Source organism: Ranitomeya imitator, chromosome 8, assembly GCF_032444005.1.
Source record: "Ranitomeya imitator isolate aRanImi1 chromosome 8, aRanImi1.pri, whole genome shotgun sequence".
NCBI lineage: Eukaryota > Metazoa > Chordata > Amphibia > Anura > Dendrobatidae > Ranitomeya > Ranitomeya imitator.
The window spans coordinates 159,666,776-159,810,954 of NC_091289.1; the positions used below are offsets into that span (position 1 = coordinate 159,666,776).

At 43.6% G+C, this 144,179-nt stretch overlaps 1 long non-coding RNA gene across 1 annotated transcript; it reads left to right on the plus strand.

Annotated features, from left to right (window-relative positions):
• The first annotated feature begins 54,234 nt into the window (after nt 1-54,234).
• Nucleotides 54,235-105,828, plus strand: LOC138647460 (uncharacterized). Its single transcript, XR_011314977.1, has 3 exons — nt 54,235-54,549; nt 88,099-88,228; nt 104,855-105,828. It is a non-coding gene; the product is annotated as an uncharacterized lncRNA (long non-coding RNA).
• The last annotated feature ends 38,351 nt before the right edge of the window (nt 105,829-144,179 follow it).

Below are 144,179 nucleotides of genomic sequence, written 5' to 3' on the forward strand. Positions count from 1 at the left end.
TTTGTTTACACAAAAATGATCTTTTTGCCCACAAATTTTTATTTTCACAAGGGTAACAGGAGAAATTAGACCACTAAAGTTGTTGTGCAATTTCTCCTGAGTACATCGATACCCAATATGTGGGGGTAAACCACTGTTTGGGCGCACCGCAGAGCTTGGAAGAGAAAGAGTGCGGTTTTACTTTTTCAATGTAGAATTGGCTGGAATTGAGATCGGACGCCATGTCGCGTTTGGAGAGCCCCTGATGTGCCTAAACAGTAGAAATCCCCCACAAGTGACCCCATTTTGGAAACTAGACCCCCCATAGAACTTATCTAGATGTGTGGTGAGAACCTTGAATGCCCAAGTGCTTCACAGAAGTTTATAATGCAGAGCCGTGAAAATAAAAAATATTTTTTTTTTCCACAAAAAAGATTTTTTAGCCCCCAAGTTTTTATTTTCACAAGGGTAACAAGAGAAATTGGACCCCAAAAGTTGTTGTCCAATTTGTCCTGAGTATGCTGGTACCCCATATGTGGGGGTAAACCACTGTTTGGGCGCACGGCAGAGCTCGGAAGGAAGGAGCGCCGTTTTGGAATGCAGACTTTGATAGAATGGTCTGCGGGTATTATGTTGCGTTTGCAGAGCCCCTGATGTACCTAACCAGTAGAAACCCTCCACAAGTGACCCCATTTTGGTAACTAGACCCCCCAAGGAACTTATCTAGATGTGTGGTGAGAACTTTGAATGCCCAAGTGCTTCACAGAAGTTTAGAATGCAGAGTCGTGAAAATAAAAAATATTTTTTTTTCCACAAAAAAGATATTGTAGCCCCCAAGTTTTTATTTTCACAAGGGTAACAGGAGAAATTGGACTGCAATAGTTGTTGTCCAATTTATCCCGAGTACGCTGATGCGCCATATGTGGGGGTAAACCACTGTTTGGGCGCACGGCAGAGCTCGGAAGGGAAGGAGCGCCTTTTTGGAATGCAGACTTTGATAGAATGGTCTGTGGGCATTATGTTGCGATTGCAGAGCCCCTGATGTACCTAAACTGTAGTAACCCCCCACAAGTGACCCCATTTTGGAAACTAGACCCCCCAAGGAACTTATCTAGATGTGTGGTGAGAACTTTGAATGCCCAAGTGCTTCACAGAAGTTTAGAATGCAGAGTCGTGAAAATAAAAAATATTTTTTTTTTCACAAAAAAGATTTTGTAGCCCCCAAGTTTTTATTTTCACAAGGGTAACAAGAGAAATTGGACCCCAGAAGTTGTTGTCCAACTTATCCCGAGTACGCTGATGCCCCATATGTGGGGGTAACCCACTGTTTGGGCGCACGGCAGAGCTCAGAAGGGAGGGAGCACCATTTGACTTTTTGAGCGCAAAATTGGCTGTCGTGTTTGGAGACCCCCTGATGTACCTAAACAGTGGAAACCCCCCAATTCTAGCTACAACCCTAACCCCAACACACCCCTAACCCTAATCCCAACCTCATCCATAATCCTAATCACTAACCCTAACCATAATCACAACCCTTACCCCAAAACAACCCTAATGTCAACCCTAACCATAACCCTAATCAAAACCCTAAATCGAACACACCCCTAATCCTAATCTCAACCCTAACCTCAAACCTAACCCTAATCCCAATACACCCCTAATCACAACCCTAACCTTAACCCTAATCCCAAACCTAACCCTAATCCCAAGCGTAACCCTAATGCCAACCCTAACCCTAATACCAACCCTAATCCAAACCCTAACCCTAATCCCAGCTCTAACCCTAACTTTAGCCCCAACCCTAGCCCTAACTTTAGCCCCAACCCTAACCCTAGCCCTAGGGCTACTTTCACACTTGCGTCGTTTGGCATTCTGTCGCAATCCGTCGTTTTGGACAAGAAACGGATCCTGCAAATGTGCCCGCAGGATGCGTTTTTTGCCCATAGACTTATATTGCCGACGGATCGTGACGGATGGCCACACGTCGCGTCCGTCGTGCACTGGATCAGTTGTGTTTTGGCAGAGCGTCGGCACAAAAAAACGTTCAATGAAACGTTTTTTTGTACGTCGCATCCGCCATTTCTGACCGCGCATGCGTGGCCGTAACTCCACCCCCTCCTCCCCAGGACATAGATTGGGCAGCGGATGTGTTGAAAAACTACAGCTGCTGCCCACGTTGTGCACAATTTTCACAACGTGCGTCGTTATGTCGGGCCGACGCATTGCGACGGCCCCGTACCGACGTAAGTGTGAAAGAAGCCTAACCCTAAGTTTAGCCCCAACCCTAACCCTAAATTTAGCCCCAACCCTAACCCTAAATTTAGCCCCAACCCTAGCCCTAACCCTAGCCCTACCCCTAACCCTACCCCTAACCCTAACCCTACCCCTAACCCTACCCCTAACCCTACCCCTACTCCTACCCCTAACCCTACCCCTACCCCTAACCCTAACCCTACACCCAACCCTACCCCTACCCCTAACCCTAACCCTACCCCTAACCCTACCCCTAATTTTAGCCCCAACTGCTGTTCTCCTGCCGGCCGGCAGATGGAGACAGATGGCGGGCGCACTGGGCATGCGTCCGCCATGTTCTGCTGCCGGCGGCCAGGAGGAGCAGCAAGAGGATCCAGGGACCTAGGTGAGTATGCTAGGGTCCCCGAATCCCCCTATTTCTCTGTCCTCTGATATGCGATCACATCAGAGGACAGAAAATTACACTTTACTTTCTTTTTTTTTTTGCGGTCGCCGGTAAACAGTTAATTACCGGCGATCGCAAAACAGGGGTCGGTAATACCGACCCCTATCATGCTCTTTGGGGTCTCGGCTACCCCCGGCAGCCGAGACCCCAAAGATTCTCCCGGTGCCGGCCGGCGGGCGCACTGCGCATGCGCCCGCCATTTTGAAGATGGCGGCGCCCACCGGGAGACACGAGGAGCATTGGGGGAGCTAGGTGAGTATTGGGGGGCCACCTGGGACCCCTTTTCTCTGTCCTCCGATGTGCGATCACATCGGAGGACAGAGAAATTAAAAAGAGATCGCTTTTTTTTTTTTTTTTGCGATCGCCGGTAAACGGTTAATTACCGGCGATCGCAAATGCGGGGTGGGTTAAAAACCCCCCGAATCATGTTCTCTGGGGTCTCGGCTACCCTCGGCAGCCGAGACCCCGGAGAAAATCGGCCTCTGGGGGGCGCTATGGACTTTTTCCACAGCGCCGTTAATTAACGGCGCTGTGGTTTAAGTACCCTTAGCGGCCGCCGTTAAAAGGCGTATCGGCGGTCGCTAAGGGGTTAAAGAAGCTAATCTTCCTTGTCAACACATTTCTTCCTAAAGATTTTCGAATAATGGCGTTGCACCTTTATTTTTATTTAGGCCAATAGAATTTACTTGGAGACCAAATTGCTGACTGTTAAAAAGTAATTCACTGGAATAAAAATTATATTGATGGTCAAGAGAGATAAGCAGATCTCATTCGAATTCACCAAATTTGCCGAATTTTTCCCAAAAATTTGATTCTCGGTGAGTAAATTTGTGAAAATCTGATTTCTGGAAAGCTTGTTCTTGCTCTGAAAATATACATGGGGAAGATAAGAAAGAGAGAGGACTCTGTTGACCATAAGAGCTTATATTCTACAGGAATGACTCTGGAGATGGACAATGAATCTGCTAAGCAAACTGTGCTCTTCTGGGAAACACTAATATGTGATGACCCAGGTATTGACTACCACTGTGCAAGGTATGATAATCCGTAAGATGCTGTAGGGGATAGCTGTAGGGAATTATGACAAAATCTGCCCAGAAACAGAAATTACATTAGCCCTTTAATGGTTCAGCAGCGTGGGAAGCCGGTGGCGGACAAGGTTTTCTTTTTTGTGAAACAAGTCTTAAAATGTTCAAATTTGCATGAAACCATGAATTTTAGGAAATTCGACTCAAACTCGATCCTCCATTGCTCGATCCACTCATCTCTAATGGTCAGAAATCAGAGGATATCATAACAATAAAAATACCAAAATATTCATCTATGACTGTGGTGGCAAATTTTATAGCACCACATGCGAGACAAAGCAGATTCATTAACACAAAGATGTTAACGATATAATTAAATAATGTGCTATTGTATTATAGTAGAAAGGTTATGGTTGGTCCTCTGGGTGGATGGTGGTGCTCAGCGGTAGGATAGATATCTCAACAATAATGTGAAAGACCTCAGAAAGGTATAGTTGCAGTGAACAAAAGTGAAGATCAAGTAGACTCGTTGCTCAGGTTTTCCTGAGCACGCTCGGGTGGTCTCCGAGTATTTATGACTGCTCGGAGATTTAGTTTTCCTTGCCGCAGCTAGATGATTTGCGACTACTAGACAGCTTGAGTACATGTGGGGATTCCCTAGCAACCAGGCAATCCCCACATGTACTTAGTCTGGCTAGTAGCTGTAAATCAAGCAGCTGAATCAACAAAAACAAAATCTCAGAACACTAACAAATACTCGGAGATCACCCGAGCGTGCTTGAGAAAACCGGAGCAACGAGTATATTCGCTCATCATTATTCTTGATCCGTCAGCATGCCACGATCATGGGTACCACACTTTACAAGATGGCCAACGTTTCAGTCCTCCTGGATATTTATAACACCCTTTTAGGACCAGTGCGGTGGATGCTCAGTGGAGAAATTCTTTTATGACTAGTAACTCCCATTCAGCTCCAACTGGATAGGACCATTGGTTCGATGAGCGATCCCCGTTAAACATTATGGAAAGTGTTGCATTCTACTTATGTTTAAGAATTTGACTGCTGTCTTCTACTACGTGAGCTGTATATGTAGCTCAACATGTCCCATTTTACTTTCTTAGACGTAGGTTTATGTCAAGATATATTATTTGGCCAATAGTCTTTCATGCCAACAAAACTGCCAGCCTTCAGTGTTATGTATGTAATTTAATAAAGGTTGACATTTCTATAACACATTCGATTGTAGTTAGTTCTTATTAATATACAAGTAAAAACCCTCATAATGAGAACAGTTCATTGACATGTTTGAAATTGAAGAGCTTTGTTTGGGAGAAGCATTAAATAACCATAATTAAGAAACCTCATTTGCATGTTTGTTATAGTACTTAAATTAGTGTTGCTGGAACATTTTCTCTTGATGGCTATATTAAAATATGTTCATGATTATGATTGAGAAGCTATTACAGGCACACTGGATTCTCTGAAAAATCACTGACTTACATAAAATCTTTCATTTTATGCTAACCCCCGGCAGTTTCTACACATGGGTTTGCATTCTATGAAAATGTATCTCATTTATAGAGCATCATTTATTTAATAATTTATTTAATTTTTGCAGCTTTTAGATTTTATGGTCTGTGTTTTATTAATACAGCATTTTATTGTAGCCATCATGCATTTTGTATGAGATATTGTCAATGTGTTTGCAGACTTTACACCCATAAATAATTTTCAATGCATAAGAAAGGACAAAATATTTTTATTATAAGAGAGCTGAGACTGAAAACCTGCAAGCACAAAAGAAAAATTAAAAGGAGTGCCTACAACAGAACATTAAATATGTTGTAAGCATGGCCGGACTGGGACTAAAATTCCGCCCTGGCATTTGAAGTTACACAGGCCCACTTGTCACATGGTGACTGTATAATATCTTTGTACACTTGTAGGCTACAAGAAGTGAGGGGAGTGTAACACGACTATATAACATATAATCACAGCTGTATCCAGCATTACAGCTCAGTCCTATTTATTGCATTTAGTTGCAGTACCAAGAAAAGCCGCTACTTTACCTACATAACTGGATCTCGTAGATAATGAAGGGATTGAGACGACCAAAGGCTATGGAACCTCATTCTGATGCTCCATAAACATTGCCTACAGCCACTTTTGGTTCCTTTGTGCAGCACGAGACCCGGTGACTCTGAAGAGCGGTGACATCAGTAACTCAGTAGCGTCACCGCTCTTCAGATGTTTCGGGTCTTGCGCTGAGCTCGACGACTGTGAAGAGCGGTATTGTTACTACCGTCACCGCTCTTCAGAGTCGCTGGGTCTCGCCAGGTCTGGACTAGTAGTGGGGGTGTCTGATAGACACCTCTCCATTACTTACACCAGGGATTGATAGCAGCTGACATTACGCAGCTAACATCAACCCTAAAAATCATTACATATACCAGAATTAAATGCTTTGGCGGCTGAGAAAAGCAGTAGAGTTAGCGCTATTCACAGGTGCCGGGTGCTAACTACAACTGTCATCATCCTTGCCTCATCTCCCTGTGAAGCATTTCTGTTGTATTTACATGCGCTGATCTCAGGCCACTAAATGAGTGTGATCGACAATACTGAAGTTGTTTGCTTGTTTCCCGGTCTCTTTACACCAACTGAGAAAGAGAGATGGGGACAGAACAATCACAATTAGATCAATCTGTCCCCATACAGTATCATGTTATCAGCAGCACAACTACAGTTTACACCGATGATGTGCTGCTGAGAACAAGGATTTCTGTTCCCACATAAACAATCCAATCACTCGATGAATAGGCAGCATTTTGCTTGTTTAGTATAATACACCCCATAGTCCTCCATATAATACAATGTGCACCTCAGTCCTCCATATAGTATAATACACTCCTCAGTCCTCCATATAGTATAATACACTCCTCAGTCCTCCATATAGTATAATACACTCCTCATAGTCCTCCATATATTAAAATATACTGCAATTCCTCCATATAGTATAATACACTCCTCATAGTCCTCCATATATTAAAATACACTGCTCAGTCCTCCATCTATATATATAATTGTCTAAGGGTTTTTCCGTCTGTCTGTCTGTCTGTCTTTCTGTCTGTCTGTCTGTCTGTCCTGGAAATCCCGCGTCTCTGATTGGTCGAGGCCGCCAGGCATCGACCAATCAGAGACTGGCACAGTTTCGACATAGAAATCCCGCGCCTCTGATTGGTCGAGGCCGCCAGGCCTCGACCAATCAGCGACGGGCACAGCAACGATGATGTCATAAAGGACGTAGACTTCCCGCGTCTCTGATTGGTCGAGGCCTCCAGGCCTCGACCAATCAGCAACGGGCACAGCGACGATGATGTCATAAAGAACGTAGAAATCCCACGTTTCTGATTCAGCGACGGGCACAGTATCGACGTAGATGTCATAATGGTTGCCATGGCGACGATGATGTCATAAAGGTTGCCTCGACCAATCAGCGACGGGCACAGTCGGCCGCAAATTCTGGAATCATCATTGTTCATATACTACGGGGACATGCATATTCTAGAATACCCGATGCGTTAGAATCGGGCCACAATCTAGTATAGTATAATACACTCTTCAGTCCTCCATATAGTATAATGTACTGCAACAGTCCTCCAAATAGTATAATACACTCCTCATAGTGCTCCATATAGTATAATGCACCGTCATTGTCATCCATGTAGTACAATTCACTTCCCATAGTATAATGCACCCCATAGTTCTTCATACAGTATAATGTTTTCCCCATAGTCCTCGATACAGTATAATTCAGCCCACATATAGTATAATGATGCCACTCCAGAGTATAATGCTGCCACCCCACATAATATATTGTAGCCCCTTGAGTATAATGTAACGCCCCAGAGAATATAATGCAGCCCCCTCATATAGTATAATACAGCCCCTGCATATATATGGTAGCCCCCTCATAGAGCATAATGCAGCCCCCATAGAATATAATGTAGCCCCTCCATAGAATACAATGCAGCCCTCCTCATATAGTATAATGCAGCTCCCCATAGAATATAATGAACTCCCCTCATAGAGTATGATGCAATCACCCCTCATAGAATATAATACAGCCCCCCATAGAATATAATGTAGCCCCCAGAGAATGTAATACAGCCCCCCATAGAATGTAATACAGCCCACCTCCCCACAGAATATAATACAACCCCCATGGAATATAATGTAGCCCCCATAGAATATAATACAGCACAGTCCCCATAGAATGTAATACAGCACAGCCCCCATAGAATGTGATACAGCACAGCCCCCATAGAATGTAATACAGCAGAGCCCACATAGAATGTAATGCAGCCAGCCCCCATAGAATGTAATAAAGCCCCCCAATAAAATGTAGTGCAGCCAGCCCCCATAGAATGTAATAAAGCCCCCCCGATAGAATGTAATGCAGCACAGCCCACATAGAATGTAATCCAGCCAGCCCCCATAGAATGTAATAAAGCCCCCCAATAAAATGTAATGCAGCCAGCCCCCATAGAATGTAATAAAGCCCCCCCAATAGAACGTAATACAGCACAGCCCCATACAATGTAATGCAGCCAGCCCCAAAGAATGTAATGCAGCCAGCCGCATAGAATGTAATATAGCACAGCCCCCATAGAATGCAATACAGCCAGCCCCATAGAATATAATAAAGCCCCCCGCATAGAATGTAATACAGCACAGCCCACATAGAATGTAATACAGCCCTTCCCCGTAGAATGTAACACAGCACAGCCCGCATAGAATGTAATACAGCCTCCCAATAGAATGTAATGCAGCCAGCCCCCATAGAATGTAACACAGCCCCCCATAGAATGTAATGCAGCCAGCCCACATGGAATGTAATACAGCCCTTCCTCATAGAATGTAATACAGCACAGCCCCCATAGAATGTAATACAGCCCCCCAATAGAATGTAATGCAGCCAGCCCCCATAGAATGTAATACAGCCCCCCATAGAATGTAATGCAGCCAGCCCCATAGAATGTAATGCAGCCCCCATAGAATGTAATAAAGCCCCCCAATAGAATGTAATACATCAATGTAATGCAGCCAGCCCCAAAGAATGTAATGCAGCCAGCCCCATAGAATGTAATACAGCACAGCCCCGTAGAATGTAATGCGGTCAGCCCCCATAGAATGTAATGCAGCCAGCCCCAAAAAATGTAATGCAGCCAGCCTCCATAGAATGTAATACAGCACAGCCCCCATAGAATGTAATACAGCACAGCCCCCATAGAATGTAATACAGCCAGTCCCATAGAATGTAATAAAGCCCCCCGCATAGAACGTAATACAGCACAGCCCACATAGAATGTAATACAGCCCTTCCCCATAGAATGTAACACAGCACAGCCTGCATAGAATGTAATGCAGCCCCCCAATAGAATGTAATGCAGCCAGCCCCCATAGAATGTAATACAGCACCCCATAGAATGTAATGCAGCCAGCCCCCATAGAATGTAATGCAGCCAGCCTCCATAGAATGTAGTACAGCACAGCCCCCATATAATGTAATACAGCACAGCCCCCATAGAATGTAATGCAGCCAGCACCATAGAATGTAATAAAGCCCCCCGCATAGAATATAATACAGCACAGCCCCCATAGAATGTAATACAGCCCCCCAATAGAATGTAATGCAGCCAGCCCCCATAGAATGTAATACAGCCCCCCATAGAATGTAATGCAGCCAGCCCCATAGAATGTAATGCAGCCCCCATAGAATGTAATAAAGCCCCCCAATAGAATGTAATACAGCAATGTAATGCAGCCAGCCCCATAGAATGTAATGCAGCCAGCCCCATAGAATGTAATACAGCACAGCCCCATAGAATTTAATGCGGTCAGCCCCCATAGAATGTAATGCAGCCAGCCCCAAAGAATGTAATGCAGCCAGCCTCCATAGAATGTAATACAGCACAGCCCCCATAGAATGTAATACAGCACAGCCCCCATAGAATGTAATACAGCCAGTCCCATAGAATGTAATAAAGCCCCCCGCATAGAATGTTATACAGCACAGCCCACATAGGATGTAATACAGCCCTTCCCCATAGAATGTAACACAGCACAGCCCGCATAGAATGTAATACAGCCCCCCAATAGAATGTAATGCAGCCAGCCCTCATAGAATGTAATACAGCCCCCCATAGAATGTAATGCAGCCAGCCCCATAGAATGTAATGCAGCCAGCCTCCATAGAATGTAGTACAGCACAGCCCCCATAGAATGTAATGCAGCCAGCCCCATAGAATGTAATAAAGCCCCCCCGCATAGAATGTAATACAGCACAGCCCACATGGAATGTAATACAGCCCTTCCCCATAGAATGTAATACAGCACAGCCCCCATAGAATGTAATACAGCCCCCCAATAGAATGTAATGCAGCCAGCCCCCATAGAATGTAATACAGCCCCCCCATAGAATGTAATGCAGCCAGCCCCATAGAATTTAATGCAGCCCCCCATAGAATGTAATAAAGCCCCCCAATAGAATGTAATACAGCAATGTAATGCAGCCAGCCCCATAGAATGTAATGCAGCCAGCCCCATAGAATGTAATGCAGCCAGCCCCATAGAATGTAATGCAGCCCGCCCACAAAGAAAGTAATGCCGCCATCCCCATAGAATGTAATGCAGCCAGCCCCCATAGAATGTAATAAAGCCCCCCCATAGAATGTAATACCAGCACTACCCCCATAGAATGTAATACAGCCCCTCCAATTGCCCCACAATCCAGTTATCACTCACTGATATATTAAAAAAAAAAAAACACTCTCCTCACCTCTCCTTGTGCCCCGCGCTGCTCCTGGCTCCAGTCTCAGCAGCTGCAGTCTGCCCGGCCACACAGCAGGTATGCAATGATATGACGTCATCACGCACCCGCAGTGTCAGTGCGAGGCAGAGCGGGGAATGATGGGAGAGGGAGCGACAGCGGACGCTCTCTCCTCCATCATTGCATTCAACTGTACCGGCTTCATAGATGCCGATATAGTTGAATGCGGGCGATTGGGGGGTGAGTCAGCGCTGGCGGGAGGAGTCGGCCCTGGCGCTGCTGATAGCGACAGCGGCCCACTCCTGGTACCAGCCCCACTGGCATTTGCCAGAAGTGCCCGATGGCCAGTCCAGCCCTGGTTGTAAGTAATAAAACTACCCAGTATGGGAAAAGAGGAAAGATGTTGATGCCATGTACTACCTGATGTAGTCATGTAATTTGTAATTAGAGATGAGCAAATCAACTGAGATTTATTTTGAGCAGATTTGCTCGATTTGGTTCGATTGAGTCCAAATAAAATCTGTCTGACTCAAAAGTGCCCCAATTGCCATGAAAAGATGTTTATTATGTTCCAAGCCACTGTTGCTCCCAAATCCCAATGTCAGTTTTCCATTATTCCACCTCTTCCTCCATCACCAAGGCTACACCTTAATGAGATCATAACCTTAAATATACCAGTATAATCAAACCAACATTTCAAGACAGGCTGCCACAGTCAGACTTTGTGCTGGCCAGTCTTTAGCAAAGTTTAAGGTGCTCCCTGATTTTTCCTCTTTAACCCCTTTACATAGATCTGAACTTTGCTTTAGTGGCTCCCAAGTTGCGTCCAGAGTAAAGGGAACAATCCATGGTCAGAATTCCACTCAAAAAACACTAGGCAAGAACAGAATCAAGACCAAAGTGAGAGGTCAAGAGTAGAGTTGAGCGACCTTGACCTTTTTAGAGTCGAGCCGGGTTTTGCGAAACCCGACTATGTCCAAAGTCGGGTCGAGTGAAATCGGCCGATTATGACGTAAAGTCGGGATCGACCGAAACACGAAACCCAATGCAAGTCAATGGGGCAGCATAGTCGGCAGTGAGTGGGGGCCAGGAAAACACCTAGAGTGCCCATTTTAATGTCAAAACCATCCATTCTTCTTAATGAAGCTTGTCAAGCGTAATTTACCTTATAATAATTGGAAGGCATTTGAAATTGGGGGTCATTTGGCTAAAGTTGTGGGGGGTAGGGCTGGTTCAAGTAATTAGTGGGCCCAGGAAATCTGGACCACGTCACGGCAGTGGAGCAGGGAGAGGTAAGTATTTCAACTTTGCAAGTGCTGTGAACCTGAGCAAGCAGGGGGGGCCCACTCGTTGGCATTGGCACTGGCACAGGGCCCCTCAAAGTACAGCGGTGTGTTTGCACGGCGGGGGCGCCTCCCACCGGCAGCAACACTTTTGCGTACTATGAGAGGCCCTGTGCCAGTGACGTCGCCAACTAGTATTCCTCCCCCCACCTGATGAAGGAACCTGCACTTTCATCTGCACCTTCCTCTTTGTCCCCGTGTAAGGTGGTATGGTATGCGGGAAGAGCAACCTGACTTTCAGCAGGGTCACAATGTTGTTGTGTAGCGTGCACGGGGAATGTTGCGTTATGGGTCAATGTACCAGCAGACTCATCTATCACTGGCTGGGCAATGGGCACGATGAAGTGGAAACACAGATATAGGCCCAAAGAAGAAAGTGGGCTAAATGCAGTTCAAAATTGGTAACACAGGAATAACCAGGGGGCATTGCAGTGGAGGACAACTGGAATGAGAGGCTGACACAGAGAGTAGGGCCAAATCAGTAAGTAGTCGAAATGCAGTTCAAAATTGGCAACCGTAGTAAACAGGCGGCACAGCTTTGTTCAGTGGAGGAGAACAGCAAGGAGTGGCAGACACCGATAGTAGGCCCCAAACCAACTAGTACGCCAAATGCAGTTGTTCCATTTAACCACAATTTAATGAGAGCCTGAAGATAGAAGCTCAGGAAAGGCAACCTGGGGAACACCTTGGAGTGTAACACACCATCTCTCTCCACCCCATACCCATTTTGTATGGCCTAATGCAGTGTACTTTTCTACAACTACTAAACGAGAGTCGGAAGACCGAAGCAATGGCAAGGAAACCTGGGGAACACCTTAGAGTGTAACACACCCTCTCTCTACACCCCATACCCAATTTGAAGGTCTAATGCAGTGTAGTTTCCAAGAACTACTAAACGAGAGCCGGAAGATCGAAGCTCAGGAAAGGCAACCTGGGGAACACCTTGGAGTGTAACACACCCTCTCGCTACACCCCATACCCAATTTGAAGGCCTAATGCAGTGTAGTTTCCAACAACTACTAAACGAGAGCCGGTAGATCGAAGCTCAGGAAAGGCAACCTGGGGAACACCTTGGAGTGTAACACAACGTCTCTCTACACCACGGAAGGGATGATTCTTAGGAAGGAAGGCTGTTGGAAATAAGCATTGCGCGTCCGAGGGTGATTAGATTCTTATTAGGTATATACTCACCCTCGGACGCGCCCTGCTTCTTTATTTGGAATGAATGTTTATTTGCAATGTGGTGTTGACTTTCTCTATTATTTTGGTAATTAATGATTTTATTATTTTCATTATTTTGCATCTTCTCGGCAATAATATAAAGAAGACGCGACAGGACAACACTCGGTGGATGCCATATGTGTGTTTTCAATTTAAAAAAACTTTCAGTTAACTACTTGCAGGAGAAAGTAATTGTAGCTGGTGGCCATTTTTAGTACTGTACCAGATTTTAGTTGTGTGTTTGTTTTTAATGTTAAAATGTCTGCATTTGATATCTCACCAGTATTTTCTTTTTTATAAGCAAAATACTTATTTTTATATTTTCTGATGTTGGTTCCAGGGGTACACGGCCAGCAGTGCCCTGGTCAGTGTAGTAGTAGTTGAAAGAATGGACCGCAGACAGGCATCGAAGGCCTAAAATAAAAAAATTGGGCTGGCTGTAGGCAATTTTAAATTGGTTCCAGGGGTACACGGGCAGCAGTGGTGTGGTCAGTGGAGGCCTAGTGGAAGGAGTGACCGCAGACAGGCATCGAAGGCCTAAAATAATAACACATGGCTGTAGGCAATTTTAAATTGGTTCCAGGGGTACACGGACAGCAGTGGTGTGGTCAGTGGAGGCCTAGTGGAAGGAGTGACCGCAGACAGGCATCGAAGGCCTAAAATAATAACACATGGCTGTAGGCAATTTTAAATTGGTTCCAGGGGTAGACGGGCAGCAGTGACCTGGTCAGTGTAGTAGTAGTTGAAAGAATGGACCGCAGACAGGCATCGAAGGCCTAAAATAAAAAAATTGGGCTGGCTGTAGGCAATTTTAAATTGGTTCCAGGGGTACACGGGCAGCAGTGACCTGGTCAGTGTAGTAGTAGTTGAAAGAATGGACCGCAGACAGGCATCGAAGGCCTAAAATAAAAAAATTGGGCTGGCTGTAGGCAATTTTAAATTGGTTCCAGGGGTACACGGGCAGCAGTGGTGTGGTCAGTGGAGGCCTAGTGGAAGGAGTGACCGCAGACAGGCATCGAAGGCCTAAAATAATAACACATGGCTGTAGGCAATTTTAAATTGGTTCCAGGGGTACACGGGCAGCAGTGACCTGGTCAGTGTAGTAGTAGTTGAAAGAATGGACCGCAGACAGGCATCGAAGGCCTAAAATAAAAAAATTGGGCTGGCTGTAGGCAATTTTAAATTGGTTCCAGGGGTACACGGACAGCAGTGGTGTGGTCAGTGGAGGCCTAGTGGAAGGAGTGACCGCAGACAGGCATCGAAGGCCTAAAATAATAACACATGGCTGTAGGCAATTTTAAATTGGTTCCAGGGGTACACGGACAGCAGTGGTGTGGTCAGTGGAGGCCTAGTGGAAGGAGTGACCGCAGACAGGCTTCCAAGGCCTAACATAACAAACTTGGGCTGGCTGTAGGCACTTTTAAATTGGTTCCAGGGGTACACGGGCAGCAGTGGTCTGGTCAGTGGAAGTCTAGTGGAAGGAGTGACCGCAGACAGGCTTCCAAGGCCTAACATAACAAACTTGGGCTGGCTGTAGGCACTTTTAAATTGGTTCCAGGGGTACACGGGCAGCAGTGACCTGGTCAGTGTAGTAGTAGTTGAAAGAATGGACCGCAGACAGGCTTCGAAGGCCTAACATAACAAACTTGGGCTGGCTGTAGGCACTTTTAAATTGGTTCCAGGGGTACACGGGCAGCAGTGGTCTGGTCAGTGGAAGTCTAGTGGAAGGAGTGACCGCAGACAGGCTTCCAAGGCCTAACATAACAAACTTGGGCTGGCTGTAGGCACTTTTAAATTGGTTCCAGGGGTACACGGGCAGCAGTGGTCTGGTCAGTCGAAGTCTAGTGGAAGGAGTGACCGCAGACAGGCTTCCAAGGCCTAACATAACAAACTTGGGCTGGCTGTAGGCACTTTTAAATTGGTTCCAGGGGTACACGGGCAGCAGTGGTCTGGTCAGTGGAAGTCTAGTGGAAGGAGTGACCGCAGACAGGCTTCGAAGGCCTAACATAACAAAATTGGGCTGGCTGTAGGCACTTTAAATTGGTTCCAGGGGTACATGGGCAGCAGTGTATGGTCAGTGGAAGTCTAGTGGAAGGAGTGACGGCAGACAGTCTTCGAAGGCCTAACATAACAAAATTGGGCTGACTGTAGGCACTTTTAAATTGGTTCCAGGGTAACACGGCCAGCAGTGGCCTGGTCAGTGTAGTAGTTGTAGAAAGAAGGGACCGCAGACAGGCTTCGAAGGCCTAACATAACAAAAATGTCAAAACAATGGTATTGTCAGTGCCAGGCATTGAAGGATGTCAGCGCCTAGACTACACATTGGTGAAGCTGTGAGAGATAATTTTGCTAGTGGTAGAGCACTGTTTGAGCTGGGGGGGGGAACTGTCTTGTGGCCGGCGTTACAGGCACAGGGCCCCTCATATTACAACGGTGTGTCTGACGTTGGGTGCGCACCACCACCGCCAGAGACACTTTATTGTACTATGAGGGACCCAGTGGCAGTGCCGTCGACCAAAAGCGGCCACACCCACCTCTTCAGACAAACAGCACTCTCAAGGGTCCAAGCGCAAAGTGGCGATAGCACGGCCCCGTGTGGGGAGTTTGGCCATTTCGTGAGGTGGAAACATGTCGTATGCTGGACAATCAGGTGAAGAAAATTACGAGATTGGAAAAGTCATTCAGAATAGTCCACAGGCAAGACCTTTTCATAGGAAAGCTAGGTGTCAGCCGGGCAGGGTGGGGCAAAAGATTTTGAAATCCAGTTGTGGTTCATTTTAATGAAGGTTAGATCATCTACATTTTGGGTAGCCAGACGAGTCCTTTTTTCTGTTAGTATTGAACCTGCAGCACTGAATACTCTTTCTGATAGGACACTAGCTGCCGGGCAAGCAAGCTCCTGCAATGCATATTCTGCCAATTCTGGCCAGGTGTCTAATTTGGATGCCCAGTAATCAAATGGGAATGACGGTTGAGGGAGAACGTCGATAAGGGATGAAAAATAGTTTGTAACCATACTGGACAAATGTTGTCTCCTGTCACTTTGAATTGATGCTGCAGTACCTGTCCTGTCTGCGGTCATAGAAAAATCACTCCACAACCTGGTCAGAAAACCCCTCTGGCCAACGCCACTTCTGATTTCTGCCCCTCTAACACCTCTGGTCTGCTGGCCCCTGGAGCTCGTGTGAGAACGATCACGGGCGCTGTGTGCAGGGAATGCCAGAAGCAAACGGTCAACAAGAGTTGATTGTTTTGTTGCTAATATTAGTTCCAAGTTCTCATGTGGCATAATATTTTGCAATTTGCCTTTATAGCGAGGATCAAGGAGGCAGGCCAACCAGTAATCGTCATCGTTCATCATTTTTGTAATGCGTGTGTCCCTTTTGAGGATACGCAAGGCATAATCCGCCATGTGGGCCAAAGTTCCCGTTGTCAAATCTGCGGTTGTGCTTGGTTGAGGGGCAGTTGCAGGCAAATCTACGTCACTTGTGTCCCTCAAAAAACCAGAACCCGGCCTTGCCACGCCACCAATTTCCCGTGCCCCCGGGAAAGCTTCCTCATTAAAAATATACTCATCCCCATCATCCTCCTCATCCTCCACCTCCTCTTCGCCCGGTACCTCGTCATGTACACTGCCCTGACCAGACAATCGCTGACTGTCATCAAGGCTTTCCTCTTCCTCTGGTGCAGACGCCTGATCCTTTATGTGCGTCAAACTTTGCATCAGCAGACGCATTAGGGGGATGCTCATGCTTATTATGGCGTTGTCTGCACTAACCAGCCGTGTGCATTCCTCAAAACACTGAAGGACTTGACACATGTCTTGAATCTTCGACCACTGCACACCTGACAACTCCATGTCTGCCATCCTACTGCCTGCCCGTGTATGTGTATCCTCCCACAAAAACATAACAGCCCGCCTCTGTTCGCACAGTCTCTGAAGCATGTGCAGTGTTGAGTTCCACCTTGTTGCAACGTCTATGATTAGGCGATGCTGGGGAAGGTTCAAAGAACGCTGATAGGTCTGCATACGGCTGGAGTGTACAGGCGAACGGCGGATATGTGCGCAAAGTCCACGCACTTTGAGGAGCAGGTCGGATAACCCCGGATAACTTTTCAGGAAGCACTGCACCACCAGGTTTAAGGTGTGAGCCAGGCAAGGAATGTGTTTCAGTTGGGAAAGGGAGATGGCAGCCATGAAATTCCTTCCGTTATCACTCACTACCTTGCCTGCCTCAAGATCTACAGTGCCCAGCCACGACTGCGTTTCTTGCTGCAAGAACTCGGACAGAACTTCCGCGGTGTGTCTATTGTCGCCCAAACACTTCATAGCCAATACAGCCTGCTGACGTATGCCAGTAGCTGCCCCATAATGGGAGACCTGGTGTGCAACAGTGGCAGGTGCGGATGGAGTGTTTGTGCGACTGCGGTCTGTGGACGAGCTCTTGCTTCTGCAGGAGGACGAGGAGGAGGAGGAGGAGGGGGTGCGAACGGCTACAGACAACTGTTTACTAGACCGTGGGCTAGGCAGAACTGTCCCAAACTTGCTGTCCCCTGTGGACCCTGAATCCACCACATTTACCCAGTGTGCCGTGATGGACACGTAACGTCCCTGGCCATGCCTACTGGTCCATGCATCTGTTGTCAGGTGCACCTTTGTGCTCACAGATTGCCTGAGTGCATGGACGATGCGCTCTTTAACATGCTGGTGGAGGGCTGGGATGGCTTTTCTGGAAAAAAAGTGTCGACTGGGTAGCTCGTAGCGTGGTACAGCGTAGTCCATCAGGTCTTTGAAAGCTTCGCTTTCAACTAACCGGTAGGGCATCATCTCTAACGAGATTAGTCTAGCTATGTGGGCGTTCAAACCCTGTGTACGCGGATGCGAGGCTAAGTATTTCCTTTTTCTAACCATAGTCTCATGTAGGGTGAGCTGGACTGGAGAGCTGGAGATCGTGGAACTAGCGGGGGTGCCGGTGGACATGGCAGACTGAGAGACGGTGGGAGATGGTATTGTTGCCGCCGGTGCCCTAGATGCAGTGTTTCCTACTACGAAACTGGTGATTCCCTGACCCTGACTGCTTTGGCCTGGCAAAGATACCTGCACAGATACAGCAGGTGGTGCGCTAAATGGTGGTCCTACACTGCCGGAAGGGATGTTGCGTTGATGACTAGCTTCATTGGCCGAGGGTGCAACAACCTTAAGGGACGTTTGGTAGTTAGTCCAAGCTTTCAAATGCATGGTGGTTAAATGTCTATGCATGCAACTAGTATTGAGACTTTTCAGATTCTGACCTCTGCTTAAGGAAGTAGAACATTTTTGACAGATGACTTTGCGCTGATCAATTGTATGTTGTTTAAAAAAATGCCAGACTGCACTCTTTCTAGCATCGGATACCTTTTCAGGCATTGCAGACTGAGCTTTAACCGGATGGCCACGCTGTCCTCCACCAGGTTTTGGCTTTGCCACGCGTTTTGGGCAAGATACGGGCCCGGCAGATGGAACCTGTGGCGATGTTGATGCCTGCTGCGGCCCCTCCTCCTCCTCTGCTTCAGAACTGCTGCCGCCTGCACCCTGTTCCCCCAATGGCTGCCAATCGGGGTCAAGAACTGGGTCATCTAATAACTCTTCTTGTACCTCCTGCGCAACTTCGTCTGTGTCACCGTGTCGTTCGGTGGTATAGCGTTCGTGATGGGGCAACATAGTCTCATCAGGGTCTGATTCTTGATCAGCACCCTGCGAGGGCAATGTTGTGGTCTGAGTCAAAGGACCAGCATAGTAGTCTGGCTGTGGCTGTGCGTCAGTGCACTCCATGTCAGATTCAATTTGTAATGGGCATGGACTGTTAACTGCTTCACTTTCTAAGCCAGGGACGGTATGTGTAAAGAGCTCCATGGAGTAACCCGTTGTGTCGCCTGCTGCATTCTTCTCTGTTGTTGTTTTTGCTGAAGAGGACAAGGAAGTGACTTGTCCCTGACCGTGAACATCCACTAACGACGCGCTGCTTTTACTTTTACCAGTTTCACGAGATGAGGCAAAAGAGCTAGAGGCTGAGTCAGCAAGATAAGCCAAAACTTGCTCTTGCTGCTCCGGCTTTAAAAGCGGTTTTCCTAATCCCAGAAAAGGGAGCGTTCGAGGCCTTGTGTAGCCGGACGACGAACCTGGCTCCACAGCTCCAGACTTAGGTGCAATATTTTTTCCCCCACGACCACCTGATGCTCCACCACTACCACTACCCTCATTACCAGCTGACAATGAACGCCCCCGGCCACGACCTCTTCCACTAGACTTCCTCATTGTTTTAAAAACGTAACCAAACTAACGTTATTTGTTGCAGTCACACAACTTACACGGTGAGCTATAACTTCAGTATGATTTAGCTACCCCTTTACAGGTTGGTGAGACCACAGCGAAAATCAGGCCCAATGTTACACACTCTTTTTTTGGTGGCTGCAAATTAGAGAGATGCCCCACACGCAGGACTGTCACTGAAGCACAAATGTTAATATTAATGTCACACTATTATTTTTTTTTTATTTTTATTTTTTTCAGGAACACTTTAGAAACCCCCCCAAAAAAAAAAAAAAGATTTTTGCAGGGAGAATTTAGAAAACAAATAAAACCAAAAATAGGCGTTCTATGGCCCACTGACTGAGAGATGACGCACCCAGGAGTCAAGACTGGCACACAAGCAGAAAGGCCAATATTAATCTCCCACTGTTTTTTTTTTTTTTTTTCAGGGAGACTTTAGAAAAAAAAATAATAAAAAAAATGTGATTTTATCAGGAAGAATTTAGAAACCAAATAAAATAAAATGATTTTTTCAGGGAGAATTTAGAAAACAAATAAAACCAAAAATAGGCGTTCTATGGCCCACTGACTGAGAGATGACGCACCCAGGAGTCAAGACTGGCACACAAGCAGAAAGGCCAATATTAATCTCCCACTGTTTTTTTTTTTTTTTTTCAGGGAGACTTTAGAAAAAAAAATAATAAAAAAAATGTGATTTTATCAGGAAGAATTTAGAAACCAAATAAAATAAAATGATTTTTTCAGGGAGAATTTAGAAAACAAATAAAACCAAAAATAGGCGTTCTATGGCCCACTGACTGAGAGATGACGCACCCAGGAGTCAAGACTGGCACACAAGCAGAAAGGCCAATATTAATCTCCCACTGTTTTTTTTTTTTTTTTTCAGGGAGACTTTAGAAAAAAAAATAATAAAAAAAATGTGATTTTATCAGGAAGAATTTAGAAACCAAATAAAATAAAATGATTTTTTCAGGGAGAATTTAGAAAACAAATAAAACCAAAAATAGGCGTTCTATGGCCCACTGACTGAGAGATGACGCACCCAGGAGTCAAGACTGGCACACAAGCAGAAAGGCCAATATTAATCTCCCACTGTTTTTTTTTTTTTTTTTCAGGGAGACTTTAGAAAAAAAAATAATAAAAAAAATATGATTTTATCAGGAAGAATTTAGAAACCAAATAAAATAAAATGATTTTTTCAGGGAGAATTTATAAAACAAATAAAAACAAAAATAGGCGTTCTATGGCCCACTGACTGAGAGATGACGCACACAGGAGTCAGGAGTGGCACACAAACCCAGAGGCCAATATTTTTCTACCAATGATTGATGTAGTTATTTTCTCTGGTAGATTTTAGAACCCAAATCAAGGAAAAAAAATATAGGCTTTCTATGGACCACAATTGGAGAGAGAGAGAGAGAGAGAGAGAGAGAGAGATGGCACACCCAGGAGTCAAGACTGGCACACAAGCAGAAAGGCCAATATTAATCTCCCACTGTTTTTTTTTTTTTTTTTCAGGGAGACTTTAGAAAAAAAAATAATAAAAAAAAAAAGATTTTCTCAGGAAGAATTTAGAAACCAAATAAAATAAAATGATTTTTTCAGGGAGAATTTATAAAACAAATAAAACCAAAAATAGGCGTTCTATGGCCCACTGACTGAGAGAGAGAGAGAGAGAGATGGAACGCTTAGTACTGGCACACAAGCCCAAAGGGCAATATTAATCTCCCTTTTTTTTTCCAGGGAGAATTTCTAAAACCCAAAAAAAAAATAAAATAGGCTTTCTATGGCCCACTATTTGTGAGAGAGATGGGACGCTCAGGACTGGCACAGATGGCACGCTCAGGACTGGCACAGAAGCCCAGAGGCCAATATTAATCTCCCTTTTTTTCTGGGAGAATTTATAAAACCAAAAAAATATTTAAATAGGCTTTCTATGGCCCACTATTTGTGAGAGAGATGGCACGCTCAGGACTGGCACAGATGGCACGCTCACAACTGGCACACAAGCCCAGAGGCCAATATTAATCTCCCTTTTTTCAGGGAAAATTTATAAAACAAAAAAAAAAAATAAATAGGCTTTCTATGGCCCACTATTTGTGAGAGAGATGGCACGCTCAGGGCTGGCACAGATGGCACGCTCAGGACTGGCACACAAGCCCAGAGGCCAATATTAATCTCCCTTTTTTTCAGGGAGAATTTATAAAACCCCCAAAAAAAATAAAATAGGCTTTCTATGGCCCACTATTTGTGAGAGAGATGGGACGCTCAGGACTGGCACAGATGGCACGCTCAGGACTGGCACAGAAGCCCAGAGGCCAATATTAATCTCCCTTTTTTTCTGGGAGAATTTATAAAACCAAAAAAAAATTTAAATAGGCTTTCTATGGCCCACTATTTGTGAGAGAGATGGCACGCTCAGGACTGGCACAGATGGCACGCTCACAACTGGCACACAAGCCCAGAGGCCAATATTAATCTCCCTTTTTTCAGGGAAAATTTATAAAACAAAAAAAAAAATTAAATAGGCTTTCTATGGCCCACTATTTGTGAGAGAGATGGCACGCTCAGGGCTGGCACAGATGGCACGCTCAGGACTGGCACACAAGCCCAGAGGCCAATATTAATCTCCCTTTTTTTCAGGGAGAATTTATAAAACCAAAAAAAAAAATAAATAGGCTTTCTATGGCCCACTATTTGTGAGAGAGATGGCACGCTCAGGGCTGGCACAGATGGCACGCTCAGGACTGGCACACAAGCCCAGAGGCCAATATTAATCTCCCTTTTTTTCAGGGAGAATTTATAAAACCCCAAAAAAAATAAAATAGGCTTTCTATGGCCCACTATTTGTGAGAGAGATGGCACACTCAGGACTGGCACACAAGCCCAAAGGCCAATATTAATCTCCCACTGTATTTTTATCAGGGAGAATTTATACACCCCACAAAAAAAAATACAGAAAAATGAAAAGGCTTTCTATGGCCCACTATGTGAGAGAGATGGCACACACAGGGATGGCACTCTAGCAGAAATGCCAAATTGCCAATCTTAATCTCCCACCAAAAAAAAAAAAAAAAAAAAAACAGGGAATGTCCTACAATTACTATCTCCCTGCCTGCAGTAATCTCAGCCAGGTATGGCAGGCAGCTACTATCTCCCTGCCTGCAGTAATCTCAGCCAGGTATGGCAGGCAGCAATAAGGAGTGGACTGATGCACAAATGAAATAAAAAGTGTGGACAAACAAAAAAGATAGCTGTGCAGAAAGGAAGGAACAAGAGGATTTGTGCTTTGAAAAAAGCAGTTGGTTTGCACAGCGGCGTACACACAGCAATGCAGCTATCAGGGAGCCTTCTAGGGCAGCCCAATGAGCTACAGCGCTGAGGGGAAAAAAAAAAAAAAAAAAACTTCCACTGTCCCTGCACACCGAGGGTGGTGTTGGACAGTGCAAATCGCTGCAGCACAAGCGGTTTTGTGGTTAATGGACCCTGCCTAACGCTATCCCTGCTTCTGACAAAGCGGCAGCAACCTCTCCCTAAGCTCAGATCAGCAGCAGTAAGATGGCGGTCGGCGGGAACGCCTCTTTATAGCCCCTGTGACGTCGCAGACAGCAAGCCAATCACTGCAATGCCCTTCTCTAAGATGGTGGGGACCAGGACCTATGTCATCACGCTGCCCACACTCTGCGTTTACCTTCATTGGCTGAGAAATGGCGCTTTTCGCGTCATTGAAACGCGACTTTGGCGCGAAAGTCGCGTACCGCATGGCCGACCCCGCACAGGGGTCGGATCGGGTTTCATGAAACCCCGACTTAGCCAAAAGTCGGCGACTTTTGAAAATGTTCGACCCGTTTCGCTCAACCCTAGTCAAGAGTAAGAGTAGTCATGATTCAAGAGAAGATAAAGTATAGAGGCAACAAAAAGGGTCACAAAGGGAGCATTTAGGAGTCAATAAAAGAAGAGTAGTCAAGAAACAGATTAGTAAAAAAACTAATAAATAGTCCAAAAAGTATAAGGTTGGCATCACACATTTTCAATTCATTGTCCGAGTATGGACCGTGATGTACAAGCTGGTTTCATATATGTCTATGATGCTGTTGAGTTCTTGTCAGGAGACATCACAATTTCTACTCGGAAGATGAATGTCGGAGGTGTGAAACCGGCACAGAAAACATAAAGGGTTTATCCAGGACAATTTTTTTTAAAAACTATAAGCCCAAAAGCTAACAGGCAGGTAGTTGTTAACTACCTACTTCGTCTACCTGGCGCTGGCACAGAGTCTTCATTGTCTGCTTCTGCCATTGATTCAGCTGATGCATGTAACCAGAGCAGCATTTCTTCCAGGCTGTTCCCTCAAAGGGATGTGACTGCCGACGTCATGGTGATTGACTGCTGACTTCCCGAAGTTAGGCAGCGGGGAGCCGGCTCTCAATCAGCACGACATCACCAGTAATGCCCCATCAAACAGAGTAGAGCGAAGAGAAGCTGCTGCTCTGTCCACGTGCCATTAGTAAAAGCTGCTGAGTCACTGGTGGGAGCACTCCGACTGCTCTGTACCTCCACAGATCAGCCCCCAGCACACATGGCAGGTAGGTAGCTACTACCTGTCCATTAGTACTTATGCCCTTAGTGAAAAAAGATCCAGATAACCTCTTTAATTAGATTATCAGGACCGCTAATTGGCTGCCAAACACCTCATCAGAATGGAGGTAAGTTTACTACATCCAGTTCTCACAGGTCATAAGCAGGATGCCTTCATGTTAGTAACTAAATTAACAATTGCATTTTATTATCTGTCTGCTCTAAAATAATCATACTGAATACTAGGATTTTAGCACACAGAGTGTTAAGCAATATATCTCGAGCAAGAGAAACAATTTCGATGCTATTTCTAGATATGGAGCCTTTAATATGCTCAGTTCCTTAAAGGCTCGTAAAGCAGTTTATGAAGTGTATAGCATTGCAACAAAATGACACCACTCGCCATCAAGTGTAAATGGTTGAAATATAAGGTAACGGTGCATACAAATCACTAATGTTACTGCGATATTAAATTAATCACTATATGGGTCATTGCCTGGAAAAAAAATACTACCGTCTATGGTCCCACTATTGAGTCATCTACCTAATATCTATCTACGGTGTAGAAATTGCTCAGATACTTTGTGGACAGATGCAGGATCTAATAACTTTGGGGCAGTATAGTTTACTCCTTCTGAGTCGTAAAAGAGGAAGAGTTTTCGTGTCGGCATCTGGGCAATGAGGTGCCCAGGGCTTCATTCCTCCATTTGCTGGAAATGGTGCTGGAAACTAAACTCACACGAAATATTCTTACGATTAACCAAAAGCAGGATGTTTCCTTCTGTTGGCGACCACCATATGACTCATACAGTTAAAGGGATTTTTGCTTTAATCATCATTTATCACCTATCCCCAATAGGTAATATGTGCCTGATGGCTTGGGGACTCACCCTTGTTCTCCTAATTGGTGAGGATCTTAATATTGGGGCCGTCAACGATCACGCATATGTCAACTCTCCGGTGGAAAGGTGATAAGAGTTGGTTACAGAATAACCAGGATAGGTGAAAAGTATCTAACTGGTGGGGGTCTCAATACTGGGATCCCCATGATCACAAGAATGGGTCCTATATCCCCATTTGAATGGAGCAGCTATTATACACGCAAACTGCTACATTCAGAGTCTAGAGGAGTGATGTATTGGCGACTGGCATCATTCAAACAGGGAGCACAAGATGCCTCTTCTCTTGATCTCTTGATCCTGAAGGTTTTGGGGATTCTGTAGAACGGTGATAAGTGTCATTATGAATAGTCATGGCTTTCTCGTACATTTTTTGTCCTACATCTGGTAATCAATAATGTCCATTCATCACCTTTAGGGCAGGTTTAGGTGATCATGTATTTTCCTCATTTGAGAGAATTGGGTCTATTATGCAAATGACACTCTGATCAAACGCTGGTCAGAGTTTGATCCGATTCTCTCGGATGAGGAGAAGATAGAGAAAAAATATTCTCTATCTTCTACATTCTGTTAGTCCGTGAAAATCACAATGCAGTCAGATGTCATCCGAGTGCAGTCCATGGTTTTCACAAACATTGATTTGCTTGGCCAAGTGCGATCCGAATATCAGATCAAACTCAGACATGCAGCGATTTTGTCCTTGGAGAGACTCTGTCCGGAAAAAAACATCGGACATGTGCACGGCTCCATAGACTAACACTGGTCCAAGTGTGATCCGATGTTTTGTAGGATTGCACTCGGACCGAAAACACGGTCAACTGTACAAGGCCTTAGACACATTTTCTGACTCATTTTCACATCTTATGTTTCTCCTTTTCTGAGTTGAGTCTGGTCCACAAGGAACGACAGGTTGGAGACCTTTGAACTACAGCAACCTGGTCCGTAATGCAGTTTTATTATTGCACAGTACAAGTTTATTTCCACCGCCTCAACATCAAACTGTCCCTCGAAATTTTAATAAAATGTTGGCAATTACACAAAAAAAAGCCGGGACAGATGGTGAAGATATGTGAGATTTCCATCTGCTGGCGCCTGGTGTTTTTCTGAAGGGAAAATCTCAGTGCTTCTAGCATTTACCACCCATTGACGAAGATAAATACTACGAACCTTGTAGGTCCAAAGAACAGCTTGGAAGACAAGACCTCTCTACCCTATAATGGAAAACCACCTGTGGTGCTGCGCTCATCATCAACTGAAAAGGCCAGACAATATGCTATGACACATCTCCACATAATCCTATTTATGACTGTCTGCACCATTTTCTTTGTAGGGCATCGGTAACCAGCCGTGTTATAGCAGCATAAAAAGCCAATATGTTTTTACTGCTTTCTAAATGCAACCAAGAGCACAAATATTGTAAAGGCTAGCCCCGAATAACCTGATAAGCCAAGCATAAAAAATGATGCAACAAAAAAAAAATGGTTTAGCATTTGGCATGCAAATACGGTTTGTTATGCAGCAATCTGGTTTTCTTAAAGTCGAAGTGCCCTTTTAACATGTAGAAGAGCGGAATAAAGCAATGATTTTTTTCAAGCAGAAATCGTTGAAGAAAGGGTCGTCATTTTTATAAAACGTTTTGTTAATGTTTCCTGAAGCATTTTGCTATCTTTTCCATTTTGCGTTTTTGTGTAAGCGTTTTTGCTTTTTTTCTGTATACATTTTTAGGCATTTTTAAAGCTCATTAAGCAATAGTTCAAATGTTATCATTTTCTGTGGTGAAAACTCGCCCAAGGGTCTTCTAGATTTTCTTTAAGCCTCCCCATTGACCTCCATTGTAAAGTATGCAGCATCTTCCTAGCGGAAAATGCCAGAAAAATGGTCTGGTCACTTGGCGATTGGTGTTTTTGGAAATCTGTAACAGTTAAAAGATGCTCAAATGCTTGACTATGTGAACAGTGAGACAATTTTTACAAAGAAAATGAATAGGAAGATTCCTTTTCATGCCTTTTTAGCCGTTTTTCGGAGTGGACCCCTGTTCACAACCCACCTGAAAAAAATGGCGCGCGAACATACCCTTAGAGTCCATCAACGTGTCCTAACAATGTTTACTCTTAGGCTACGTTCCCCCTATAAAATTTGGGATAACTTCTGACGGTGAGTATCTTCCTTCCATCAAAAGGGCAACGTCTTACGGTTCCAGCAAAATGGATGGGATTTCTAGAAACCTTCTGCCCCCTGCGCTTCTTATTCACGCTGCATAAATTGACCTGCAGCACGTGTTTCAAACCCACAACATGTCAATTTCTCTTGCGGGTACGCTGAGTTTTTTGTGCAGATTTGCCCCGTAGACTTACATTAGATGCAACCTAAGCATAGCAATGAGGTTCAGTGACATTAAAATACCAAGAAGTTTCCAAAACAAGCCAACTTTATTTAAAGAATGAGACACCAACAAGAGTCAAAAACGCGATTAAAATACATATTAAAAAAATTCACCCAAAAACGCAATGGACAGACTTAATTAGTAATTAATTGAAATAATTGGTGCAGAAATTCTGCAACATCGAAAACTCCCCAAAAGCTCATCGCGGGAACATAGCCTTTCCTTTAGGCCTCATTCTGACTTCCGTTTTTAACATACATGATCTATTTTTTTACAGGATGTACACATTCCCATTATAGTTTATGAGGCTACTCAGACATCTGTGGGGTTTTTTATGCAGACAGTTTGCAAACAAAAGAACCCAAACAAACAGAGACATGTCTGTTGTTGAGCTCATTGTCAATCTTGCCCATTAAAATCATTGGGTCCATAAAAAAGTGCGTACAGCATGTAGATGCCATCTGTGTGTCGTCTGAGTACTGTCCCGCATTTACTGTTTATTGGGTTGGAGAAGCTTGGAAATTTTTTACTCACAAGAAAAACAGATGTCGCACTGATGCAGTAAACTGTTGATGTAACAGATGTGTAAAAAATATGGGCAAGCTGGCTCCCAAGTCCACATAGAATACATAAAAAAAAAAAGCCGCATGATGAAAGGACACGAGACCGAATGATTTTTCAAAGAATGTTTTTTTTAATTTTACTTATAGTCCAACCAAATAATATAGATATAGTTATTAACACTTCACAGAATTAGAATGGATCTATGGTAAATACTTGCTGGATATACAGCGGGTGAAAAAAGTATTAAACACGTCACCAATCTTCTAAGTAAATATATTTCTAAGGCCTCTTTCACACGTCAGTGTCTCCGGTACGTGTACTGACAGTTTTCTCACGTACCGGAGACACTGACACACGTAGACCCATTCAAATGAATGGGTCTATGCACACGTAGAAAGCAGCGGTATATGCACATGTCTCCGTGTTTTCGCGGACCGTGTGTCCGTGTGCAAAACACGGAGACATGTCCGCTTTTCTCTGGCAGCACGTACCGCAATACGTCCCGCACACGTGCACACGGAGAACAGTGTGCACTCTCCTCCGTGTGCACGTACCGCCTGCAGGAGAGACAGTGCTACAGTAAGCGCTGTCCCCCCTGCTTTTGGTGCTGCAGTCGGCATTCATTCCTTCGCTGGAGAGAACGAATGAAAAATCAAGGTTTTTTGTTTTTTGTGTTAAAAATAAAGTTTGTGGGTCACCTCCCACCTCCCATCCCCTGTGCGCCCGCCCGCTTGCCAAGAAATACTCACCAAGCTCCTGCGATGTATGCTCTCAGCACTAGCAGCAGATCCTGTGTGAGCGGTCACATGGTACCGCTCATTACAGTGATGAATATGCGCAGGATGTGAAGAGTGTTTGTGTGGAAGAATGAGCCAAAATCACACTTGAGCAATGCCTGCGACTAGTTAGGCTGAAAATCTGGGCTTATACTCGAGTATATACGATATATATGTGTGTCCCACTGACATATACATATATATATATACATATACTATGTGTAGACATTAATTTTATTTGTTCTATTCAAACATGTCAGTGTGATTTTACTGTACACTGCGCTGAATTGCCGGCTTTTCTATAGAACACCGCTGCGTATTTCACGCAAGTCACACTGATGGTCCGTGTGTAATCCGTTTTTTTCTCAGCCCCATAGACTTTCATTGGCGATTCTCGGCCGAGATACGCTGACAATCGCAGCATGCTGCGATTTCACTCGGATCCTGAATACGGCTGAGAAAACAACGGATAATAGGAGCTGCCCCATTGATTAACATTGAGCCGAGTGCTATGCGATTTTTTATCGCATTGCACTCGTCCGTATTACGGTCTAGTGTGACCCCGGCCTTAGAAAGAGAAAGACGAGATAGACAGATTGATTTGACTGGGGAAAACCTTGCTGATGCAGTATAACTACCTAGTGTCTTGTTGCTGTGTTCAGTCTTTCCATGGTGTATGACCTGTAACATGAATCTGTCTTGCACAACCTAACCTTTGTATCAGAGTTTGGCTGTTCCTCACCCAATGTTAAGCAACACAGAAGATTATTTTGCAGTTAACGAAGTGTTTTGACCTATATTTGAAAATGATGATCATTATCACCTTTTTGGTATAATTGGTAACTCATACCCTGACTATGATCCTCCAAAATTCCTGACTTTCTACAAGTGTACCTAGAAGAATTGATGTTGTTTTGAAAGCAAAGGGGGCACACCAAATATTGATTTGATTGGAATTTTTTTTTTTCATTCAGTTTTGGTTTTGTTAATTGATAGAAATAAATTCATGCTTTTATTTTAATCATCTGAATGATATATGAAATCTGTGTCGGCAGTTTGGATTGTGATACTACAGTTGCCAACTCATTGCTATTCATAAAGCAAAGATTTCTAGATTTCTGACACTACAGATGAATTAGAGTATAGTGTGCACATTTTTAATACATATAGTGAGTGTACCAAGTATGAAGTGCAACTGTAAAGAAGATGCAAGGTACAGTAGAAAAGGGTTAATAATGTAAAAATCCAGTCTAACACTTTTTACATGCTCTGTTCAGTTCTTTAGGATTTTTTCCTCTTTCTAATGTACTTTTTATGATGCAGTGTAAACTAGGTTTTACCAAGGTGTCAGTATTGGGGCTGGCTATATGTGTCCGGGTGCATTAGCAATGTGTATTAGTGGTTTAACTTTACTGTCAGTTCTCTTCATCACTGACATATTGACCCCGGCCTGTCAGTAGTGTTCCTCATCCTTCCCCCGACGCTTTTCTCACATAAACCACCAGTAACAAATGATCATTTATTATCTATCATTCCCCAGCTCCCACTGAAACCTCCACAGCACAAAATGTGTATAATCTCTGACTTGCTGTGCAGCTAAATTTCCTATGAGGTTTAGAACTGTCTGTTCTTTAAAACACTGCGAATCCCTTCTGTATCTAAGTATAGGATCTGTGCTAAGGGCTTGTATATTTATACTATTCTTGTTTGCTTTAGTTTCAATGTACAGTGATACCCCCCCAAAAAAACATCTATCTATCTATCTATCTATCTATCTATCTATCTATCTATCTATCTATCTATCTATCTATCATCTATATATTATCTATCTATCTATCATCTATATTATCTATCTATCTATCTATCTATCTATCTATCTATCTATCTATCTATCATCTATATATTATCTATCTATCTATCATCTATATTATCTATCTATCTATCTATCTATCTATCTATCTATCTATCTATCTATCATCTATATATTATCTATCTATATATCATCTATATTATCTATCTATCTATCTATCTATCATCTATATATTATCTATCTATCATCTATATTATCTATCTATCTAATATCTATCTACACTGCTCAAAAAATAAAGGGAACACTTAAACAACAGAATATAACTCCAAGTAAATCAAACTTCTGTGAAATCAAACTGTCCACTTAGGAAGCAACACTGTTTGACAATCAATTTCACAAGCTGTTGTGCAAATGGAATAGACAACAGATAATAATAATCTTTATTTTTATATAGCGCTAACATATTCCGCAGCGCTTTACAGTTTTGCACACATTATCATCACTGTCCCCGATGGGGCTCACAATCTAGATTCCCTATCAGTATGTCTTTGGAATGTGGGAGGAAACCGGAGTGCCCGGAGAAAACCCACGCAAACACGGAGAGAACATACAAACTCTTTGCAGATGGTGTCCTGGGTGTGATTAGAACCCGGGACCCCAGCGCTGCAAGGCTGCTGTGCTGCCCACTGCGCCACCGTGCCGCCCTGATGAAAATTATTGGCAATTATCAAGACACCCTCAATAACGGAGGGGTTCTGCAGACCACAGACCACATCTCAGTACCAATGCTTTCTCGCTGATGTTTTGGTCACTTTTGAATGTTGGTTGTGCTTTCACACTAGTGGTAGCATGAGACAGACTCTGCAACCCACACAAGTGGCTCAGGTAGTGCAGCTCATCCAGGATGGCACATCAATGTGAGCTGTGGCAAAAAGGTTTGCTGTGTCTGTCAGCGTAGTGTCCAGAGTTTGGAGGCGCTACCAGGAGACAGGCCAGTTCACCAGGAGATGTGGAGAGGGTCCTAGATGGGCAACAATCCAGCAGCAGGACCGCTGCCTCAGCCTTTGTGCAAGGAGGAACCGGAGGAGGAGCACTGTCAGAGCCCTGAAAACTGACCTCCAGTAGGCCACAAATGTGCGCATGTGACTCCATGAGGATGGTCTGAGTGCCTGACGTCCACAGATGGGGGTTGTGCTCACAGCCCAACACCATGGCATTTGCCAGAGAACACCAGGATTGGCAAATTCGCCGCTGGCACCCTGTGCTCGTCACAAATGAAAGCAGGTTTACACTGAGCACATGTGACAGACGTGAAACAGTCTGGAGACGTTGTGGAGAGTGATCTGCTGCCTGCAGCATCCTTCAGCATGACCGGTTTGGCAGTGGGTCAGTAATGGTGTGGGGTGGCATTTCTTTGGAGGGTTGCACAGCCCTCCATGTGCTTGCCAGAGGCAGCCTGATTGTCATTAGGTACCAAGAAGAGATCCTCAGACCCTTATGAGACCATATGCTGGTGCAGTTGGCCCTGGGTTCCTCCTAATTCAGGACAATGCCAGACCTCATGTGGTTGGACTGTGTCAGCAGTTCCTGCAAGATGAAGGCATTGAAGCTATGTACTGGCCCACCCGTTCCCCAGACCTGAATCCGATTGAACACATCTGGGACATCATGTCTCGCACCATTCACCAACATCACGTTGACCCACAGACTGTCCAGGAGTTGGTGGATGTTTTAGTCCAGGTCTGGGAGGATATCCCTCAGGAAACCATCCGCTGCCTCATCAGGAGAATGTCCAGGCATTGTAGGGAGGTCATACAGGCACGTGGAGGCCACACACTACTGAGCATCATTTCCTTGTCTTGAGGCATTTCCACTGAAGTTGGATCAGCCTGTAACTTCATTTTCCACTTTGATTTTGAGCATCATTCCATCTCCAGGCCACCGTGGGATGTTAGTTGGGATTTACGTTGATCATTTTTAGGTTATATTGTTCTCAACACATTCCACTATGTAATGAATAAAGATTTTCAACTGGAATATTTCATTCAGTGATATCTAAGATGTGGGATTTTAGTGTTCCCTTTATTTTTTTTGAGCAGTGTATATACACACATGCTCAAAATTATTGGTACCCCTCGTTTAATGACAGAAACACCCACAATGGTCACAGAAATAACTTGAAATCTGGCAAAAGTAATAATAAATAAGAGATTTATGAAAAGGAACAAATGAAAGTCAGACATTGCTTTTCAACCATGCTTCAACAGAATACAAAAAAAATAAAACTCATGAAATAGGCTTGAACAAAAATGATGGCACCCTTAACTTATTACAGCTTACCAAAAGAGAAGCCCCTCTTATAAAATATAACCTTTATTATTAAACCTATAATAATAGGGAAGAAAAATCAGTGAAATACCCTATATTCTCAAACTGACTAGTAAATAATAATAATAAAAAAAATACCTCCATCAAAATACCTCCATGACAGTGCATTCAATCTAGATCACTCATAACTGATACAATTAGGGTTATAGATAAATATCTAGGTACCATAACAGCACTATAAAAAAAATCCCACCTTCTCAATTTTCAGGGATTAAATAGGTGCTGACATATAATGACTCTAATAGTTATTCCAGCAACAATACTGCATGGCATTGATGAACCAAATGAATAACCATAGCCACAAATGGCATTGCATAACACACAACTGCAATTTGTTAGATAATACACTGAGAGCACAAAGGGAATAGTTCCCCAAACAAACTGTACTTATCTGCTCCAGTGCGGCATTGCTTGCAAACGGCTGGAAACTACGATAATATAGCTCCTCAGATGAAGAAGACACACTCACCCTGAACTTATTATTTTGTTGTACAACCTTTTGAGGCAATCACTGCAATCAAACTATTCCTGTATCTGTCAATGAGACTTCTGCACCTCTCTACACGTATTTTGGCCCACTTCTCAAGAGCAAACTTCTCCAGTTGTCTCATGTTTGAAGGTCGCCTTTTCCAGACGGCATGTTTCAGCTCTTTCCAAAGATGCTCAATAGGATTTAGGTCAGGGCTCATAGAAGGCCACTTCAGAATAGTCCAATGTTTTCCTCTTAGCCATTCTTGGGTGTTTTTAGCTCTGTGTTTTGGGTCATTATCCTGTTGCAAGACCCATGACCTGCGACTGACACAAAGTATTCTGACAATAGGCAGCACATTTCTTTCTAGAATCCCTTGATACTCTTAAGATTTCATTGTACCCTGCACAGATTCTTGACACCCTGTGCCAGATGCAGCAAAGCAGCCCCAGAACATAACAGAGCCTCCTCCAGTGTTCTTTTCTTGATATGCTTCATTTTTTCGTCTGTGAACATAGAGCTGATGTGCCTTGCCAAAAAGTTCCATTTTTGTCTCATCTGTCCATAGGACATTCTCCCAGAAGCTTTGTGGCTTGTCAACATGTAGTTTGGCAAATTCCAGTCTGGCTTTTTTATGATTTTTTTTCAACAATGGTATTCTCCTTGGTCATCTCCCATGAAGTCCACTTTGGCTCATACAACGACGGATGGTGCGATCTGACACTGATGTTCCTTGAGCTTGAAGTTCACCTTTAATCTGTTTAGAAGTTTTTCTGGGCTCTTTTGTTACCATTCATATTATCCATCTCTTTGATTTGTCATCAATTTTCCTCCTGTGGTCACGTCCAGAGAGGTTGGCCATAGTCCCATGGCTCTTACATTTCTGAATAATTACTGTAGTCACAGGAACATCAAGCTGCTTGGAGATAGTCTTATTACTTTTACCTCTAACATGTTTGTCTATAATTTTCTTTCTAATCTCCTGAGAAAGCTCTTTCCTTCGCTTCCTCCGGCCCATGTTGAGTGTGATACCCACCATGTCACCAAACAGTACAGTGAGTATCTGTAACACTATATACAGGCCCATTCACTGATTCCAAGATTGTAGTCACCTGGGATCCTATTTAGTGGACACTTGTAAAGGTCTTGATGAGCTCGGTAGCACCCTCGGATTAATTTAATAACCATGACTTTCCTGATGGGCTTTTTTAAAATGTATCTCTATTGGGGAAATATGGACTTTTTTTTTCCAGTGATGTGTATTTCTTTACCAATAAAGAGTGTCGTAACTTGAAGCTCATGTGCCCCCAATTTTTGCAAGTCTTTATAGGATTAGTCTTTTCATATAGGACTTTTGGGGCCCCTTAGGTTCCAGGGCCCAGGTGCGATTGCAACCCCTGCACCTATTGTAATTACACCCCTGCCAATAAAGTTATACATTATTCCTGCACACTATTATCTGTATTTCTCCTTCTTGTGTGATATCAATCATAATGAAAAATTGAAAAACAAAGTATAATTTTTACTTAATTTCAATGGTTATGAGAAACACAACAGATCTTTCAATTTTTTTGTGAATCGACTAAAAAAATAGGTAAGTATAAGATGGACAATGTTACGTGTACGCCGCTAGGTTTAGATAGGGGCAGGACAGGTCTCATGAATTCTTTGGAACTCTGGGGGAACCGGTACTCAGGGCGACCATGCGCTGCAGCCACAAGATGGACCCACTTGCTCACCTAGACACAATTGATAGAGTTCTCATGAACAGATGAACAGTGTAGTTTAACATCACAGCTCGTCCAGTACAATTCAAGTCTCCTAAGCACAGGCTTCATAAACAGCACAGCTTCTTCTTAAAGGCACATTGACTAACAGTCTCTTTTGATGGCACAGTTCAGCACAGATCAAAATTCTTTACAAAGGCACAGTAGTGCACAGCATTCCTTCTAGCACAGTGAGATGGAGGGTGGAGGGGTTGCTGAGGGAGATGATCCCTGTGACACAAATCCTTCTAGTACTTTTCTTCCTGCTCCTGATAGACTACATTTACTAGCAGTACAGGGGTTAGCCCAGCTTCACACTTTAATTTAACCCTGTGTCCCTATGGTTCACTTGCCTGAACTTATGTGAGAGACAGATCACACACTACTCATCCCTTCAGCTTCTGCCAGAATAGTAAACAGATTCCCCACAATCCCCCTGGGGCTCTGCAAACCACTCCCTGTCTCCTGTGACTGTGTTAACCCCTCTAGTTGCTGGTTGCTTTTGAAGCAACAGAACTCAGGACTACTTCTGTAAGTCACAACACTTTATAATATACCATCTGCTTGATTTTTTTCATATGTACAAGTCTTCAAGGAACTAAATAACTTTTGGAATGAGGTGGAACGTGCAAAGAACTAAGGCTTTCCCAAAATTTCAAAAATACCCCTACTGCATATGCTCACAGGCCCCTATTCCATTTACTGTCTAGGACAGGTTTCTGTCAGTTTAACAAGACAATGACATTTTATTGTACTATAGATTACCTCCGTAGAGAAAAATAGCATGATTTGCTAAGAATTTAGGAATTAGTTTGTAATGCCATTTTTTCTTTATTTTTTTCTGTTTCCTTAGATCCTTTTTACAACTGTCTCCAGATCCCAACTACGTTTATCAGAACAGATAGGGCTGCAAATTGTGGTCATATTTTCTTTTTGTTTTTGTGAAGAATTTTAAAGTTTTTAAAAGAAAGCAAAAGGAATAGTTAAAACCTTATTTTTGTAAAGTCGTTAAAGCTGTGCAATGTTTGTCGATAATAATGTCCCAAGGTAACCATCACAATGTGGAATCGACAAAACGAAATTTTTTTAGTCACTGAATGTAAAAATTCAAACAAATTTAGGAAATACAAATATTGATTTAATTTTTTTCTGCTTAAAAAATATTGAATTCCCTAATGTATGCGTAGCCCATGGCATGCCCAGAGCAACTCGTCCCCCCTGAAGTGTCTACATAAAATACTTTGGTTTCATGTGCGTGATCTCAGTATGTTACAACATCACTTCTTCCTAATGCATTATTACAAACCTTAAAGATATTCCCAAGTGCCGCGGTATTGATTGCAGCATGCCTTATTTGCATATGCACACCATCTGCGCTGAAGAGGTATAGGCCAGACGCAGTGAAACGCGTCTCACTTGAAGAGCTGCACATAAACCACTGGTGTCTCGGAAATTGTATAATCTCGCATATGTGCTGATATTTCTTATCACATTAGCATCGCTTTTTAGCTTTGATTATCTTGCGTTGTTTTGTTTTTGTAATGTGTCCTTCGCTTGGTGAACAATCGCGTGGGGAAATCTCTCCAGACTCTCAGTTTTTGTTTAATCTTTTTTGAAAATGAAAAAGTATTTCCCATTTATAATGCATACAGAACATGTTTTATAGAATTTGTCAGTATTCTTCTGTGTATTTGCCGTCTTGTAATTTAATTTCGAGTGGTTCTGCCGCGCTGAACACCCCCTTCCTGTGGGCAGCATGTGAAGCTGGGATTACATATATCACTTGTGTCCAGACAGTTTTCCTTATGCCTGAGCTGGTGACAATAAATTACATTTTCGTGAAGTTGTTCAGTACCTATATATAGTGTGTGTGTGTGTGTGTGTGTGGGGGGGGGGGAATTGAACTGACTCACCCTACCATCCTAAATTGGAGTTTGCTGCTCAGACTACACATTTGGTTTAGGCAGGTACTTAAAGAAGAAAAAAGTCCAATACTTCCAGCATAGAAAATTAATAATGTTTGTTTCTGTTGTTAAAGATCCATTAAAAGGAATCCACAGTGCATCACATAGGATGGCTGAATCTACGCTCTTAGGTCCCCTTCATACATCTGTTTTTTGTGTCCTCATGTGTTCCATTTTTTAAGGACCGCAGATACGGACACACGCACACCCATTGTGTTCAATGGTGGTGCGCACATGTTAGGTTTTCCCCTAGAACCGCGTGTCAATGTGAAAAGCCCACAGACATATTGTAACGCCTGCATCTCTGCCTGCAGTCCCTCTCTCCCTCTGGAGAAACTGGCGTACTCACCGCCCAGGCTCCCGTCCTGCTCCTTCCAGGTCAACTGCAGCCCTAGCAGGTCTCCAGGCACTGTGCTTAGGGCACACTAGCGCGCACACTTATTCTTTCATAAAAGGGCCGCACACGTTCCTCTAAAATGTCCAAAGCCAATAGCTGGAGGTCTCTTACTTTTTAAAGCACCTCCTCCAACACGAAGGTACCTGTGCAATGTTATGAGTTTGTTCCTAACCCGCTTGTCTGCTTCACCTGCCAGTGTTTCCGTCAATGGCAGCCAAGTCTGCTGCAACCACCAGTGCTTCCTTCAACGGCAGCCATGCCAGCTGCACCCACCAGTGCTTTCCTCAATGGCAGCCAAGCCAGCTGCTCCCGCTAGTGCTCACCTCAATGGCAGCCAAGCCAGCTGCACACGTAAGTGCTTACCTCAATGGCAGCCAAGCCAGCTGCACACGTGAGTGCTTACCTCAATGGCAGCCAAGCCAGCTGCACCCAATGCTCACCTCAATGGCAGCCAAACCAGCTGCACCTGCCAGTGCTCATTTCCCCATCAAACTGTCCTGTCTGTACCTGCAGTTCCTGTCATCTTCTCTGCCTGCCTGTATCTGTTGGACATTCCCCCTGGCCATCCCAACTACCCATTCCTAGGGGTTAGTTGCCATCTACCCAAGGTCAGTCCTAGAGTAGCACCTGTATCACCTTTGTCTGTCCATGGACCACGGTGTCATTAGCTGCTGCATGTCCATGGTCAGATTGGATGAGGCTCCTAGGCACACCCCTTCAGGTCTTCCTTGGGCTTTGGTACAGTGGTTCCACCACACAGCCCATTACACATGTCAGTTTTTTTACACACACCAAAATGCGTGCCGCACGTGTGCACATTGATGACACATGGATGACATCTGTGTGCCATCAGTATGACATGTACCGGCACCAAGGAAAAGTGGTACAGTTTGCACTATTCCCAGGTCCCGGGCATTGAAGACAACTCTCACCATTGTTGCCAGATGTCCCTTAGATCAGCATGACCAGGCAACAAGGATGGGAGTTGTATTCAGCGCCCACTGTGTACATTGTGTCTAAAAAAAAAATGGTGTGGGCTCTCGCATAATTTTCATAAACAGCACAGGGAAATCTGAACGCTGAGGGCTGAAGTTAATAATCTGGAAAAGGGGCCAATATCCCAAATGGCTCCCAGGCTATTAATAACAGCTCACTAATGTTTGTTTAGCCTTTACTGGTTTGTTTACGGGGGGATCCCAGAAAAAAAATGATGTAGGGTCTCGACTATATTTTGTAATCAGCAAAGACTAAACAGATAGCTGTGGGTTGACAATAATAGCAAGGGAAAGGGACCATGGATATTGGCCCCCTCCCAGGCTAAGAATATCAGCCCTCAGCTGCCCCAGAAATGGGGCATCCATTATATGCACCAAATCTGGCACTTGCCCTGGTGCAGTGGCAAGTGACATAATAGGGATGGGGTTGATGTCAGCTGTTTTATGGCCTCCGACATCAAGCCCAGGGGTTAGTAATGGAGAGGTGTCAATAGGATGCCCCCCTTATTAACCACATAATCAAATGTAATAAAGACAGAAAAAAGTCCTTTTATTGAAATAAACACTCCTTACCCTCTCTTTCCAATTTGTTACTGCAAAATTAAAAATAATAAAACACTACATTCCTCACCTGTCCAACAGCGATCCATTTGTCCCATGAAAAGCCCAACTCTACTTCATCTAGATTGCATGGCTGAGCGGTGGCATTATGAGACTGCTAAACCGTGAATCCAGGAGACACTGAGCTGAGCTTGGTATGCAGCTTCAGTGACAAGCAGTAACATCATTGAGATTACCGCAGGTCACAGGCAGTCACATTCCCATGGTCAATTCAGTGAGAGCCGGCCGATGAACTGTGGTATCCTTCATGACATCACAGCTAGCACCATGAGAAATTTCTCATGGTGCTAGCGGTGACGTCATAAAAGTTGCCGCAGTTCATCGACCGGCTCACATTGAACTTACCTTGGCAACGCAGGTACCTGTACCCTGCAGTAACCTTAATGACGCTGCGGCTCATCTCTGAAGCTGCATCCCAAGCTCAGCTCAGTGTCTCCTAACTAGGCGGTCGCATCATGTTACCGCTCAGCCATGCAATCCAGATAAAGCAGAGTTGGGTTCTTCGTGGGACAAATGGATTGTCGTCAGACAGGTGAGGAATATGGTGTTTTATTATTTTTAATTTTCCATCGCTGCTAGAGATAGATAAATCTGACAAAAGGCTAAAAAATAGGGACACAATATTTTTTGAGAAGATAACGTTTTATCTTGGGTGATGTGCAGATTGCCTATTTTGCACATCATCTCTCAAATGAGAGCAAGTTGTCTGAAATTACAGAAGAGATTTTATGCAGATCTGTTGCCAGATGACTAGAATACAAACTGCATACCTTATTAAATAAATGTCTTAGATCCAATGAGGCTGGTGTACTTACTTTGAACATCCATATCAGTATTTCAGTGTACTACTGATATTAAAATTGGCATTTTTAAGTCCAGCTAAGGAGCGAGAAAGGTCATGATTCCAAGTGTACTCAGTCTCTGTCCCCTTCAGGCTGACTGACAGCTGCAGCTCAGCAGCAATAGGGAGAAAGGATTATCAGGAAGTGTTAAGCTACGCTCACACGTTGCATTTTTGCTGCAATTTTTTGCTGATTTTTTAATGCAAATTTTAAGCTGTGTTTTACATTACCACCTAAAGCTATAATATTTAAGAAATGTCATGCACACACATTGTTTTGAATTGGAAAACTACTACATTTTTGAAAACTGCAGCATGTCACTTCTTTCAGCATTTCTTCAGCACTTTTTCACCCATAGAAAGCAATGAGTAAGTTAAAAAATGCAGAGAAAACACAGTAAAAATGCGGGTGTCAGGTTTGGTATGTGTAAGCAGGTACAACACTATGTGAAATCCATTTATTTTTGTGATTTTCCTAAGTTTTAACCATAATGTCTTGGTGTTCTCACCTGATAATGGCAGTTAGGATTAGTACAGTTTAATTAAATTAGTGATGTGTGCAAGTGAATGGCACAAATTATCCATACGCTCCAATTTATATATACTACTTGATGGAGACAAAAGTCTGCATTGGTATAAAGAGAGCATATAGGCATGTTTGATGGTAGAGCTTTGGCCTAAGCCCTCCTTCACATGTACGTCTTTCCAGCACGTATGGCATCCATTTTTTTGATACCACACATACCCATTACTCAATGATAAGTCACTGATCCAAAACACTGATGACACCGCTACTGTTTTTTCCGGTACTGGTTTTAAACATAAGTGGGAAGGAGGTCTTCCACAGCAATGAAAGACATTGGCACCAATTCATCAGGACCAGTGTTGTTCAAGACAATTTTGATTAGCAGGCGTGCTGGAGTCAAACACGACAAAGTGGCGAGAATGGATTAAGATTTCTGGGGTAAGGAACTCCATAGTTCATCATGAATTAGACGAGCTGTGGTGTCATGTCTCTGTCCTACCCCAGCTCCAGTCGAGCTGGAGGGTGGCTCAAAAACCTTGCAACGTTTCAAAGCCACTTATGGCCAGAATTCTGGTGTCATCGCTTTGATGAATGGGGATCATAGAGGAAAGGATAAAGGAGATTCACATAGTCTCTCTACCTGAACCAATGTGAGAAACTATTCCCGTAAGAAGGTGAAGAAGGGACATGTGTAGTGGAAATGTCTAGAGAGATATCACTCTGCTTTACAAGCATTCAGCCAAATGATATCTAAAGAGTATGAGCAGACTTCCAGAACCTAGGATTGTGGCAATAAGGCCCCATTAACACTTCTATATTTCACATACATATTCTCGTCCTCTTTCCTACAGATAGACCATGTAGCCATTACCGATTAAAGGCATGATCACATGTTCTTTTTTTGCAAACCGTGTGATATCCCTGGGCCTCCCAGCGTACATGAGGCCTGTAACGGTTCTGCGCATGTTCGTGCCAGTTCTTAGCGGTCTTTGCGACATCACAATCTTTTTTGGCATGATTGTGCAGAACCCTCCTGGGCCTAATCAGAGCCTTCATTCCTCGCTGAATGTGAGACCCCTGAGTATAATAAGAGTCATTAAACTTGTGGAGAATAACTTTTTGTCAGTCGAATTTCATGGGAAAATTCATGTGAACAAGCAGATTAGAATTTTTCCTGATTCACTCGTCTTTACCTACTTCCTTGAGACACAATTAAAGTTGACATTTTCTTTTTACCTTGAAAAAGGTGCCATTTCAGTGCCGAAATGCGTTGGTATAATAAATGTAATTTCATGCCATTGAGGATTCTTCATTTCCTCAAGCGCAGCTCAGGAACCATGATGTCTCCATTAAAGTAAATTACTATCTGGAAGAATTTTTTCGTCGGCCACGGATTCTATGGATCTTGTTGGCATTGTGTCCCTACACACCCACCCCACATGAGCACTACCATAAGTCTCACCCACTCTGATTTCTCTTGCAGTATTGCCCTATTGTGAGCTTCTTTCCCAACCATACCTCAGCAATTAAAGTTGAAATGTAGGAAACTTGCAAATTTGAGCAGATATAAAAGTAAAAAGTTTGTAAAAGTGGATTTGTAAACTAGAAAATGTAAGGATTTAATCCAACAGTAAAGTTATAGTCTACAGCAGTCTATAAGATTTTCTAAGCCAGCGAATCATCGAGGAAGCGGGAAAAAACGGGTCGCATGAATAATCCCAGAGTAAAAATAGCAGTTCCACCTTTTCCTATGTCATTCCTTGTCCATGAAGCAATATTTTCCATTGATCATTTGCGAATCCAGGGATTGAACTCTCACCTGTTGTCTCGCATCGATAGCCAATACTAAACGTTAATGTGCATTACCAGGAAAACCACCTTTAATCTAATATTATACATCACATGCAATATATGTAATATTGTATGTTCGTTTACTCAACTATTTCTTATGATCATCCAAAACATTTTCTAACATGTCCCTTGAAAAACACAAGCCAACCTTTCCACTGGCACTTATGACAACATAAAGGTAATTTACCTCTCCTAATCTAATCTTCACTTTCTGCAATATGTTACCAGGATAGAATGATTGAAATAGTTTTCTATTGTGAACAAATGTTATATAAAACAAGGGTCTACTTATCTTCTTCCTTTGTTCAGTCTGACAGTTTCTTTCATATAGCGTTTTGACAACAGACACATTAATCAAAGACAAAATAACGCAGAGTTTCCATTTCAGGGACGATGACATTTTTCTATCTCTGCTTGGGTCATACACATCAATAGGTTTGGGATGTGTGCAGTCACAGACTGCGAAATCAGAGAGAACGCTTTATAGCCGGTAAACATATCAAGACTTCTCTCTGGAGGAGACAGAGAAGTTCTAGACATTTTTCTTTAAAGATTATTTCACTGCAAGTATCACAGCTATCGTAGAGCTCCAAGATTATCCTAAGATTGTGTTATTTTGTCAGTTTTGAATTGCATTTGGAGAAGTTTGGCGAGAATATACGGTACTTTATTTTTAATCAAAATTTGCTTTCACCATACAAAATAAAACAGAAACGTGAGCAGTCTCTGTTATGTCTCCACCGATCAGACACAATATTAAAACCTCTGACAGGTGATGTGAACAACATTGATTAACTCGTTACAAAGGCTTCTGTGAAAAGGAGGGATATATTGGCTTTTATTAAAGTCAGATCTTGAAAATTGATGTGCTGAAAACAGCAAAAATGGGAAGTGTAAGGGTCTAATTGCCTTTAACGAGGTCAAACTTGTGGTAGCCGGAGTCAGAGCATCTCCAAAAGAATATTTTCTCTGAAGAAGCTCCTTTGAATGTTTTGGACATCTGAAAAAATGATTGTCTGGAGGGAAAAAGGTGAGTGCTTCCAGGAGTCCTGTGTCATGCCAATAGTAAAGCCTCCTGAGACCACTCATGTGTGGGGGCTTTTCATCCATGGAGTGGGCTAACTTCCAATTTTGCATGAGAACACTGCCATGAATAAAGAATGGCATCTAAACATTTTCCAAAGACAAACTTCTCAAAACAATCCAGGAGCAAGTTGGTGATGAATAGAGTTGAGCGAATATGTTCGGAAAGGGTCGCCGAATCTGAATTTGCCGTATTTGTGCTATATTGGTATATTGGTACCCTTTTCATGCCAAGTTTATGTTTGATGATCGGTTCCGAACATATTCATTCATTTCTACTCCCTTTGACTCCAATTATGTTTGGCTGTGTTCAGCAAATATAGCAAAGACAATATTCACCGCCGGTCACAACCGGAAACGAATTTTGAAAAATTTGCTCAACTCTAGTGATGAACAATACATTATCCAGCATGATGGAGCGTAATCTCATAAGGCAAAAGTAATATCTAAGTGGCTCAATGAACAAAACATTGAAATTTTGAGTCCATGGCAAGGAAACTCCCCAGATCTCAATTCCATTGAGAATTTTTGGTCAATCCCCAAAAATTGGGTGTATAAAAACAACCACAAATATTGTTATAAACTCCAAATATTGATTTCATAAGATTAGGTTGTTATCAGTCAGTATTTGACAAAGAAGCTGATATCCTACATGCAAGATCAAAATGCAGAAGTCTTCAAAAATGAGTTTTACTAGAGATCAGCTGTTCAGCAAAATTAAAATTCACCTGTTCACTCAGATTTTCTGGGAAAAATCGATTCACAGAGAATTGATTTATAAATTTAGTGTACCTTATTATGCTCTGGGGTCTCTCCTGACCCCAGAGTATAATAGGCATAAGATATAAAAAAAATCCTTCCTTCCTTACTTCTCAGCTTTCCAGCTCCTCCGTTCCTCACCGGCACCCATCCAGTCTTCTTTGCATGTTCTGATCCCTGTCAGAATTATTGAAATCCCCAAGTCTCTCCCACTGAGCAGGCATTCTGGCTCTTATGATACCCAGAAGGATTCAACTCAAACACGTGGAAGGTCACAGCATCATGACGTCACAACATGCACTGCGACTTTGCTCATGCTTACAGAAAATTGTCCCCGGCCTCATCAGAGCTGGAAGTCCCTGCTCAATGTAGAGGCCTGGGGATGCTCTGTTATGATTAGGTAATTCAGAACCACAATGGACCTTGAAGTTCAGAGCACACAAAGTGACCTGACAATAACCAAAAGACATAGGACGAGCTCTGAGACGTGGGAACTCTGCTGACCGCAATCCCTAATCCTATCCAACCACACTAGAGGCAGCCGTGGATTGCGCCTAACGCTCCCTATGCAACTCGGCACAGCCTGAGAAACTAGCTAGGCCTAAGATAGAAAAATAAGCCTACCTTGCCTCAGAGAAATACCCCAAAGGAAAAGGCAGCCCCCCACATATAATGGCTGTGAGTAGAGATGAAAATACAAACGCAGAGATGAAATAGGTTTAGCAAAGTGAGGCCCAACATACTGAACAGACCGAAGATAGGAAAGATAACTTTACGGTCAACACAAAACCCTACAAACAACCACGCAGAGGGGCAAAAAGACCCTCCGCACCGACTAACGGCACGGAGGTGCTCCCTCTGCGTCCCAGAGCCTCCAGCAAGCCAGAAAAACCAATTAAGCAAGCTGGACAGAAAAAACAGCAAACAAAAACAACACAAGCAAAACTTAGCTTATGCAGAGCAGAGAGGCCACAGGAACGATCCAGGAGGAAGCAAGACCAATACTAGAACATTGACTGGAGGCCAGGAGCAAAGCACTAGGTGGCGTTAAATAGAGCAGCACCTAACGACTTCACCACATCACCTGAGGAAGGAAACTCAGAAGCCGCAGTACCACTTGTGACCACAGGAGGGAGACTTTGCCACAGAATTCACAACAGTAACCCCCCCCTTGAGGAGGGGTCACCGAACCCTCACCAGAGCCCCCAGGCCGACCAGGATGAGCCATATGAAAGGCACGAACAAGATCGGCAGCATGGACATCAGAGGCAAAGACCAAGGAATTATCTTCCTGACCATAACCCTTCCACTTAACCAGATACTGGAGTTTCCGTCTCGAAACACGAGAATCCAAAATCTTCTCCACAATATACTCCAACTCCCCCTCCACCAAAACCGGGACAGGAGGATCAACAGATGGAACCATAGGTGCCACGTATCTCCGCAACAATGACCTATGGAATACATTATGGATGGAAAAAGATTCTGGAAGGGTCAAACGAAAAGACACAGGATTAAGAACCTCAGAAATCCTATATGGACCAATGAAATGAGGCTTAAACTTAGGAGAGGAAACCTTCATAGGAATATGACGAGATGACAACCAAACCAAATCCCCAACACGAAGTCGGGGACCCACACAGCGTCTGCGATTAGCGAAACGTTGAGCCTTCTCCTGGGACAAGGTCAAATTGTCCACTACATGAGTCCAAATCTGCTGTAACCTGTCCACCACCGTATCCACACCAGGACAGTCCGAAGACTCAACCTGCCCTGAAGAGAAACGAGGATGGAACCCAGAGTTGCAGAAAAACGGCGAAACCAAGGTAGCCGAGCTGGCCCGATTATTAAGGGCGAACTCAGCCAAAGGCAAGAAGGACACCCAATCATCCTGATCAGCAGAAACAAAACATCTCAGATATGTTACCAAGGTCTGATTGGTTCGTTCAGTCTGGCCATTAGTCTGAGGATGGAAAGCCGAGGAAAAAGACAAATCAATGCCCATCCTAGCACAAAAAGCTCGCCAAAACCTCGAAACAAACTGGGAACCTCTGTCAGAAACGATGTTCTCTGGAATGCCATGTAAACGAACCACATGCTGGAAGAACAATGGCACCAAATCAGAGGAGGAAGGTAATTTAGACAAGGGTACCAAATGAATCATCTTAGAGAAACGATCACAAACCACCCAAATGACCGACATTTTTTGAGAGACGGGGAGATCCGAAATAAAATCTATAGAGATATGTGTCCAAGGCCTCTTCGGGACCGGCAAGGGCAAAAGCAACCCACTGGCACGAGAACAGCAGGGCTTAGCCCGAGCACAAATCCCACAGGACTGCACAAAAGAACGCACATCCCGCGACAGAGACGGCCACCAAAAGGATCTAGCCACTAAATCTCTGGTACCAAAGATTCCAGGATGACCAGCCAACACCGAACAATGAACCTCAGAGATAACTTTATTCGTCCACCTATCAGGGACAAACAGTTTCTCCGCTGGGCAACGATCAGGTTTATTAGCCTGAAATTTTTGCAGCACCCGCCGCAAATCAGGGGAGATGGCAGACAAAATTACTCCCTCTTTGAGAATACCCGCCGGCTCAGACAAACCCGGAGAGTCGGGCACAAAACTCCTAGACAGGGCATCCGCCTTCACATTTTTAGAGCCCGGAAGGTACGAAACCACAAAGTCAAAACGGGAGAAAAACAGCGACCAACGAGCCTGTCTAGGATTCAACCGTTTGGCAGACTCGAGATAAGTCAAGTTCTTGTGATCAGTCAAGACCACCACGCGATGCTTAGCTCCTTCAAGCCAATGACGCCACTCCTCGAATGCCCACTTCATGGCCAGCAACTCTCGATTACCAACATCATAATTTCGCTCAGCAGGTGAAAACTTCCTGGAAAAGAAGGCGCATGGTTTCATCACCGAGCAATCAGAACTTCTCTGCGACAAAACAGCCCCCGCTCCAATTTCAGAAGCATCAACCTCGACCTGGAACGGAAGCGAAACATCTGGTTGACACAACACAGGGGCAGAAGAAAAACGACGCTTTAACTCTTGAAAAGCTTCCACAGCAGCAGAAGACCAATTGACCACATCAGCACCCTTCTTGGTCAAATCGGTCAATGGTTTAGCAATACTAGAAAAATTACAGATGAAGCGACGATAAAAATTAGCAAAGCCCAGGAACTTTTGCAGACTCTTCAGAGATGTCGGCTGAGTCCAATCATAGATGGCCTGGACCTTAACAGGGTCCATCTCGATAGTAGAAGGGGAAAAAATGAACCCCAAAAATGAAACCTTCTGAACACCAAAGAGACACTTTGATCCCTTCACAAACAAAGAATTAGCACGCAGGACCTGGAACACCATTCTGACCTGCTTCACATGAGACTCCCAATCATCCGAGAAGACCAAAATATCATCCAAGTATACAATCAGGAATTTATCCAGGTACTCTCGGAAGATGTCATGCATAAAGGACTGAAACACAGTTGGAGCATTGGCAAGTCCGAAAGGCATAACTAGGTACTCAAAATGGCCCTCGGGCATATTAAATGCAGTTTTCCATTCATCGCCCCGCTTAATACGCACAAGATTATACGCACCACGAAGATCTATCTTGGTGAACCAACTAGCCCCCTTGATCCGAGCAAACAAATCAGATAGCAGTGGCAAGGGGTACTGAAATTTGACCGTGATTTTATTTAGAAGGCGGTAATCTATACAAGGTCTCAGCGAACCATCCTTCTTGGCCACAAAAAAGAACCCCGCTCCCAATGGCGACGATGACGGGCGAATATGACCTTTCTCCAAGGACTCCTTCATGTAACTCTGCATAGCGGCGTGCTCAGGTACAGATAAATTAAACAGTCGACCTTTAGGAAACTTACTACCAGGAATCAAATCGATAGCACAATCACAATCCCTATGCGGAGGTAGGGCATTGGACTTGGGCTCATCAAATACATCCCGGTAATCAGACAAGAACTCTGGGACCTCAGAAGGGGTGGATGACGAAATAGACAGAAATGGAACATCACCATGTACCCCCTGACAACCCCAGCTGGACACAGACATTGATTTCCAATCTAATACTGGGTTATGGACTTGTAGCCATGGCAACCCCAACATGACCACATCATGCAGATTATGCAACACCAGAAAGCGAATATCCTCCTGATGTGCAGGAGCCATGCACATGGTCAGCTGGGTCCAGTACTGAGGCTTAATCTTGGCCAAAGGCGTAGCATCAATTCCTCTCAATGGAATAGGACACTGCAAGGGCTCCAAGAAAAACCCACATCGCCTAGCATACTCCAAGTCCATCAAATTCAGGGCAGCGCCTGAATCCACAAATGCCATGACAGAATAAGATGACAAAGAGCAGATCAAAGTAACGGACAAAAGAAATTTTGACTGTACCGTACCAATGGTGGCAGACCTAGCGAACTGCTTATTGCGCTTAGGACAATCGAAGATAGCATGAGTGGAATCACCACAGTAGAAACACAGCCCATTCTGACGTCTGTGTTCTTGCCGTTCAACTCTGGTCAAAGTCCTATCGCACTGCATAGGCTCAGGTTTGAGCTCAAGTAATACCGCCAAATGGTGCACAGATTTACGCTCACGCAAGCGTCGACCGATCTGAATGGCCAAAGACATAGACTCATTCAGACCAGCAGGCATGGGAAATCCCACCATGACATCCTTAAGGGCTTCAGAGAGACCCTTTCTGAAAATAGCTGCCAGCGCACCTTCATTCCATTGAGTGAGCACGGACCACTTTCTAAACTTCTGACAATAAATATCTCATCCTGACCCTGACACAGAGCCAGCAAATTTTTCTCTGCCTGATCCACCGAATTAGGTTCATCGTACAGCAATCCGAGCGCCAGGAAAAACGCATCAATATTACATAATGCAGGATCTCCTGGCGCAAGAGAAAATGCCCAGTCCTGAGGGTCGCCACGCAAAAAAGAAATAATGATCCTAACTTGGTGAACTGGGTCACCAGAGGAGCGAGGTTTCAAAGCCAGAAACAGTTTACAATTATTTTTGAAACTCAGAAATTTAGCTCTATCTCCAGAAAACAAATCAGGAATAGGAATTCTTGGTTCTAACATAGAATTCTGAACCACAAAGTCTTGAATATTTTGTACTCTTGCAGTGAGATGATCCACACATGAAGACAGACCTTTAATGTCCATCACTACACCTGTGTCCTGAACCACCCAAATGTCTAGGGGAAAAAAAAGGCAAAACACAGTGCAAAGAAAAAAAAAATGGTCTCAGAACTTCTTTTTTCCCTCTATTGAGAAGCATTAGTACTTAGGCCTCCAGTACTGTTATGATTAGGTAATTCAGAACCACAATGGACCTTGAAGTTCAGAGCACACAAAGTGACCTGACAATAACCAAAAGACATAGGACGAGCTCTGAGACGTGGGAACTCTGCTGACCGCAATCCCTAATCCTATCCAACCACACTAGAGGCAGCCGTGGATTGCGCCTAACGCTCCCTATGCAACTCGGCACAGCCTGAGAAACTAGCTAGGCCTAAGATAGAAAAATAAGCCTACCTTGCCTCAGAGAAATACCCCAAAGGAAAAGGCAGCCCCCCACATATAATGACTGTGAGTAGAGATGAAAATACAAACGCAGAGATGAAATAGATTTAGCAAAGTGAGGCCCAACTTACTGAACAGACCGAAGATAGGAAAGATAACTTTACGGTCAACACAAAACCCTACAAACAACCACGCAGAGGGGCAAAAAGACCCTCCGCACCGACTAACGGCATGGAGGTGCTCCCTCTGCGTCCCAGAGCCTCCAGCAAGCCAGAAAAACCAATTAAGCAAGCTGGACAGAAAAAACAGCAAACAAGAACAACACAAGCAAAACTTAGCTTATGCAGAGCAGAGAGGCCACAAGAACGATCCAGGAGGAAGCAAGACCAATACTAGAACATTGACTGGAGGCCAGGAGCAAAGCACTAGGTGGAGTTAAATAGAGCAGCACCTAACGACTTCACCACAACACCTGAGGAAGGAAACTCAGAAGCCGCAGTACCACTTGTGACCACAGGAGGGAGCTCTGCCACAGAATTCACAACAATGCTCATGGCGAGGAGCCGAAGATGCGACGAGGACCGAACACGTGACAATGAGGAGCAGAGAGGCAGGAAAACTGAATGGTAAGGTGAGTATGAGGATTTTTTTTACATTTTGATGGCCCTTTGCCATTCAGAAAAATGGTGAATCTGCACAAAAGCGAATCTTTAAAAATGTGTATTTTGCCGAATATGGATTTTTATAGAAAGTCAAGTAAAATTCTATTTCACTCTAATTTTTTCACTTATTTCTCTGCAACACTGTAAATATTAACTATTTGCATAAACTTGATATATTAAAACTCATGAAATGCTTATAATTGTATGTCAGTAACCATAGAAACATCTGATGAAAAGATCTTAAAACGCTTAAGTAGCAAACTTTGTGAAACCAAGATGTGTGTCAGTCTCAAAACATTTTTTCACAACTGTAACTGTTACATTTTTTTTAGTATTAGGATCCATTAGAAGATGGAGTAGATGGCTTCTGAGGCACCAATTTAACATGCAGTATAAGTCCTGGCATATACATTGAGTAGAGGCTATAAATGTTGTGTGAAAAGAGCTCAATCTTGTACTTTCATGTTGATTTTGGAATGAAAGTTATGGGATTGTATTTTGATGCCTATCCTTATGATTGTCCATCAGTATCTGAAAAATAGGATCATTAAAGACTAAGATAGAAGGGATGCTAGTGCCGCTTGTTGGAAGTAGAAAGTCAGCATTGATCCTTTAACGAGTCTTGCCACCTTATCAGGATAAAAAGCCAAACCAAAACCCCTCATCAGTGCAAAGCAAAATAACTGGTTGACTCTTTGAGAGGCCTCTGACAGGGGGTCTAAAAGGTAAAGTGTCTCCTTGTCAAAAGAGCCAAGAGGAGGCTCTGGTTCAGCTACATATCCAAAGTCACGTGGTAACGTTCCTTAAAGGTTCGATGTTGACTTTTAGAATTACAACTTCCCAGTAGAGTCTCTGCTCTCTTCCTCTGTGAAGAGGTTATTTGCAAATTTGAATTTCCAAAAAAGCTTTCTATGGGCTCCCTACGTCTAAAAGATCTATCTTTAGACCTCTAGCTTGGGATCCTGACAGTGACATATATGTGTGTGACTATATCTAGTACTGAAGTTTGGCTCATTTTCTCAGATGAGGAAAAGATGGAAAAAATAAATGTCTCCATCGTCTCCATTCTGTCAGTTTGTGAAAATCGGAACAGACTTGGATGTCATCCGAGTGCATCCCGATGTTTTCCACAGACTCATTGACGGGCATGACTGAGTACGATCTGAATATCAAATGCAAATCATGCATACTGAGATTTTTTTCCTTGGACAGACTCAAAATCAGACATGTGCATGACCCCATAGAGTAACATTGGTCTGAATGTGATCCAATATTTTATCGGATCACACTCAGAGCGATAATACGGTGATCTGTATAGTGGCATAGACATCTATGCCTCTGTTTTGACACTGCCATGAAGAAGCTGTGGTGTGAGCCATCATTGTACAATTTTAGTTCCCAGCTGTGATATTTGTTAAATGTGTTGTCCACCCCTGAATAAATTTTAGGTACCTTAGTGGTCTGAGACTTTAGTTGGCCCAAGACCACAACTATGCAAACTGGAATCAGTAAGCGGAGTTGAATCCTTACAGTGTGTACATTGCATACTACAGGATTCGGCAAGCTGCCTGGCTTGCCAAAAACTTCCTTTGGGTTGGACACCCCTTTCCCCCGATTTTCTGATACCATTAAATCATTGAAATACTGATAAAGCTTCTTATATAGTTAATGTTTTTTAAAACACTATAATTCATAGTCCATACCTAGAAATATAATGTTATTACTTTTTTTTGCTTTGTGCTTTCCTTCTTCAATTACGTTAACTTTTCCCACCATGCTCCCAAAGCTTAGCTCTCAGAATTAGGTGATTTCTTTTCAGAGAACATGTTTTAGTGCATTCACCAGCTATAAATAATTACTGACCCAGACGTCCATGATGATTTATAATCTGCCTCTGAAAATGTTGTTCATTTAACCGCAAGCCAAAGAAAAATCATTTGCAAAGATTTTCTCCAAAAGTAAGTAAAGGTGGGAAACCAGTAGTTTCGGTTGGGTGCTTTCAGGACCATATCAATGTGTTATATAGTGTAACAGGGAAACATTAGAGGGATGTTCTTGTGTTATCAGATACAAATTATGATAATTTTTTATTTTTGAGGCAATTGAAAATAGAAGAATGGGAAAAATTCTTGTGTTATTATCTATTTTTCATTCTCATAATTTGTAAGGGCCTGTCAAGCTATCCTCAAACCTTTCGTAAAAATCTGTTTTTCCCATACGATGTGTCTTTCCCCTGTTATTGTTCTCGTAAATGTATGAAAAAATTGTCTACTGGTTATTATTTTACTGCTCTGTCAATGGGGTGTGTCCTTACACACTTTGACAATGTCCAATCAGGGATGACAATGTCAAATTAAAAAGACACACCCTATTTGTCAAGAAGAATTGCAACGCCCAGCTGATAATTCATAAATATATTTCCAGAATGCGTAACAGAGAAACAGACCAAGGTAATTTCTAAGAAAAGATGTTTCTGAATAGTTATTTGACTGAGGTTTCATACATTTAAGACTGTATTTACTCTTTATCTATATGGAAACTGGAGAAAGGTGGAGGTAAATCCGCGTTGTCGAAGGTCTCAGATGCAGAAGGAGACAGTAGAGATGTAAATGCCTTTTTCGATTATTAATGCTTTTCGACGCATACCTGCTTCTTCCTCAGGACAAAAAATATTATTCTGGTTTCTCCTAAGGAAGAATCAGGTATGCTACAAAATGCGTTGATTAATAAAAATTGCATTTACATCTCTACAGTCTCTGGTTAGTCCTGTGGAAGAAGCAGGTGTTCTTCGAAACGCATTGATAAATAAAAATTGCATTTACATCTATACATTCTCTGATTAGTCTTGAGGAAGAACCAGGTGTTCTTCGAAACGCGTTGATAAATAAAAATTACATTTACATCTCTACAGTCTCTGGGTAGTCCTGAGGAAGAAGCAGGTGTTCTTCGAAACGCATTGATTAATAAAAAATGCATTTACATCTCTTCAGTCTCTGGTTCATCCTGAGGAAGAAGCAGGTGTTCTTCGAAACTCGTTGATAAATAAAAATTGCATTTACATCTCTACAGTCTCTGGTTCATCCTGAGGAAGAAGCAGGTGTTCTTCAAAATGCGTTGATAAATAAAAACCACATTTACATCTCTATGGTCTCTGGTTTGTCCTTAGGAAGAAGCAGGTGTGCTTCAAAATGTGTTGATAAATAAAAAGCGAATTTACATCTCTACGGTGTCCTACTGCATCAGATAACTTCAGCAGTGCAATTTACCTCCACCTTTCTCCAGTTTCCATATGGTTTGCCATTTTGTGGATCTGCAGAAGCCTTATTTGTTTCAAGCCCAAATAGAGGTTGTGACTTTCACAACGATCTCAGATGGACATTTTCTCTGCCTCTGTTCCTCATTTTAATCCAGATAAGACCCCATTGCTTTCATTATCATTCCAGGTTTTATTACAATCATTACTTATTTATTTACACATTTTCACATTCACAGTCAAGTTAAAGGAACCTGTCATGCTAAAGACGCAGCTTGATCTACCGGCAGCTGGAAAACCGCAGAGCTGCTAAGAACATTGGTATATAAATTTGTGGGGAAAAACTCAGCATAACCCTGAATTTTTTTAATCTTTAATATTATTTTACTATTCTTAGAAGTCTAGCAATCAATTTTACTCACTGACAACCATATGCTTATTTATACAACAATTACTGTCAATGACTTATAAGACCATCCACTGGACTCCTAAGCCAAAATGATCACAAATTGAATAAATTTCGTGGTGTACTGGAGCTTTTTTTTTTTTTTTAAACTACATACGAATCTGCTCCACTTCTCCGCCTCTGCTGCACTGAAATCTGACAGCATATTAAAGATTGCTTTAATCATACCAGTGTATATTCTCTAATCCGACAGAATCGGGTCGATTATGCAAATCAATCGCTGATCAGAGTTTGAACAAAGTGTGATTCGATCCTCTCAATGAGAGCTAATCCCAAGATGTCATTGGACAAACCATAAGAGGAAGTGAAAACACCTGCATAGAAGCAACATAGCAAAGCAAAGACAGGAGCAGAATCAGCAGTTGGACAGAGACAACACAGGCTGAGGTCAAACAGGGAGGTAAACTAACCCACAGTCAAAGGTCACTGTTCGAGTCCCGGAGTCGAGCCAAGACAGTTAACATGGAGTATGACATGGGTGATGGCAATTTAAATGAATCGTCATTAAGCAGGTGAATTCTATATGATTGTCATATGTGTTAATTATATATATGAAAATCAGTTGTATTTATGAGTTAATCTCTTCAAAGAAGCCACTCACATCTAAATTTATATCCTCTTAATATATTGCAGTAATTAAATAACACTGTGTAATTACAATTACTCATTTTGCTTTTCTACCCAGTTAATTCTTCTCTTTTCCTTTAGGTTGATGACATTACATGATTTAAACAGACTTGTTAAATTCTTCAAACCTCTGTGAAGAAACTAGAAGTCTATTTCCTTGCATGAGTCATCACTTCCAGAGTCCCTGGCAGGGGGAGAGGAGGGAGCAGCTGGGTCAGGAGTTGAAGACGGGGATGACTCACGCAGTGAAAATAGACATTCTATTTCTACACAGGGCTTAGGCTAGGTTCACATTGTGTTAGTGGGTGTCCGCTAACGGAATCCATTACATGGCGCAATTGTCACAATTAACGCTATGTAACAGATCCGTTAGTGCACCCATTGACCGCAATGTGCTAACGGATCGCTAACTCATCGCTAACGTATGCCATTTTTGGCATGCGTCAGCGATGTCCCGTTATTTTCGGACGGACCTCGAACGCTGCTTGCAGTGTTCAGGGTCCATTCTTTGCTAGCGCAGATCGGGCATCTGCGCTAGCAGGATCGTCAAACGCAATCCCTTTTTGGACATTGCATTAGCGCATTCCGTTAGGGTATGCACTAAATGGATTGCACTAACACAATGTGAACCTAGCCTTAGAAGGATTCAGCTAGTCAGTTTCTTATCATGTAATGTCATAGATCTAATGGAAAAGAGAAGAATTAACTGGGTAGAAGGGAATAAATGAGCAATTTTAACCCCTGGTTTGCACGTTAATGACCAGGCCAATTTTTACAATTCTGACCACTGTCCCTTTATGAGGTTATAACTCTGGAACGCTTCAACGGATCCCGGTGATTCTGACATTGTTTTCTCGTGACATATTGTACTTCATGATAGTGGTAAAATTTATTTGATATTACCTGCATTTATTTGTGAAAGAAACGGAAATTTGGTGAAAATTTTGAAAATTTCGCAATTTTCCAACTTTGAATTTTTATGCAATTAATTCACAGAGATATGTCACACAAAATACTTAATAAGTAACATTTCCCACATGTCATCAGTAGGGTTGAGCGAAACGGGTCGGCCATTTTCAGAAGTCGCCGACTTTTGGCAAAGTCGGGTTTCATGAAACCCGACCCGACCCCTGTGTGGGGTCGGCCATGAGGTCGGCGATCTTCTGAATCTGGTATCGGAATTCCGATCCCGAGTTCCGATATGTTTGCAATATCGGAAATCGGTATCGGAATCCATATTTAAGTGTAAAATAAAGAATTAAAATAAAAAATATTGCTATACTCACCCTCGGACGCGCCCTGGTACTAACCGGCAGTCTTCCTTCCTAAGAATCAGCGCTTGAAGGACCTTCGGTGACGTCGCGGCTTGTGATTGGTCGTGCGAGCGGTTACATGGGCGGTCGCGCGACCAATCACAAGCCGCGACGTCATCTAAGGCCCTTCACGCGCTGATTCTAAGGAAGGAAGACTGCCGGTTAGTACCAGGGCGCGTCCGAGGGTGAGTATAGCAATATTTTTTTTTTAATTCTTTATTTTACACTTAAATATGGATCCCAGGGCCTGAAGGAGAGTTTCCTCTCCTTCAGACCCTGGGAACCATTGGAAACCCAATGCACTGCATTGGGTTTTGAGTTTCAGCCGACCCCGACCCCGACTTTTTTATAGGATCGGCCGATTTCACTCGACCCGACTTTTCAAAAAGTCGGGTCGAGTGAAACCCGACCCGATCCTATAAAAGTAAAAGTCGCTCAACGCTAGTCATCAGCACAATTTTGGAACCAAAATTTTTTTTTGTTAGGGAGTTATAAGGGTGAAAAGTTGACCAGCAATTTCTCATTTTTACAACACCATTTTTTTTAGGGACCACATTTCATTTGAAGTCATTTTTAGGGATCTATATGATAGAAAATAACCAAGTGTGACACCATTCTAAAAACTGCACCCCTCAAGGTGCTCAAAACCACATTCAAGAAGTTTATTAACCCTTCAGGTGTTTCACAGGAATTTTTTGGAATGTTTAAATAAAAATGAACATTTAACTTTTTTCACCAAAAATTTACTTCAGCTCCAATTTGTTTTATTTTACCAAGAGTAACAGGAGAAAATGGACCCCAAAAGTTGTTGTACAATTTGTCCTGAGTACGCCGATACCCCATATGTGGGGTAAAAGACTGTTTGGGCGCATGGCAGAGATCGGAAGTGAAGGAGCGCCATTTGACTTTTCAATGCAAAATTGAATGGAATTGAGATGGTACACCATGTTGCGTTTGGTGAGCCCCTGATGTGCCTAAACATAGAAATCCCCCAAAAGTGACACCATTTTGGAAAGTAGACCCCCTAAGGAACTTATCTAGATGTGTGGTGAGCACTTTGACCCATTAAGTGATTCACAGAAGTTTATAATGCAGAGCCATAAAATAAAAAATCATATTTTTTCACAAAAATGATTTTTTCGCCCCCAATTTTTTATTTTTCCAAGGGTAAGAGAAGAAATTGGACCCCAAAAGATGTTGTACAATTTCTCATGAGTACACTGATACCCCATATGTGGGGGTAAACCACTGTTTGGGCGCATGGGAGAGCTCGGAAGGGAAGGAGCGCCATTTGACTTTTCAATGCAAAATTGACAGGAATTGAGATGGGATGCCATGTTGTGTTTGGAGAGCCACTGATGTGCCTAAACATTGAAACCCCCCACAATTGACACAATTTTGGACAGTAGACACCTTAAGGAACTTATCGAGATGTGTGGGGAGCACTTTGACCAACCAAGTGCTTCACAGAAGTTTATAATGCAGAGCCATAAAATAAAAAATCATATTTTTTCACAAAAATGATTTTTTCGCCCCCAATTTTTTATTTTCCCAAGGGTAAGAGAAGAAATTGGACCCCAAAAGTTGCTGTACAATTTGTCCTGAGTACGCTGATACTACCATATATGGGGGTAAACCACTGTTTGGGCGCGTGGCAGAGCTCGGAAAGGAAGGAGCGCCATTTGACTTTTCAATGCAAAATTGACTGGAATTGAGATGGGATGCCATGTTGGGTTTAGAGAGCCGCTGATGTGCCTAAACATTGAAACCGCCGACAAGTGACACCATTTTGGAAAGTATACCCCCTACGGAACTCATCTAGATGTGTTGTGAGAGCTTTGAACCCCCAAGTGTTTCACTACAGTTTATAACGCAGAGCTGTGAAAATAAAAAATCTTTTTTTTCCACAAAAATTAATTTGTAGCCCCCAACTTTGTATTTTTCCAAGGGTAACAGTTGAAATTGTACCACAAAAGTTGTTGTCCATTATGTCCTGAGTACGCTGATACCCCATATGTGGGGGGAACCACCATTTGAGTGCATGGCAGAGCTCAGAAGGGAAGGAGCGTCATTTGGAATGCAGACTTAGATGGATTAGTCTGCAGGCGTCACATTGCGTTTGCAAAGCCCCTAATGTACCTAAACAGTAGAAACCCCCCACAAGTGACCCCATATTGGAAACTAGACCCCCCAAGGAACTTATCTAGATGTGTTGTGGGAACTTTGAACCTCCAAGTGTTTCACTACAGTTTATAACGCATAGCCGTGAAAATAATAAAAAAAATCTTTCCACAAAAATTATTTTTGTATTTTCTCAAGGGTAACAGGATAAATTGGACCCCAAAAGTTGTTGTCCAATGTGTCCTGAGTACGCTGATACCCCACATATGGGGGGGAACCACCGTTTGAGCGCATGGCAGAGCTCGGAAGGGAAGGAGCACTGTTTTACTTTTTCAACGCAGAATTGTCTGGAATTGAGATCGGATGCCATGTCACGTTTGGAGAGCCCCTGATGTGCCTAAACAGTGGAAACCCCCCAATTATAACTGAAACCCTAATCCAAACACATCCCTAACCCTAATCCCAATGGTAACCCTAACCACACCCCTAACCTTGACATACCCCTAACCCTAATCCCAACCCTATTCCCAACTATAAATGTAATCCAAACCCTAACCCTAACTTTAGCCCTAACCCTAACTTTAGCCCAAACCCTAACTGTAGCCTTAACCTCAGTCCTAACCCTAGCCCTAACCCTAACCCTAGCCCTAACCCTAATTCTAGCCCTAACCCTAACCCTAGCCCTAACCCTAGCCCCAACCCTAATTCTAGCCCTAGCCCTAACCCTAGCCCTAACCCTAATTCTAGCCCTAACCCAAACCCTAGCCCTAACCCTAACCCTAGCCCTAACCCTAATTCTAGGCCTAACCCTAACCCTAGCCCTAATCCTAACCCTAGCCCCAACCCTAGCCCTAACCCTAACCCTAGCCCTAACCCTAGCCCTAGCCCTAACCCTAGCCCTAACCCTAGCCCTAACCCTAGACCCAACCCTAGCCCTAACCCTAGCCCTAACCCTATCCCTTACCCTAGCCCTAACCCTAGCCCTAACCCTAATGGGAAAAAGGAAATAAATACATTTTTTACATTTTTTTAATTTTTCCCTAACTAAGGGGGTGATTAAGGGGGGTTTGATTTACTTTTATAGCAGGTTTTTTAGCGGATTTTTATGATTAGCAGCCGTCACACACTGAAAGACGCTTTATATTGCAAAAAATATCTTTTACATTACCACATTTTGAGAGCTATAATTTTTCCATATTTTGGTCCACAGAGTCAAGTGAGGTCTTGTTATTTGCGGGACTAGTTGATGTTTTTACTGCTACCATTTTTGGGCATGTGACATTTTTTGATCGCTTTTTATTCCGATTTTTGTGAGGCAGAATTACCAAAAACCAGCTATTCATGAATTTCTTTGGGGGGGACGGGCGTTTATACCGTTCTGCGTTTTGTAAAATGGATAAAGCAGTTTTGTTTTTTGGGTCAGTATGATTACAGTGATACCTCAGTTATATCTTTTTTTATGTTTTGGCGCTTTTATACGATAAAAACTATTTTATAGAAAAAATAATTATTTTTGCATTGCTTTATTCTGAGGACTATAACTTTTTTATTTTTTCACTGATGATGCTGTATGGCAGCTTGTTTTTTGCGAGACAAGATGACGTTTTTAGTGGTACTATGGTTATTTATATCCTTCTTTTTGATCGCGTGTTATTCCACTTTTTGTTTGGCGGTATGATAATAAAGCGTTGTTTTTTGCCTCTTTTTTTTTTACGGTGTTCACTGAAGGGGCTAACTAGTGGGACAGTTTTATAGGTCGGGTCGTTACGGACACGGCGATACTAAATATGTGTTCTTTTATATATTTTTTTTAATTTAGATAAAGAAATGTATTTATAGGGACAATATATATATATATATATATATATATATATATATATTTTTAGGAATTTTTTTAATTTTTTTTTTACACATGTGAATATTTTTTTTTACACTATAACATTGCTCCGGAGATGGGAGGGGGTGGGGGCATCATGTTATAGTGTAAGATCGCTGATCTGACACTTTGCTGTGCACTGTGTCAGATCAGCGATCTGACGTGCACAGCTCCAGGCTTCCCGGCGCCAGCTCTGAGCAGGCGCTGTAAAGCCACCTCCCTGCATGACCCAGATGCTGTGGCCATTTTGGATCCGGGCCTGCTGCAGGGAGGAGGAGGTAAGAGACCCTCAGAGCAACGCGATCACATCGCGTTGCTTCGGGGGTCTCTGGGAAGCACGCCGGGAGCCCCCTCCCTGCGTGAGGCTTCCCTATACCGCCGGAACACTGAGATCATGTTTGATCGCAGTGTGCCGGGGGTTAATGTGCCGGGGCGGTCCATGACCGCTCCTGGCACATAGTGCTGGATGTCAGCTGCGATAGTCAGCTGACACCCGGCCGCGATCGGCCACGCTCTCCCCTTGAGCACGGCCGATCGCTATGACGTACTATCCTGTCGAGGGTCAGAAAGGCCCAGGTCACCTCGGCGGGATAGTACGTCTAAGGTCAGAGAGGGGTTAAGTACACAGTGCTATGTAATATGATGACTGCAATATATTAAGAGGATAATAACTTTGATGGGAGGAGGAGGAGTGTTTCTTTAACCCCTTCCCGACCTTTGACGCATACGCTGCGTCATGAAAGTCGGTGCCAATCCGACCCATGACGCAGCATATGCGTCATGGAAAGATCGCGTCCCTGCAGGCCGGGTGAAAGGGTTATCTCCCATTTCACCCGATCTGCAGGGACAGGGGGAGTGGTAGTTTAGCCCAGGGGGGTTGGCTTCACCCCCTCGTGGCTACGATCGCTCTGATTGGCTGTTGAAAGTGAAACTGCCAATCAGAGCGATTTGTAATATTTCACCTAAAAAAATGGTGAAATATTACAATCCAGCCATGGCCGATGCTGCAATATCATCGGCCATGGCTGGACACACTAATGTGCACCCACCCCACCCCTCCGATCGCCCCCCCAGCCCCCCGATCTGTGATCCGCTCCCCTCGGTCCTGTGCTCCGCTCCCCCGTCCTCCTGTCCGCTCCCCCCGTGCTCCAATCACACCCCCCGTGCTCCAAACAAACCCCCTCCGCACTCCGATCCCACCCCCCCGCACAGCGATCCCCCCCCCCGCACAGCGATCCCCCCCGTGCTCCGATCCACCCGCCCGCACAGCGATCCCCCACTCCGTGCTCCAATCCACCCCCCCGTGTTCCGATCCACCCCCCCGTGCTCCGACGGCCCCCCCCCGTGCCCTGATCTCCCCCCCCTTATACTTACCTGGCCTCCCGGGGACCGTCCGTCTTCTTTCCTGGGCGCCGCCATCTTCCAAAATGGCGGGCGCATGTGCAGTGCGCCCGCCGAATCTGCCGGCCGAATCTGCCGGCCGGCAGATTCGTTCCAGAGTGAATTTTGATCACTGAGATAGGTTATATCTCAGTGATCAAAATAAAAAAAAAAAGTAAATGACCCCCCCCACCCCTTTGTCACCCCCATAGGTAGGGACAATAAAAAAAATATTTTTTTTTTTTTCCACTAAGGTTGGGGTAAGAACTAGGGTTAGGGTTAGGGGTAGGGTTAGGGGTAGGGTTAGGGGTAGGGTTAGGGTTAGGGGTAGGGGTAGGGTTAGGGTTAGGGGTAGGGTTAGGGGTAGGGTTAGGGGTAAGGGTAGGGTTAGGGTTAGGGGTAGGGTTAGGGGTAGGGTTAGGAATGTGCACACATATTCTGGTCCTCTGGGGATTTTTCCGCTGCGGATTTGATAAATCCGCAGTGCTAAACCGCTGCGGATTTATGGCGGATTTACCATGTTTTTTTCTGCGCATTTCAATGCGGTTTTACAACAGCGATTTTCTATTTGAGCAGTTGTAAAACCGCTGCGGAATCCGCAGAAAGAAGTGACATGCTGCGGAATGTAAACCGCTGCGTTTCCGTGCAGTTTTTCTGCAGCATGTGTACAGCGATTTTTGTTTTCCATAGGTTTGCATTGAACTGTTAACTCATGGGAAACTGCTGCGGATCCGCAGCGTTTTCCACAGCGTGTGCACATACCTTTAGAATTAGGCTATGTGCACACGGTGCGGATTTGGCTGCGGATTCGCAGCAGTGTTCCATCACGTTTACAGTACCATGTAAACATATGGAAAGCCAAATGCGCTGTGCCCATGGTGCGGAAAATACCGCGCGGGAACGCTGCGTTGTATTTTCCGCAGCATGTCAATTCTTTGTGCGGATTCCGCAGCGTTTTACACCTGTTCCTCAATAGGAATCCGCAGGTGAAATCCGGACAAAAAACACTGGCAATCCGCGGTAAATCCGCAGGTAAAACGCAGTGCCTTTTACCCGCGGATTTTTCAAAAATGGTGCTGAAAAATCTCATACGAATCCGCAACGTTGGCACATAGCCTTAGGGTTAGGGTTGGGTTGGAATTAGGGTTGTGGTTAGGGTTAGGGGTGTGTTGGGGTTACGGGTGTGTTGGGGTTAGGGTTGTGATTAGGGTTACGGCTACAGTTGGGATAAGGGTTAGGGGTGTGTTGGAGTTAGAATTGAGGGGTTACCACTGTTTAGGCACATCAGGGGGTCTCCAAACGCAACATGGCGCCACCATTAATTCCAGCCAATCTTGTATTCAAAAAGTCAAATGGTGCTCCCTCACTTCCGAGCCCCGACGTGCACCCAAACAGTGGTTTACCCCCACATATGGGGTACCAGCATACTCAGGACAAACTGCGCAACAATTACTGGGGTCCAATTTCTCCTGTTACCCTTGTGAAAATAAAGAAATGCTTGCTAAAACATCATTTTTGAGGAAAGAAAAATGATTTTTTATTTTCACGGCTCTGCGTTGTAAACGTCTGTGAAGCACTTGGGGGTTCAAAGTGCTCACCACATATCTAGATAAGTTCCTTGGGGGGTCTAGTTTCTAAAATGGGGTCACTTGTGGGGGGTTTCTACTGTTTAGGCACACCAGGGGCTCTGCAAACGCAATGTGACGCCCGCAGACCATTCCATCAAAGTCTGCATTTCAAAAGTCACTACTTCCCTTCTGAGCCCCGACGTGTGCCCAAACAGTGGTTTACCCCCACACATGGGGTATCAGCGTACTCAGGAGAAACTGGACAACAACTTTTGGGGTCCAATTTCTCCTGTAACCCTTGGGAAAATAAAAAATTCTGGGCTAAATAATTATTTTTGAGGAAAGAAAACGTATTTATTATTTTCACGGCTCTGCATTATAAACTTCTATGAAGCACTTGGGGGTTCAAAGTGCTCACCACACATCTAGATAAGTTCCTTTCGGGGTCTAGTTTCCAAAATGGGGTCACTTGTGGGGGGTTTCTACTGTTAAGCCACATCAGGGGCTCTGCAAACGCAACGTGACGCCCACAGAGCATTCCATCAAAGTCTGCATTTCAAAATGTCACTACTTCACTTCCGAGCCCCGGCATGTGCCCAAACAGTGGTTTACCCCCAAATATGGGGTATCAGCATACTCAGGAGAAACTGGACAACAACTTTTGGGGTCAAATTTCTCCTGTTACCCTTTGTAAAATAAAAAATTGCAGGCTAAAAGATCATTTTTGAGAAAATAATTTTTATTTTTTATTTTCATGGCTCTGCGTTATAAACTTCTGTGAAGCACTTGGGGGTTCAAAGTCCTCACCACACATCTAGATTAGTTCCTTTGGGGGTCTAGTTTCCAAAATGGGGTCATTTCTGGGGGATCTCCAATGTTTAGGCACACAGGGGCTCTCCAAACGTGACATGGTGTCCGCTAATGATTGGAGCTAATTTTCCATTTAAAAAGCCAAATGGCGTGCCATCCCTTCCGAGCCCTGCCGTGCGCCCAAACAGTGGTTTACCCCCACATATGGGGTATCAGCGTACTCAGGACAAACTGGACAACAATATTTGGGGTCCAATTTCTCCTATTATCCTTGGCAAAATAGGAAATTCCAGGCTAAAAAATCATTTTTGAGGAAAGAAAAATTATTTTTTATTTTCATGGCTCTGCGTTATAAACTTCTGTGAAGCACCTGGGGGTTTAAAGTGCTCAATGTGCATCTAGATAAGTTCCTTGGGGGGTCTAGTTTCCAAAATGGGGTCACTTGTGGAGGAGCTCCAATGCATAGGCACACAGTGGCTCTCCAAACGCGACATGGTGTCCGCTAACAATTGGAGCTAATTTTCCATTCAAAAAGTCAAATGGCGCGCCTTCCCTTCCGAGCCCTGCCGAGTGCCCAAACAGTGGTTTACCCCCACATATGAGGTATCGGCGTACTCGGGAGAAATTGCCCAACAAATTTTATGATCCATTTTATCCTACTGCCCATGTGAAAATGAAAAAATTGAGGCGAAAAGAATTTTTTTGTGAAAAAAAAGTACTTTTTCATTTTTACGGATCAATTTGTGAAGCACCGGGGGGTTTAAAGTGCTCACTAGGCATCTAAATAAGTTCCTTGGGGGGTCTAGTTTCCAAAATGGGGTCACTTGTGGGGGAGCGCCAATGTTTAGGCACACAGGAGCTCTCCAAACGCGACATGGTGTCCGCTAACGATGGAAATAATTTTTCATTCAAAAAGTCAAATGGCGCTCCTTCCCTTCCGAGCCTTACCATGTGCCCAAACAGTGGTTTACCCCCACATATGAGGTATCGGCGTACTCAGGAGAAATTGCCCAACACATTTTAGGATCCATTTTATCCTGTTGCCCATGTGAAAATGAAAAAATTGAGGCTAAAAAATTTTTTTGTGAAAAAAAAGTACTTTTTCATTTTTACGGATCAATTTGTGAAGCACCTGGGGGTTCAAAGTGCTCACTATGCATCTAGATAAGTTCCTTGGGGCGTCTAGTTTCCAAAATGGGGTCACTTGTGGGTGAGCTCCAATTTTTAGGCACACGGGGGCTCTCCAAACGTGACATGGTGTCCGCTAAAGAGTGCAGCCAATTTTTGATTCAAAAAGTCAAATGGCGCTCCTTCCCTTCCAAGCCCTGCCGTGCGCCCAAACAGTGGTTTACCCCCACATATGAGGTATCAGCGTACTCAGGACAAATTGGACAACAACTTTCGTGGTTCAGTTTCTCCTTTTACCATTGGGAAAATAAAAAAATTGTTGCTAAAAGATAATTTTTGTGACTAAAAAGTTAAATGTTCATTTTTTCCTTCCATGTTGCTTCTGCTGCTGTGAAGCACCTGAAGGGTTAATAAACTTCTTCAATGTGGTTTTGAGTACCTTGAGGGGTGCAGTTTTTAGAATGGTGTCACTTTTGGGTATTTTCAGCCATATAGACCCCTCAAACTGACTTCAAATGTGAGGTGGTCCCTAAAAAAAAATGGTTTTGTAAATTTCGTTGTAAAAATGACAAATCGCTGGTCAAATTTTAACCCTTATAACTTCCTAACAAAAAAAAATTTTGTTTCCAAAATTGTGCTGATGCAAAGTAAACATGTGGGAAATGTTATTTATTAACTATTTTGTGTCACATATCTCTCTGGTTTAACAGAATAAAAATTCAAAATGTGAAAATTGCGACATTTTCAAAATTTTCGCCAAATTTCCGTTTTTATCACAAACGCAGAATTTATTGACCTAAATTTACCACTAACATGAAGCCCAATATGTCACGAAAAAACAATCTCAGAACCGCTAGGATTTGTTGAAGCGTTCCTGAGTTATTACCTCATAAAGGGACACTGGTCAGAATTGCAAAAAACGGCAAGGTCTTTAAGGTCAAAATAGGCTGGGTCATGAAGGGGTTAAGGAACTGCAGCAATTTACATAGTCATTTTAGGATATTTGTAATCGTTTTGCACCTATAAGTGTAGAGACGCTAAAAAAACCTTTGGTCCTTATGGGTTATTATTCTATTGGGTATGTACAGCTGAATGGAGCAGGGCAGCACAGAGTGAGCGTGATGGATGCTCAGTTAGATATTCAGCATAACATAAATTCAGAATGGACTAAAACAACATGAACTGAAAATAAAATGTCGCCAATTATCTTGTGTGAATTAGCTTTTCATGACATTTTCGCCTAAAGGTAATAATTATACGTCTTTTATTGTTACATTCATTCACTATGCATAATGCCAACTTCTGGTATAATCAGAAAATGCTTCACTTCATGGACAATAACTTAGCATATTGTTATGTAGATAGGCTTGCTGTGACTTTAGACACTAACCTTAGCCACATAAAGTGTTGGAGGCAAGTCTACGTATCATGCAAATTAGGATTCTGAATGAACGGTAACACGACAGAACCACGCTCCCTTTGGATTGTAGCTGCTGACCCACAGATGGTAACATATTGAATACATTTTCATACTTCAAATCCTGATTGTTCTAACATCTGGCAAACAGTTTTATTTAGCAAATGTTCCATTCTGGATCACTAAATTAATTGAAACAGATTTCCACATCACTACCTCTCTGGCTTAACTGTCTAATTAGAATGAAGCTCTTGACTTTCCTAGACGGAATATACCTATAAATTCAAATTATGAAATGTGCAAGAAATGGAAGACTATACAAAGATATTATATGAAAATAAAAAATTCCAATTTGTTCTATAATTCAATCCAGATGAATTCTGGAACTTTTGAGTTGTGTTTATTATGAGCAGGACTGGTTTTCAGATAATGCTAAATAAAAAAATACACCCAAGTTGTGGCAATCTTAAGTAATATTGTGACCTAGTTCCACCATAAATGTAATAGTTAAAGAAAATCGGTGACCACTAGTGTTGATTGAGCAGTGAAATTCTCCAGTAGCAAGCATAATAGATGTGAATGGCACAATCAAGTATTATTAGATCTCCCTGTCATGACTCTGACAGGATGGTTCCGCCTCCATCCTGGTCTGGTCAGGGTTAATTGTAGTCCGAATCTCTTTGGTTCTGGGGTGGCTATTTAATGTTGGTAGTTCCTGGTTTGGTGTTGGTGATACTTCCGTATACTCGGTTTGTGGTTGCTGACCCAAGTTACTCGTCTGTATCGTTGTGCTTCTGTGCGTGTGAGCTTTTGCTGTGTATGACCCGGTCTGTCCCCTGTTTTTGCCTCTGTATCCTGCATTGTACTGCATTGTCCTTCCTGATAATCTATTACCTTGGCTCATCTCGGTTTACTCTGTCTTATGTTTCCGTTCTGTGCCCTGTACTCCACACTCCCAGCTGCCTTCCCTGGCGACACGCACGGTGACCCCCAGTCTCATCACGTGACTGCTTTGTTCCAGGTCCTGTGCTCACTGCTTAGTCTCAGGTCCTTGTGCACTGCTTGTTTTGTCCCCCCCACTCCCTGCATTTGTTCCCACACCCCCTAGGCTTCGCCAGTGACACCATCGGTGTCATTACACTCTTCCTTTCTTGAGGATCCATGCTCTAGAACACCACGCGATACTCGGCACTACTCGCTACTTGATCGAGCAGCCCAATGATGGATCGAGTATTAAGCAGTGCTGTGCAGGCTCGCCCATCGTTATTCATCACTACTTTATATAAGTGGTTATTATGCAGGTTTAAAACTTAGGGCTAGGGCCACTAAACTCCTAGTATATATATTTAGCTAGGTTTATAACATTCCATAAATGCCCATGTCAAAACTGGTTGTTTTCACATTCGGTAGCAAAAAGAATCATACATTACCAAGATGATGCCAGGAGATAAGTCCATCATCTGTGGGCACATAAGCTTTGTGCAGACGAAGCCTGGGATAATTCAGCAAGTCGTACCGTTCCCAGCTTCATCAGAATTGAGTGACTATTGAGATGAGTCTAATCTGATTGGGAAAAAATAATAAATGTATTCCTACAGCTCCGATTTAAGGAATAAAAAAAATATGAATTTCAAGACACCACAATCTCAAAAGTAAAAACCTCAGAATCTTAAGGTCTTTATATACAGGAATGTATTTCCAGACTGAATAAGGTTTTTCGAGAGATGAAAGTGATGGGAAAATCATCTGGAGTATGTAGGTAATGACTTACCCCTACTGCCCTGTTAGACTATATGGTATCTAGATCTGCTTTTTTTAAGAAGGTAGACAACTCCTTTATAGAGCTCTTCAATGTTTTCTAAACCAATATTAAATGGTAACTACTTTTTAATTTTTTTTTTATAATAAAACAAACTAGTGAACATATTATATATTATAGGAGAATGATGGCTCTTTTCCCACTTGGCAGATTGGCAGATACTTCTCTCCCAGACTGATTATCCATTCTCAAAAAATGCTTAGATCTGTCTACAGTTCTGTCTTCATTAGGGATAAAATTATACCTGTGTATAGAGGGGAAAGAAAAGAAAAGCTGGGGGTGGAGCACAAAAAAAAAAAAAGAAAATTGCTGAGGCTTCTATCACTGCAGAGGGAAGCTGCTAAAAAAAATCTAAAATGCATGTTATATAATGACCAGATATAGTTTTATTCCACATGTAATTGTAAAGGATCGCAAAGGTCAGAAACCTGTTGCCTTGGTGCATTTTTTCTTTGCCATTTTTTCATACATTATGTTTTACTCTGTATGTATGGAGCCATGAAAAACATATATACAGTGGGGCAAAAAAGTATTTAGTCAGTCAGCAATAGTGCAAGTTCCACCACTTAAAAAGATGAGAGGCGTCTGTAATTTACATCATAGGTAGACCTCAACTATGGGAGACAAACTGAGAAAAAAAAATCCAGAAAATCACATTGTCTGTTTTTTTAACATTTTATTTGCATATTATGGTGGAAAATAAGTATTTGGTCAGAAACAAAATTTCATCTCAATACTTTGTAATATATCCTTTGTTGGCAATGGCAGAGGTCAAACGTTTTCTGTAAGTCTTCACAAGGTTGCCACACACTGTTGTTGGTATGTTGGCCCATTCCTCCATGCAGATCTCCTCTAGAGCAGTGATGATTTTGGCTTTTCGCTTGGCAACACGGACTTTCAACTCCCTCCAAAGGTTTTCTATAGGGTTGAGATCTGGAGACTGGCTAAGCCACTCCAGGACCTTGAAATGCTTCTTACGAAGCCACTCCTTCGTTGCCCTGGCGGTGTGCTTTGGATCATTGTCATGTTGAAAGACCCAGCCACGTTTCATCTTCAATGCCCTTGCTGATGGAAGGAGGTTTGCACTCAAAATCTCACGATACATGGCCCTATTCATTCTTTCATGTACCCGGATCAGTCGTCCTGGCCCCTTTTCAGAGAAACAGCCCCAAAGCATGATGTTTCCACCACCATGCTTTACAGTAGGTATGGTGTTTGATGGATGCAACTCAGTATTCTTTTTCCTCCAAACACGACAAGTTGTGTTTCTACCAAACAGTTCCAGTTTGGTTTCATCAGACCATAGGACATTCTCCCAAAACTCCTCTGGATCATCCAAATGCTCTCTAGCAAACTTCAGACGGGCCCGGACATGTACTGGCTTAAGCAGTGGGACACGTCTGGCACTGCAGGATCTGAGTCCATGGTGGCGTAGTGTGTTACTTATGGTAGGCCTTGTTACATTGGTCCCAGCTCTCTGCAGTTCATTCACTAGGTCCCCCCGCGTGGTTCTGGGATTTTTGCTCACCGTTCTTGTGATAATTCTGACCCCACGGGGTGGGATTTTGCGTGGAGCCCCAGATCAAGGGAGATTATCAGTGGACTTGTATGTCTTCCATTTTCTAATTATTGCTCCCACTGTTGATTTCAAGCTGGTTGGCTATTGCAGATTCAGTCTTCCCAGCCTGGTGCAGGGCTACAATTTTGTTTCTGGTGTCCTTTGACAGCTCTTTGGTCTTCTCCATAGTGGAGTTTGGAATCAGACTGTTTGAGGGTGTGCACAGGTGTCTTTTTATACTGATAACAAGTTTAAACAGGTGCCATTACTACAGGTAATGAGTGGAGGAAAGAGGAGACTCTTAAAGAAGAAGTTACAGGTCTGTGAGAGCCAGAAATCTTGATTGTTTGTTTCTGACCAAATACTTATTTTCCACCATAATATGCAAATAAATTGTTAAAAAAACAGACAATGTGATTTTCTGGATTTTTTTTTTCTCAGTTTGTCTCCCATAGTTGAGGTCTACCTATCATGTAAATTACAGACGCCTCTCATCTTTTTAAGTGGTGGAACTTGCACTATTGCTGACTGACTAAATACTTTTTTGCCCCACTGTATTTTTAGCCATGCTTAATAAACTCATGGATTTTTATTGAAGTTAGGGGCATGTTGGCCATCTTTTTTGGATTGCACTCTTGTTTTGGAGTGAAATTACTATGTACATGCCAGGTGAGCTGATTGGATTTATGTTTCTATTTCACTATCTCATTAATAGCTATTTTGCTATGCTGTAATTATTATTATTATTTCATTTTTCAAATAAGGAAGGCTCACAATAGACCATAAAGCATTGAAAAATATCAAAACATAATATAAATGTGGATCTTTACGGAGATGATAGTTCTGAAAAGTAGGACATTCTAGTACCTTAGGTCATTTAAAAAAGTGACAAGACTATGACTTACATTTTCAATCACAAATCCACAGTAAGGTATCAGCTTAACATTAAGATATAACATGGGGTAGATGAGGCTGTAAAGGGGTAGAAAATATGTTAAAAACACAGAGCTTAGAGAATGAGATTCATGGTATTAAAGCAGCTGTGCCACAGATTCTAAGAAGCAGAAGTGTTTTTGAAGTGTAGAGTACCAAGTTATTGTGGGCTGCCGTACTTTCATAAAAGTAGAGTGAAAGAATGTTTCCCAACTGGAGGTTTCTTCTTCTCTGACTATGTGTTGAGTTTAATTTATCCATTTAGTGGATGAAAGGTTTGGTTGTAGCCAATGGAGCAGTATCAATAATATGGCTGCTGCAAAAAGTTGACTCAAAGGTATTGTAGATGGTTTCTAAGTTGCAGATGGGTGTGATAAAATAACCATCTTAGTGGATTATCTTAAATGTGGTACTCTATTATATTGGAAAAGCGAAGCTGTCACCAGAAAGCAACACTATTAACCTGCAGGTAAAGGGTGTATATGCAGGTTAATACCATTATCAACCAGCCCGGTGCCTGCACTTCGAAAAATGCTGCAGGGAGAAAATTTACTTTATTTCCCCCATAAACGTTCGGATTTCAGTCATGGGAGGCGGCACCAGTGCAAGTTCAGGGAATAAAGTAGGTCTAAATGCCGGTGCCAGGCAGCTTCACGATGCTAGATTAAACCCATATCTGCAGGTCATTAGCTTTTTTTGGTGGTAGGTTCCTTTCATTTCTGTTCAACTTACTTTCAGAAGCTTCTGATAGCACTACATTCCCAACAAATGTGTAAAATTAAATCATTTTGTGAGTTGAATCTTCAGTCATGAAAATTATCAGAAAGGTTGAGATGGCATAAATGTCACCTGGAAGCTTAAAGAGGATCTGTCACTTGCTTAAAAAATTCATTAGTTACCTTATAAAAATCCCCAAGGTCCCCTGCTTCTGACTCTCTTTTTCATTTTGCTCTGCAACACTCCATTACAAAAATATTTACATTTGCTGTAGAAGCACCAAAATATTTGCTTGAAGTACAAATGGGTGTTTCTTCAGTGTCTTCTTTGGGGGCATGTTCTTTTATCTCTCTTTCCCAGATGCTGCAAATCACAACCTATCAACTGATCTAGCAGTCTCAGATGCTGCTGTGCTATGATTGACAGCGTCTAGGAGAGTGAGATGACTGTATACGCTCCCAGAGAAAACTCTGAAGAAACACCAAGTTGAAATGAAAGCAGAGATTTCACATACTGTGCTTCAAAATCATGTATTGAGTATATCTCTGCAATGGAGTGACGCAGCATAAAATGGAAAAGAGCGACAGAATTAGGGGAACTCACTGATTTTTGTAAGGTATTTATTTTTTTAAGCATGTAAAATATAGTCTTTAAATCTGGAAACCATGTGAGTGGGAGTGAACAAAGTCAGTCTCTTGCTTACTTAAAAGTATGCCCAGGTCTTTTTCCCAGGAAATAGCGGGTTTAAAAAGTTGGGTTGGGGAGACTTATTTATTATATAGTTTATATATTGTTTTGTGAATTGTTTTAGGCATAGATATATTGTTTTCAAAGGAAGTACAGCAGGGGTGTCAAACTGCATTCCTCAAGGGTCGCAAACAGGTCATGTTTTCCGGATTTCCTTGTATTGCACAGGTGATAATTTAATCACCTGCAGAGAATGATTCCAGCACCTTGTGCAATGCTAAGGAAATCTTGAAGACATGCACGGTTTGCGGCCCTCGAGGAATGCAGTTTGACACCCCTGAAGTACAGTAAGGTCCCTTTTGACGTAAAAATTGGCAGTGAATGGATTGCAACATTTTTTAAGGTGGTTTATATGTATAGGATGTAGGGATTCATACTCGCAGGTAGGCATTAGATAGTATTCACAAAGGCAATACGGTTTGGTCCAAACATGCAGTTTTATTGCTTTCATAAAACTCCAAGGGATTCAAAACTAAAGCAGCCTTTTCTGGGCACAAAGGTATAAAAGCAAATAAACAGTTCACTCAGCAGGCACATATATGTCAGTGTTTGGTTACCCATCAAATTACAGTCCTTTCTCCTGGAGCAAACTTTATACACAAAAGAAATTCGGTCCTACCGATCTAAGTATCCCCTTTAGACTGAGCTCCAGCAGATTCCACCGTAAAACAGAAGTATTCAACTCCATGCACAGTTCACATTGAACAGACTGCAGCTTCCACACATTACTCTGCAGCGCCAACACACAGACTGCTCAGTTTTCCTACCTGACCTGTACAATCTCCATTCAGAGAGAAACGTTGGTTTGTATCTCTAACAGCTAAAGCTCACGTTTTGGCTGGTCACTCACCAACTTTAATACATTCCACTCTGCTCAACATCCAGCAGACTGACCCAAGGAGAACCCATTTCCTGGTTCTTAGTCAAAGCTAGTCATGTGCTTCTATTTAAAACCTGCTCTGCTAGGATTTAACCCAGTCCTACCTGGCTTTGGAAAAATGGTTTAATACCTTATTAGGAGAGTATCCTGGAAATTGTCCATTAGTTAAAAGTTTGGATGTGTATACATTGAGTCATTGATTGTAAAGCTCAAAAAGGTTCCGGAAAATAGAGTGTAAGCAGTCGGGGAATGTACAGGCAGTTGCTTTAGTGGAACATTTTAATTGTACATTAGTAGAGTGCCTGATTTCAAGACTGAGTTGAGTAAGTGCGCTGGTGAGCTTAGCGAGATGTCATGGCAAAGTTAGCAGATGAAGCGCCATTTCTTCCTTAAACAAGATTTAGAGTTCTGTTTTAAATCTATCCGTCAAAGCAATAAAATGGCTATGTTGTGAGTATAAGCATCAGGGAGGTATTGGCTGCATTAATAGTTTGTGAGATTATAGTTTGCAGATAGATATTGGTTGATTAGTAGTTTTTGAGATAATCTAAGAGGTTAAAATACTATAAAAAGTGAGAACAAAACTTCAGAGATGAGAAAATGCTGCATTTATATTTGCATTTGTATAATATAACCATTATAAATGATTCCCTAATGCAGATATCCAATGTCTTAGTGAGCCCTTGTCACATCATCCTCTCAATCATAGCATCTATGTCACAATGATTTAAGGTTCCTCATTTATAAATAGTCAAAATTGACATCTATCTGTCACTTTTCAATCATAAACATAGACATACTGTATTTTACTTTACTTTCTTTATGTTAATAGTAGAACAGCAATAATAGAATCCATGCTGAAAAAAATAACTATTAATAACATGCAATTCTGAATAAATCTCACAAAATATGCATTTCATTTGTCTTTTGCGTCAAACAAGCAAAATGTTAAGAGTCAGGATTCTTCCACTGCGCGGGATAGATCCCAAGCACTATCTGGTTCTGTGGTCACCCATTCAAGTCCGGCCGCTGCGATTGCTGCTCAGCACAGACGTCGGTTCCAGCGTCTTGCTCAGGCTCATGGCGTATGCTTGGTTATTGCTGGCTCTTCAGCCAAATCTATGGTAGTCAGTGATATGCAGGTGCAGCTTTGCGCTCTGGAGTCTAAGTCCAGAGATCACCTTACTGAGCATGTCCCTGATGTAGCATCCTCTTATTGGTGGTTGGACGTTAGCTGCTCTGGTGATGTGACAGCTCAATGATGACGATGTCTCAACCGACTGGGCATGAGTGTTTGGGGTGGAGCCTAGCGTATAAAAGGCTCTCAGCGGTGCATGCGGGCGAGCTGGCGTCATTTATGTTTTTGTGTGAGTGGGTGGTTACTCTACCACTCTGTCTGCACATTTGTGTACGTCTGTCTAAGCTCAAAGACTGTACACGTTGGCAGGCAGGCAGCTCTTATGCGGTTTCGTGCCCATGGCTCAACGTCTGAGTCTCTAGTCTGCTACATGCTTAGGGTGCTGGTCAGGCAAAAGTTCAGTAGCGTGAGGACTGGGGTAACTAGCCACTTGGCTTAGCATCTGTTTCGTCCAAGTGTGCGGTTAGCACAGTTCAGTTACAGAGGAAGCTCAAGCCTGAGGGTATGTGCACACGTTGCGGTTTCACTGCGGATCCGCAGCGGTTTTTTGAGGTGCAGAAAAACTGCAGATCCGCAATTGATTTACAGTGCAATGTAAATCAATGAGAAAAAAAATGCTGTGCACACCTTGCGGAAAATCCGCTGCGGAAACGCTGCGGTTTAAAAGAAGTAGCATGTCACTTCTTTTTTGTGAATCTGCAGCGTTTTTGTACCCATTCCATTATAGAAAACCGCAGGGGTAAAAAACGCAGCAAATCTGCAAGAAAACCGCAGCAGAAACACACAAAAAACGCTGTGGAACCACACAAAAAACGCGACAAATGCGCAGGTGCGTTTTCTGCCAGGAGAGGCAGAATCCGCACCAGAAATTCCTAAGCCTAATCTGCAACGTGTGCACAGAGCCTTATACTTCCTCCCTGTGAAGGCAGCAGGATATAGTACTTAGCATTCTTTGTGCAGTACCTCTCTGCGAAGTAACTGAGCTTGGTACTCAATGTTCCAATCACACTGTGTGGCGTTAAAACAGTGTGTTTAAGATAACGCTTGCTGTTTTGTTCCGTCATTGTTCACACTAGCAGCAGGTTCATCTCTGCTCGGTGGACCCCAGATCGCGATTGCACTTTATTTTATATTTCATTTTATGCTATATTTTATTTAGTGCAATCCACCAACCATAACAGAAATATATATATATATATATATATATATATATATATATATATATATGTATATATATATACTAGATGGTGGCCTGATTCTAAAGCATTGGATATTCTAGAGTATGTATGTATGTATGTATGTATATAGCAGCTACGTACTATATAGCACAGGCCACGTAGTTTATAGGAGCCATGTAGTATATAGCAGACAAATACGATGTGGCCTGTGCTATATACTATGTGGCTGCTATATACAAGCATACATACATATTGTAGAATACCCGATGCGCTAATACAGGCCACGCAATATATAACAGTGGCCACGCAGTATATAACACAGCCCAAGCAGTATATAACACAGCCCACATACTATATAACACAGCCCATGCAGTATATAGCAGCCACACAGTATATAACACAGGCGACGTAGTATATAACACTGGCCGCGTAATATATAGCACAGCACATGCAGTATATAACACTGGCCAGGTAGTATATAGCAGCCACGCGGTATATTACACAGCCCATGCAGTATATAACACTGGCCATGTAATATATAACACAGCCCACGCAGTATATAACACTGGCCACGTAATATATAGCACAGCACACGCAGTATATAACACTGGCCAGGTAGTATATAGCAGCCACGCGGTATATTACACAGCCCACGCAGTATATAACACTGACCACGTAATATATAGCACAGCCCACGCAGTACATAACACAGCCCACATAGCATCTAACACTGGCCAGGTAGTATATATAGCCACGCGGTATATTACACAGCCCACATAGTATATAGCAGTGTGGGCACCATATCCCTGTTAAAAAAAATTATTAAAATAAAAAATAGTTATATACTCACCCGCCGGGATCCAATCCAGTGAAGCTGTGGCGCAGGCGATGAGCGCGCGGCTGCCGCCATCTTCCGTTCCCAGGATGCATCGCGAAATTACCCAGATGACTTAGCAGTCTTGCGAGACCACTAAGTCTTCTGGGTAATTTCGCAATGCATCTCTGGGAACGGAAGATGACGGAGGCCACGCGAGGCTCGGCGCACTACGGAGGGTGAGTATTGCAGGTTTTTTGTTTTTCTATTATTTTTAACATTACATCTTTTTACTATTGATGCTGCATAGGCAGCATCAATAGTAAAAAGTTGGGGACACACAGGGTTAATAGTAGTAACGGAATGCGTTACCCATGGCATAACGCGGTCTGTTACCGCTGGCATTAACCCTGTGTGAGCGGTGACTGGAGGGGAGTATGCGGGCGACAGGCACTGACTGCGGTGACTGGAGGAGAGCATGCGGGCGCTGGGCACTGACTGCAGGGGAGTAGGGACTAATCGGACTGGGCCCTTCGCTGATTGGTCGCGGCAGCCATGATAGGCAGCTGGCGAGACGAATCAGCGACGCGGGATTTCCGTTACGGAAGTTGCCGACAGAAAGACGAAAGTACCCCTTAGACAATTATATATATATAGATATATATATACTATTTTTTGATTACTTATTGAACTTATTTCTATTATTTGTATTCACTTGCATAGCTTTAATTGTCTATTTGGACTGGAGTAAACATTGAAGAATTGATCAGAATCTTCCCAGTATTTTTGGAGGATGCAAATAAGAGATAATATTAATTAGCAATGTTTTTCATACAAAGGATAGCTATGTTTAAATTTTATGTCACAGAATATATACAGTTGTGCTCAAAAGTTTACATACCCCAGCAGAATTTTTTTGCTTTCTTGGCCTTTTTTCAGAGAATATGAATGATAAAACTTTTCCTCCACTCATGGTTAGTGGTTGGGTGAAGCCCTTTATTGTCAAACTACTGTGTTTTCTCTTTATAAATCATAATGACATCCCAAAGCATCCAAATGTCCCTGATCAAAAGTTCACATACCCCATTTCTTAATGCAGTGTATTGCCATCTCTAACATCAATGACAGCTTAAAGTCTTTTGTGGTAGTTGTGGATGAGGTTCTTTATTTTGTCATATGGTAAAGCTGCCCACTGTTCTTGGCAAAAAGCCTCCAGTTCCTGTAAATTCCTGTGCTGTCCAGCATGAACTGTGTGCTTGAGATCTCCCCAGAGTGGCTCAATGATATTAAAGCTTTGTTATACTGGGCCCATGCAGGATTGCAATTATAGGTAACACCTCTAATAGGCCGATGTCCCACTTGCAACTGCAATGCGAGAAACTCGCCTCAATACCCAGCACTGCCGCTGGCACGTGGAACAGGAGTGTGTGGCTGCATGTATTTCTATCCCGAGTGCCGGCGGCAGTGCCGGGCATTGAGGCAAGCGAATCGCGCAAGTTTCTCGCATTGCAGTTGCAAGTGGGACAGTGGCCATACATGGCTGATTACAGAAGATCCACCAATAACAATTGGAGATGTCACATCTGACCCGGCTCCTCCTTCCTTCACAATGACTTTTATCCATGCTCATTAGATGTTGCAATACAGAAGATAGACTCAGTGTCTCTTTATTGTGTCCAATGCACCTGTTTTGTTTCCTGAAACAACAGGAAGCTACAGTTTAAAGAAGTCCTGGTGGTCAGTATGAAAATTGCAAGAGTTTTAACCCCTTTCTGACCTCGGACAGGATAGAACGTCCGAGGTCAGATCCCCTGCTTTGAGGTGGGCCCCGGCGGTGAGCCCACATCAAAGCCGCCACATGTCAGCTGTTTTGCACAGCTGACATGTGCGCGCAATAGCAGAGAGTGGAATCGCGATCCACCCACTGCTATTAACTAGTTAAATGCCGCTGTCAAACGCTGACAGTAGCATTTAACTACCGCTTCCGGCCGCGCAGCCGGAAATGCTCGCATCACTGACCCCATCACATGATTGGGGGTCAACGATGCGTCGGCATAGTAACCAGAGGTCTCCTTGAGACCTCTATGGTTACTGATGCCGGCTTGCTGTGAGCGCCACCCTGTGGTCGGCGCTCATTGCAAGCCTGCAATTCAGCTACATAGGAGCGATCTGATGATCGCTGCTATGCAGCAGAGCCGATCAAGCTGTGCCAGCTTCTAGCCTCCCATGGAGGCTATTGAAGCATGGCAAAAGTAAAAAAAGAATGTTTAAAGAATTATGAAATAAATAAAAAAAATTAAAAGTTTAAATCACCCCCCTTTCGCCCCATTCAAAATAAAACAATTAAAAAAATCAAACATACACATATTTGGAATCGCTGCGTTCAGAATCACCCGATTTATAAAAGAAAAGGGATTGACCTGATCGCTAAATGGTGTAGTGAGAAAAATATTAGAAACGCTAAAATTGCCTTTCTTTGGTCGCCACGTCATAGCATTAAAATGCAATAGCGGGAGACCAAAAGAACATATCTGCACCAAAATGGTATCACTAAAAATTTCAGCTTGGCACGCAGAAAATAAGCCCTCACCCAACCCCAGATCATGAAAAATGGAGATGCTACGAGTATCGGAAAATGGCGCTTTTTTTTTTTTAGCAAAGTTTTGAACTTTTTTTCACCACTTAGATAAAAAATAGCCAAGACATGTTAGGTGTCTGTGAACTCATAATGACCTGGAGAATCATAATGGCAGGTCAGTTTTAGCATTTAGTGAACCTAGCAAAAAAGCCAAACAAAAAACAAGTGTGGGATTGCACTTGTTTTACAATTTCACTGCATTTGGAATTTTTTTTCCCATTTTCTACTACACAACATGGTAAAACCAATGATGTCGTTCAAAAGTACAACTTTGTCCCGCAAAAAATAAGCCCTCACATGGCCAAATTGACTGAAAAGTAAAAAAGTTATGGCTCTGGGAAGGAGGGGAGCAAAAAAAGAACACAGAAAAACGGAAAATCCCAAGGTCATGAAGGGGTTAATATTTATTTTTAACAAAGATTGTGATATGAAAAAAATTGTCAAAATTATAAAAATAAAATACTTTTAACATACAAAAATGTAACCAATAGGTAATTTTCTAATGATGGCTACCCTTTAAAGTCTATAATACATTTTAAGAATGGCTTTATAAACAGTGTTTTTTGTGGTTTTGGGAACAGTGATGCTTTTGTCAAGATGCTGCATGCTATAGGCTTGGATTTTTTGCTGGAGTTTTTTTTTAACAGAGGCTTTCCTAAGAAATTCAAAAATGCAATTATAAATAGCTGGAAAAAAGGAAAAAAATGCCATCATGAACACACAAAATAAGTTATAAATTAAATGCATGGCATTTTTACATCGTTTTTAAAAAGTGTGCATGAAGGAGCTATTTTAATGGCTAAAGATGTGCACATTTAAGATGCAAGTTGATAAATTACTTTACTTATCTTTATTCTTCTTTGCTCCACACAATGGCAACAGTGTTATTGCATGTGAATAGCATAGTTACTAACCCGTTCATCCAAACTGCAGATATGGGTATGCAGGTGTTTGAAAGCTAAATCCATCGACACCTTTATATTTTCTATCTGTTGCTGCATTCCTGAGAATTTATCATTTTAATTCATAAGCAAATTAAGTATTAAGTGCTCTGGGCATGACAGATCACAATCCAATCCTTTACTTCCCAAGATTGTTTCCTTGCCTAGCACCAGTCTCTTTAGCTTGATTGATATCTCATCTGATTTAATTGCCTGGTGCCTGACATCGCACAGACAGTGAGCTATCAATCAACATAAAGAGTTTAGTGCTCAGTGAGGAAACAACCTTGGGAGGCAGAGTCTTGGGGAGTGCTCTGTCCTGCCCAGAACACTTGATACCTCATTTGTATTTGAAGTAAAATGATACTTTTTCAGTAATGCAGCAACAGACAGAAAATATAAAGATCTTGATGAATTTAGCTTCCAAAAATCTGCATGCCCATATATGCAATGGTGGAGGGAGGGTTGAATTCACTTGCAGAATTCCCTTTACAAGCTTAACACAGATCAGTTGTTTGCACTTAGACTGTCTGGTTTATACTATGGCAAGGTAATTGAAATCTGCAGGTTTCTTTTTAATCCACTGTAATAAAGCTATAAATTAATGTAATGTAAAGCGAATTACATCCAAAAATTGCAGCGCAATTTAACCAAGTGATAAGCTTCCATTTTTTTTTCATCATCTAAACGATCACGAGTTTTGGCAACTACTGGTTCTGTGAAGTTAAATAAAATTGAAAAGATCAAAGTTAAAGCAGTCTTGTTGAAAGGTGAGAAGGTGAAATCTTTTGTGCTCTGCTGGATCAGAAGGAATAAAAATGCACAGTCCTCTTGTGCTCGCACATGACACTCTGTTTGATTAGGAGACTCGTTTTCATTGACATTCATCTATAGTAACTCCGTCTGTGAGGTTTATGGCTTCAGTAACAAAAAAGTACAATAGCAAGTCATGTGCGGATACAAATATTGCAGACCATGATTAAAATGCTATTGAGTATCCATATATACAATGCTGTGCAATAAAATGTGAAAATATATCATACAAACTATTCATTTAAAATTAAGTTCTCTACAGATGCCAAAGCGTAATAAATGTAATTTGTAAAAAAAACCTTTTACTCACCTGTTTGACCCCTCTGCTACTCACCGCCACCTGTCTGGTCCTCCACAAATCTTCTGATACCTCGCCGCTTGCATTGGAATCTTGGTCCCTCTTGTGCTGCGCTGGATGTCAAGATATCATAGCGCCAGGATCGCTTCTGCACAGGCGCACAGGAAATCAACGGCGCCATGACATCACGACATGCGTTGTAACCTCCCTCGTGCCTCCCAGGCGCTGTGACGCCCAGAAGCCCGGCACAGTGCGAGAGGAACAAAGATTCCATTGTGAATGATGGAGTACCAAAAGATGTGGCGAGGACTGGATTGGTGGCGGTGAGTAGCACAGGGGCCAAAGAGGAGAAGATAAGGATTTTTTTAAAGGGAATCAGTCACCCCATTTTAGGCCTATAAACTAAGGCCACCTCCATCAGGGGCTTATCTACAGCATTCTGTAATGCTGTAGATAAGCCCCCAATGTAACCTGAAAGAGGAGAAAAACAAGCTAGATTATACTCACCCAGGGACGGTCCCGGTGCGGTCTGGTCTGATGGGCGTTGCGGTCCGTGTTCAGCGCCTCCCATCTTCATACGATGACGTCCTCTTCTTTGCTTCCTGTTGTGGCTCCTGCGCAGGCGTACTTTGTCCTCTTAAGGGCAGAGCAAAGTACTGCATTGCGCAGGCTCCAGGCCTCTCTGACCTTTCCCGGCGCCTGCGCACTGCAGTACTTTGCTCTGCCCTCAACAGGACAAAGTACGCCTGCGCCGGAGCCACAACAGGAAGCAAAGAAGAGGACATCATCGTATGAAGATGGGAGGCGCTAGACCTGGACCGCGACACTCATCGGACCGGACCGCCCCTGGGTGAGTATAATCTCACTTGTTTTTCTTATCTTTCAGCTTACATCGGGGGCTTATCTACAGCATTTCAGAATGCTGTACATAAGCCCCTGATGGCGGTGGCTGCAGCTTATAGGCCTAAAATTGGGTGACAGATTCCCTTTAACATTTTTTAACCTTTTTTGTGGCCCTATTATGGTTCAGAAGAATATTGACCAAATTACAAATAAAAATCCATCGTTTGGCAAATGTGTATTTTTGTAGAATTTGAGTAAGATTCGATTCCACTTGAAACTATTCACTCATCGCTAACAGTGACTGTAACCGCTTCCTGCGTCACCCCCAATGACTTGAAGGCTATGTTCACACTAGGCGTTTTTGCTGCATTTTTTAATGCTTTTTTATGCTCATTTTCAGCTGCATTTTACAGTAACGGCTATATCTGAGATTTGAGAAATCTCATGCAGACACATTGGTTTTTCTTTGTAATCAGTATTTTGTGCTTTGCATGTTTTTTTGCACAATTGAGTATGTCATTTCTTTCAACGTTTTTTCAGCATTTTTTACCCATCAATTTGAATGGGTGGTGAAAACATGCACCAACAACTCATCAAAAACGTAGGTATCATGTTTTGCTGCATACACAGGAGACAAATCTAGCATGTGAAAACCGCCGCAAGAAAATGCACAAAAAAAAAAAAAGGAAAAACAAAGGAAAACCTGTTTTTTTCTGCAGCTTCTTTCCTGCCTAGAGGTCAGTTTTTGTTTCAGAAAGAAAACGCTGAAAAAACACCCAGTGTGAACTTACCTGAAGTGTGCGGCTGCAGGGAGAATATATGTTAATTTTTCTCCCTGTAGCCGCTGCTGCAATATATCATGCATACATGAGTTATGTGCTTTTTACCTTTCGATTAACCCTATATCTGCAGATAAACAGTGTTTATGGACATGACAGGTTCCCTTTAAAATAAATAAATATGTGTATCAAGTATAAAAAAAAAAATCATTATTTTAAGATGCATTTATGTAATCTAATTTGGGATTCATAAATAACTCACAGGGAATCTACGAGCCATATACACACACATATATATGTTAATATTTCCTCTGCAGCTCCTGCTTTTATTTTATACCGTATTTTATTTATGTTGTTTGTCTTCCAGGCAAATAATTGCAAAATAAGGATGTGAAATACAGTACTGTGTGTATTTATATAAAACATTAATTACACTACATTAAATCAGAATTAATTTATGTTGTGAGCTGCAAACTCTGGAATATCTGTTTATTAGGCCGGTTTGCAGCACTTTGTAATGATCTCCCTCTTGTGGACAGCGCTTGTATTTAATGATGCAGGGCGAGAAAAATCTAACGGTAAATCTCAAGAATGCGAAACAAAAATATAGATTTGTGCAAAGCCACCAAGGAGTTCTGTGGCTGTATAAAAGCACGAGCCTTCAGGCTATGAACTGGTATACAAAACCCAGGAATCCAAGCAGTCTTGTAATATCTGTAATAATGTGCTGAAAGAGCTGTACTGTTCATTAAAATACACGGTTTTATTACATCGTATGTATACTTTCCATATATTATTTATACATTTTATGTCTATATGATGTTGACTTTACTTTATATACATATTGATGAGACATTATCACTAAAATAAGTAACATATTTATAAGACCCCATAGCAAAGCCTGGAGCCCCCCTACCATAAAAAACTGTAGAAATCAAAGAGCAAAATAACTCCGTTTATTTAAGCAGTAATCTAAAGATGGATGGTAACTAGATATGAGCAGATTGATTCCAAACAAAATCTTTTAACTATGTATTTCCCCGAAAATTCAGCTTTACTCGTATCTGGCCACGATTTTGTTCATTTCTTTTGTGCAAGGAAATTAAAAAAGTGTAAACAGTTCTCAGCACTGATTTTCTGTTTTGGGGAGGGACAGAAGTGCACACAAAATAAGGCTACTTTCACACTAGCGTTAACTGCAATCCGTCACAATGCGTCGTTTTGCAGAAAAAACGCATCCTGCAAAAGTGCTTGCAGGATGCGTTTTTTCCCCATAGACATGTATTGACGACGCATTGAGACGGATTGCCACACGTCGCATCCGTCGTGCGACGGATGCGTCGTGCTTTGGCGGACCGTCTGGAGCAAAAAACGCTACATGTAACGTTTTTTGCCCCTGACGGACCGCTTTTTCCGACCGCGCATGCGCGGCCGGAACTCCGCCCCCACCTCCCCGCACCTCACAATGGGGCAGCGGATGCGCCGGAGAAATGCATCCGCTGCCTCAGTTGTGCAGTGCGTTAAATGCTAGAGTCGGAATCTCTGCCCGACGCATTGCGACGGGGAGATTCCAACGCTAGTGTGAAAGAAGCCTAAGGCAATCTCGTCTAGGAAAGCATAGGTTTAAGTGATGGTAGCGTTCACCTGAAGATGTGTGCAGGCACAACACCTATAAAGGAATGGAAAGCCGCTGCTGCTGCCCTGTGGCTGGAGGAAATGGCTCTTCTATATGTATAATGGCAAAAAAAATTGAAGAGTTGGAATGAAGACCCTTGGGATTCTAAAACGGTTTCCATTAATACCAACGCGTTTCCTTGCCAGATCGGCACCGATGCAGGAACGAAGAGCCTTGGGATTCTAAAATGGTTTCCATGAATACCAACGCGTTTCTGCACTGGATCGGCGCCTTTCTCAAGTTATAGAAAAACAAGTTGGCTTTTAAACCTTGAAAATGGTGGCGGTCTGGGGCAGAAACGTGTTGGTATTACTAAAACGTGTTTTGGATCTTCACTCCTTTTGTTCTTCCACAATTCCAGTGACAAAGATTAATAGGAGGCCTGTGATTGGCCAGGAGACCAGTGTAGAGGAAGGTGGAGCAGTGAAGGAGGAAAATATGACCGATGAGAATTAAGGATTTTTTTTTAAAACCATTCCTCTTGATAACTGGTGCAGCTTCCATTTGGACCAAATTTATTTGAACCGAAACGATTTTGTCAGCAGCATTCGATCAAATCTGCCCAAATAGAATTTAGGGAGATTATGTCATTTGTAATGGTAGCATATTACAGAAAAGCACAAATGAGAACTCACACACTAATACCAGATGGTCAATAGTCACTACCATTGACTACATTCACTACCTGCTTGTCAAATGCAAAGATAGATCTGCTCTTGCGTGGACCTCATCTGCTGCCTGGTCTGTAGGAACATCGAAGGTTTAAGTTACATAGTAACATAGTAACATAGTAACATAGTTAGTAAGGCCGAAAAAAGACATTTGTCCATCCAGTTCAGCCTATATTCCATCATAATAAATACCCAGATCTACGTCCTTCTACAGAACCTAATAATTGTATGATACAATATTGTTCTGCTCCAGGAAGACATCCAGGCCTCTCTTGAACCCCTCGACTGAGTTCGCCATCACCACCTCCTCAGGCAAGCAATTCCAGATTCTCACTGCCCTAACAGTAAAGAATCCTCTTCTATGTTGGTGGAAAAACCTTCTCTCCTCCAGACGCAAAGAATGCCCCCTTGTGCCCGTCACCTTCCTTGGTATAAACAGATCCTCAGCGAGATATTTGTATTGTCCCCTTATATACTTATACATGGTTATTAGATCGCCCCTCAGTCGTCTTTTTTCTAGACTAAATAATCCTAATTTCGCTAATCTATCTGGGTATTGTAGTTCTCCCATCCCCTTTATTAATTTTGTTGCCCTCCTTTGTACTCTCTCTAGTTCCATTATATCCTTCCTGAGCACCGGTGCCCAAAACTGGACACAGTACTCCATGTGCGGTCTAACTAGGGATTTGTACAGAGGCAGTATAATGCTCTCATCATGTGTATCCAGACCTCTTTTAATGCACCCCATGATCCTGTTTGCCTTGGCAGCTGCTGCCTGGCACTGGCTGCTCCAGGTAAGTTTATCATTAACTAGGATCCCCAAGTCCTTCTCCCTGTCAGATTTACCCAGTGGTTTCCCGTTCAGTGTGTAATGGTGATATTGATTCCCTCTTCCCATGTGTATAACCTTACATTTATCATTGTTAAACCTCATCTGCCACCTTTCAGCCCAAGTTTCCAACTTATCCAGATCCATCTGTAGCAGAATACTATCTTCTCTTGTATTAACTGCTTTACATAGTTGTACCCATACAAAGTTGTACCCGTACAAAGTTGTACCCATCGGTATTGATTTATAGTACTTTAAAAATAAGTGACGCCAGATATGATGTTGAGGCGAGCCCTAAAGATGTAGCAATCCTTAAATAGAACCTGACAGCAGATGCGTGCTGCCTGATCCACCACACATTGGCTGCCTCATTTCAGCCTCATATGTTTCACTGTGGCACTTCAGAGGAAACATACTTTAAAAGTTCCCGCCCTCTGCCCTGAAGTGACAGGTCTCTCCCTATACATGCATGCAGGGAGAGACCTGTCACTCTAGGGGTGCAGGCAAGGAGAAGTTGCCCGGGCCCGGCCTGTCGAACTAGTCTCCAAGGGGCCAGATGACTCTGTCCTCCTCAACTTTTAAGATATCTTTTCCTCTGAAAAGCTGAAACGTTTCACAGTCAAATACACATGGCTGGAACCATGCAGTCAGTACCTGATATGTGCTGCCGGTGGATAGTGCACCATGTATCAGCTGTCAGGTTTACTATAAATAAACAATCTGCACAACATATGTTTGGTGTGCCATATGGTGCGCATGCAGCCTTTATAATGCGACCTCTGTAATACAATATATAAGCGCTCACACAATGCAATCTGAACTTAGGTAGAGATAAGGATGGCTACATCTGTGTAACTGTCCATGCTAAAAGTCGGAGAAATGGATTTGCTACTGCAGTCAGAGCCCAAAGTTGTCAATGTTAAAGGGAACCTGTCATCCCCCCAGGGCCTATTAAAATAAAATAGCCACCTTAAACAGCACTAAGGCGGCATTCTGTGAAGGAGGTTCTTATGTTTATTATCCCTTTGAACGCTGAAATAATACGCTTTATAAATTTCCCGCCATACCTCTAATGAGTCAGGGAGGTATGTTTTCTCCTCCTGACTCAACCGCCTCGCAGCCGTCCATCATCTCACTCTGTCCTCCTGGAGCCACCTCCTCTCTTTCTCGTGACATCACCGGCGCCTGCGCTCTGCAATCAGTTCTCGGGCATACGCCGTGCACGCTGCCAGGGAACTTATATCAGGTGATGTAAGGATATCGCCCTGCATGTAGCAGAGGCCCCAGATCCCGCCCCGCAGTGTGTTATGATGTATTCACACTGCGGGGCTGGGAATCTGGTGCCTGCCAGTGAAGCAGGTCACTGTGCTTCATTGAAGATAGTGCTGATGTCTCACAAGATTTGTGAAGTCTCGTGAGACTTTGGCACTTTTATCGAGGAGCACGGTGACCTGCTCCACTGCACAGGCGCCAGATTCCCAACCCTGCAGTGTGAATACATCATGACACCCTGCGGGGTGGGATCTGTGGCCTCCACTACAGGCAGGCGCAATATCCTTACATCACCTGATGTAAGTTCCCTGGCAGCGCGCACGGCGCATGCCCGAGAACTGATTGCAGAGTGCAGGTGCCGGTGATGTCACGAGAAAGAGAAGAGGAGGCACCCGGAGGTCAGAGCGGGATGGATGGCTGCGAGGCGGTTGAGTCAGGGGGAGAAAGCATACCTCCCTGACTCAATGGCGGTATGGCGGGAAATTTATAAAGCTCATTATTTCAGCATTCCTAGGGATAATAAACATAAGAGCCACTTTCATAAAATGCAGCCTTAGTGCTGCTGAAGGTGGCTCTTTTACTTTAATAGGCCCTGAGGGGGGAGGGAGGGGAGGTGACAGGTTCCCTTTAATAGTAATGTGCAGTTCAGCACTTTTGGATGATCTGGTTCATTTGGCTTCACTCACCGAAAAGAGATGGCATCTTTTGGATCCAAAATGTAGCCTTATTAAATATGTGTTGTCCTGCAGGTGAAAACATATTTAAGGTAAAGTCACTGCGGTTAGATGTGTTCGACACCTTGTCAATGATAGAACATTTTTCTGACTGGGTGGGCAGAGTTTCCGTTGCATTAGCGGCCAAACATTTTACCCCCAAGTATGTGCGATTTAGAAACTGCAGGTGGCTCTCACTGGTATATTAATGTAGTGTGGTATGAAGAATGATTGTGCCAGATCATTTTTATTGCACAACCGAACACCATAAACAGGAAACCCCAAAACATTGGCAGAATCACTTTTTTTCACAATTTATTGCAACTTGGAATTAAAGGCAATTTATTCACCAAAAGATTGGAGTACGGTATATTAATGACTGTCTGCAGGCAACAGTGAAACATTGTGGAGGGTGCTTGCACGTTTGGGGCTGTGTTTCAGAAAATAGATTTAGAAATGTAGTCAGGATTAATGATGTCCTCAATACTGAGAAACACAGGCAGATACTTAACCATCATCCAAGACCATCAGGGAGGAGTTTGATTGCAATTTTATTCTTCAGCAGGACAACGTCCCAAAGCCCTGGAAGTTATGATGACCCCCGCAGGACCCTGATCTCAACATTATCGAGTCTGTCTGGGATTATATAAAGAGATAGAAGGATTTGCGCAAGCCTCACATACAGAAGATCTGTGGTTAGTTCTACAAGTTATTTGGGCCTACTTCCTTGCCGAATTCCTTTGAAAACTGTGTATAAATAATTAGAATAATTGATGCTGTTCTGAAGGCAAAGAGTGGCCACACTAAATATTGATGCGATTTTGATTTTTCTTTTGTTTAGTCAATTTGTATTTTGTTAATTGATTAAATTAGCTTTTAACACTTCCATTTCTGAAAAATTTCTTACTTTGTATCATTTTTTTTTCACACCCACTTTAAACTTTGGAGCTACTGCTTACTATGTAGTTAGTTTTTTGCATTTCAGCGGATAAAAATATGTTGAACTTGGCTAAAAAAAAATTAGATAATGGCGCTTTTTTTTAGATGGATATCTTTAAAATTTGTAGTTCAATAAACTGTCTGAGGGCAAATTTTGGATCCATACATCCTTTACATGTTTTTTAATTGAAATTTTTTCTGGGGAGGTGCTATGATAAAAAAAAAGTCAGGATCCATTGATCGTCCGGCGGTGAGTTTCAGAAAAATATCGGCTGTGTAAGGCAGGAGCTGAGTCCACACTGTGCACGCTGATCTACCGATGGTGGGCTTCATGTAAATCTCTAATTCTTCCATGCACTAACACACACCATTTTCCTGGAGCCCACCGACGGGAGATCAATGTGCCCAGCCAGAACTCAACTTCTGCCTCGCATGACCAACATTTTCTTGATTAGGGGAATCTGTTAAACCAAGTGAATGTGAACAGCTGGCCATTTCATTCCTGCAAATAAGTTAACATGGCCACCACTATTTTACATTGCTGAAGAGTGCATTAGCCAGAGTAGGATCACATAACCTCTGATACAGCATGGCAGGCTTCACCATAGTGCCTTGCAGCTATCACGTGACATGGTATAGCAAATTTAGGAGGGAGGAACTATCATAGCCTGTATAAAAGCAGAGGCAGGGAATGCAGCAGCCATTTTGTGGTGAATCTGGATGGTGACAGGATATTATAGCTTGCAACTTAACAATAGAGACAGAGAGAAAAAAAACATATACAATGAATACGTTTTGTGTGTAAAAGCACAAAAGCATAGAATGAGGACCATCTGTTTATCCATAGTCATATACAGTACATTGAGGTCGCTTCGATATTACTAAGACTGTGTTTGCACTAAAGAGCTTGAAAAGATTTAAATAAAGTCCTCAGAGGGTCATAAATGTTTTTCTTTAATGGCAATTGGAGGCTTTGCAGTACTTTCTATGTTCTGTAAATCTGTTTTTCTTTGGGAAAATTTGGTAAATGGTTAGCCGGAAGCGAATCGAGCTAGCTCCAGTTGTTGCTTTCAGTGATTGACAATGCGATCTAAATGGTTAACCAGAAATGATAGGAACTCACTGCATTTGCTGCTGTCAGAGGCAGATGCCGGCTGTGTAACACAACGAGCACCTACCCAGTAAGGCATGTGCTCAGCCTCTGAGCCCACTCCATACACGGGCTCCATGACAGTAATGTCCTATTACTATCAGGGTGATCAAAGAGGTTAATATCAGGCAGGAAAACTTTCCGAAATAATTTTATTACAATTCGAACAAAGATGAAAAAAAGGACACTGGCCTCATCAGATCTAACAGATCCATGTAATAATGGTGTTTGTATCTTGAGATCTGGTGGCTTTCTACAGGCCTTCGTGTAGCATCGGCGCTGACTTGTTTACATAATGTAATTAACTATTTTGACATAAACGATGTAGACAACAGGCGATGAATAAACTTCCCGGGGAATATTCAAAGTAACCTATCAATAATCTGAGCTAATTATCTTCTGAACTGTAATTTTTCTTTTTCTCTACTGTCTCCCAATGTATAATGAATGTTCTGAGCCTAAAACCAAAGTCCCTTTTTGTGCTAAAAATACAGTTGTTTATTCTAATGTATTGACATTCATGAAGCCAACTTGTCTTTTACTAGTGTCAGATGTGAAAATAAATAGATATTAAACTGTCAGTCAGTGAAATTACAAAGTCCAGGGAACATTTCTCCGACTTCCTATGTTTGCTTTGATGGACACAGGTGTTTAAGTGTGATGAAATACCACAGGGCTTCAGAGAGAATGAGACACTCTCCGGCAGCTTTGAATTTGCCACACAGCATGGATGAAATTCCCAATCCTCCTCCCCCCAAGTCCCCGAATCCTAACTTCTTAAAAAGCAGCATAAAATTTGCCTGCCTCCATGTTTTTCATACGTGCAGAATTTCCATCCATCCCTGGAGGTCATCATTGCACTTTGCCTAGTTCCCGTTGCAGCACAGAGGTTACACCTCGTGGTTTTTCTACATAAATCTGCGGTAGGAACTAGAAATCTTTCCAGATTTTCAATTATTCAGGAGACACTTCAAGCCAGTCATCTGTCACTAACAAACAAACATTAACACTATTAAAAATTAATGGTCATCTGATAGCAAAGCGAGTCTGGGGCTTGTCTCTTTTTGATGGGATCTCATGAAAGCTTTCTCGGTGGCTGAGAGTCGTAGACCATATCTTACCTTCCTGCAAGAATTCTCCATGGTTTCGAGTTTTGGTTTATCTGTCAAAACACTGCAAAAAATAAGATCTTTTACGTCGTTACAATTTAAAGGGCCAATATAAGTGATGGAGAGATTGACAGTCGAAAGACATCTCCCCAACGATTCCTCAAGGCATATCAATGTAAAGGTTCCCACAGCCAAAGTCTTTAGACCTTATCTTTCTTCTGTCTCTTCATTCCGGGAAGTTCTGATGGGCTATTAGTCACAACATTGTTTCATAGAAGAAATCCTTTGCACTTTTGTATTAACCCTTTCATGACCATGCCTAAAAGGGATTCAAGGACAGGGCAAATTCTTCATTTGGTTTTGTCTCTCTGACTTTTAGCAACTATTACTTTTTGATTTTTTTTTCCACTGGTTGCATGAGATTTGTTTTGTGCTGGATCACAATGATGGCTAACATCTTTATACAACATAGAATCCATTCACAATAGGCGATATTGTATCTCCCTCGTTTCACATTGAACTTTGCACATGTTCTTTAAATGCTTCAATAGATAATCTTTATTTTTTTTTATTTTTTATATAGCGCTAACATATTCCGCAGCGCTTTACAGTTTTGCACACATTATCATCACTGTCCCCGATGGGGCTCACAATCTAAATTCCATATTAGTATGTCTTTGGAGTGTGGGAGGAAACCGGAGTACCCGGAGGAAAACTGCGCAAACATTGGGAGAACATACAAACTCCTTGCAGATGTTGTCCTTGGTGGGGTTTTTGAACCCAGGACCCCAGCACTGCAAGGCTGCTGTGCTAACCACTGAGCCACCATGCTGCCCTATATAAAATATAATTGGCTAAAGTACATATGTTGTTTCCTGAAACATCAGGTAGTTGAAGTCTAAAAAAACACCCCAGTAGCCATTGTGAAAACTGCAGGATTTCTATTTTTTTTTATAAAGATTGTAATATGAAAAGAAAACATTGTTAAAAATGTAAATAAAATTCATTTAAAAGCAAATACTAATTTAAACAATAGGTCATTTTCTGATGATAGTTTCCATTTGAATTGCTTTTTGTGAAAGTGCTTTATTGCAAGCAACAGAAAGTTTCAGTATTAGACCTAATTCAATAGGAGTTGAATAATTTTGATTTCAACTGTACATGGGTCACATTTATCAACAAGCGAAAATCACATTTTATTCTCTTCACTATTTACATGAAGAACGGGATATGTGAATAAGCAAATAGAGGATGGAGACTTCATGTCACAGGCATCACTGTCTATTGTGGATGAATTTGGCCTTGCTGTCGGAATTGTTCACCCCGGATTCGTAGATCTGCCCACTGATATGTTGTCAGTCTATCTATATTTCATTTCTGAAAAGAAAACATTTAATGCAAATCAAGACATGCATGAGAAGCATTGATAAGTGATTAATGTTATCATGCGGGGTATTATTGTACTGGGGAGCTGAGGCTTAGAGAGCAAAACATTCTAAAACATGAGAATAATAATTATTATTATTGCTCTTATTATTATTATGCCAATACTTACACATCAATTGAATCCACAGTGTGGCCGGTGGGGTATCAGGACTCAAACTTGACAGGTTCATATATGCCTATGAGTCTGTTGAGTTCAGATTAGGAGACATGCGACTGGTCAGAGAATCAAAGACCGTGACTAGTGTTGAGCGATACCGTCCGATACTTGAAAGTATCGGTATCGGATAGTATCGGCCGATACCCGAAAAATATCGGATATCGCCGATACCGATATCCGATACCAATACAAGTCAATGGGACATCAAGTATCGGAAGGTACTCTCATGGTTCCCAGGGTCTGAAGGAGAGGAAACTCTCCTTCAGGCCCTGGGATCCATAGGGATGTGTAAAATAAAGAATTAAAATAAAAAATATTGATATATTTACCTCTCCGGCGGCCCCTGAACTCAGCGCGGGTAACCGGCAGGCTTCTTTGTTCAAAATCAGCGCTTTTAGGACCTGAGAATCACGTCCCGGCTTCTGATTGGTCGCGGGCCGCCCATGTGACCGCCACGCGACCAATCACAAGCCGCGACGTCACCGCAAGCTATTAACGCGCTCATTTTTAAAAATGAGCGCGTTAATGACTTTCAAAGACGTAGCGGCTTGTGATTGGTCGCGTGGCCGCAACCAATCACAAGCCGCTACGTCTTTGAAAGTCATTAACGCGCTCATTTTTAAAAATGAGCGCGTTAATAGCTTGCGGTGACGTCGCGGCTTGTGACCGCGACCAATCACAAGCCGCTACGTCTTTGAAAGCCATTAACGCGCTCATTTTTAAAAATGAGCGCGTTAATAGCTTGCGGTGACGTCGCGGCTTGTGATTGGTCGCGGCCACGCGGCCAATCACAAGCCGCTACGTCTTTGAAAGCCATTAACGCGCTCATTTTTAAAAATGAGCGCGTTAATAGCTTGCGGTGACGTCGCGGCTTGTGATTGGTCGCGTGGCCGCGACCAATCACAAGCCGCTACGTCTTTGAAAGTCATTAACGCGCTCATTTTTCAAAAATGAGTGCGTTAATAGCTTGCGGTGACGTCGCGGCTTGTGATTGGTCGCGTGGCGGTCACATGGGCGGCCCGCGACCAATCAGAAGCCGGGACGTGATTCTCAGGTCCTAAAAGCGCTGATTTTGAACAACGAAGCCTGCCGGTTACCCGCGCTGAGTCCAGGGGCCGCCGGAGAGGTAAATATATCAATATTTTTTATTTTAATTCTTTATTTTACACATCTCTATGTATCCGATACCGATACCCGATACCACAAAAGTATCGGATCTCGGTATCGGAATTCCGATACCGCAAGTATCGGCCGATACCCGATACTTGCGGTATCGGAATGCTCAACACTAACCGTGACACACATCTGTGTGAATGCAGGCTTACTAGTAGAAATTATACTGTTTTAATTATATTATATATTATATTTTTATTATTAACAATAATTCTAATTCTATTACTATGTGCCTGGGGCTTTGAAGTGGCACTATTGGACCTCCCAATGAGAGATGAGTGGACCTTTTAAGATTCGGTTACGATCGGTGAACTTCCCGATGTTCACCGAATATATCCAACCCCATTGATTTCAATGGGAGGCAAAACCAAACACCATCAGGGTGGCCCAAAAGTTGCCATACCAACTTAAATTAGGGGCAGACACCATGAAAAGTGTCATCAATGGACACAGAGTACAAATAGCATAATTTCACAGCATGGATGCATGGGACAGGACCTGGGACAGGGCTTGAACCAGCATTTCTAGCTTAAACATTGAGTAGTAACAGGTGGATGAGAGACAGGTGTAGGCCTGGTGCTCCGACAGCCTTTGCAAATTCAGGGTGCAGCGGGCCCAGATGGCTCTGTAAACTGTGGCATCTGTTCACACAGGATGCATTTTGGTTAGCACTGGGCAGCCCACCTGATCTAAGAGTATGGGGGTCACTAATAGGCTGTAAGCCAGATGGTCTGCTTTACACGTATGTGAACAGCGCCGCGTACAGATTTTTTTTTTGTGCACTAATATACCAAACAGCCACCCCCGTCATGGATTGGTAATTTGAGAGAGGCTGTTTCATCGGCATTTTTGCACCTGTGTTGCCGCCATCTTTAATTGGGTCCACTGAACCCTGATTGCATTTGTTTGGAGGCCTTGGCAGGTAAGCATCTCTGCATTTTTCTGCTGTTTTTTGAATAATTGTTGGAGGATTTCTAAGTCCTCTTTTTGTGCTATGCATGGGACAGGACCTGGGACAGGGCTTGGACCAGAATTTGTAGCTTAAACATTGATCTGTAACAGGTGGATGAATGACAGGTATAGGCCTGTTACTCTGAGAGCCTTGTCAAATTCAGGCAACACACATAAAGGACACCCAACTTGGAGTCCAAACATTTCCAAAAAGTTAGGGTCAGACATCAGGAAAAGTGGCATTAATTGACCCACAGTAGAAATTTTATAATGCTGCAGCATGGATGGATGGGACAGGGCCTCTCCCAGCATTTCTGGCTTGCAAATTGATCAGTAAGAGGTGGATTAGTGACAGGTGTAGGTTCGGTCCTCTGAGACCTCTTCCACTACAGGCAACCCACCAGATGGAGACCCAACATGGAGTCTCCACAGTTCAAAAAATTATTGCCACACACCACTAAAGTGGCATCAATTTCCCCAGACTAGCAATACTATAATGGTGCTCTGAGATTGCTTCTGCTACAGTCAACCCACCGGATGTAAACCAAACTTGGAGTCTCCACATTTAAAAAAAATATTGGCACACACCACTAAAGTGGCATTAATGTCCCCAGAGTAGAAATAGTATAATGGTGCACAACAAGGAAACCCAAATAAGAATCTCCATTTACCAAAAATTTGGCTTGTTGTCACTCAGGAAGAAGCAAAAGAAGGAGGAATAGGAGGAATATAAGGTGCTTAAAAAAAGGAAAATGGTAAAAATTAACAACAGTAACAGCGGTGGACACATTTTCTGATTGTTACTAAGGCAATTGATAGTAAGATCATAAGCAGTAGCAACAGCAGCCAGAGAAGCCATGACAAAGGTGTCACAGACTGCAAAAATGCAAGATCAATGCAGCACACTGAAAACTACACCATTGCCAAGTCTGTGCAGTCTGTTGGGGTGAAAAAGTCATTGGAGATCCATGACTTGCTCATCTTGATGAAAGTTAAGCAGTCTACAGGGGACAGCCAAATGCACTTATCCTTCTGGACACCAACAGCAATGCTGAAGATACTTTCTGAGAGAACACGAGCTGCTGGGCAAGACAAAACTTCTAAGGCGTGACACGCAAGCTCAGGCCACTCTCTCTCAGGCCGCTCAGGCCACACTTTTGAATACCAAAATACAAAAGGGCCCAATCTCCCCCTAATGGCATCGATATTGAGTTTGAGGTACTCATGTACCATCCTCTCCAGTCATTCTCTATGTGTCGGACTTCTACTCTGTTCTGCTGGTGCATGGGATGGTGCAACAAATGTGTGAAATGACTCACAGAAATAACTACTGCCCTTTACACTGTGTTACGGCTGGCGGAACGCACCGAGTATATATATGAGTTGTTATAGGTGCGCAGCCCGGGGTCCACCGTGCAGGAGAGAAGCCTGCTGCTAGAGAAATGGCGGCCCTATATGGCGGTACAATGTCAGATTAGGCGCGAGTTCCGTCACTCAGTCAGTATCAGCACGAACCATGTTACTTCACAGAGTCGTGAAATAATTAGTGGGACTAAAACCCTAACTAGGGTTGTGCTTGCTCTGGAACTCTTCTGTGCTAACCACACACATGAAGGAACCAGATGCTAAGCCAAGCGACTAATTGCCCCCACTGATGCTAGCTGCTTGCCTATGTAATTTCCCACGGCTAACGGACACTAGTCTCCACGTGTAGCCTGAGTGGCAGAGTATTACTGGCGACAAGCACAAAACACAAATGATACTAGCGCATGGCCGTGCGGCCATGCAAACCTTTTATAGCTGCAGCAAATTCTGGACCTTCCTAGAGGACCAGTGGGAGCTGCTACAGGACCTGAGCGTGTGACCCCAAACTCCAATGAGAGGTCCTCCCTTGGGCATACTCAGAAGGGGAAAAGCAGGACTTAGTCCCAGAGACGTCTGCTCGCCGCTGACTAGTACTAGCTACAATGGCTGAGCCTGGAAGAGCAGCAGTAACCAAGCGCAGAGTATCTGACCTAGCCAGACGCTGGGAACGACGCCCCGCTGAGCAGACTCCACTGCGGCTGGAGAAGAATGGGGGACCATAGCGGAGGTGGTTCGAGATTCCCCCTGTGCAGCGGCGGGAACTCGACACCTAACACACTGCTGCTGCTGCTAATGTTGTTGCATTGATGACTCAACATTCCCAAGGTTGAAATTCTATAACTGCGATGCACACTGTGTGCCTCACTGCTATCTTAGGGAAAACCACTCTTAAGATTGTCTACAAGCGTGTTTCGATACTCCATCATGAACTTGTCACTTTCTGGGGTGGGGAGCATCTGGCAACTTGCACCGTGGATATATTATAGAGTGGCAACCCAGTAGTCAGCACTATTTCTAATCCTAATAAGTGCTTCATGTAGCAGATAGTGCAGCAAGAAGACGCTCATGTGTCGAGCACTTCCATAAGGTCCAAGTGCATGGTGTGCTGGTGTCAGGGTAACACTCAAGCTTGATTCCTCTGTCCTCTCCTGCACACCATCGACAACAGAGAGATGATCATTATCCTCTTCATCTCATGACTGTTGAGGGCCCATCACGTCTTCTTCCTCCTTTTGTTCCTCGGCTCCTGCATCTTGACTAACACTTTTTCTGGTACCATGAGCCCCTTCAATTGCTGTAATTCACCCTTCCATGGCATCCGCTTGTGTGAGGACAGTCCAAAACTTAGAGATATTATTATCCATTCTGCATCCTCCTCTACTTCCTCCTCTTTCTCTGGGACCACCACCTCTTCCCTCAGTCTATTCAATGTGTGCTCCAGCATGTAGATGACCGGAATAGTGATTCTGATGACAGCATCATGAGCACTAACCATCTTAGTAGCCATTTTGAAACTGTGCAGAAGACTGCAGAGATCCTTCATCTGTGCCCTGCCCACTCTGCAAGCGTGATTTGCTCCACGTCCATACTGCGTTAGCCCAGGCTATGCAAAATAACATACTGCACCAGGGCTTTTTGATGCTTCCACAGTTGCTGCAGCATGTGCAGAGTGGAATTCCACTGTGTCAGCATATCACATATCAATCAGTTAACCGGTAGGCTGAAAGACCTCTGTAGCGATGCAAGTCAATGACCCATGGGTTGTGAACAGCGAAAGTGAGCAAACAGCAACCCTGCTTTCTGCAGCAGCGCTCCAGGCCAGGATAGTGGTGGGCAAAATGCTGTACTACTAGGTAGAAGACATGAGCCATGCAAGGCATGTGTGTGAGGATGCCCAGGCGTAGGGCAGACACCAGGTTCACACCGTTATCGTTCATGGGCTTCCCTACCTCCAGGTTTGGTGGAGACAGCCATTGCTCAATCTCAACTTGGATAGCTGTCCATAATTCTCGAACTGTGTGACTGCAATCTCCAAGGCATATTAATTTAAACACTGTCTGACTGCAGTGAGCCCTGGCTGCACAGTACAGAGATGGGGAGATTCTCTCTGCACTGTTGGATTGGTGTAGCAAAGGCACATCTTTCTCAGAGAAGTAATGGCGACTGGGCAACCAATATTGAGAGAGTGCAATAGTCATCAGCTTTCGTAAACCGTCTGTGTCCACCAGGTGGAAAGGCAGCATTTCCATGGCCAACAGATTGGAGATGGTGAAGTTCAAGCTCTTATCTTTGCCTTGTGTAGGAGGAAAAAATCTTTTACGTGACCACAACTGCGGGACTGAGGGCTGGCTGGTGTGCTAGAGAGGGTGCTTGTTGTCTGAGATCAGTCAAAAACAGCAAGCATGTCCACTTTTGTAGCAGCTGACTGGCTCTCACTCACCCGACTGTAGCGGGTAAACAAGTGGAGGTTCTGTGGCCAGACACCTGTGTGAAAACACTGGCTACTGTGAAGGAGGGGGGAAGAAGTAGCACATGCGGATGATGGGCGGCTGGTGGTTGGCGAGGTGCGCTAGGCCACATTTTAGCGCAGTGAGATTCCCAGACTAATGGATGTTGACCATGCATTTGCTGGTTCAAGCATGTAGTAGTCAAATTATTGGAATTTTTGCCCACATTGAAAAGCAAGCCTATTCTCCCTTCTACCATGACCTCGCTTTTTCCAGTCATTTTGGATATACCCTTCCACTCTTTTAACCAGAAAAACTAGGACGCACCAACAGCAGTTTATAAAGTCTAAAGTACAAAAATCTCTTTATTATAATAAAATACATAGACAGATACAGGGGCAACAAAGGAGACATGCAGCAGTGTGGCACAAAAAATGCCCAATGTAAGCAGTGGACAGCGATGAATCATATATATAGTAAGGAATTTCCATTATAAATACCCATTATCTGGCTGGCGCAACACATAAGCGTGCAAAAATACTTCCCACAGCAGAGTATCCGGATAATAGTTAATGCATAGCGTAACAAACATCCTATGGGGAGAGGTATCCTATGGGGAGAGGTACATACCGGAATGTGCACACCAGCCACCACGCCGTCCACGGCAAACCCCGACGCGCGTTTCGGATTGAAACCTTCCTCAGGGGACGTGCCGTGGTTACATCTGCGCGCTCTTTTATGATGTGCACATTGCCGCCGGACCGGAAATGCAGGGAGGTCGCCATAGTGACGGATGAATACATTGCGGCTAACACAGAGCCGGAAGTTGGAAAGCGTCGCTATAGTAGCGACTATACCGGCCAAATGTACTGCAAACAGGACAGCTGATGTCGGAACACGTGGGGCCCCACGTGACCGAACACCAGACTGTCAACAGGATGCAGAGTTATGGCGACAAAAAGCACTTGCGCAGAGAAGGAAAAGACATAAAAAGAAATAACAGGTAACCACAAAACAGACAAGGACGACACACATAATAAAGCACTGCATATGGGTGCATCATGACATCATGTATAGACGAAATGTCAAAAGACAAAGAAGAGTATAACTAAAATACCATTCATATAAAAGGCAATACACCAATCGTGGACATAGAGATGGAGCGGCGACAAAGAAAAACAGTGTAAAACACAACCGCACAACAGACTACTAGCGGCAAAGGGAACATGTATAAACAGTATCTCCAAATATCAAATAATTTTAAATATGAAAAAAGATTCCGAATGTAGGTAGCAACAATACGATTATGGTCACCGCACGTAACTCAAGCTTCAGTGTGGTTAAATAAAGCCTTGTCCGCCTTCATATCTGATGTCATTATCCACGATGATGGTAGTCCACATCAGGATCAAATGACGCACCTACAGCATATATATACTGAAAGAAAACACAAGAGTTAAAATCATCATATAAAAATAACGACGGCGACACTGACAGCATGAACGGCTACACAGCGGCAGGGCGATCACAAAAAGGGAGCAAAGGAGAGATTCTCATTTAATCCGTGTGGATGGACTGTCTTTAAAGTCCATATCCAACGTGACTCCATCATACCCAGGCGTTTGGACAGCTGACCCCCCCGAATGTTTACACGGAGGGCATCAATGCCACGTACCCGTAGTAGCGAACCATCACAGGCATGAAAAGTCTTAAAATGCCGTGGTATCGCCTTGAGGGTGGAAGCGTCCCCCTGTGAAGATGCTGCCTGAATGCCCAGGACATGCTCCCTAACACGGACCTTCAGCTGGCGCGTTGTAAGACCAACGTATATCAAGCCACATGGGCACGACGCATAGTATACTACATACCTTGTAGTACATGTAATACGCTGTCTGATGTCAAAGGTTTTCTTGCCACTGGAGTCCGTGAAGGAGGCACACCGATCAATATTAGGGCAGGCAATGCACCCTCCACAGGGGACACAACCACCCCCAACACGACCACCATCCAAGAATGTAGATGGACGTGGCCCGACATAATGACTTTGTGTCAGGTGGTCCCTAAGATTTTTAGAGCGACGGAAAGTAATGGATGGTTTGTCGGGAATAAACCTGCTAATTATGGGATCAACCTTAAGAATGGGCCACGCTTTTTCAAGCGCCGACCTCACTCTATTGGACTGTGAGTTAAAGTTAGTGATAAATCTCACCTTTTCACCCTGACGACCAGTGTCAGATCTAGTCCCATAAAGCAGTTCATGGCGAGAGGTATATTTCGCCCTATGATATGCTTTTTTGATTATTCTGCCGCTGTATCCACGTGACAGAAACCGTTCTCTTAATTCCGAAGATCTTCTCTCAAAATCTGACTCCGTCGAGCAAATACGGCGTAGCCTCAAAAACTGTCCAGTAGGGATAGATCTAATCATATGGGACGGGTGCCCTGAAGTAGCATGAAGGAGTGTATTGGTGGCAGTTGTCTTTCTAAAAATGTCTGTCTGTGCCATACCCGCGGCATCTCTGGAAATAGTAACATCCAAGAAGTCTATTTTGTCAGTACTCCATGTAAATGTCAAATGGATGTTACGGTCATTGCTGTTCAATGCAGAAATAAACTGCGCAAGGTCGATGGATGTGCCCTGCCATACGAAAAAGACATCGTCGATGTACCGTGTCCAAAGTGGGACACGGTCCACCAACCCCTGTTCGTCTGACAGGAAGAGATCCCTCTCCCACAGCCCCAGGAAGAGACAGGCATAGGATGGCGCAAAAGACGCCCCCATGGCGGTCCCCTGGAGCTGTAGGTAGAAGGATCCCTTAAACACAAAAAAATTGTGGGTCAGAGTGAACTCCAGTAGTTCCAGCAGAAGGTCCCTCAAGCCGTGAGAAAGCGTAGAAGTGCCAAGATAGTATTTAACGGCTGCAATACCATCACAGTGTCTGATGTTCGTATAGAGGGACTCAACATCTGCTGAAACTAGTAGAGTATCACTACCAAAACACTACCAATACTCTGCTGTGGAAAGTATTTTTGCACGGTTATGTGTTGCGCCAGCCAGATAATGGGTATTTATAATGGAAATTCCTTACTATATATATGATTCATCGCTGTCCACTGCTTACATTGGGCATTTTTTGTGCCACACTGCTGCATGTCTCCTTTGTTGCCCCTGTATCTGTCTATGTATTTTATTATAATAAAGAGATTTTTGTACTTTAGACTTTATAAACTGCTGTTGGTGCGTCCTAGTTTTTCTTATTGAAAGTTTGCAGTTGGTCTTATTACTGTCCATATGTTTATCGGGGATTATTTGTGGGTTTGTGTTATGCCCTTTTGAGTGTCACCTATTCCCCGTTTTCTTATGATGTCATTATCTTTGTATTCATTATTGACTCTTTCTGTGTTATGCACAGGCCATTTTGATGACATTATGGACTTTCGAGCCAAAGAACAATCCTGGCTCAACCAGATGGATCAGGTTTTTGGGGGCGGTGGGGGTGGCTCGCAGCGGCCGGGCGATCACGTTTGGGAGGAGGGATTGTCATCCATGAGGACTATGATCATCAAACGTACCAGGATATGGTGGAATCGGTCCTTCATGGGAAAATATGTGGATAATAAGATGATCCCTAGGGGCCTGAGGGTCCGCGTAATTCCGTCATATCCGGTGGAGGACGAGCAATTTGTTGTTAAATGGGAGGATACCTGTAATGCATGTTCATTTTCCCTTATGCGGTTGTTGATTGATGCTAATACCACCAGCATTTCTGAGCTGGACAACCAGATTGACAAGGCACAGGTTGAAATAAGGACTAATTGCCCTACGGATATAATCCAAAAATTTGAAAATGAGCTGGATAAGTCCATGGATACACTAGCTAAGAAAATTCAGGAATCCCAAATCCTTAAGTATAATCGAGACTGTAGGGATTATCAAACAAAAAGAGTATATCTCTGGAGGAATAAAAACAACCAAGGGATCCATAGGACTCCATCGAATGTTTCTATATCATCTACTAGTGAACGTTCCGATATTTCCTCTGCATCTGAGGGAGCGGCGGGTGGACTTGATAGAACTAGACTCCGTGATCATTCCTTTCATCCATATAAAAGATCAGATACAGCACCATCTTTTCCTAGGAATAGGGATAATAAGGTGATCAACCTGAGTGGCTATTGTCTGTCTGATGCTGACCTTCGACTTCTTGGGAAGGGCTTGTCCTTTTCACCCTCATCTAAATTTGATACTTTCACAGTGGTGAAGGATTTAAATATCTTTGCAAGGTCATTGCTGTTCAAGCGACATTTTTTTAATAATGATTTACATCTATTATTCCCCACAGAAGAGGAACAAGATGCGCTAAGGATCTTGGAGGAACTGGCGATCGAACATGTACATGAAGGAGGTAAGGTTCCTCCTTCTATACGTCCACGTTCTAGGAAGTTTCCCCCCCTGTCATCCTGTGCCAATATAGATTTGTTTGTCCGGGTGGTGACGGAGGAGCTCAATAAAATCCCTGGTTTCATCCCTCATGATAATTTATCGCGTGAGGAGAGAGCCAGACTTGGAGTACTTCGGGGACTACCAGATGTGGTATTTAAGCCAGCGGACAAAGGTGGCAACGTCGTTCTGTGGCCTACAGTTATGTATGAGAGGGAGGCGTTTCGGCAACTTAACAACACAACATGCTATAAAAAATTGACATATAACCCCCTCTCTGCATACTGTGCCCAGCTGGATACTATCATTAAGCGGGCTCTACGGAACGACGTTGTCACTAAGGACCTGGCTTCCGCACTGGTGGTGTCTGAACCCACCATAGCCACCTTGCACCTTCTCCCTAAAGTGCATAAGAGCACCACGACACCACCCGGTAGGCCGATCATTTCAGGTAGGGGAAACTTCCTGGAAAACATAAACAGATGGATCGATTTCCACCTCCAACCCTTGGTCCTCAACCTTCCATCCTTTCTCAAGGATACGGGGGAGTTACTGCGCAGGGTTGATGGATTGTGTTTTGGTAGTGATACTCTACTAGTTTCAGCAGATGTTGAGTCCCTCTATAGGAACATCAGACACTGTGATGGTATTGCAGCCGTTAAATACTATCTTGGCACTTCTATGCTTTCTCACGGCTTGAGGGACCTTCTGCTGGAACTACTGGAGTTCACTCTGACCCACAATTTTTTTGTGTTTAAGGGATCCTTCTACCTACAGCTCCAGGGGACCGCCATGGGGGCGTCTTTTGCGCCATCCTATGCCTGTCTCTTCCTGGGGCTGTGGGAGAGGGATCTCTTCCTGTCAGACGAACAGGGGTTGGTGGACCGTGTCCCACTTTGGACACGGTACATCGACGATGTCTTTTTCGTATGGCAGGGCACATCCATCGACCTTGCGCAGTTTATTTCTGCATTGAACAGCAATGACCGTAACATCCATTTGACATTTACATGGAGTACTGACAAAATAGACTTCTTGGATGTTACTATTTCCAGAGATGCCGCGGGTATGGCACAGACAGACATTTTTAGAAAGACAACTGCCACCAATACACTCCTTCATGCTACTTCAGGGCACCCGTCCCATATGATTAGATCTATCCCTACTGGACAGTTTTTGAGGCTACGCCGTATTTGCTCGACGGAGTCAGATTTTGAGAGAAGATCTTCGGAATTAAGAGAACGGTTTCTGTCACGTGGATACAGCGGCAGAATAATCAAAAAAGCATATCATAGGGCGAAATATACCTCTCGCCATGAACTGCTTTATGGGACTAGATCTGACACTGGTCGTCAGGGTGAAAAGGTGAGATTTATCACTAACTTTAACTCACAGTCCAATAGAGTGAGGTCGGCGCTTGAAAAAGCGTGGCCCATTCTTAAGGTTGATCCCATAATTAGCAGGTTTATTCCCGACAAACCGTCCATTACTTTCCGTCGCTCTAAAACTCTTAGGGACCACCTGACACAAAGTCATTATGTCGGGCCACGTCCATCTACATTCTTGGATGGTGGTCGTGTTGGGGGTGGTTGTGTCCCCTGTGGAGGGTGCATTGCCTGCCCTAATATTGATCGGTGTGCCTCCTTCACGGACTCCAGTGGCAAGAAAACCTTTGACATCAGACAGCGTATTACATGTACTACAAGGTATGTAGTATACTATGCGTCGTGCCCATGTGGCTTGATATACGTTGGTCTTACAACGCGCCAGCTGAAGGTCCGTGTTAGGGAGCATGTCCTGGGCATTCAGGCAGCATCTTCACAGGGGGACGCTTCCACCCTCAAGGCGATACCACGGCATTTTAAGACTTTTCATGCCTGTGATGGTTCGCTACTACGGGTACGTGGCATTGATGCCCTCCGTGTAAACATTCGGGGGGGTCAGCTGTCCAAACGCCTGGGTATGATGGAGTCACGTTGGATATGGACTTTAAAGACAGTCCATCCACACGGATTAAATGAGAATCTCTCCTTTGCTCCCTTTTTGTGATCGCCCTGCCGCTGTGTAGCCGTTCATGCTGTCAGTGTCGCCGTTGTTATTTTTATTTTTATATGATGATTTTAACTCTTGTGTTTTCTTTCAGTATATATATGCTGTAGGTGCGTCATTTGATCCTGATGTGGACTACCATCATCGTGGATAATGACATCAGATATGAAGGCGGACAAGGCTTTATTTAACCACACTGAAGCTTGAGTTACGTGCGGTGACCATAATCGTATTGTTGCTACCTACATTCGGAATCTTTTTTCATATTTAAAATTATTTGATATTTGGAGATACTGTTTATACATGTTCCCTTTGCCGCTAGTAGTCTGTTGTGCGGTTGTGTTTTACACTGTTTTTCTTTGTCGCCGCTCCATCTCTATGTCCACGATTGGTGTATTGCCTTTTATATGAATGGTATTTTAGTTATACTCTTCTTTGTCTTTTGACATTTCGGCTATACATGATGTCATGATGCGCCCATATGCAGTGCTTTATTATGTGTGTCGTCCTTGTCTGTTTTGTGGTTACCTGTTATTTCTTTTTATGTCTTTTCCTTCTCTGCGCAAGTGCTTTTTGTCGCCATAACTCTGCATCCTGTTGACAGTCTGGTGTTCGGTCACGTGGGGCCCCACGTGTTCCGACATCAGCTGTCCTGTTTGCAGTACATTTGGCCGGCATAGTCGCTACTATAGCGACGCTTTCCAACTTCCGGCTCTGTGTTAGCCGCAATGTATTCATCCGTCACTATGGCGACCTTCCTGCATTTCCGGTCCGGCGGCAATGTGCACATCATAAAAGAGCGCGCAGCTGTAACCACGGCACGCCCCCTGAGGAAGGTTTCAATCCGAAACGCGCGTCAGGGTTTGCCGTGGACGGCGTGGTGGCTGGTGTGCACATTCCGGTATGTACCTCTCCCCATAGGATACCTCTCCCCATAGGATGTTTGTTACGCTATGCATTAACTATTATCCGGATACTCTGCTGTGGGAAGTATTTTTGCACGGTTATGTGTTGCGCCAGCCAGATAATGGGTATTTATAATGGAAATTCCTTACTATATATATGATTCATCGCTGTCCACTGCTTACATTGGGCATTTTTTGTGCCACACTGCTGCATGTCTCCTTTGTTGCCCCTGTATCTGTCTATGTATTTTATTATAATAAAGAGATTTTTGTACTTTAGACTTTATAAACTGCTGTTGGTGCGTCCTAGTTTTTCTTATTGAAAGTTTGCAGTTGGTCTTATTACTGTCCATATGTTTATCGGGGATTATTTGTGGGTTTGTGTTATGCCCTTTTGAGTGTCACCTATTCCCCGTTTTCTTATGATGTCATTATCTTTGTATTCATTATTCACTCTTTTAACCAGCTGTTTCACAACCCTAGGCTCAGACATGTCAGGCACTTGTCATTAAATTAACAATTATTATTTATTAGCTGAGTTAATTTGGCTGCACCACAGAATTAACACAAAAGATTTTAGGTTCTGAAATGTGGACTGGTGGCATGACAACAGAATTAGCACAAAAGATTTATATGCTGAAATGTGGAGTGGTGGCTGGACCACACAATTAGCACAATTGTACTCTTCCCACTTGCCCTGTGGCAGTGGCAAATGGAGTAATATTTGTGGGGTTGATGTCACCTTGTCCAGTGAAATTAAGCCCATAGTAGTGGAGAGGCATCTATAAGACTCCTATTCATTACTAATCCTATAAATGTTTGGTAAATAAACATACAGCAAGTACTGTATAAAGTCTTTTATTTGAAATAAAAACAAAACACACTTTTCCATTTTTATTTAAAAATAAACAGTTATACTCACCTAATGTTCATTCCATTGAAGCCCTCGTGTCCTGTAATAAAACAAAAATAAAAACAACCATGTCCTTCACCTGTCTGACATTCTGTCCCATGCCATAATCCATGTTTGAGGATAAATTGTTTTCAACCTGGACAGCGCCAAGATGCAACCTTACAGGCTGAGAACCACTGATAAATGAGCTGCTGCGAGTGCAGCATAAGGAGCAGCGGTGACGTCATTGAGGTTACCGCGGGTCACCGAGGCTGCCTTACCAGCCGGGCTAAACTGCAGTGACCTCAGCACTATGAGAAAAAGCCACTAAGTTCACCACAGATCACCATTCTCATAGTGATCTGCAGTTAACTCATTGAGCTGAACTTCTGTAAACTCACTGACTTTTTCTCACAGTGCTGAGGTCACCGTAGTTCAGCCCAGCTGGGTACACAGCGGTAACCTCGATGAAGTCATTGCTGCTCACTGATGCTACTCTCGCAGCAGCTCATTCATCAGTAGTTCTTAGCCTGGACAGTTGCATCTTGGCACCGTCCAGGTTGAAAACTATTTATCCCCAGACATGGATTACGACTCGGGACAGAACGTTGGACAAGTAAGGGATATGGTTGTTTTATTACAGGAGACAACAGCTTCAATGGAATGGGCGTTAGGTGAGTTTAACTGTGTTTGTTATTTTTAAATAAAAATGCAAAAGTGTGTTTTGTTGTTATTTCACATAAAATACTTTATACTTGCTATTTTCCATACAACTATAAGATTAGTAATGGATAGGAGCCTTATAGATGCTTCTCCATTACTAATCCGTGGGCTTGATGTCACCGGACAATACAAAGGTGACATCAACTCCACAAATATTACCCCACTTGCCACCGCCACAGGGCAAGTGGGACGATCCGGGCAAAGCACCAGAATTGGTGCATATAATAAATGTGCCTTTTCTGGGCAGCTGCGGGATGTTATTTTTAGCTATGGGGTAGGCCAACATCAATGGCCCATTACCAGCCTGAGAATACCAGCCCTCAGCTGTATGGGTTAGCAAGTCTGGCTGTCAAAAATGGGGGGTATCCCACACCATTTTTTTTTATTATTTATTTAAATAATTTTAAAAAACAGCATGGAGGCCCCTCTATTCTTGATAACCAGCCTTATTGACAGCTGAGGGTTGCAACTCACAGCAGTCAGTTATGCCTGGCTGGTTATTAAAAATACAGTGGAACCCAAGCCGTCTTTTTAACTTATCTTTTTATTTATAGCACAGGCGGCGGCTGATGATCACTAGCATCAGCCGCCTGCTCTCGCTGTTATCAGTTGAATACAAATCTCAACATTGTCCCCTGCTAGCTCTGATAACAGCACCAGCAGGGGAGAATGATAACAGCTGTCTTCAGTGCCATCAGAGAAATGTAGCGTCCCAGGCCACGAGCGCTTGTCCCCGTGTCGGTGATTAAGTGGACAATCCCAGTAAGTGCGTTGGGAAGGTCATGGGTGATGTTCCTGGACACGGCTTACTTTTGTGTATGTATAAATCTCTGGCTCCAAGGGTTAAAAGGACCCTTAATCCAAGGAAAGGACCATCAGATTCTTGCAGAAAAAAAAAGTATTTCCCCTCTTTTCTAGGTGATTAAATAAATAGATTTTATTTTCATTCCTATGATCATGGTCCTTTCAGTTGGGATCTGTAACTCTGTAAAGGCGCAGCTTTTTCCAAGGAGTTTAAAAGCTCACATTTTTTGTTAAAACATTTTACATTCAGCTGCGGAGTGGGCCCCAATATCACTGTTACTTGCGGACCCCTGGCACCCCACCCTGGCGCTCTGACAATCTTTATGCAACATTCTCCACTTTGTTTGGTTTAATCAATACACCTAGCAAAGAGGGGTCAGCGTGTTTGTTGAGGAGCTTGCAAAATGGGAGTCTTAGGCTAGGGTCACATTGCGTTCTGTGACCACGTTAAACCGACTATGTTACACCGCAGCAAAGCCCGTTAACGCCACCATTGCCTGTAATGGCGAACGCATCACTAGCGCATGCCCACATTGGGCGTGCGCTAGCGATGTGCCGTCATTTGAGTGACGGGCCGCGAACTCTGCTTGCAGCATTCGCGGTCCGTTCCTCGCTAGCGCAGATCGGGGTTCTGCACTAGCGGCATCGGCTAACGCAATCCCTTTTGGGACATTGCGTTAGCGCAGTCCGTAGCGCTATGCGCTAAGCGGACTGCCCTAACGCAATGTGACCCTAGCCGATGGTGAGAGCCAAGGCACTTCTGTCTGACAGAGAGATGCTCATTGGAGAGACAGCGGAGAGGAGTATGTCGGCTATTAAAAGGCAAGCTGTTCTGCTGGGGGAGTAACACACAGAGACTCCTGCAGAAAAGTGCGCCGTGGCTATACCAAGATTGTAATGTACAGCTAGGTGTCAATGTCTGGAGCACTTTTACTCTGTGTCCCATTGAAGTAAAGCTCAAGTTTGCTTCAGCACCCAGTCCATCTGTGTCGCTGTGCTATGCTGGAGTGTGATACCATGCAAATGTGCAGAGAGCAAAAGATTACAAACTTACAAACAGATGCACCAGTTTTGTTCACATTTAAGACATTTAACAGTACTCTAAACTGAAAAACTGTTGAATAAAGCATGAAAAAAATGCTCCATTAAAATGATTGTTATTAAAATCTGGCGCATTCTGTATTTGAATATTAAAGTAGCCAGAGTGTTAAGTCATTTTTAGAGAACCCTACAGCCATGATACAAGTACCTTTTAATGAGACGTAAGCACAAAATGACTATTCAAACAAAGTAGCGGTGCTCAGCGCACCATAGCAGGACCAAACATTTAACTACACCTTCTCATCTACTTGTTTTCCATCTATCTCTGTCCTTCTCTGGTTCTATGTAGCCAGAGCTGTCAATCAAAGAAGAGGAGAGTGGAGATTGAGAGACATCAAGGAGGTGGGAAGGAGTATTTAAATGTTTACCCACGCAATGATGCACTGAGCGCCTGTACTTGGTTTTAACAGCCATTCTGTGCTGACAGGGTCCCTTTAATGTATTTATTATGGCAACAGACCCCTTACTTCTACAGTTTGAGGAACTGGCTATGGTGCTTAATGCTGGTTCAAGGGATTCTCTCACTAGGATCCACCTTCCTAAGCTGTCTATATAGGCATGTACTCCATGTACTCTAGGTCATAGAAAGCTGAATAAAATTATATTTGCAATCCAATATCTTATTCCTTAGAATTCCATGTTTTTCTTAATATGAAAATGAGCTGTTAAGATCTATGGGCCGGACATAGATCTCCCTGAGAATCTGCCTCCAGAGCTTATTTTACATGAAGGGGACATTACCAGTGTGACACATGGAGATCAGGAGAGAAGACTGTCAGTCATTACATGTCTCACACAGGTAGCACCCCCTTTCATTTAAAATAAGCCCTGAAGACAAATTCTTGGGGAGCTCTGTGTCCGACCCATAGATCTTAACAGCTTATTTACATATTAGGAAAAACATGGATTTCTCTTCAATAAGACATCGAATTACAAATAGAAAGTTATCATTTTATTCAACATCATATTACCTACATGCCCATATAGACGGTTCAGGAGGTTTGATCCTTTTGACATATTCTCTTTAAGTAAATGAAATGCAGTTTTTGACCTAGCCAAAAAATGGGATAAGCACTTTGTCAGGAGAGTTCCATCTCATGGTTATCATTTGATCAATTTGCACATAAGATAATTTACTGTAATTTCCAACCATACTGACCAACCAAACTTGCAAAGCGGCAATGCACTTCTTTACTACCTAATACTAATACTTTAATACTAAGCTCTGTCATAAGACAAATATGCTGAACAAAAATATAATTGCAACACTTTTGTTTTTGCTCCCCTTTGTCATGAGCTGAACTCAAAGATCTAAGATCTAAGATCCCACCAATACTGTAAAACTGCACATTTTAGAGTGACCTTTCAGCGTGGCCAGCCAAAAGCACACCTGTGCAATAATCATGCTGTCTATTCAGCATCTTGATATGCCACACCTGTAAGGTGGATGGATTATCTCGGCAAAGGAGAAGTGCTCACTAACACAAATTTAGACAAATTTGTCAACAATATCTGAAAGAAAAAGGCCTTTTGTATGCATTAAAGAAATCTTAGATCTTTAAGTTCAGCTCATGAAAAATGGGACAAAAAACTAAAGTGTTGCATTTACATTTTTTTTTACTGTATGTAAAACCAGGGAAATATATCTTGATTGTTTCTGGATTGTTGAGAAACATTTCTGAAATCTGATGACGAGGGGCAGTACCCCGAAACACAGTGCCTGTAAATTGATATTCTGGTTTGGCTATTATCCTTAGTCATGTGACAAGGCTCGGTAAAGCGTCAACATTGACTGTTAGGATTGCTACTTCCAATCGGTGGCACTAGAGTTCTAGTCCTCTTCCTCTCTGAAGAGACAATTTGTATATTTCCCAGAGGAGCATTGCGGCTTTAAGTCTCCTCATCTTGACATGCTTATTATGTCACTCTCCGCAAGGAGAAACTATACTTCTTGGATCCCGGTCAGACACCTCTCAATCAGCCAAACCAGATCTTCGCTTTGCACTGATGAGGGGCAGTACCCCGAAACACAGTGTCTGCAGATTGAGATTCTGGTTTGGCTATTATCCTAAGTCATGTGACAAGGCTCGTTAAAGGGTCGACATTGACTTTAGGATTGCTACTTCCAATAGGTGGCACTAGAGTTCTAGTCCTCTTCCTCTCTGAAGAGACAATTTGAAATCTGATGGAAATTAAAATTTGAGCACATAGTCATATACACATGGCAAACTATTTTGAACAGTGGTTTTGCTTGGATGTGGGTTAAATGGTTGCAAATATCATATTAATACAGCAAAATATGACATTTTCATTTCCAGTAGGGAAAAAAGTATAACGCTACACAGGGGTGAGATGAAGAGACGAAGTGAACCCAAAAGTGGACCCTCTGGGTCGCAGTCCCAGAGCCCCCCAGGGCGAGCAAACCTGATGGATGCACCCCCTATACAGGGAGTGTTAGGAGCAGGCCCAAGGAGGATGGAACCGCAACTGCCGGAGCCAAAGGGACGACTGGGTTAAGCAGCGGAGCAGGAACGCAGAGGGAGATGAGGCGGAGAGCTGTAAAGGAAAAAGCACAAATATTAGGTGAAGGCAGAACCAGGAACCAGAAGGGAACAGGGAACAGAGGAAAACCGGAAGAACCAGGAAACACAGAAGGAACGGAGCACAGCGAGGTATCCAAAGGATGGGCCCAAATACAACGCTGGAACTAGCAGAAACGCTACAGCGAAGATATGCAGGCGCTTACCTGAGGAAGCGCCGAACAGAAATACCCGGTAGGCACCGCCATATTGGAGGCGGAGCCACCGGGTCACAACCTCCCAGCAGGCAGAGCGGCGGAGGAGAACCCTACGGTGCATGCACGGACCGCAGATGCGCTGAGAAGCAGAGAAGCTGAGCCGACTAGAAGAAGAAGGGACGTTGGGAGCGCGCCGGCCGGACAGGTAAGTATCAGCGATCGTGACAGTACCCCCTTTTTTACTCCCCCTTCTTTTAGAGCTGGAAAGAAACCTCTTCAAAATATGGGCTGCATTGATGTTCTCTCGAGGTTCCCATGATCTCTCCTCAGGTCCAAATCCCTTCCAGTCAATTAGAAATAACGTTCGACCCTTAACCGTCTTTTGAGCTAAAATATCCCTCACCTCGAACTGATCGTCGGAAGAGGAAAAGGATGGGACAAAAGATGACGAAGAGTGGAAACGATTAAATACAGCAGGTTTAAGAAGCGAGACATGAAAGGCATTAGGAACACGCAAAGAAGCCGGTAATTTTAACTTACGGTATATGCCACCTCATTGATTCGGTTAGAAATTTCAAAAGGACCAATGCAGCGAGGACCTAATTTATGAGAAGAGATTTTTAGCCTAATGTACCGAGAGGAGAGCCAAACCTTATCCCCCGGTTGATATGGAGGGGCATCAAGTCGTCTCTTATCTGCAAACCTTTTCATACGATCACTAGCCTTTAAAAGTGACTCCTTAGTCTCTAGCCAAATTTTGGAGAACTCCAGGGACAGAGAATCAGCCGCCAGTACGCCTGAAGTGCTGGAAATGGGAAAAGGAATGCCAGTGTGTTGACCAAAAGACCACAAAGAAAGGAGATTTAGAAGAAGATTCACTAGGATGATTGTTATAGGCAAATCCCGCCCATGGAAGCAAGGAAATCCAACCATTTTGATGAGCATTGGAGAAATGTCGTAGATAGGACATGAGAATTTGATTGACGCGCTCCACTTGGCCATTAGACTGAGGATGATAAGTGGAGGAGAAATCTAGAGTCACCTTCATTAAGCCACACAGAGCTCTCCAAAACTGAATCGTGAACTAGACTCCTCGGTCCGAAACAATATGAAGAGGGAAGCCGTGAAGTCAGAAGATATGGCAGATGAAGATCTTCGCCAGTTCGGGGGCAGATGGCAATCCAGATAAGGGTATGAAGTGAGCCATTTTGGAAAATTGATCTACTACCACCAGGATAACGGAGCAATTAGAGGAGCGAGGGAGATCCGTGATAAAGTCCATGGCGATATGACTCCAAGGACTAGAAGGTACTGGTAGCGGATGTAAGAGTCCGGAAGGTTGTTCTTAGCACAAGAGGGACACGAAGCAATGAAATCCCGGACATCTTGATGAAGGGACGGCCACCAATAGTGACGTGCAATAAGAGAATGGGTCTTCTTAACTCCTGCATGTCCAGCAAATTTGGAGGAATGACCCCAGAGTAGAACTCCCTTTCTGTCCTCGCTTGCCACGAAGGTCTTCCCAGGAGGCAAAGAGATTACTTCCAAAGGAGCAACGGAAATGATCCTAGCAGGGTCAATAATATGTGCAGGAGTCTCCACTTCATCCAACGGTTGAAAGGACCGTGAGAGAGCATCAGCTCTGACATTCTTGTCACCAGGACGAAAATGGAGTTCAAAATCAAAACGTCCAAAAAACAGGGACCATCTAGCTTGTTGAGGATTTAGTCTTTGGGCTGACTGCACATAGGCTAGATTCTTATGGTCCATAAATATAGTGAAGGGATGAACAGCCCCCTCGAGGAGATAACGCCACTCCTTTAAGGCCAACTTAATGGCTAACAGTTCCTTGTCTCCGATGGAGTAATTTTGTTCCGAAGACGAAAATGACTTGGAGAAGAAACCACACGTGACGATACGTCCAGAAGCTGACCTCTGTAAGAGGACTGCTCCGACTCCCAAGGAAGATGCATCCACTTCAAGAACAAAGGGTCTGTTGGCATCAGGACGATGAAGCACCAGAGCTTCAGCAAATCTCTGTTTCAAGGTTAGAAATGCATTTTGCGATTCTGATGACCAGTTGTTGGAATCAACTCCTTTGCGAGTAAGAGCTGAGATGGGCTTGGTTAATGAAGAAAAATGAAGAATGAATTGCCTATAGTAATTGGCGAAGCAGAGGAAACGTTGAATGGCTTTAACTCCTACTGGTCGTGGCCAATCCAGAACCGCAGACACTTTAGTTGGATCCATTTTCAGACCGGCATCAGAAACGATATATCCCAAGAAAGGTACACTTGACTGTTCGAAAACACATTTTTCAATCTTGGCAAAAAGATGATTCTCACGGAGACGTTGTAAAACCAGACGGACGTCACGTCGATGAGTGGAGAGATTCGGAGAGAAGATGAGTATGTCGTCTAGATAAACCACGACACTAACATACAATCTCTGAAGACGTCATTTACGAATTCTTGGAATACAGCAGGAGCGTTATAAAGACCGAAAGGCATAACCAAGTACTCATAATGGCCGTCTCGAGTGTTAAATGCGGTCTTCCATTCATCTCCAGCACGAATTCGTACCAAGTTGTAAGCACCACGGAGATCCAGCTTTGTGAATACTCGTGCTCCTCTTAAACGGTCAAAGAGCTCAGAGATTAATGGTAATGGATATTTGTTCTTCACCATTATGTTGTTCAAACCTCTATAATCTATACATGGACGAAGAGAGCCGTCTTTTTTCTTGACAAAAAAGAAACCGGCTCCTGCTGGCGAAGAGGATTTCCGAATGAAACCTTTGGCAAGGTTCTCCTGAACGTACTCTGACATGGCTTGAGTCTCTGCAGGGGAGAGTTGGTAGATTCTTCCTCGCGGAGGCATGGTACCAGGAACCAGGTCTATTGGACAGTCATAGGACCGATGTGGAGGAAGATTCTCCGCTTCCTTCTTATTGAAAACATCAGAAAAAGAAGAGTAGACAGAAGGCAGACCAGAAAGAACAAGGGAAGAGGAAGAGTCACCCACAGGACGTACTGACAACAGACACCGAGCCCGACAGGAATCCCCCCAATAAAGAATATTGCCATTATGCCAATCTAATGCGGGCTCGTGGGTCCGCAACCAGGGTAAGCCTAAAAGCACAGGATGAGAAATATTGGCTAAAACGTAAAACGCAATTTTCTCCTTGTGTAAAACCCCTACTTGAAGTTCTACTACCTGTGTGACCTGGGTTACAGTCTCCTGCAAGGGTTTGCCGTCCACCGAAGCAAGAAAAAGAGGACTTTCTAGGGTCCTAACGGGAACAGAAAATCTAACAACCTCCTCCTGTCTAATAAAATTCCCGGCTGCACCTGAGTCAATGTAGGCAAGCAAAGAATAGCGTTTACCAGAGACATGAAGTAGGACGGAAAGCGTAAGAGGTAGAGAGGTATCACATACACCTAGGGAGGCCTCTCTTACCTGACCTAGGCGGAGGAGTTTTCCGGATGATCAGGACAAGCACAGAGGAGATGGGAAGCATTCCACAGTAGAAACACAAGCCTTGGGTGCGTCTCTCCTGGCGCCGTTGCTCAGACATCTTGAGCCGGTCCACTTGCATCGGCTCAGGCGCTGGTACGATAGTAGATGCCCTGGGTCTGGGACTAGGTGGTCTATGTATTGGCAGGGAAGGACGAGGAATCCTTCTCTCACGCGCACACTCTTGAAATCGGAGGTCAATATGGGTAGCCAGGGATATCAGATCCTCCAAATCGGTAGGAGTATCTCGACCCGCCAACTCATCTTTAATGCGTCCGGATAATCCCCGCCAAAATGCCCCTACCAAGGCCTCATTATTCCACCCAAGGTCAGACGATAACGTGTGGAACTGAATGGTGTACTGACCCACAGATAGAGTCCCCTGTTGTAAGCTGAATAGAGACTCGGTAGTAGAGGCCAGACGACCAGGTTCGTCGAAAACTCGACGGAATGTTTCAAAGAAATCAGCTAAGTGGGACATCAGATGGTCATCACGCTCCCAGAGAGGATTTACTCACGCCAACGCATCCCCCTCAAGATGAGAAATTATGAAAGCTACCTTAGCCCGATCGGTGGGGTATTGTAAGGGCAAGAGTTCAAAGTGGAGACGGCACTGATTTAAGAAACCCCGACATAATTTGGGGTCTCCATTATAATGTGGGGGTTTGGCCAGACGAGGAGGTGCGTGAGAAGCGGGGACCGGTGCGGGAGTAGATGCAGAAGTCTGCAGAGAGAGGAGACGAGAATCTATAGCGGCCATATAAGACAAAATTTGCGTTTGTGTGTCGCGCTGCTGTGCCAGTTCTTGCTGCAAATTAAGCAACAAAGACGCATTCCTGGGATCGGAAGACTGAAGTGAGGACAAACGGGAGTCCATGGACTTCATGAAGGCCATCATACGGGACTGATTTTCGCAAAGAAAGAGCAATTCTTTCTGAGCAGCAGAGGCTCCAGCGGGATCCATGGCCTGCGTATATTATAATGCTACACAGGGGTGAGATGAAGTGAACCCAAAAGTGGACCCTCTGGGTCGCGGTCCCAGAGCCCCCGAGGGCGAGCAAACCTGATGGATGCACCCCCTATACAGGGAGTGTTTGGAGCAGGCCCAAGGAGGATGGAACCGCAACTGCCGGAGCCAAAGGGACGACTGGGTTAAGCAGCGGAGCAGGAACGCAGAGGGAGACAAGGCGGAGAGCTGTAAAGGAAAAAGCACAAATATTAGGTGAAGGCAGAACCAGGAACCAGAAGGGAACAGGGAACAGAGGAAAACCGGAAGAACCAGGATACACAGAAAGAAAGGAGCACAGAGAGGTATCCAAAGGATGGGCCCAAATACAACACTGGAACTAGCAGAAACGCTGCACGAAGATACGCAGGCGCTTACCTGAGGAAGCGCCGAACAGAAATACCCGGTGGGCGCCACCATATTGAAGGCAGAGCCACCGGGTCACAACCTCCCAGCAGGCAGAGCGGCGGAGGAGACCCTACGGCGCATGCACGGACCGCAGATGCGCCGAGAAGCAGAGAAGCTGAGCCGACTAGAAGAAGAAGGGACTTTGGGAGCGCGCCGGCCGGACAGGTAAGTATCGGCGATCGTGACAAAAAGTATTTGATACTCTGCCATATTTGCAAGTGTTCCCACCTACAAAGACTGTAGAGGTCTGTCATTTTTATCGTATGTACATTTCAAGTGAGAGAGACAGAATCTTAAAAAAAAACTAGAAAATCACATTGTAGGATTTTTACATAATTAATTTGCATTTTATTGCGTTAAATAAGTATTTGATACAATAGAAAAACAGAACTTAATATTTGGTACAGAAACCTTTATTTGCAATTACAGAGGTCAGATGTTTCCTTTAGTTCTTGCCCAAATTGGCACACACTGCAGCAAGGATTTTGACCCACTCCTCCATACAGATCTTCTCCAGATCTTTCAGGTTTCAGAGCTTTCGCTGGGCAGCATTGAGTTTCAGCTCCCTCCAAATATTTTCTATTGGGTTCAGGTCTGGGGACTGGCTAGGCCACTACTGTTTCTATTGGGTTCAGGGCTGGAGACTGGCAAGGCCACTACTGGACCTTGAAATGCTTCTTACGGAGCCACTCCTTAGTTGCCCAGGCTGTGTGTTTCGGATCATTGTCATGCTGGAAGACCCAGCCATGACCCATCTTCAATGCTCTTAGTGAGTGAAGGAGGTTGTTGGCCAAAATCTCATGATACATGATCCCATCCATCCTTCCTTCAATACAGCGCAGTCCTGTTTTCTTTGCAGACAAGCACCCCCCAAAGTATGATGTTTTCCCCACCATGCTTCACGGTTGACATGGTCTTCCTTGGGTTGTACTCATCGTTTTTCATTCTCCAATCACAATAAGTGGAGTTCATGACAAAAAGTTCTATTTTGGTCTCATCTGACCACATGACCTTCTCTGATGCCTCCTCTGGATCATACAGATGGTTATTGGCAAACTTCAAATGGGTGTTACTAATGGTAATGTTTGTGACTGTGGTCCCAGCTCTCTTCAGGTCATTGACCAGGTCCTCTGGTGTAGTCCTGAGCTGATTCCTAACCTTTCTCTGAATCATTCTTGCCTCACAAGGGAAGATCTCACATGGAGCCCCAGACAAAGGAAGAATGACAGTCATCTTATGCTTTTCCATTTTCTAATAATTGTGCCAATAGTTGTTGCCTTCTAACCAAGTTGCTTGCCTATTGTCCTGTAGCCCATCCCAGCCTTTTGCACATCTATAATTTTGTCCCTGGTGTCCTTAGACAGCTCTTTGGTCTTGGTTATGGTGGAAAGGTTGGAGTGTGATTGATTCAGTCTGTGGAAAGGTGTATTTTATACAGATCCTCAATAATCAGAACCTCCCACTCCCGTCTCCAAGACTTTACACGTGCTGCGCCGATTCTTTGGAATGCACTACCTAGGATAATACGATTAATCCCCAATCCCCACAGTTTTAAGCGTGCCCTAAAAACTCATTTGTTCAGACTGGCCTACCGCCTCAATGCATTAACCTAACGATCCCTGTGTGGCCTATATTAAAAAAAAAAAAAAAAAAAATTAATTAACTGGTTCATGCAGCTTTACATGAACACCCAAGCCTTACACTATGGCTGGTCCGAATAACTATAGCAATTGTTACCATCCACCTCTCGTGTCTCCCCTTTTCCTCATAGTTTGTAAGCTTACGAGCAGGGCCCTCACTCCTCTTGGTATCTGTTTTGAACTGTATTTCTGTTATGCTGTAATGTCTATTGTATGTACAAGTCCCCTCTATAATTTGTAAAGCGCTGCGGAATATGTTGGCGCTATATAAATAAAAATTATTATTATTATTATTATTATTACAGGTAACAAGTTAAAATAAGTGAAATTTATACAGCTAATGATTGCAGAGTAGGAGGGCTTCTTACAGAAAAGCCAGTTCTGTGAAAGCCAGAATTCTTGCTGGTCGGTAGGTGATCCAATACTTATTTCAAGTAATAAAATGGAATTTAATTATTTAAAAATCATATAATATGATTTTCTAGTTTTTATTTTTAGATTCTATTTCTCACAGTTGATGTGTACTTACGATAAAAATTACAGACCTCTCCATTAGTTGAAGTTGGGAGAACTTGCAAAATCGGCAGTGTATTAAATACTTATTTTCTCCACTGTAAATACAGTATTATGGAAAAGTTTTAGTCAGATGTAGAAAAAATGCAGCAAAGTAAGAATACGTTAAAAATAGTGTTCATTGTATTTTTTTAAGTGATAAAAAATAAATTAAGTGAATGAATGTGACTGCCCTTTGCCTTTAGAACTGCATCAAAGCATAATTGTTTCAGGTACATTTGTACACAGATTTTGAAGAAAATCAGCAGGGATTATTCCAAACATCTTGGAGAAGTAATCACCAGAGATGAGCGGATGGTTTTAAATTTGAAATTCACCAGCTTCAACGAATGTTCCCAAAAAATTTGATGAAAAATTTAGAATATATTCGCTGCCAGTCACAAAATCTCTACTTGGAAAAAACATTTGTAACACTCCCTTTGAAACTTCTTAGTTGAACCACAGCCTTATTAACCCTTTCCCACATTAGGATGTGAATTAATGTCCTGCGAAAGGGTCCACATGTGTGGAGGAATCGGGTGATTCTGGCATTTGTATATTGCTGTTGCTGCCATCAGTCTCTAACCGCCATGGCTGTAACCAAATTCCTTCTCCAGTGGTTAACCATTTAAGTGCCTCTCAATCCCTAACAATGGCCATGCTTTCAAATGGCTCCCATTGGCTCCCCGCAGCACAGTCATGGGGAACCATTGGCTACTATTGGAGGTCTGCTGAAGATGTGCTGACTTTGACGCACATCAAAATATTTATATATTTAATATATTTTTAGGTTCTCTTTATGTTTATTCCAGGCATTCTAATAAATTCCCTATACCTTCAAAATACAATGAGCTTTTATTAGATACTCTTAAAAATGCTTAGCCAAACACTTTACTAGCATGTACTTGGATGCAAGAAGAAAGTCTAAAGTCACAAATCACAGAATCTAAAATCATTATCAAAGCAAACTGAAAATGTGGTCATTAATGCCCAAGATTAAACGGATAATTAGAACTGCTGTACGGCAAGATAGTATCCTCACTGTGTGATGAGCAGCAAGGATCTTGGCCGTCTGCCCGTTCAAGGTAGCCTGCAGCATCCCCTCATCTCTTTAAACAATTTCTCTCCTTCCTAATTTATGCGCACTTGCCATATGAAAGCAAGCCATATGAGCTGCTTTTCTGTCTCTTAGCAGTCTGTTCAAACTCTGAGGCCTCTGTTGGAGTCTGCCTTTATGATTCATTGACTCAGATTTCCTGTAGAGCGTACATCATGTCTGCTATGCCCCATACAGTTTTGTATCCATTATAACTGGTGCCCAGCAAACAAGACACCAAAGACGGGGAATCTATGTGTGAATAACTAGCTCCTTTCTCGGCTCCCGACAAAAGATGAGCACTTTTTGCATTCCACAATTCCTAGGTGATGAGCAACAATAGAAAAGAGATAGAAAAAAATAGAAAGAAAAAAAAAAACTACTACGAGATGATGTTAATGAACAGGTCAATAACCAATTTACCAAGCTTAAGAAATGAGTCTTGTCAGGCAATTTAGGAAGATTGTTTTTTTTTATTTTAAATAATTTAATCTGTTATTTTGAAGGGAAGACTAAAAGTTTCTTGGCACCAGAAAATGCTTTGAATTTACAAGCAGATAAACTATTAAGTCTTGGCTAGATTTAATTTACTTGTAACAGAATTGAATGACATGATGTCTGGGAAATTAAGACAATTCGAAGACAATGGGAGCAAAAAGCGAAACTTAGACATGTCTGCGGTAATTTGACTAACCTTGGTCTTCTAGATTATTTTAAAAGCAACCATCCGGAACTCATAATTGCTTCTTCACTTAGTTTACTAAGTGTGCATCTGGTTTAAATTTCGATCAAGATCCACAAGAATTACCGCTAAGGCATTTGAGGTGTTATTATTTGTTTTTTAAAGGGGTTTCCTATCTCACACACACAGGAAATACCATAATTGTCTCATAGATGTGGGGCTCAAAATGGCCACCATACAACATAAATGTCTGCAAGGGGTATACCCCTTTAAGAATAACGGAAGAGTCCCTCTGGGAAGAACAAACCATAGTAAAGAGCTATAGAAAAACAGTTCTTCTTGCCAGGGTGTAACAAGTAACCAAGGAACCTCATGGCAATACTTGAAGCATGGTCCCACTTCACGAAGACAACCTGCATCAACAAGTGCAGAACATGAAATGCATATAATTACTTTGGATTCTCTAACACACGGGGATGTCACCATCGGCTCCCATTCCCTCCTCGTATCCAGTTCAAATTACTAATAATGACCTACAAAGCCATCCATAATCTGTCTCCTCCATATATCTTTGACCTAATCTCCTGATATCTTCCCTCACGTAATCTCCGGTCCTCCCAAGACCTCCTTCTCTTCTCCACACTTATTTGCTCCTCACCTAATCGCCTCCAAGACTTCTCCCGAATATACCCCATCCTCTGGAATTCTGTGCCCCAACACGTTCGACTATCAACCACATTCAGATCCTTCAGATGGAACCTGAAAACCCATCACTTCAAGAAAGCCTACAGCCTGCAATGACCTAGCTGCCTCCTCACCACCACTGGAGCTAGCCTCTTACCAACACGGGAGCTGCCGCAACCCCCCGAACCTATTGTCTCCTTGCCCACCATCCTGTAGAATCTGTATCAGTCCATCATTGTTAGTCTGTGAAAGTAATTTGTATGTAACCTGTTGTGAATTCTGTGGCTGAGTTCACTTCTGTGGTCACAAGTGGTATTGCAGTCTCTGGGCTTCCTCCCTCAGGTGTTTTGGTGAGCTCGTTGGCTGCCTTGCTATTTAGCTCCACCTGAGTCTGTCTTCCTTGCTCCTTGTCATTGTTCCAGTGTTGGATCTGAGCTACTGCATCTTTCCTTGGGCCTGCTGCTCTGCTAGATAAGTGCTTCTAGTTTGTTTTCTGTTTTTTCTGTCCAGCTTGCTATTAACTTTTGCTGGAAGCTCTGAGAAGCAAAGGGGTGCACCGCCGTGCTGTTAGTTCGGCACGGTGGGTCTTTTGCCCCTTTGCGTGGTTTTCGTTTTAGGGTTTTTTGTAGACTGCATAGTTCTCTTTGCTATCCTCGCTCTGTCTAGAATATCGGGCCTCACTTTGCTGAATCTATTTCATTCCTACGTTTGTCTTTTCATCTTGCTAACAGTCATTATATGTGGGGGGCTGCCTATTCCTTTGGGGTATTTCTCTGAGGTAAGTCAGGCTTGTATTTCTATCTTCAGGCTAGTCAGCTCCTCAGGCAGTGCCGAGTTGCATAGGTAGTGATAGGCGCAATCCACTGCTGCTTATAGTTGTGTGAGGATAGATCAGGTACTGCAGTCTACAGAGATTCCACGTCTCAGAGCTCGTCCTATTGTTTTTGGTTATTGCCAGATCGCTGTATGTGCGCTGATTACTGCACGCTGTGTTGCCTGATTGCCAGCCATAACAGTACAAGGAGCCCACCAATGATTCCCAATAGAGGGAAAAAAGAAATCCTGACATCATTTTTTTTTCTTAGCTCTGTCTTCAGTCTTTTTTTTCCCCTAGACATTAGAGTGCTTCAGGACACAGCTGTGGACATGGATATTCAGGCTCTGTGCTCCTCAATGGATAATCTCGTTGTAAATGTACAAAAGATTCAAGATACTATTGATCAGAAATCGATGCTAGAACCAAGAATTCCGATTCCTGATTTGTTTTTTGGTGACAGAACTAAGTTCCTGAGCTTCAGAAATAATTGTAAGCTATTTTTGGCCTTGAAACCTCATTCTTCTGGTAATCCTATTCAACAGGTTTTGATTATTATTTCTTTTTTGCGCGGCGACCCACAGGACTGGGCGTTTTCTCTTGCACCAGGAGATTCTGCATTGAGTAATGTTGATGCATTTTTCCAGGCGCTGGGATTGCTTTACGATGAGCCTAATTCAGTGGATCAGGCTGAGAAAAATCTGCTGGCTTTATGCCAGGGTCAGGATGATGTAGAAGTATATTGTCAGAAATTTAGGAAGTGGTCAGTACTCACTCTGTGGAATGAATCTGCACTAGCGGCTTTGTTCAGAAAGGGTCTCTCTGAAGCTCTTAAGGATGTAATGGTGGGATTTCCTATGCCTGCTGGTTTGAATGAGTCTATGTCCTTGGCCATTCAGATCGGTCGTCGCTTGCGCGAGCGTAAATCTGTGCACCATCTGGCGGTATGGTCTGAGAGTAAACCTGAGCCTATGCAGTGCGACAGGACTATGACTAAAGTAGAACGGCAAGAACACAGACGTCTGAACAGACTGTGTTTCTATTGTGGTGATTCTACTCATGCTATTTCTAATTGTCCTAAACGCACTAGGCGGTTCGATAGCTCTGCCGTTATTGGTACTGTACAGTCCAAATTCCTTTTGTCCATTACCTTAATGTGCTCTTTGTCATCGTATTCTGTCATGGCGTTTGTGGATTCAGGCGCTGCCCTGAATCTGATGGATTTGGATTATGCTAAACGTTGTGGATTTTTCTTGGAGCCTTTGCGGTGTCCTATTCCGTTGAGAGGAATTGATGCTACACCTTTGGCCAAGAATAAGCCTCAGTACTGGGCCCAGCTGACCATGTGCATGGCTCCTGCACATCAGGAAGTTATTCGCTTTCTGGTACTGCATAATTTGCATGATGTGGTCGTGTTGGGGTTGCCATGGCTACAAACCCATAATCCAGTATTGGATTGGAACTCTATGTCGGTAACCAGCTGGGGTTGTCAGGGAGTACATGGTGATGTTCCATTTTTGTCTATTTCGTCATCCATTCCTTCTGACATCCCAGAGTTCTTGTCGGACTTTCAGGATGTATTTGAAGAGTCCAAGTCTGATGCCCTACCTCCGCATAGGAATTGTGATTGTGCTATCGATTTGATTCCTGGTAGTAAATTCCCTAAGGGTCGTTTATTTAATTTGTCCGTACCTGAACACACCGCTATGCGCAGTTATGTGAAGGAGTCCCTGGAGAAGGGACATATTCGCCCATCGTCGTCACCATTGGGAGCAGGGTTCTTTTTTGTAGCCAAGAAGGATGGTTCGCTAAGACCGTGTATTGATTACCGCCTTCTTAATAAGATCACTGTTAAGTTTCAGTATCCCTTGCCATTGATTTCTGACTTGTTTGCTCGGATTAAGGGGGCTAGTTGGTTTACTAAGATTGATCTTCGTGGTGCGTATAATCTGGTGAGAATCAGGCAGGGAGATGAATGGAAAACGGCATTTAATACGCCCGAGGGTCATTTTGAGTATCTGGTGATGCCGTTCGGACTTGCCAATGCTCCATCTGTTTTTCAGTCTTTTATGCATGACATTTTCCGTGAGTATCTGGATAAATTCTTGATTGTTTACTTGGATGACATTTTGATCTTCTCAGATGATTGGGAGTCTCATGTGAAGCAAGTCAGAATGGTTTTCCAGGTACTGCGTGCTAATTCCTTGTTCGTGAAGGGATCAAAGTGTCTCTTCGGTGTGCAGAAAGTTTCATTTTTGGGGTTCATCTTTTCCCCTTCTACTATCGAGATGGATCCGGTTAAGGTTCAGGCCATCCAGGATTGGACTCAGCCGACATCTCTAAAAAGTCTGCAGAAATTCCTGGGCTTTGCTAATTTTTATCGTCGCTTCATCTGTAATTTTTCTAGCATTGCCAGACCATTGACCGATTTGACCAAGAAGGGTGCTGATTTGGTTAATTGGTCTTCTGCTGCCGTGGAAGCTTTTCAGGAGTTGAAGCGTCGTTTTTGCTGTGCCCCTGTGTTGTGTCAACCTGATGTTTCTCTTCCGTTCCAGGTCGAGGTTGATGCTTCTGAGATTGGTGCAGGGGCGGTTTTGTCACAGAGAGGTTCTGGTTGCTCAGTGTTCAAACCATGTGCTTTCTTTTCCAGGAAATTTTCTGCTGCTGAGCGTAATTATGATGTGGGCAACCGAGAGTTGCTGGCCATGAAGTGGGCATTCGAGGAGTGGCGTCATTGGCTTGAGGGTGCTAAGCATCGCGTGGTGGTATTGACTGATCATAAGAACCTTACTTATCTTGAGTCTGCCAAGCGCTTGAATCCTAGACAGGCCCATTGGTCGTTATTTTTTGCTCGTTTTGATTTTGTGATTTCATACCTTCCGGGCTCTAAAAATGTGAAGGCGGATGCTCTGTCTAGGAGTTTTGTGCCCGACTCTCCGGGGTTATCTGAGCCGGCGAGTATCCTCAAGGAAGGAGTCATTGTGTCTGCCATCTCCCCTGATTTGCGGAGAGTGTTGCAGAAATTTCAGGCTAATAAACCTGATCGTTGTCCGGCCGAGAAACTGTTCGTCCCTGATAGGTGGACTAGTAAAGTTATCTCTGAACTTCATTGTTCGGTGCTGGCCGGTCATCCAGGAATCTTTGGTACCAGGGAGTTGGTTGCTAGATCCTTCTGGTGGCCATCTCTGTCACGGGATGTGCGTGCTTTTGTGCAGTCCTGTGGAATTTGTGCTAGGGCTAAGCCCTGCTGTTCACATGCCAGTGGGTTGCTTTTGCCCTTGCCGGTCCCGAAGAGGCCTTGGACACATATTTCGATGGATTTCATTTCTGACCTTCCCGTTTCTCAAAAAATGTCGGTCATTTGGGTGGTCTGTGATCGCTTTTCTAAAATGGTCCATCTGGTGCCCTTGGTTAAATTGCCTTCCTCCTCTGATTTGGTGCCTTTGTTCTTCCAGCATGTGGTTCGTTTACATGGCATTCCTGAGAATATTGTTTCTGACAGAGGTTCCCAGTTTGTCTCGAGGTTCTGGCGAGCCTTTTGTGGTAGGATGGGCATTGACCTATCTTTCTCCTCGGCCTTCCATCCTCAGACTAATGGCCAGACCGAACGAACCAATCAGACCTTGGAAACATATCTGAGATGTTTTGTTTCCGCTGACCAGGATGATTGGGTGTCATTTTTGCCGTTGGCTGAGTTCGCCCTTAATAATCGGGCCAGCTCGGCTACCTTGGTCTCTCCATTTTTCTGCAATTCTGGGTTCCATCCTCGTTTCTCTTCAGGACAGGTTGAGTCTTCGGACTGTCCTGGTGTGGATTCTGTGGTGGACAGGTTGCAGCAGATCTGGGCTCAGGTAGTGGACAATTTGACCTTGTCCCAGGAGAAGGCTCAGCTTTTCGCTAATCGCAGACGCCGTGTGGGACCCCGACTTCGTGTTGGGGATCTGGTTTGGTTATCTTCTCGTCATATTCCTATGAAGGTTTCCTCTCCTAAATTTAAACCTCGTTTTATTGGTCCGTATAGGATTTCTGAGATTCTCAATCCGGTGTCTTTTCGTCTGACCCTCCCAGACTCCTTTTCCATACATAATGTATTCCATGGGTCGTTGTTGAGGAGATACGTGGCACCTATGGTTCCATCTGTGGAGCCTCCTGCCCCTGTTTTGGTGGAGGGGGAATTGGAGTATATTGTGGAGAAGATTTTGGATTCTCGTGTCTCTAGACGGAAACTCCAGTATCTGGTCAAATGGAAGGGTTATGCTCAGGAAGATAATTCCTGGGTTTTTGCCTCTGATGTCCATGCCCCAGATCTTGTTCGTGCCTTTCATGTGGCTGATCCTGGTCGGCCTGGGGGTTCTGGTGAGGGTTCGGTGACCCCTCCTCAAGGGGGGGGTACTGTTGTGAATTCTGTGGCTGAGTTCACTTCTGTGGTCACAAGTGGTATTGCAGTCTCTGGGCTTCCTCCCTCAGGTGTTTTGGTGAGCTTGTTGGCTGCCTTGCTATTTAGCTCCACCTGAGTCTGTCTTCCTTGCTCCTTGTCATTGTTCCAGTGTTGGATCTGAGCTACTGCATCTTTCCTTGGGCCTGCTGCTCTGCTAGATAAGTGCTTCTAGTTTGTTTTCTGTTTTTTCTGTCCAGCTTGCTATTAACTTTTGCTGGAAGCTCTGAGAAGCAAAGGGGTGCACCGCCGTGCTGTTAGTTCGGCACGGTGGGTCTTTTGCCCCTTTGCGTGGTTTTCGTTTTAGGGTTTTTTGTAGACTGCATAGTTCTCTTTGCTATCCTCGCTCTGTCTAGAATATCGGGCCTCACTTTGCTGAATCTATTTCATTCCTACGTTTGTCTTTTCATCTTGCTAACAGTCATTATATGTGGGGGGCTGCCTATTCCTTTGGGGTATTTCTCTGAGGTAAGTCAGGCTTGTATTTCTATCTTCAGGCTAGTCAGCTCCTCAGGCAGTGCCGAGTTGCATAGGTAGTGATAGGCGCAATCCACTGCTGCTTATAGTTGTGTGAGGATAGATCAGGTACTGCAGTCTACAGAGATTCCACGTCTCAGAGCTCGTCCTATTGTTTTTGGTTATTGCCAGATCTCTGTATGTGCGCTGATTACTGCACGCTGTGTTGCCTGATTGCCAGCCATAACAGTAACCCCTCTCATGTGCAGCACCATGGAATCAATGGTGCTATAAAAATAAGTAATAATAATCATAATGCAAACAGTGATGTCACAGTACAGAGATTATCAGGATCCAGGTTTGGATCTGTGGCAGATCTGGTTTCCCTCTGATTAAAATCTTTTTTTGTTTCTGGTCATTTGGGGTTAATGCAGTTTTCCCCCCGGTGGCTGCTGGTGTTATTGCATTGCATTGCTGCTGGGTCAGCTGATGTTTGTGACCACTCCCACCATCATTCATAAGGTCACCTGATGCATCAGCTGACTGTTGGTTATACAGGTCCTTTTGGATACCAACCTTGCTGGAAAAGGAGCTTGCTGAGTGCGGTTGTTCTTCAGCTGAATTCTCATACCTGGTGCATTACTCTGCTGTACGGTGCATTGCAGCAGAGAAAGCTAGGTGTGGTGTTATTGTTTCTTTGCCCTTTTGTTGTGTAACTTTCCCTGCGTTGTATTAGTGCAGTGGTGGGACCAGTGCTCTCACCTGCCAATTCCCTAACCAGGGATAGGTGCAGGGCGAGTGAGGTCTAAGGTATCCAGCTCGGTGACAGGTTGGAAGAACCTGTATAGGGACATCAGGAAGATTAGGGCACATCCTTAGGAGAGTGCAGGAGGTGTCCATTTCCCCATTCCCTATCGCAGGGCCCACCGTTGTTAAAGTGTCCCCGGTGCACCCTTGTGTGTTCTGCTGTTTTGTTATCGACTACTCATCGGGTCGTGTAACGCTAGGACAGTCACTTCGTGACACAGATAATGCACACAGTGGTGCCATAATCCAGTGGTAATTCAAACAGTGATGTCACAGTACAGAGATAATGCACACAGTGCTGACAGTACAGAGATAGTGCACACAGTACTGACACAGTACAGTAGTAAAGCACACCGTGATGTCACAGTACAGAGATAATGCACACAGTGCTGACACAGTATAGAGATAATGCACACAGTAATGCCATAATACAGTAATAATGCACACAGTGATGTCACATCAAAGGAATAATGCACACAGTATTGTCACAGTATAGAGAAATATACAATAACTAGCTATTGAACCCGTTCTACGCCCGGGTGGCGAGCATTTATATTGGTATATGGTCTCCATCCTGGTATGTGCTGCTCCCATCTTGCTCCCCCATCCTGTCATGTGCTGCTCCATCCTGCGCCCCATCCTGTCATGTGCTGCACCATCCTGCGTCCCCATCCTGTCATGTGCTGCTCCATCCTGCGCCCCCATCCTGTCATGTGCTGCTCCCATCCTGCGTCCCCATCCTGTCATGTGCTGCACCATCCTGCGCCCCCATCCTGTTATGTGCTGCACCCATCCCGCGCCCCCATTCTGTCATGTGCTGCACCCATCCTGCGCCCCCATTCTGACATTTGCTGCACCCATCCCGCGCCCCCATTCTGTCATGTGCTGCTCCCATCCTGCGCCCCCATTCTGACATGTGCTGCACCCATCCTGCGCCCCCATCCTGTCATGTGCTGCTCCCATCCTGCGCCCCCGTTCTGTCATGTGCTGCTTCCATCCTGCACCCCCGTTCTGTCATGTGCTGCCCTATTCTGTCATGTGCTGTTCCCATCCTGCGCCACAGTTCTGTAATGTGCTGCTCCCATCCTGCACCACCGTTCTGTAATTTGCTGCTCCCATCCATATGCCCCATACGCTGCTCCATAAAGGTTGATGGCCCCCATAAGATGCTCCATAGTATATGCCTCATATGCTGCTCCATTATGGTTGATGGCCCCTATAAGATGCTCCATAGTATATGCCTCATATGCTGCTGCATTATGGTTGATGGCCCCCATAAGATGCTCCATAGTATATGCCCCGTATGCTGCTCCATAAAGGTTTATGGCCCCCATATGATGCTCTATATTATTATATGCCCCGTATGCTGCTGAGATATATATATATAAAAAAATAACATACTCACCTATCGTCGCTGGGTGCTGAGTGCTGGGGGGCCTGAGCAGGCGGGGGCACCGGTGCGCTGTGGGGGTCAGGTGCCGGAGTCGCCGCTAGCTCAGGCCCCCGACACTTCCAGTGCTGCGTGCCGCTCCGTCTTCTGGGTCCTCTGGCTGTGACTGTTCAGAGGGCGGCGCGCATTAAGCACGTCACCGCACCCTCTGAACTGAACGTCACAGGCAGAGGACCCGGAAGACGGAGCGGCACGCAGCACTGGAACGGGACAGGTGAATATAACATACTCACCCTCCTGGCACATCCCTGTTTCTCCATTGGAGATCACGGTGTGCGTTCAGTGCTTATGCATACGGCGATCTCCTCGGCTGCGTCACTCTGTGGGGTTCAGACTGCGAGGGTGCTTGCGCAGTCTATAAAGGCTTCAGACAGAGTGACGCTCCCAGTGTTATATTATAGATTTTACAGTAAAGGAATAATGCAGACAGTAGTTTCAGCGTACAGCTATATTACAATGGGTGATGTCAAAGTACAGAGGTAATGTACACAGTGATGTGACAGTACAGTGAAAATGAACTCAGAGATGTCACAGTACATTGATTGGAATTCAAGGGGTGACATTTCTCCTTGCGGAGAGTGACATATTAAGCATGCCAAGATGAGGAAACATTTAAGCCGTCATATGACAAGGCTCGTTAAAGGGTCGACATTGACCTTTAGGATGGCTTCTTCCTATAGGTGGCACTAGAGTTCTAGTCCTCTTCCTCTCTGAAGAGACAATTTGCAGTACAGTGATGTCACAATGCAGTGATGTCACAATGCAGTGATAATACAAATAGTGATGTCACAGTACCAGTATGCACAGTAATCTCACAGTTTAGTGATATGCACACAGTGATGTCACAGTGCAGAGATAATGCATACAGTGACGTTACAATCTGGAGGAATATAAAATAATTTTACATTCCAGGAATAATGCACATGGTGGTTTCAGTTATGTCAAAGTAGAAAGCTAATGCACACAGTGATGTGGCAGTACAGTGATAATAAACTCAGAGATGTCACAGTAAAGTGAAAATGTACACAGTGATGTCACAGTACAGTAATAATGCACACAGTGGTGTCACAGTATAGTAATAAGACACACAATGATGTCACAGTATAGTAATAAGACACACAGTGATGTCACAGTATAGTAATAATGCACACAGTGATGTCACAGTATAGTAATAATGCACACAGTGATGTCACAGTATAGTAATAATGCACACAGTGGTGTCACAGTATAGTAATAAGACACACAATGATGTCACAGTATAGTAATAAGACACACAGTGATGTCACAGTATAGTAATAATGCACACAGTGATGTCACAGTGGAGGGATAATGCACACAGTCCATATATGCAGTACATTCCTCGCATATAGAGCAAACGTGCACCACAGACATAGGGTGAACATAGCCTTTATCAGGTCCGTATAATGAACACAGGGTCTGCTCGCTATAGACTGTAAGAACATTTAACATGATTGTTCCTGACTTAATAAAGGGTAAAACGTTGCACTTGTTACAACCAGCATTTCATGGAGTGATTGTAACAGAAAGCCACATGTTATTTAGTGCAGTTATTGACAATCTTTGATCTGAGACCAGAAAACAGCCTAATTACCCGCATAAGCCATTCTCTTGTTAACACCGGTGCTGTGACCACTTGTTATTCGATAGCTGTCACATCACAGAGGGGTTTCATTATGGGGAGAAAGTGAACAAGATCAAATGCCCTGGCATTGATTCCAATCAGATAGACGATGGAAGGCCAAAGTTGTCATTAAAGTATAGTAACAAGATCCAGCTCCAGCGAGATATGTGCAGTGTACTAGAAAGTGATTTAAGGTTTTACAGGATGAGACCAGAGAGACAAAAAGAAAAAAAGAAGAGCTTAGAGTTGAATCAGAGATTTCATGGTAAGGAATAAATATTCAGAGTCTTTATCACGTGTTTAATTCCACTAATAATTTGCTTCTACATGGAAACTAGACAGATTATTACGCAATTGATTAGCAATACATTAGGTCCCCGGCCGTATTATGGCAGAATTGTAATTCAGCACCCGTAGATGACCATCAAGCCATATCAGCTGCAAAGTTTTAAAAAGAAATCACCAAGTGAATAGGGGAAGGAGATATTAATAGTCCCCGTTTTCTATCTCTACCCAAATTATACTCACTTTGCAAACTTTTCACTTTGGGGGACAATTGTTTACTATTACGATTTTTGCTATATACAGCAAAGCTATGTCACTGAATATCACTGAATCACTGAATATAGCACAAGCCATTAGATGATTGCAGATTTACGTCCCCTATAGGGACTAATAAGACCAGTTAAAAGTAAAAAAGAAAAACATAAAAATTCAAATGACCTCCCTTTGCCTCCATTAAAAATAAAGAGAATAAAAAAGTACACATATGTGGTATCGCCACGTTTAGAAAAGTCTGATCTATAAAAAAAATAAAATGAATTAACCCAATTGGTAAAAACAGTAAATGAAAAATAAGGATTGCAAAATTACATTTTTTTGTCAAAAAATGACAAGTGATCAAAACATGATATCTAGCCCAATATGGTATCAATAAAAATATTATGTCATCGAAAACATTAAAATTCATAAGTCAACTCCAAAAAAAGGAAGAACTTGCGCTTTACAAGTTATCTCAATGTTATTGAGCCCCTCCTTTGGAATCAGGTAATTAAGGAAACTCCTAGTGGCTAACAGAAGAGAGGCAGTGCATCAGGGATGTGGAGAAGCACCATTATGACCAAGATAAGACATAGAAGAAGTGTAATGATTTGTTGTTTCTTTATCTGCTTACTAGAAATCAAGAAGAGAGGCTTGCATGAATTGCAGGTTGTCCAGGTTGTAAACCACATATTGCATTCATGGATGATGATGTGGGACATCTTCACTTCAGACAGGTGATGGATATGGTTGTTTATTATTTTCATTTTTTTAATGGGGACAAGCGCTTCAATCGATTGGGTGTAAGGTGAATATCATGGTTGTTTATTATTTTCTGTTTTTTACAGGTGACAAGGGCTTCAATGAAATGGGCGTAAGGTGAATATAATTTTTGTTTGTTAATTTTAAATACATTTGTTCAATGTGGTGTGGATTTTTATTTTAAAAAAAGGACTTTATTCTAGGTGGTTTTGATTTACAGTATGACTATGGGGTTAGTAATGGATAGGCGTCTTATAGACGCCTCTCTATTAATAAAGTGGGAGGAGGAGTCAGGCAAAGCTGCATAATTGGAGCATCTAATAGATGCGCCTTTAGTGGGGCAGCTGCAGGCTGCTATTTTTAGGCTAGGGGGGCAATATCCATGGCCTCTTACCAGCCTGAGATTATCAGCCATCACCTGTGTGCTTTAGCTTAGCTCATTTTAAAAAATGGGGGAACCCCATACCATGTTATAATTATTTATTTAAATAATTTAAAAAACAGCGTGGGGACCCCTCTATTCATTATAACCAGTCATGACAAAGCTGACATCTGAGGGTTGCAGCCCACAGCTGTCAGTTTTTCCAGCACTGGATATCAAAAATAGAACAGACCCTACGTCATTTTTTAAAAATTGATTTCTTTATAACGCAGGCGCCGGCTGATGAATACTCCCATGAGCGATGCCTGCTCTCACTGTTTCCTCATCTTAAGTCCTTCCTTCCCATTCTTCTGTAATATACTCCAGGTTTTGGCTCAAAAATCTGCAGTACAGACAGAAAGTGTGTGTTTCTAAAAAAAAATTCTGTATATAAAACCATCCTAATGCTACTCCTGACCTTTCTATTCTCTTCTGACTTTAGCTAAAAAAGCTGCTCCCAAAAACCGAGGGCTCGATTCACCATTTGCAACTTTTTGAAGTGACTTTTCTTTTTTTGTTTTGCAGCATTCTCTGATGGGTTTTTGCATCAAATTCATTAAAATGGTGCACAGGGTTCATACATTTTGTGACTCACGAGTGCAAAAAGTCATACCGATCCTTTTCAAAATGAAGCTAAAATTGCATCAAAATATTTGTCATACATAAAATCATTCTAGTAAGGGACTGGAGAAGATTTCTGACAAACTTTGCTAAAATTTGCAAATGGTAAACTGAAAATGGAAAAAAAAAAATGGGTCTGGCACACCTATAGTAATAAAGTAATGTACAGGTACGCAAATGCGCTCTGTAGCCAATATATATCACCAAATACATTCCTGATGGGTCAGCACACTGCGATTAAAGAATATCTGAACTTCAATATTGCTACAAACATTAAAAACATAAAATAGTTAGAGTTTTTGACCAAAAAGCACAAAAGTCATCCAACCACATCAAGGTGAACTTCTTTTAATATGCATAGTCCCTAACCACTATATTTTCTTCCTGTTCCTCTGTGTATTTTGGCACCATAGGCAATTGGGGTGTGGCCCACTCCTGGACTCAACACTCTTATCCATTCACCTTTCCTTTGCAAGATTTTAATTACAAGCCTATGCCTAGAGGTAAGGCAAATAGTGGTTAGGGACCATCCATATTAAAAGGTCACTTTGACATGGTTGATTGGCTTTTCTGCTCTTTGATCAAAAAACACTATCTAAGTACCTTTTTAATATCATAATAATAATCTTTATTTACCCATGGACTTGAATGGATGAAATTCATCCAATTCACAAAAGAAACTAGTGCATGCTGCAATTTTTTTTCACCCACAGATTTGGTCAGTGAAAAAAATTGTTCCCTGCATTGCCCCATTGAATAACATTGGTCCAAGTGCTGTCCAGTATTTCTGCAAACAGTACTCGGACTGAAAATACAGTCGTACATACAGCCTTTAGGGAAATGGAAAACAGGAAAATACATCAAAAAGTAGACAACAAACTGGCGCAAATGCATTAATGAATCGCCCCTAAATATATAAATTGATCCTGTTGATAATTATTCAGTTAAGTTGTTATTTGTGGAAATCTATCGACAAAACTTTTTGCAAAATGTAGACAAACATAAAGCTTAGCGCTGGAATAAAGTAGCGTATCAGTCACCTGGTATACAAACGGCCACTTATTATTCCATAAATTGGCCTAAAGAGATCTAGTCAACTCCGGCGCCATAATACTCAATTGACTTTAAACATTTTTATATCTGTGAGTATCCTATTAAAGAGAAGTTAAACTTTGCATGAACTGCAGTTTTGAATAAATGCCATTGCCGTTCTCCTCATTTGCATAAAAAAAATAAGCTTTCCGCAAAGAGGAAAATATGAAAATTGATTCTTGCAATCTAATTCTAAAGAAGTCGATGAAATCTTTTGTATGAGAATGGATTTGTTGATCGACGCGACTCATCAAGGAAAATAGACGTGTCTCTTTATAACCTTTCGTGAGCAATGAGAACTTTAGGAAGAGCGAGAATCTTTTACGGATTTAGTATATTTTTCTGCATCATCTTGTTCGGAGCAGTCACGATTTAATGAAGTATATGACATACTTAAAAATTTGCCAGCCATTAATAGTTTAATTAAGCTGACATGTACTTCAGAAACAGGATGACAGAAAACATTAATTTGGCTTATAAAGGCCATGGCATTATTAAAGTGCAGTTAAAAATATCATCCGCTTACAATGAGAAGTAAAAACAATTTAATTATTTAGCTTACGATTGTTACCATTAGATGGTTGTTTTCCCAAGTGGTATCAGCATGTAAATGTAAGCAATTCTGGTTAAACTTTTTAAAAATGCCCAAACATATAATATCATAATTAAAAACTTTTTTTTTTTGCTAGAAATAAACACATTTTGACAATGTATTTCATAGATATGACAATCCATATAGAAGATGCTGAAGATGGCCTGGGGAAGAAAAGATGAGCACTTTTATGTCCTGTGTCATGCCAAAAGTAAAGTATCCTGACCAAAAAGATCTACCGTACTTAATAAGGAGTAAATTATACAATATTAGTTAACAAATTCAAAATTTTATTAAGGACATCAAGATGACATGACTAATTAAAGACATAAAGGTACAAGATATAATTATAAACGCACAAAAATTATATTAGAAGAGGTATCGGAGCAACATCAACAGCATGAAACAAATAAGGTAACAGGTGGAAAGTAGATATATGCAGTTGTGTGAAAAGGTGTTTGCCCCCTTGCTGATTTGATATTCTTTTGAATGTTTGTTCCACTTAAATATTTCAGATTACTAAACAAATTTAACCCATTTACCACCTTAGGGGTATAGGTACGTCCAAGGTGGGCTCCCGATGTCTGTTGCGGGCTCCGGCGATGAGCCCGCAACTTTTCCGGCACATGTAAGCTGATTTGAATAGCTGACATGTGCCATTAGCAGGGTGGAATCGTGATCCAACCGTGGCTGTTAACATGTTAAATGCCACTGTGAATCTCGAACAGCGGCATTTAACATTATTGCAATGGAAACGCGTTTCTTATCCCGCCTACATTACCACAGAGGTCACAATGGGTTGGCATGACAACCCAGGGTCTGCAGCAGACCCCTGTGGTTGTCATTGACGGGTTGCTATGAGCACCACCCAGTGGTTGGCGCTCATAGCAAGAGAGCATTTCTGCTGCATAGAGCATGGCTGAAGCCCTGCTCCGTGTAGCACAAGCGATCGGATGATCGCAGCTTCTAGTCTCTCATGGAGACTATGGAAGCAAGTGAAAAGTAAAAAAAAGTTTTTAAAAACATTAAAAAATGTGTATAAAAGTTTAAATCACCCCCCGTTTAAAATAAAACAATTAAAAATAAATAAAAAATACACATATTTGAAATTGCCACATTCAGAATAACTAGATCTATCAAGATATAAAAAGAATTAATCCAATCAGTAAACGGCGTAACGAGAAAAAAACTGATTTTTTTTGGTCGCCGCACCATTGCATTAAAATGTAATAACAGGCAATCAAAAGATTGTATCTACCTCAAAATTATATCAATAAAAACATCAGCTCGGCATGCAAACAATAAGCCCTCACACAGTCCAAGAGCACAAAAAATGGAGATGCTGGGAGTCATAGAAAATGGCGACTTTTTTTTTTTTTTAAACTTTGGATTTATTTTTTACCACTTAAAAAAAAGAACCTATACATGTTGGATATCTACAAACTCTTAATGAGTTGGAGGATAATAATGGCTGGTCAGTTTAGCATGTAATAAATATGTTAATAAAGCAAAGCAAAAAACAGTTGTGGAATTGCACTTTTTTGCAATTTCATCACACTTGGATTTTTTTCCCATTTTCAGTACACTATATGGCAAAACCAATGGAGTCATTCAAAAGTACAACTCATCCCGCAAAAAAAACAAGCCATCACATGGCCATATTGACAGAAAAATAAAAAAGTTATGGCTTTGGGAAGAAGGAGAGCAACAAATGGAAACTCAAAAACGGACAACCCAAGGTTGTGAAAGGGTTAAATATTAGACAAAGATAACACAAGTAAACACAAAATGCAGTTTTTAAATTAGGGTCTTTATTATAAATGGAAAAAGAAATCAAAACCTACAAAGCCCTGTGTGAAAACGTGATTATCCCCCTTAAAACATAAATTAACGGTGGTTTATCATAGTTAGGCTATGTGCACACGCTGCGGATTTTGCTGCGGATCCGCAGTGGATTGGCCGCTGCAGATTCGCAGCAGTTTTCCATGCATTTACAGTACCATGTAAAGCTATGGAAAACAAAATCCGCAGTGCACATGCTGCGGAAAAAAACGCGTGGAAACATAGCGTTGTTTTTTCCGCAGCGTGTCAATTTTTTGTGCGGATTCCGCAGCGGTTTACACCTGCTCCTCAATAGGAATTCGCAGGTATTAATCCGCAGGTGGAATCCGCACAAAAACCGCAAAAAAATGCGGCAAATCCGTGGATTTACCAAAATCAGTCCGGAATAATCTGCAGTTATCCATAGCGTGTGCACATAGCCTCAATGGAAGCTGAGTTCAAATTCCCCAGCCACACCCAGGCCTGATTACTGCCACATCTGTTCTCAATCAAGATATCGCTTAAATAGGACCTGCCTGACACAGTGAAGTAGACCAAATGTTCTCAAAAGCTAGACATCATTCCGCTATCAAAATTAAGGAACAAATAAGAAACAAAGTAATTGAGATCTATTAGTCTGGAAAAGGTTATAAAGCCATTTCTAAAGCTTTGGGACTCTAGCAAACCACGGTGATAGCCATTATCCACAAATGATGAAAACATGGAACAATGGTGAACCTTTCCAGGAGGGTCGGTCGATCAAAATTGGATATTATAGACATTGAACCTAATTTTGCTGGAGGATTGGTATCACTTACCGATCTCTTAAAAGGATGAAAGTTGGTCATGGTCTGGTGGAATTTTCAGCCGGAGGATGCCTTCCAGTCCATGAAGTAGGCACTCTGGTAACAGCCCACCCTTATCAGTCCCAACTTTAGGTTTATCGAGCAAACAGATGCCTCTGAGGTCAGGCTAGGAGCAGTACTGTGGCAAGAGCTGTGTGGAGAAGAATATCTGGTCACCTAATTGAACAGGAAACTTACTGTTAGGTGTTGAGTTCCCTCCTCGGCACAGAGGTAATCTTGAACCATCTCCGCTGTGGTCTCCCATTCTTCTCCAGCTGCAGTGGAGCCTGCTCAGCTTAGACGTTGGTCCCAGCGTCTAGTTCAGGCTGATACTGGGAGACTGGTTACTACTGTCCTTCCTGGCTCTGCCTTTGTAGGCAGCACTGATCGGCAGCGAACAGATCTTTCTGGGACTAAGTCCTGCTTATTCCATATTGAGCATGCCCACGGGACGACCTCCCATTGGAGATCGAGGGTCACATGCTCAGGTCCTGTTGCGGCTTCTATTGGACCATCTGGAAGGTCTTGTAGCACTGCAGCTATAAAAGGTTCGCATGGCCGAGCGGCTAGTGTACACTTGTAAACGTGTGTGTGTTGACGTGTGAAAGTCGTTCATTAATTATCCTCTCCTTTGTGTATGACTGCTCGAATAAGGTGGATGATTGCTATCAGCACATGACACACAAAACAGCATCAAGTTGCTGTGACCGCCAATGCATCGCCGTGCCCTTTCACAGCGCTTTCCTTACCCAAGACTGGGTGGTTAGGGACGTCCGCCAAAGTGGCACCGCACACACTCTCGTGCATCTAAATAATTATTATTATTTTATTTACTCTGACACTCCAGTTGCGGTGACGAGCGCAAGAGGTCTAGATGAACTCTAATCCAGAGTTTTGGGATTGAGTTCTGTGACTTCTTGCTTGCTCTCTGTTGTGCGGTACCGCGGCCCTGTGATGCAACAGGGATCGCTTTCTTCATACAGGGTGAAGTTAATCTGTGTGTGAATCCATTTTGTACCGCCATATAGGCCGTCATTACTCAGCAGCAGGTTCCATCTCTGCACGGTGGACCCCGGGCTGTGAATGCACCTTATTCTATCTAATTATTTGGTGCATTCCGCTAGCCCTAACACTTACCCTGGCAGAAAAAAATGCTAGCGTAATGGACAAGGGTTGTTTGGCCATTAAGTAAGCCTTGGAATCCTTATGTCCCTTTTTTCCATATTCCCGACTGTGATCCGGAGGTGAGCAATTTCCTGTGTGCAGTGTTTGGACAATAAAGGACATTTTCTTTAACTTGCCTGTGTCATCATCTCAATAAATTCATTGGCGGAAATGCTGCTGCTGTACAGCATCATATGAGTTTAGTCTTGAGTAGTGTTGAGCATTCCGATACCGCAAGTATCGGGTATCGGCCGATATTTGCGGTATCGGAATTCCGATACTGAATTCCGATACTTCCCGCGTATCGGATACCGGAATCGGAAGTTCCCAGAATTCAAATTGAACGCAGCAGCCAATGAGGAATGAATGAAAGTGTGGGCACATCCTGTTTAGCATGGTGGGCATGTAAGTACTGGCAAGGCTTGGATTGGCTGCTGAAATGATGTCACTCTGCACTATAAAAAAGCGCTGCCGCCATTTTGCGCTCACTCTGCTGTGATTTCAGTTAGGGACAGGACGCTGTGTTCTAACTGAGGGCCAGTTCAGCTAGCTAATTGCTTTATTTTCCTTTCCAAACGCTAATTTAGCAAAACGCTGTGTGTTCTTCACTGTTCACCTTGCTCTTGCCTTGCAGCGCTGTTTTAACAGCGTTCTGCAAGGTCTCTGTGTGTGTGTGTGTGTGTGTGTGTGCAGCTCACTCTGTAGTCTGTGTGCAGCCATATACCCGGTTGTATTCAGCTCAGGGGGGGTTCACACTGCCTCACACAGTTGTTCTTTTTTGCTCTTAGTGCAGCCTGCTGCACATTTTTTCTCAAATTTCCTATTAGTGTTTTTCCACCAGTCTCCAGCTCTATTGTGGAAAAACACTACATAGGATAACCTAGAGGGGGGTTTTTGGGCCTTGCAGCGCCGTTTACGGCTGTCTGCACGGTCTCCGTGTGAGCCCAGCTCGCCCTGTAGTCTGTGTGCAGCCATAGCCGGTTGGATTCAGCTCAGGGTTCGTTACTGGCTCATACCTTGAGAAAAATTTTCCTTTTTTTCAAATAGTGCAGCCTGTTTAAAATTTGAAAAAAAAAATTCCTATTAGTGTCTTTCCACTCGTATCCAGCTAAATAGTGGAAAAACACTATATAGGATAACCTAGAGGAGGGTTTTTTGGCCTTGCAGCGCCGTTTACGGCTGTCTGCACGGTCTCCGTGTGAGCCCAGCTCGCCCTGTAGTCTGTGTGCAGCCATAGCCGGTTGGATTCAGCTCAGGGTTCGTTACTGGCTCATACCTTGAGAAAAATTTTCCTTTTTTTCAAATAGTGCAGCCTGTTTAAAATTTGAAAAAAAAAAAAATTCCTATTAGTGTCTTTCCACCAGTCTCCAGCTCAATTGTGGAAAAACACTACATAGGATAACCTAGAGGTTTTTTTGGGGGCCTTGCAGCGCCGTTTACGGCTGTCTGCACGGTCTCTGTGTGAGCGCAGCTCGCCCTGTAGTCTGTGTGCAGCCATAGCCGGTTGGATTCAGCTCAGGGTGCGTTACTGCCTCATACCTTGAAAAACAATTTCCTTTTTTTCAAATAGTGCAGCCAGTTTAAAATTTGAAAAAAAAAATTCCTATTAGTGTCTTTCCACTTGTATCCAGCTAAATAGTGGAAAAACACTATATAGGATAACCTAGAGGAGGGTTTCTTGGCCTTGCAGCGCCGTTTACGGCTGTCTGCACGGTCTCCGTGTGATTTAAACTAGCTCTGTAGCCCGATCTGCACCAAAAAAAAGATTAAGTTCACCAAACACAACTTACACTTGTGTAGGCCACATTTGAAAAATAATAAAGTTTAGTCCACAATTTACAACATTAGTGTTTCTTACACCTGTTAGGAGGAGCATTACAGGAATAAGCACACTAAGGCCTTAGTACTTTTCTGCTTATCTTTATCTGTCAACCAAGATGAAGAGGGCAGGGAGTAAGGCACGTGGGCGTGGGCGCGGAGCAGGGAGAGGAGCAGGGAGAGGACGTGGTGATTCTGTGCCTGCTGCGGGCGCCGGTGACTCGTCGTCACTCAGTTTCAGCAGGGAACAGTCCTTCATGCGCAGCTTTGTCGGAGAGCGCCGTGCACCGCTGCTGCGTGAAGACCAAATTGAAGCCGTTGTCGGGTGGATGGCAGCTAACGCCTCGGCATCGACTTCAGTTAGTGCCACATCCTCTCAGGCACAGAGCACTGGAGAGCAGCCATCTGTCTCTTCACCACCTGCCAAATTGGCCAGGCAGTCAGAGAGCCCAGGACAGGAGCCGTCTCTACTTCTGTTCTCTGAATCTCTTGGCTTGGAAACAGGGGGCCAGCCAAGCAGCATTGGAGAAATGGAAGAAGAGGCAGTGTGCAGTGATGCCCAACACCTTTTTCTCTCTGACTCTGAAGAGGCAGGTGGGCCAGTGCCTCCGGTGACCACAGCGCAGTACGCATCTGATGATGAAACTCAGGTGCCGCTTTCTCGTGCGTACTGTGCTGCTGAGACTACCCAGGAGGAGCAGTTGGTGGCAGAGGGTAGTGGAGATGATGAGGTCCTTGACCCATCGTGGCGTGAGGAACAGGAAGGTGGTGGGAGCAGCTCAGAGGAAGAGCTTCCTCTTACGGGCCAAAGAGGGAGAGGGAGGGGGAAGACTGCGGAGCCTGTAGCCTCCACTTTGGCACCCGTTAGGAGCCTGTCTCTTTCCAAAGCCAAAAAGGGCGCTCCCAAGACTTGCAGTGCCTGGTCCTTTTTTGACACAGTTGCAGATGACATTTGTTTTGTCAAATGCAAGCTGTGTCATCATAAAGTAAAAAGAGGGAAAAATGTCAGCAACCTCAATACCACAAATATGTGGAAACATGTGCGGACCAGGCACGCGGTGGAGTTACAGAAACACACTGAAGATGTAGGCCAACCAACAGCGGCAGCTACCACCTCTTCAGCTCGTGTTGCCTCTTCCTCCAGCTCACGCACAGCTGGTTTGGCTTCCTCCCAGAGACCTTGTGTAATTCCACCCACAGCACCACCTTCCCAGTCATCCTCACACTCCCAGTCTACTCTACAGCCATCGGTAGTACAGGCATGGGAGAAAAGGCGGGCATTCTCGGCCAACCACCCCCGAGCACAGGCTCTGAATGCAGGCATTGCCAAACTGTTGTCCCTGGAAATGCTCTCGTTCAGGCTGGTGGAGACTGACAGCTTCCGTGACTTGATGGCATTGGCAGTCCCACAGTACAAGGTGCCCAGCCGCTTTTACTTCAGCAGGCAGGCTGTCCCTGCCCTGCACAGGCATGTTGAGGCAAACATAAAACATGCGCTACTGAACGCCGTCAGTAGCAAGGTCCACCTCACCACCGATGCGTGGACCAGTCAGCATGGACAGGGGCGATATGTTTCCCTCACTGCCCATTGGGTTAATGTTGTTGAGCCAGGTACAGATCGTGCGAGTGGCGCAGGACGTGTCCTGCCCACTCCAAGGATTGCAGGAATCCAGTCTGTACGCATCGACTCCTCCTCTTACACCAGTTCCTCTGATTCCTCTCTGCAGGATCCGTCACAGTCCACCCCCACATGGACCCGTGAACGTTTACCTATGACCGACATGAGCACAGCCGTGGCCAAACGTCAGCAGGCCGTCTTGAAACTAGTTTCATTGGGGCATCGAAGCCACACAGCGCAGGAGCTCTGGAATGCCATAAAGCAGGAGAGCGATGTGTGGTTACTGCCAGCGAATCTCCAGCCAGGCATGGTAGTGTGTGACAATGGCCGAAATCTGGTGGCAGCTTTGGCCCTTGGCAACCTCACTCACATCCCATGTCTGGCACATGTGCTCAATTTGGTTGTGCAGAGTTTTCTGAGGGACTATCCGGATCTTGATGCCCTGCTGCACAAGGTCCGCCTAGAGTGTGCTCACTTGCGGCGTTCCAGCTTGGCCAGATCCCGCATTGCTGCTCTGCAGCGCCGATTCCGCCTTCCGGAACACCGCATCATATGTGACCTACCTACCCGGTGGAATTCCACGTTACATATGTTGGAGCGGTTGTGTGAGCAGCAGCAAGCAGTTATGGAGTACCAGCTGCATCAGGCGCAAAGAAGTCGCAGTCAGCGCCGATCAGACTTCACAACCACAGAGTGGGCCACTATGAAGGACGTCTGCCAGGTTTTGCGTCCTTTTGATTATTCCACGCGGATGGCAAGTGCAGATGATGCACTAGTCAGCATGACTGTCCCCCTTATCTGCCTGCTTCAGCAAACTTTGCAAGGGTTAAGGGATGATGTGGTGGAAGAGGTGGAGGATGAGGAGTCACCTTTTCCATCAGCTTCTGGAGAGTCAGCGCCACGTGGTTCCTCACAAAGGGGTACGCAGGGGCCAATTTGTGAGGAGGATGAGGAGGAGTCAATGGAGGAGGAAGAGCTCCGTCCAGAGGAGGGAGCGACACAATTGTCCAGTGGTCAGTGTGTACAGCGAGGGTGGGGTGATGACGAGCGGGCAGAGATCATGTCTCAAGCAGGGGACAGCGTTTCTGGGCCGGTTGGCACTCTGCAGCACATGGTGGATTTCATGCTGCAGTGCCTGAGAAACGACCGCCGCATCGACCACATTCTCAACATGCCTGATTATTGGGTGTTCACCCTCCTCGATCCTCACTACCGGGACAACGTCCAAAACCTCATCCCTGCGTTGACCCGGGAGCGTAAATTGCGGGAGTACCACGACACACTGGTGAATTCCATCATCTTCTCCTGTCCAACTGAGAGGAGTGCTGCTAGTGCTTTACAAAGCAGCTCAGTGCGTCGAGGCAGTGGGGGAGGCTCTGCCCAAAGAGGGAGCAGAAGCAGTGCCTCTGCCCAAGGCAAGCCCAGTATGGCACAACTCTGGCACACTTTTGTGTGCCCGCCCCAAATGTCTACACCATCACCGGCGGCTCCAGTCAGCAGGAGGCAACGGTTCCGTCAGATGGTGACAGACTACATGGCTTGCCCTCTTACTGTACTCCCAGACGGCTCTTCCCCGTTCAAGTTTTGGGTCTCTAAGCTGGATACATGGCCAGAGCTAAGCCAGTATGCATTGGAGGTGCTGGCTTGCCCTGCGGCTAGTGTCTTATCGGAACGTGTCTTTAGTGCCGCAGGTGGTGTACTAACAGACCGTCGCATGCGACTATCCTCCGATAACGTTGACCGGCTTACTTTCCTGAAAATGAACCAGGCCTGGAT